This window comes from Phacochoerus africanus, chromosome 10, assembly GCF_016906955.1.
Source record: "Phacochoerus africanus isolate WHEZ1 chromosome 10, ROS_Pafr_v1, whole genome shotgun sequence".
In the NCBI taxonomy this organism is placed as follows: Eukaryota; Metazoa; Chordata; class Mammalia; order Artiodactyla; family Suidae; genus Phacochoerus; species Phacochoerus africanus.
In genome coordinates, this window is record NC_062553.1 from 10,276,630 (window position 1) to 10,420,808 (window position 144,179).

The window sequence follows — 144,179 nt, forward strand, 5'->3', positions numbered from 1 at the left end:
AACACCTACCTCATACCTTTATTGAGGCAATTAAATGAGATGATGCTTTGTGAAGAGTTTAGCATCATAGCTAGCAAAAAAGTAAGGACCAAATTAACATAAACTATTGTCATCATTAACATCATCAGCAGCATCTTCTAACCACACAAATATACATTAATAGGGAAAATCTGACTAAAGACACTAGCAAAACTAATTTAGGTAAGCAGAAAAGAAAATTATATGAAGAGTCAGGGAGGGAGTTATGAAAGCCTTACATTGGATTCTGTTCCTGATAGAAAGTAGAATTATTTGAAGGACTAGACTAAACATGAGTATTTGTATAAGGTGCTACATAGAAATAACTCCCACAGATACTTAGTAAGTGGTAGCTATTGTTATAATTATTATTAAATGTGTTAAGAGCAGAACAAAGATGGCTTGAAAGTTCAGAAGTATGAAGCTAGGATTAAACTGTGAAAGATTGTTAGGCTTAAAATCTGGCCTAGAGTCAATCTCTGGGAATAACCAGGTGCCCTCATTATGTCCTCCTATAGGGCTTGGTATTTACTTAATACATCTCATTACCTGTTCATTTCTTTTCAAAAGACCACGCTGTCAGTGGGTCTAATTCTCCTCTCTATTCCCACACCTAGCGCAGTATCTCACACACACTGGTTTTTGATAATAACTGAAAATTGATTAAATTCTCTACATAAACACTTTTAAAAGCAAGTATGAAGTGGTCGGAAGGACAGAAAATAGTGGGTTTGGCACGCCTTTCCTCATGGCCTGATGAGACACCAAATATTTCATAACCAGACTTTTTTTACGTTTCTTATTCATAAACTCGGCACTTTGAGTGGCGCTGAAATAAACAACCCAAATTTGACTCCAACTCTTGTCACAAATCTCCTAGCCTGGCAAATCCCACACAAGCCCACCTGGCAGTATTGATCTCCCACTTTATGAAAGGGTTGATCGCAAAGTGTTTCAGGAAAATTCTACGTGCTGACTGTGTAGCTTTCTACATTTTGCCATTCTTATTAGCTAGACCTTTTGTTACAGATTATTAAAATGAAACAATGCTTGTTAAAGCAAATGGAAAAAAGGTGCTCTCCATAAGGTCTTAAATTTTATTCCTTGTAGACTTGCCAAGTTGCAGGATTAGACAATGTTTCCTGTCACCAAAGGGAATGAGTGACTTTTTCTGCATAGCATCCAGGGTGGAGAAGCATCCTGTGATGACACCTCATGTTTTGAAGGTGCATTTATAGGTCTCAAAGTGCTTTCACATGTTTATATCATTTGGATCTAGCCAACTATCCAGTGAGAACAGTTCCACACTTGTAATGGAAAAACAAAGCCTCAGCCAGGTTTAGGTGACCAATTCAAGGTCATACAAGGGGTTGAGAGCACAGAGAATGGCAGAAAAGTAGTTAGATGAGCAGCATTTTGAGAATAAGAAGAGCTGAGTTCTCTTCCTGGCTCTGAGTCTAGTAAGCAGTGCAACCTAGAGCAAGTCACCTCATCATTCTGGGTCTCAGGTTCCTTATGTGGAAAACAAGAAGGTTAAATTAAAAATGACCCCAATTCTAGTACTCTGAACTATAACTCCAACCTGGATTTTCTGCACCCTTTCCATAATACAGCACAAGACAGATTATCCCCTGAAATTAAACCTCTTCTATTACAAATGAACCCAGTGGATCTTTTTCTCAATTTCCAGTTGCTAACTTTGAAAGACAACAAACTGCATAAAAATGGATTGAGTATCTGCTATTTGACAGGCACTATACCAGGCAGTAAAGATGCCAAGGTGAAGAGGTCTGGTACCTGCCCTCAAGGAACCTACTGCCTGGAGGAGGCGCATGAGCAGCTACAGAGCTAAGCTATGTCTTGGTGGATGTAATGGAGAGATGATGTACAAAGGTGCCAAGGACGCACTTAACAAAAGCAAACCCAAGTCTGTCTTCCTTAAGAAGTGATGTTGGTTTGGTTCTTGCTAGTGGATAGAAACAAGACATCATGGTGATAGGTAGTGGCAGGTGCACAGTCAAGAAGGCATGAAGTATCCAGAGAATAGCCGGTCCTTCTGGAGCTGGGACAGAGCTGGTAGGAGAAGTACACAGAGCAAGAGATAAGCCTGGAGAAGTGGATCGAGAACCAGTCATGGATGACTTCTGTTGCTGACATGAGCTCCACTTTTTAGTCTTGTTTTATTTACTTATGTTCTGTCTGGATCCACAAAGGATGTGAAGTGGTTTAAGTGTCTTGTTTTATTTACTTATGTTCTGTCTGGATCCACAAAGGATGTGAAGTGGTTTAAGTGACAATAACAACAACAAAACAACAACAATGCAGACTGGCTTAAATAATAAGAGGATATATTTGGTTCAGGTAAAGAGAAGGCTGGAGACCCATTAGGATTTAGGATTTATTAACTTAGAGACACTAGCTCCGTTCCTCTGCACTTATGTGGTCATCCCTTCTTTGGTGTATCTACTTCCTTCCGATATCTAGCAGTTTCCCATGTGTAGATAGGAAATATAAATATCTGACTTAGAGCCCCAAGAAACTTCCCCTCTTGTCTCTCCAGCCTGAGTTGGGTCACATGCCCATTTGTGACTCAACCCTTGAGTCTAGGGACCTGCCAGGTGCTGACTGTCTTAGGCCTGGATTCATGGCACTGTTCCAGTACTGGAGGGATTATCCTTAGGCTGCTCACATCCACCTCCTGAGCTGAGGATGGAGCCATCTTCCCTGAAACCATGGGTTATGATGGAAAGAAGTGGCATCAGTGGAATGAACACTGGGATAGTTTACAAAGGGTGAAGAGAATGGATATGGGACATATAAACTGCCATGTCCACTGAACCTAGGATGGATGAAAATGATAGACACTGTGATGCAAGAGTATTATAATATTATTTTATAATACATGTAATTCATATACTGCATAATACTACATAATGTTATTAAAAGTTTATAAATTAAAAAATAAAGGAGAAGAGATAATAAAGACAAAATGGGAAATCTACTAAATGGAGTTCTACAGTAAATCTCGAGATATTAAAGATGAAATGGTAATTTAGTTTTGGGATTCCTAGCAGCCAAAGCAAAGAATGGAGAATGATCAGTTAAAAGGGTCACAGTATACTTTGGAAGAGCAAAGTTATTTCTGGCCCAGAGTCCTCAGAGAAAATATTTTTCTCACAAGTCTTCATCAAAAGGATCACTAAATGGTTTTATGGAACCATCAGTAGTGTACATAACAGCAAGTTGTAAAATATCTAGCAGCAGCAACACAAATTTAATTTAGGCTACTCTCTGAGATCTTTAGTCCAAACCAAAGCAACAAACAAATGGCTTGGATTAATCCAAGGATAAAATCTAGACTGATCAAAGCCAGGATTAATCCAAGGATAAAATCTAGACTGATCAAAGCCAGGTTTCTCAAACGGGGATAAAATGAGTACCCAGGGAATACAACAGGAGATAAAAATGGTACATCTTCCTGGAGATGGGTCAGAAACCATTTTGGTCTGGCCTTTATCTTGGTGGTAAAGGATTTAAAACATTAATTACCTATTTAAACCAATGTGACCATATACAGAATAAAATCTAAGATGCAAATATGCTTTAAAAAAAGAGCATGAGGAGTTCCCGTCGTGGCGCAGTGGTTAACGAATCCGACTAGGAACCATGAGGTTGCGGGTTCGGTCCCTGCCCTTGCTCAGTGGGTTAACGATCCGGCGTTGCCGCGAGCTGTGGTGTAGGTTGCAGACGCGGCTCGGATCCCACGTTGCTGTGGCTCTGGCATAGGCCGGTGGCTACAGCTCCGATTCAACCCCTAGCCTGGGAACCTCCATATGCCGCGGGAGCGGCCCAAGAAATAGCAACAACAACAACAACTAAATAAAATAAAAAATAAAATAAATAAACAAATAAATAAATTTAAAAAAATTAAAAAAAAAAAAAGAGCATGAAGCCTCAATAAAAGGGAAGTCCCACTTGTATCGACAGCCCTGGGTTTATGTCCAACCACCCCAGAGGGGCAATATCACACTTTCTACCTTTGGGGTTTGTTCAGCAGAGGCTTGAAAACATATTGCCCTTGACTTCCCTCTCAAGTCAACTCCGAGTTGCCTCTTTGCTCCTTGTAGTTCTCTAATCACAGGATCCTTCACTTGTTATTGCAGGTGCTTGTTTATTATCTGTCTTCTCTGACAGTAAGGAATTGGCTACCTTGATGCTTCAATTCCTGGCATAGCATCTGATCAGGTGCAGGGAGCCTATGATTCAATAAGCTAACGGACTAAAGATGTCTGATTGTCATGAGTTGAATTGTGCACCCCACCCCATTCTTATGTTCAAGTCCTAACCCCTAGTACCTCAGGAATATGACCATATTTGGAGAGAGTCTTTACAGAGTTAATCAAACTAAAATTGGGTTATTAGAATGCGTTCTAGTCCAATATGCTTGGTGTCCTTCTAAAAAGGACAATTTGAACATAGAGACAAGTATAGAGAGAAGACGACATGAAGACAGAGCCAGGGAGAGAGGCCTGGAGTAGATTCTTCCCTCACCGCCCCCAGAGGAAACCAACTCTGCTGAGATCTTGATCCCAGACTCCAGGCCTCCAGAACAGGGAGGCAGTACATTCCTGTTGTTTAAGCCACTCCTTTTACATACTTTGTTACCAGAGCCCCACCCAACTAACACGGTCAGCTTCAGAGCCTTCAGATGATGGCCCCTCCATGAATAGGTTTCTTCCAACCAGCACTTGATAAAATCAAACCTTTTGTCCTCTGCAAGGACAGTGAGGATGACACTGCCACTGCTTGTGGCGATAAAGGCCAGTCCTGTGTTGGGAGAGTGAGGTGAGCAATAACAACCCACAAACAGAGTTTCCTCTGGGAGGTCCTGTTGTGGCTCAGTGGTAACAAACCTGACTAGTACCCATGAGAATGAGAGTTCGATCCCTGGTCTCTCTCAGTAGGTAAAGGATCTGGCAGTGCCACGAGCTGTGGTGTAGGTCGCAGAGGTGGCTTGTATCTGGCATTGCTGTGGCTGTGGAATAGGCCTGCAGCTACAGCTCCGATTCTATCCCTAAGCTGGGAGCTTCCATAGGTCACAGATGCAGCCCTAAAAAGCAAAAAAAAAGAGGGTTTCCTCCTCCCCAAGTTCCAGACCTTGTGTCTGACAGACTCACACCCACCACCGTGTCTACATATCAGCTCCAGTGTCAACTAACTGTGTGATCTGGGGACAGTTGATTAACCTCTCTCTGTTCCTCCCCTGAAGGAAGAAATGACATAATAGCCTAAATACAAAACCAAAGTGGATTTCCTTTGTGGCACAGTGGGCTAAGGATCTGGTGTTTTCACTGCAGCAGTGCTTGGGTTGCTGCTGTGGCATGGGTTTGATCACTGGCCAGGGAACTTCAGCATGCCATGGGATCGGTCAAAAAAAAAAAAAAAGAAAGAAATGCACATAGAAATGTGTTATAGAGTGTCCAGTACATAATAGAACTCCAAAAATTTGAGTCTCCTTCCCTGATCTCCTATAATGAAATACGTATTTCCCCATAAATGGAGTAAGTCTGCCTCCAAATGCTTAACAGTTTTAAGGTACGTTTTTCCTTTAAGATTATAATCTGGGGGTCTTCTACATTAGGCAAAAAATCAAGGACATGTTTAAGTAAAAAGAGGACAAATAAGTGCATTTTATTTGGGAAAGAATTAATTTATTGTGAACTAAACATCAAAACTAGTGTCTTAAAATTTTTCACTAAAATACACTCTAGGTTCATTTAGTTTACTTACAAACTTTGGCTAAAGTTTACACTTAGGATATTTTTAATTTTCTCACACGACCAAGTCAACCAAATCATTGCATGTATGACCTCAGCTGCCATATCTTGCAAATGTGTTTTTTCCTAGTGTCTTGCTCTATGTGATTTTCATTGTTTAACTTTTAAATTTCTTTATTGCTTCTCAGTAGCTGAGTGCCCCTTAAGCAAAACAAGAAGACCCAAAAAACAGAACATTCTCAATCATGGGTTTGAGGTCGTTGGATCCTAGTGATCTTTGGCTTTCCAAAGATGAAAGACAAATTTAAAGCAGAGTACTTTTCTAGAACTAGCAATGGAGGGATGGATTTGGTTCAAGCTCACCTGCTATGAAAGAAGAGAGAAAATTCAGTGTTATCATTTTATCCAAGCCCTAAACACTTTTGCAAGAATACCAAAACTCCATCTTAGTATTCTATTTCACTTACTATGACCCGGTGTTAACAGTTATTAAACAGGGTCAAATATGATGTAAGCACTAAAGAACTCTATACTTAGCATCCTCTGTGGAGAATTCAGGTACTTACACATACATGTGGAATTCAGGTGTAAATCAAAAAGTATTGAGTGAGGGTAAAATAAGAGAAGGCAGTTTGGGGTCACTCCAGGCAGGGACACTGAGAGCAGGAAGAAGTGCTACCTGAAACCCTTACAACAAATGAGGAAGCAGGAAATCCATAAAAATGAATCACAAGCCTGTAAAACCTCAACATTCGTTTTTTGGTTTGTTTGTTTTTGTTTTTTGTTTTTTGTAGAGGCCCAGACATTAATACAACCCAAGAAAAAGAGATAGGGCAGCTGCAGGGTTTCCTGGATGGCAGGGGTTCAGGAACCACACATTCGGAAGGGCCTCCAATTAGCCGGGTCATTTGGGAATAGTCATTCAATCTCTCAAAGCCATTCTTTATCTTCAGAATGAAAATAATGATTCTGTCAGTGCCCAGTGCACAGAGTAGTGGTGGAGACCAAAAGGCAAAGAGCTGCGCAGAGTTACTGACCTGGCTTCTCTCTCTTCTCTTGGTTTCTAGGACCCCACACTGTCCTATTTCCTTCTAATGTATTGGCTATTCCTCCTCAGCCTCCTATGCTGGTTCTACTCTTTGATCTCTAAATTTTGGAGTACACCAGAGTTCGGTCTTCATTCTTTTTTCTCTTCTCTATCTACAGGCTCTCTGCAGGTAATCACAAAGCTTTCAGTATGATTCATTTTGCTGATCCTTCTCACACTTATTTCTCCAATCCTAACCTTCCTTCTGATTTCCAGACTTATAAAGTCAACTGCAAATTTGATAATCTCTACCTGATGTCTAGCAGATATCTTAAACTTTATATGGCCAAAATAGACCTCTTGATTCCCCATTAACCAACTCAAATGACCTCTGTTTTAGTCAGTGTCATCCATGAAATTGCTCAAGTCAAAAAAATCTAGGAATTATCTGGAGTCTTCTCTTTCCCTCTTCTCTCACATCTAATCCATCAGCAAAACCTCTCAACTCTACCTCTGAAACAGACCTCAAATTTGTCCACTTTTTTTTTTTTTTGTGGCCACACCCAGGCATGAGGAAGTTCATGGGACAGGAATTAAACCCATGCCACAGCAGCAACCCAAGCCACAGGAGTGACAACACCAGATCCTTAATCCACTGAGCCTCAAGTAGGGAACTCCCTGTCCACATCTTTCTATCTCCACCACCACTGCCCTTGTCCAAGCCATCATCTTTATCTGATTGTCCCAGATCCCAACTGGTTTCCCTGTTTATCTATTGGCTAATGAAATCTTATTTTTTTACATTTGTATAAGTTTTGTATAAATTTAATGACATATAAACAATGCTTACATAAAAGACAGGTTTTTAAATTTAAAATCCACCAAACAATAAGAAACCACATGTGTGTTTAAATAATCAAAACTCAACAAAAGCTTAGAAGAACAAACAAAATCTATGATATATTTGACTTCTGAGAAAGAAAATAGGATAGAAAAAAAAAAGGACAAAATGAACTTTACTTTTATATATAGCATTTCCTTCATTTATTAAAAATTATAAGAATGTGAAATGAACACATAAATATGTTAAAAATGTCGATACTCTGTTGGACATTTGGATATTGTTTTCTGTAATTTGTTTCTATTTCTCTCAAAATAAAAATAAAATAAACTTCCCCAGAGAAGGGAAGATAAAGAGCAATAAAATAAGCAAAAAAGGAAAATATCCCCGAACCAAAGATTGCATTAAAAATTTAAATATATTCTATGCATAAACAGCTGGTGAAATATTTAATTTCATGAAAAAAAGTCTTGCTCTACTTCTAACTTTAATCGGAATGTTTCTATTTGCTTCCACACTGTGCAAAATCTTGAAAATGTAGATCATATCATGACAACCTGTGTAAAATCCTCCAGGGACTTCCCAACATGTTTAGAATCAAATTCATAGGACTTACCATGACACACAGAGTCCTACCTGACCTGGCCTCTACCCACCTCTCCAACCTCCTCTGCAGACGCCCTAATCATCTAGGAGTCAGCCATGCTGAGCTTCCATCTGTCTATCAATCACAAGTTCTGTCTCACATGAAGCCCTTGGCTTTGGCTTGGTCCCTCCTCTGCCTGGATAGCTCTTTTCCCAGAACTGAAAGGGCTGGAAACTTCTTGTCATGCACTTTTAAAATACAGCTACCTCAAAGAGACTTTTCTTGACCAGTGGATCTGAAGGACCCCACAGACACTCTGGATCACATCACCCCATTATAATTCTCTCCACAAGACTGACCACAATCAGGTCTTTTACTGTGTGCTCATGTATCCTCTTCCCAGAATATAAACTCTACGAGTGAAGAAGCTGGGTAATATCTCCAGCACCTAGGACTGTGCCTGACACATTATTTTTTCATGGCTTTTTCATTGCTGCTAATAAATTAGCACTTTAGTGGCTTAAACCAACACCCACTTATTAGCTCACAGACCTGCAGGTCAGGTGTCCAGGCACAGGGTGCTATTCTACAGCATAGTCAGGGCATTAGACCCTGAAATCAAGGTGTCAGCCAGGCTGAGCTCTTGTTTGGAGGCACTGAAGAAGAATCTGTTTCCAAGCTTGTACAAATTGCTGGCAAAATCCAGCTCCATGAGGCTGAAAGATCGAGGCTTTCACTTCCTGCCATGAGCCAATGGCTGCTCTTAGCTCCTACAGGCCACCCACAGGTCTTAACCATGTGTCCCCTCCATCTTCAAGCCAGTAATAGAATGTCAAATCCTTTTTGGAATTTGAATACCTAACTTCCTCTCCTCTTCTATAACGAGCTGGAAACCTGCTTTCAAAGGAGTCATGTCATTTCATTAGGCCTACCTGGAGTTCCCATTGTGGCTCAGAGGAAACACATCTGACTAGTATCCATGAGGACGCAGGTTCGATCCCTGGCCTTGCTCAGTGGGTTAAGGGTCCAGCATTGCTGTGGCTGTGGTGTAGGCCAGCGGCCACAGCTCCGATTAAACCCCTAGCCTGGGAACCTCCATATGCCCTGGGTGCGGCCCTAAAAAGACAAAAAACAAAACAAAACTCACTAGGGCTACCTGGATAGTCTGCATATCTCAAGGTCAACATGCCAAGTAACATGACCTATTCACAGGGGCAAAATCCATCACAATCACAGCCCTGGGGTTTATATAAAACACATATACCAGGGAGCAGGGACCCCTGAGGTCCATTTTAGAATTCTGCCTACCACAGAGGGCATTCTACAGATGTCTGTGGAATGAAAAAAATAAACAACAAATGTGCTCATCTAAAAATGATAAACAACCTCACATACGTTTGCATTAATGTATTTATGATTCATAAAGATGTCCCTGCACCATCATCAAAGGTTAAAGCAGCTACGATTTGCCATGGTTAAGGAGACGGACTATCAAAGCAAGGGACTTTTAAAGTTTTGGAGCTCAGAGATAAACTCTAGATAGCTGACAAAGGTAGTTTAAAAATGAAAATAACTAAACAAATGAAAAAAACACCTAGGCTAATTGGTAAGATTTGCTTCTCATTTGACTTAGCTACTTGCTAGCTCAGACTTTGGGCAATTTATTTTAACATGTCCAGTTCAGGTTTCTTTTTTCTGAAATGGGTGTCAGTTTCACAGGTGGCCATGAAGGCTAAACTATTAGGTGAATGTACATTAGCTGTCTAGAATGACAGTTCACAGATATTCTTCACGCAGGCAAGAGTTGCAGGATAAGAGAGAGATAATATATATAGTATATATACTACTAGATAATATATACTACATAATACAGTTGTGAGACAAGAGACAGATAATATATATAGTATATATACTACTAGATAACATACTATATATATTCAACATTGTTCCTGAAATCCCTTAGGAAGTTTCCACATTGAAGACTTTCTCTCTTAGCAGAATCAGTATAGCCAGTTTTCTCTCTAATGCTGGAAAAATATTCTTATTTTTTAGTTGGGTATCACTCAAGGTAACTCACTAAATTTTAGCAAACATTTTATTTAGAATGTAAATTGGTGCCATTATTGAAAACGGTATGGAAATTCCTTTAAAAAACTGAAAAATAGAGCTATTATATGACCCAGCAATCCTACTCCAAGGCATATACTCAGAAAAAATGAAAACTCTAACTTAAAAAGATACATGCACCCCAATGTTCATAGTGGCACTATTTCAAATAGTGAAGATATGTAAGCAACTCAAGTGCCCACCATCAGGTGACTGGTTTAAGAAGCTGTGGACTGTGTGTGTGTGTGTGTGTGTGTGTATATTTCTGATATGTATATATACATACATGACAGAATATTACTAAGTCATAAAAAAGAATTCAGTGTTGCCATTTGCCGCAACATGGTATGCTAAGTGAAGAAAGTCAGACAGAGAAAGACAAATATTACATGATATCACTTATATGTGGAATCTAAGATATAATACAAACAAATGCATATACAAAACAGAAACATACTCACAGACATAGAATGCAAATTTATGGTTACCAAAGGACAAAGGTGGGACGGATAAATTGGAAGTACAGGATTAACACATATAAACTACATAAAATAAATAAAAGAGGCAACAATGATTTACTGTATAACATGGAACAGTATTTAATATCTTATAATAACCTATAATTGAGAAAAATCCAGAAAAATATATCAATAACTGAATAACTTTGCTGTATGCCTGAAACTAACACAATATTGTAAAAACTGTAAATCAACTATACTTCAATTAAAAAAAAATACTTCTTTAGATACCACCACGTCAGCACAGCAAAGGATTCCTCTCACAGCGTGAGAGACAACATAGTGGAAGGAAATTCCAGCCCTGACGCTCCATCACTCCGTGATGGTGGACAAGGTTACATGATTCCTCTGTTCCTCGGTGTTCTCCTATGCAAAGTGGAAATCATAATTCACCAGAGGGCTGATGCCAGGGCTAAATGATTCAGTGTATGTAAAATGCTTAGAACTACGCCTGGCATGCAGTAAATGCTATAAAATATTTACCGAAAAAGGGACTGAGAAATCTGTTCCCTCAGAGCGTGTTCCCATTTAATCAGTGGCAGAAAAACACACTCATTCTCTTTAAGTCACTCTCCTTCTCCCTCCTCCCCTTTTTGATGAACTGTTGCATCAACTCAGGCTCTCAGGGAGACACGCACCAAGAATGCGTCTGATGCACAAGAGACCTATTGGGAGAAATGCCACAGGAGAAAGGAGGGAGCAGAGGTGGGCAGTGACACGGGTTGGACATCTGTGAAAGGAGAGATGGAGGGAAGGAAGAGGGGCTGGGAAGCGCCACAGACCACAGGACAGTTCTCAGAATGTCTCAGCCAGGCCAGTGGGGAGCCAACAACCAAGCACTGCTATTAGCAAACCCATGTCAGGCAGAAAAGCCAGGCTCTCCTGCCCGGGCTGTGCTCAGAGGCTGGACAGGAGGAGCCTGGGGGAGCACCGCCTTGGCACTTTCAGATAGAAAAGTCCAACTGCTACCATCCGCTGAGTGCCCCGCAGAGGTTCTCTTGAGGGACAGTGTGGATGAGGGTGGCACATGCCCACGGCTGCCACAGCCTCTGTGACTGTATTTTTGCAGGTGAAATGCACATACAATGTGATGGATGTCTGGTGAATTCATTTTCGTTAGGCCACCATCTAAAGAGCACTATTGGGAGGCGAGGCCTACCCTGGGCCTCTGGCAGGCATTACACAGCTGTTCTTTACAGATCAGCTGAGGCTGGTGGTGGCCCTCCGGTGTGATCAATCAGTGGGGAAAGTGTTGCTGGCTGAATGTGTCATGAAACAACTTCATGGAACCCTTCCTGGATTAGGCATTTGGGGAGCGTGAACTCCAGTAATGAGAAACCTCCTTTTGTGTGAAGGCAAATTCAGGAATGATATGCATATATGTATGTATATAGGCATATACCTGGGTGTGTGTGTGTGTTTGTATGTGTATGTGTTGGGGAGTATTATTGAGTCCATATTTCTTTTATTCAAAAAGAAAAAATCCAGGAGTTCCCATCGCGGCTCAGTGAAAATGAATCCAACTAGTATCCATGAAGAGGCGGGTTCAAACCCTGGCCCCGCTCAGTGGGTTAAGGATCCAGCATTGCCATAAGCTGTGGTGTAAGTTGCATATGTGGCTCGGATCTGGCATTTGCTGTGGCTGTGGTATAGGCCAGCAGCTGTAGTTCCAATTCGACCTCTAGCCTGGGAACTTCCATAGGCCACAAGTGTGGCCCTGAATTCCTTACTTTATTGAATAGAAGAATATCATTAGGAGAGTTGGCATTGCTTTCTAGTCACCAACATTATAATATCTTTTTTGAAAAGTATCAGCAATAAGGCACCTTTCTAAGATGTTTCCTCTTGAAATGCAATCACAGACCACGTTCCAGAGCTCAGCAGCCCCAGCTGGCCCTCTATGCTGACCGCATCTCTGTTCTGTACCTGGCACTGTGAGGGCACAAGGGGCACAGAACACAGACTCAGTGCCAAGGCTGGGGAGCACACAGCCTGTTAGGCGACACAGAGGAGGACAAAGAGCTCTGAGGGGTGTGTGGAGGGGCTTGGGGAAGGCAGAGGAGGGAGCCACCAATAAGGGTTATGGGAACTGCAGTGATTAGCTGAGACGTCCAGACAAGACGCTGCACACACCTGACAGCCGGGCTTTTCCTCGTCTTACTTCCAAACTTTGGCTTTAAGCTTAACCTTGGCTCTTCCAGTGCAGACGGGATCGGTGTGGTCTTTCCCACCCGCAGGTCCTGACTGATGCTATCAATCATTCACCCATCTTCAATCAAGGGCATATTAAGTACAAAGTTCATGTGGATCACAGTTCATGCTAACCAGGCCCCTTACACAGTAAGTGCAAATTTTTTGTTATATTAATTTGTAATGGTAGCCAACTCAAACCACGCTGGGGATGAATAGAAGGATAGGGGAGGGAAATTACAGTCACTACAAATAACCTTCATTCTTAGCTATATTTTGCAGAGGTTGAATACTAATTGCAATTATATATTGCAAGGTTAAAAGAGTATGAGCTTGGCGTCATACCATAGTCTCAGCATTTACCATGTATGTGACCTGGACAACTTTCTGAACCTCATTTTCCTCATAATAATCTGAAAAGTAGAGATAAAACACTTATCTTACAAGGTATGCATTAAATTATGTATTTAAGAGCATAGTGATTGGGGAAAAGTAAAATAAACTTACACATGTACAAAAAGGAAATTTAGATTTTTTAAAATAATTTGGAGGCAGCAAAAAAATACCTCTAAACAAGTCAAAAAAGTGCAGAAATCAAAGAAAAATCATAATAAATTTAAATACATAAAAATTATTAACCTATAGCATAAACATATAGGTAACATATAACATAAAAATTTTAAAAAGCATATAACAGATGAGAAAAAAATAGTTGCTATGTATGCAACTAACAAAGTTTAACAGCCATAATATTTAATGAATCCTTGCAAATTAATAAGGAAAATACAACCCCCACAGAAAATTATCAAATATTATATAGAGCAATTCACAAAAGAATTACAAATGAACAATACAGATATCAAAACAGTTTCCATCTAGCTAGTTCTTAAGAAATACAGATTTAAACAAAAAGATGATACCATTGGTTTCACCTACCATACTGACACAAAAAAAACTTAAATATTGATAACAATCCTTATAGGCAAATGTATAGGAAAATGGAAACTTTCTCATGCTGCTACATATGAGATAACTACTGAGTCAAGATTCTTACTGCGTAGGAGGCTTCACTATTATGACACTGGAAGAAATCCAGCTTGAACTGACTTAAGTAACAACAACAACAAAATATTATTATCATTGTAAAGAAATTGGGTATTTCCTGAATCTCCATGTTGCTCATGTAGTTTGACTGCAGAACCACTGGGAACCAGGCACTCACTTGACTGCACTTGAACTCACCCCTCCTGCTCTTTCCTGCATGTGGACTTCAAACCTCTCTTGGTGCTGACTTGCTTTTGCCATTTGGTAGAAAACACAGCAACCAGAATATTCTGACTTTTATATCTTACCACTTCAACCAACAGAAAATGACTGATTCAAGTTTCAAGAAACCCAGGGCCAAACATCCCAAGTATGAGATTCACTGGCCCTGAATATATCCAGCGACCACTCTTGCACCAATAAATGATGACCTGGTCCAAGCAATTGCATCAGAAGATAAGTTCGTACTAACATGGCACCTCCCACCAGAAGAATAAGAGAAGGCATGATTCCTAGAAGAAAGGAATGCTATTCCCAGAAGAAAAATATGCTAGCCAAATATGAATGGGGTCAAAGGACAGAGGCATAAAATATCTTTTTAATTAATACAATTAAAAATAAATTGGTGTCGTCAATTGGAAGTGGCATTTAACAATGTCTACCAAGATTAAACATATATAAACTTATGTCCACTAATTTGACTTCTAGTCATTTACCCCTAAAAAATTACATATATACAGAAAAAGAGACTAGTTTATTCAATAAATATTTGGCACAAACTCTGCACCTTGTATTAGTCCAAGAGCTGAAATAATAGTAGTAAAAAAGGAAAGTTTCCTGCATTTATTAAGTATTCTGTCCAATTTCAACTTCTAGACTTCACAATGGCATAATATAAATGTATTTTCTGTTAATGTTCAAGGATTTTTCATTATCTTCAAGGCTCCACTGGTGATACTATATACACTTGCAATTGGAAATGGCATCAGGTTATGTCTAATTTTTATGGAATTATACACTTTACAAAGAACTTTCACATCTATTATCTCATTTCTCTCATGTATCAGCACTGTGACTTAGGTAAAGGCAGAGGTTATTATTATTTTGATTACCACTGAACCTCCAGAGCCAAGCAATATGCGAGGTATAAAGCAGGCACCAAATTAGAGTTTGTTGAAATCAAAATTAAGAGGCATGGTTAAAGACACAGGAATACGAAGTAGCACTACAAGTCATCAAACAAAAGGCAGTTACTTCCAATTCTTGGGCTTTTCCAGATAACATTTTGATTTGCAATCTCTAGAATCATCAAATCATATGATTTTAGGTGACACCATTTTACTCTGCAGCTGCCATTCCATCAAGGTACAAGGACCTCGTTGTTGTTGTTGTTGTTGCTGGGTTTTTTTGTTTTGTTTTGTTTTGTTTTGTTTTACTTTTGAATAGAAAATTAGGTGATTTTATTAATGATTGCTTCAAAAAGCATGAACTGTTCTCATAAAACCTAGAGCTCAAAGAATGGAGAGTAGAAAGTACTGGTAACACTCAGATCTGTGTCTGACTAGAAGTCTAAGACTTGTGTTTTCATTTTAAGTATATACATGGAACTTGAACCTGAAATTAGGTGATTATTCTAATTGAAAGCTTACTGCTGGCTGAAAAAAAAAAAAAAAGGTGATGATGCATAGGCTTTTTCAGCCACGCCTGCTGGATAATTGCAGATATTCAGGCCTGTGTTGGTTGACTCTGAAGGGCAGGGATAGACATTGCAAAACAGTCATTTCAGGCAGTTCTGTGAGTAACTGAGTGTTCTAGGCTTCACAAGCTGCAAACTTAATTACAACAAATTATGAGCATTAGTTCTTTCACATGATGAAATGAGTCAATAGCAGAGAGTGTGTTCAGGCCTACCCTCTTTCTTGGAGAAGTGAAACTCAACAAATGCTACGACGTGACTTTGCAGATGCCTCGGTAAAGGCAATGGATACAGATGATGGAAAAGGAAAGTCTTTTGTTAGGCAATCACTTTGTCCTGAACGTCTGCTGACAGAACCAATCCTTAGACAGGATACAACATGATTAGTTACATCCTTCCAGATTACAAAGAATAACAAACACACATAGTCCCTCACCCTAATTTTCATAAAAGTCTCTCTGGTGGAAAGCAAACGGGGATTTAGAATATTAAAAAACCCTGGTTGCAAATTCTAGCCTTTGCTCTGAATGACCTTGAGAAAGCCTTTTAATCTCTCTAAACCTCAACTTTCTAATCCACAAAATTAGGATGATAATAATATTTACCTTCCAAGATTCACATCACACATGTATATAAGCACCCTAGTAGACTCCTGGCAGCAAATAAATGCTGAGTAAATATGTAGATGTACCCCAGTTTCTTTACTCATTTACCTATTGAAGGACATCTGGGTTGTTTCCGGGTAGAAAAATTGGGAACATAGCAAATAAAGCTTCTCTGAACGCTGAGGTACAGTCTTTTGTGTGAACATAAATTTTCATTTCCCTGAGATAAATGCCCTAAAATATAATTGCTGGATTCCATGATAGCTGCATGTTAGGTTATGGAGAACTTGCCAAACTGTCCTTAAGAATGGCTGTACCACTTTACATTCCCATCAGCCACAAATATATGAGACACTCAATCTCTCCACATTGTCACTAGCATTTGGTATTGTCACTATTTTTTATTTGATCCATTTTGATAGCCATGTAGTAATATCTCATTGTGGTTTTAATTTTCATTTCCTTAATGGCTAGTGATATTGAACAGATTTTCATGTAGTCTTTTTCCACCTATCTGTCCTCTTTGGTGAAATGTCTGTTCATGTCTTTTGCCTATTTTCTAATCAGGTTGTCTGTTCCTTCGATGTTGAGTTTTGAGAATTCTTTATATATTTTAGATACTAGACCTTTGTCAGATAAGTGATTTGCCAATATTTTATCCCAGTCTGTATCTTGTCTTTGTATCTCTTTAAAAATATTAACCCCAAAGCAAATTTCTAATTTTGATGAAGTCTAGTTTATCTATATTTTTAAAAATTTATGGATCATGATTTTTGCGTCATATCTAAGAACTTCACCCAACCCTAGGTCACAAAGATTTTCGACTAATTCTTCTCTAAAAGATTAGTGATTTTATGTTTTATATTTAAATATATGATTCATTTTGAGCTAATTTTTGTATAATGTGTGAAGTTTAGATTGAGGTTTATTTTTTTACCTGTAGATTTAAAAAAAAATTTATTAGGGTATACTTGATTTACAATGTTGTGCCAATTTCTGCTTATAGCAAAGTAACCCTGTCATACATACATATGCATACATTCTTTTTTTCATATTATCTTTTTTTCATATTATCTTCAATTACTCTAGCACCCATTTGTTGAAAAAGGTGGCATTCCTCTACTGAACTGCTTTTCATCTTTATCAATAATCAGTTGGGCAGTTTTGTATGCCTATTTCTAGACTCACCCTCTACGCTTATCCTTTGGTCTATGTGCCCATCCTCCATCAATAGCATGCCGTCTTGACTACTATAGCTACATAAGTCTTGAAATTGGTAGCATGATTTTTCACACTTCACTTTTCTGTTCGCACAATTATTTTGACTATGCTAGTTCCTATACTTTTTCATGTAAATTTTAAAATAATCTTTCCTATATCTTAAAAACATATGACTGAGATTTTGGTAGGAATTTCATTAAGCCTTATATCAGTTTGGGGAGAGCTGACATTTTTACTATGTTGAATCTGCCAACACATAAATATGGCACACTTTTCCACTTATTTAGATCTTTGATTTCTTTCACCAGTATTTTGTAGTTTTAAGCAAGTTCTATACATATTTGTGATATTTACACCTACGAATTTCATTGTTTAAGCAATGAAATTGGTAAATGGCATTATACTTTTATTCTTTGTATCTGTGTGTTTATTGCTGGTATATAAAAAGGCAATTGATTACTGTTGTTTACCTCATATCCTGCTCTCTTTCTGAAATTACTTTTGAATTCTAGGAGGGGTTTTTTTGGTAGATTCCTTAGATTTTCTATGCAAGATACTCATGTCATCTGCAGCTAGGGATAGTTTTATTTTTTCTTTTCTGATCTGTATACCTTTCATTTCCTTTTCTTGCCTTAATTGCACAAGCTAGGACTTCAGTATTAGGCTGAGTAAAATGATGAAAGCTAACATTTATGTCTTGGTCCAAATTTTTTTCAAATTTTTATTAGAATGTAGTTTATATACAGAGTTGTGTTACTTTCTGTTGTAAAGGGAAAGAAGTCACTCATTAACCATTAAATATATTGCTAACTGTAGATATTTTGGGGGATGGCTTTTAACAAGTTGAGGAAGTTCTGTTGCATTCCCATTTTTCTGAAAGTTTTTATCATGAATAGGTATTGAATCTTGTCAGATGATTTTTCTGCTTTGATTGATAAGATCATATGCTTTTTCTTCTTTACCTGTTAATATAGTGAGTTACACTGATTGATTTTTCAATATTGAACAAGTCTTTCATTCTTAGAATAAAAACAATTTGGTCATGAATAAGGAAGAGATAAAAGAATTAATGAACTGGAAGAAAAAAAAACAATACAAAGTACTCAATCTGAACAATAGAGAGAAAAAAGTAAAAAAGAAAGAGGTAGACTAAACAGACACTCAGGGATCTGTATGACTATTTAAAAAAAGGTTCTAATATTTGTGTCAACAGAATATGGAGAGAAGAAAGAAGGCAAAACTGAAAAAAATAAGAAGAACTGAGGGCTTCTCAAATTCTAACATTTCTGCCATCTCCATGTTATCATGCACTGTATTTACTCTCCCATGTTGAGATTTTCCTGGTTCTTATTACGATGGCTCACTTTCAACTGGAATGTGGACATTTTGGGTATTTTGTTAAAAACTATACATTTTATTTCAACTTTCTATTTTATCTGGCTTTCATGATATTGCTGTGGTGGGGAAGAGAGGATGTTGCCTCATTACCGTCAAGTGGAGATAGAAGTCCAAGGTCTTTACTTGGTTGCTACTGACACCTGAGATAAGCAGGGGACTCCACGGGGGGGGGGGGGGGGGGGGGGGGAATGGGAGGAATGAGTGCTCCCCAGGAGCACCTTGATTGGGAGGAGGAAGAGTGCCCCATTACTGCTCCACATGCGTCCACCTATGTCACCATAGGGTTGTATGGCCCCATGACCATGGGACATTGGCAATGGGTATATAAACCACTGGTAAAGTCTTGGCTCATCACCAGGTCTCCTCTGACATTAGGCCAGTAGGGAGGGAGAGGGGAACCTCATTATTGCATGGAGTAGGTGAAAGTCCAGATTTCACACACGCTCCCCCTGACACTGTGGATGGAGTCAGGGGCTTCATGACTACTAGCAGGAATGAAAGTTCTGGCTCCCTACCCAGCTGTCTCTGACACCACCCAGGGGGAGGAGGGGTATCTTGTTACAGCCTAGTGAGGGTGGAGTTCTAGGCTACCCTCATGGTCTTTGTTGACATGGGTGGAGGTGGGAGCCACAATTTTTTTCTGTGATGTGTAGCTAGAGTAGAGTAGTTTATTGTCTAAAACTTTCTGTGATGTGAGACTGTCTCTTTCTTGGTTCTTTGACTACAAAAAGGAAGTGTTTGTTGTGTTTTTTTTTTTTTTTCTTTGCACCTGTGGCACTTGCAGTTTATCAGCTTCTGTAACTCCAATTTCAGGAAAGATAAGGCAAAAAGAACACCCAAGGATCTCATGACCTTATTGTTCCTTTGGTTCCAAGGGCCCAAGGGCCCAAGACAGCTTATCTTTTTCTCTCTATCTTTCCAATGTTCTATGTTTGCTTTATATATAATGCCCGGGCTATTAGTAGTACTTAGTGGGAGGAGTTGGAAAAATCAAGGAAGCAGAAGTTCTGAACATTCACCTTTAATAAAATTTTATTGAAAAGACAATTTTGAGTGAATGAAATGAAAGGTTAAAGCTAGAAAAAAAGACTTCCTATAATGTTTACTAATATTAATATTGTAATTACATACAAGATTTGCAGATGGTATTTATTTGTCCTATCTGTAGCAAAGGCATGTACATGTCTAGCCAAGGATCCAAGCTAAAGGCTAGCCCTGGTAGGCAGACAGATACTTGTCTATGGGTGTGTGGTTTGATGGTGTTAAGTAAGCCAGACTTCCTCAAATAAATCCTCTCTCTGGCTGGTGCATAGCTTAAGCTTTATCCCCTAAGCTTATGTCTATAATACCTGTTGAAATATAAAGCATCCATGGAGAATATATGGTACTATTCTTGACCCCAAGAGTGCTGCATGCTGTGAGCACTCAACAGGAAAAAGGAGCAAACAGACACTTAACAGAAACAAACAGACACGAAGACAGGACGTCGCAACCTCCAAATATGTTCTTTGCAGTGCACACACATAGCCAGATATATACATTTCTGAACAAGCAACTTAATGAACAAGCAAATAAAAATGCCCGATTTAAATGGAGCTTTGGATTATAACTAATATATTTACTGACAACTGCTTGACTGCTTGAAGTGTTAAAAAGGTCCCAAGAGGTTGAGTACAACATATCTTCCCTACTAGCTGGAGGAGAGATTTGATTTCCTCTGGTCTCCTTCCTCCGTTCAGGAACTAAGTTGGATAAATATTTATTAAACACTTACTGTGTGATAGGATTCACATTATATACCCCATTCAAGAGCGAAGTTTAATAAATATGTGTTCAGCACTTACTTTGTGACAGGATTCACTTTATATACTAAGGATAAGAACTTATACATCATTTTTCTATGCTTTCTCTTATTTGAAGCTTTTCATACCAAAAAGATGTTTCGAGGAAACTGGCTTTCATTATCAGAAATAGGTATTGCATTTTAAAAACGACTTTCCCTTTTCTCCACCTACTAATTTTCAAAACAAGGTATACACATAACCTGTTATTTCCTATATTTTAAAAATGAGGGCAGTGAGGCCCAGAAATATGCCATGCCCACATTCCCATAACAAGAAGATTTAGCCTTAAATAGTGGTCTTTTCAGCAACAAACTCAGGATACTCATCACACAACACTTTGATGACACTCAGTTCCTGAGAGACATTTCTCCCAAAGACCAGTCAACTTTTGGTTAAAATTCAACCTTACAATTATATTTATTTTTCTAAATACTTCCACCAAATCAAAAGCTCCCTGAGATAGGGACTTTATTATTATAATTCATTATAAATTTGTACATTTGTCCTTACAGATATTCCATATTTGTTAAATTAACTTGAATTAACTTGAATGACTGGAAGATAATCTAGATTCTGAAATAAAAAATACCCCTTAGGCTCTTCCTGGTTATCAATCAACCTGCCTCAGCCCCTTCCTAGCTCTGTGGTCCCAGGTAAATTAATAACATATTTTTAAGCTTAAGGTTTTTTTGGTTTTTTTTTTGTAAAATGGGCATAATAATGCTTACTTTACGGGGTTGTTATAAATATAATAGATACTTAATAAATGGTAATTGGTATTATAAAATACATGAAAACCTTAGGATAGTGTTTGGCATGGAGCAGGCCTTCCCTCCCTCAACACTGTCCCTCTCCCAACTAGATAGGAAACTTGGTGAGGACAGGGACATGCCTATTTAAAACCAATAGCACAACTGGAAGAGAAGAGGTAAAATTGTCACTATATGCAGATGACATGATACTATATACAGAAAACCCTAGGAGCTCCACACAAAAACTACTTGAAATGATAAATGAATTCAGCAAAGCAGAAGGATACAAGATTAAATTCAAAAATCAGATGAATTTCTGTATACTAACATTGATATATTACAAAAAGAATATAAAAAATAGCTTCCAAAAAATTTAAATATCTAGGAATAAACCTGACCAAGGAGGTGAAAAATAATTCACTGAAAACTATAAAGTATTAATAAAGGAAATTAAAGAGGATTCAAAGAAACGTAAAGATATCCCATGCTCCTGGATTGGAAGAGTTAATATTGTTAAAATGGCCACACTACCTTACACAATCTATAGATTTAATGTGGTCCCTATCAAATTACCCATGGCATTTTTCACAGAACTAGAACAAATAATTTCAAAATTTATATGGAACCATAAAAGACCCAGAATTCTCAAAGCAATCCTCAGAGAAAGAAAAAAAAAAAAAAGCAGGAGGCATAACTCTCCCAGGCTTCAGACAATATTACAAAGCTACAGTAATCAATACAGTGTGGTAATGGTACAAAAACAGATGCATGGATCAATGGAACATAATGGATTGTCCAGAAATAAACCCAGACACCTACAGTCAATTAATCTTCAACAAAGGAGACAAGAATATAAAATGGGAAAAAGACAGTCTCTTCAGCAAGTGTTGCTGGCAAAACTGGAGAGCAGCATGTAACAGACCCTCACACCATGCACAAAAATAAACTCAAAATGTCTTAAAGACTTAAACATAAGATACAGCACCTTGAAACTCCTAGAAAAGAACATAGGCGAAACATTCTCTGACATAAATCATACAAAAGTTTTCTTAGGTCAGTCTCCTAAAGCAATAGAAATAAAAACAAAAATAAACAAATGGGACCTAATCAAATTTACAAGCTTTAGCACAGAAAATGAAACTATAAAAAGAACTAAAAGACAACCTACATACTGGGAGAAAGTAATTGCAAATGAGGCAATGGGCACAGGCTTAGTCTCCAAAATATACAAACTCATACAACTCAACTGCAAAAAAACAAACAACCCAATCAAAAAAATGGGCAGAAGACCTAGGCATTTCTCCAAAGAAGACATACAGATAGCCAGTAGGCACATGAAAAAATGTTCAATATCATTAATTATTAGGGAAATGCAAATCAAAACTATAAATGAGGTACCTTCTCACACTGGTCGGAATGGCCATCATTAATAAATCTACAAATAACAAATGCTGGAGAGGGTGTGGAGAAAAGGTAACTCTCCTACACTGTTGGTGGGAATGTAAATTGGTACAACCACTATGAAAAACAGTATGGAGCTTCCTCAGAAAACTGAAATATAGAACTACCATATGATCCAGCAATCCCACTCCTGGGCAACTATCCAGACAAAACTAAAATTCAAAAAGAAACATGTACCCTTATATTGATTGCAGCACTATTCACAACAGCCAAGACATGGAAGCAAACTAAATGTCCATCAACAGATGAATGGATTAAGAAAATGTGGTACATGTACACAATGGGATACTACTCAGCCATAAAAAAGAATGAAATAATTCCATTTGTTGCCACATGGATGGAACTATAACTTATCTTACTAAGTTAAGAAAGCAGAAAGGGAAAGATAAATACCATAGGATATCACTTATATGTGGAATCTGAAATATGCACATATGAACCTATCTACAAAACAAAATCAGACTCACAGACATAAAGAACAGATTCGTGGTTGCCAGTGGGGAGGGGGAAGGGAATGAGATGGACAGAGAGTTTGGGGTTAGTAGATGCAAGATATTACATTTAGAATTGATAAGCAATGAGGTCCTGCTGTATAGCACAGGGAACTATATCCAGTCTTTTGGAATATACCTTGATGACAGATAATATAAGAAAGGGAATGTATGTATGTATATGTATGACTGGGTCACTCTGCTGTACAGCAGAAATTGGCACAACATTGTAAGTCAACTATACTTTAGTAAAAAAAGGAAACCAATCACACAGTGCTTTGTACTAATCAGACATTGGAAAGAGACTTGCTAAATGATTAGATAAATGAACACAATACTATAAAAGGATGTTTATCAATGTTACAAAATATTTAACTTACTAAGAGCAATATTAACTTTACAGTATTTTGGCAATATAGTGTATCTATATCTCTCTACAGGTACAGACATAGATACAGATACAGATATAGATATAGATATATAGACACATCCTCTAGACAAAAATAAAATATATGATCATCAATCACTCTGAAAACTTTTCATTTTAACACACACGCTCTATTATTTATTTTACCTGTGAAGTCCCCATCAACTCCCTACTATCTGCCTTCATCCCTTCCTGGGAACTAATTGTTCATTCATGTATGCAATTAACATTTACTGAGCACTTACTGCCTACCACAAGCCAGGCTGCAAAGATTCATAAGACTATCTTACTGCCTCTAAAGGATTTATACGCTGCAAGGAAAAACCAGGCATAAACAATTTATAATTAATGGAGGCATTATGATAGAAGTACGAAAAAGTGCTAAGGTTATAAGAGTGATTCATGCTGCCTGGGGAGTTTGCTTATGAGAGCAGACATGTGGGAAAGTAATTTTTCTCTTTGTAAACTAAATTGCCTTACTAGTAATAAAAATAGTTTCCATTTGTGTAGTACTTTGCAAAGTGCTTTCACATCCATTTCTTCTTTTAATCCTCACAATGAAGACTTTATTGTTTAGGTTTTGGGGTTTTTTTTAGCATACTCATTTTAAAAATGTAACTATGAAGCCAACAGATTAATAATATTGAAATTCGTTCTAAAGCCCATAAGTAGATGATACAAACTGAAACTGAAAATAAGTCTTCATTGGAGCTTCTCAAAAAAGCTAATAGCAGAGACCTTTATTATTGTCTTATGTCAATCCAGATTTGCCATCCTGCTATAACGTCTTATTATAACAACCTTCTAGCTGGATTCCCTGATTTGTGTCTCATCTCCCTCCAAGACTTTTGCTACAGTGGCCACAAAATGATAATTTTTACATGTAAATTAAAGCATGCCATTTTCTTGCTTAAAGCTCTTTTAGCCTAAAAATCTTCTTACTTCCTATAGGATAAAGCCCAAATGCTTATGCACAGTATATAAAATTCTCCATCATCTAAACCTATCAAATGTTTCAAATTCTTTAGTGATCACACTCTCTTCCAATAATCTTACTATTTTGGTCAAAGCTACCATACTATTTCCACTTCTACACATTTATAGTGTCTTTGGCTTAAAATGCCTTTAACTCTTCATCATTTTGTCTGGTCAAATGATGGTGGACATAGAAATTGTGGCTTTTTTGTTGTTATTTATACGCAGAATTACTTAACAGTTATAGTAAAACCTTGACAACTGAAATTTAGCTCTTGCTTTTTTTCTTAATTTTTCACTGCCTAAAATACAATTTGGGAACCACTAGACTAGCATCTTCCTTTAAGATCTCACAAAGAGATCACTATGTTTTATATTACATATCAAAGATTCATGACATTTATTGATTACATTTACAACTAAAATATGTTATTTTGTCAGTATAGTCTGTGCTGAGGAACCAACTGAACATAAGTCAAAACAAGGAAGATATGAGTCATCTTGGATCTTACATTCAATGAAATAAATAGATAACAAAATCAATGAATAAATTAAATCTCACAGAGTGGTGATAAGTGCTATTAAGGAAATTAAAAAAATGGTCTGGGAAGGGAGGCACTTTGGAGAAGATGGTACATGAAGGCCTCTGCGAGGAAATGACATTTTATTTTTTTAATACAGTATAGCTGATTTACAATGTTGTGCCATTTTCTGATGTACAGCAGAGTGACTCGGCTCTACATATGTATACATTCTTTTTTCCTATTATTTTCCATCATGGTCTATCCCAGGAAATTGGATAGAGTTCCCTGAGCTATATACGGTAGGCCCTTGTTGTCTAGCCATTCTAAATGTAGTAGTTTACATCCAGTAATCCCAAACTCCTAGAGTTTGCAAAAATGACATTTTAGATGAGACTTAAAAGATGAGGAGCCAGACATGCAGTTGGGAGAAGAATCTGTTGAGTCAAGGAAGAAGTTCAGAGTGGTTGAAGAATCAGTGTGATTCAAAGACCAATGTGGTTGCAAACAGTGAGAGAAGGAGACGTGCTGGGAGTTGACAGTAGTGCAGGAAGGACCTAGCAGGCCAAGGCATGGAAACCGTTGAAAGATTTTAAGCAAGTGCGTGGTGAACCTGAATGCAGCCCTGGCTGTAGGTGCAAGGTGGAGAGTGGATTATAAGAGCAGGTGAGGAAACAAGGAGACTAGTTACAAGGCTATTGCAATGGTCTACCTGAGATATACTGATAAATGAACAATAGTGGTGGCAGTGGCAGCGTAGACAAGTGTATGGACTTGAGATACACTACGGAGATGAAACCACCAAGACTATTTTGAAGGACAGCAATAAGAATCAAGAATGAGCTCGAGGTTTCTGGCCTGAAGCAAGAGGATAGAGGATGGAACCATTTACTGAGATAAGGGAGACTGAAGGAGGAAAAAATGGAGTAGCACTCAGAGTTTCTTTATGGACATGTTATGTTTGAGATATCTATAAAACATTTGGGTGGAGCTATCAGGTAGGCAACTGGATAAATAAGTTCATGCTTCAGAAGGGAGTCTTGAGCTAGATATGTGAGTGTGGGAATATTTAATGTACTGATGCATTGAGAAGAATTAATGCATTAAATGTATTACTAATATAATGCATGGAAAGTAGAAAAGGCTTCACTTGGCATGCAGCACATGTGCTCAAAACATATCAGCTGTAGGATGTTGTCAATGGTGAGAATATTCTTCACACAGGGTAATGCAAATCCTTTCTACCAAGGATAAATCGCTTTTGCATTATTTTCTCCTCAGCAGGAGTAGAAAACATTCAATAGTCTTAATAAGGTGTTTATGGGTGTTGAGACTTATTTAGAATGTTGTATGCATTCATATGGAGAAAGAGAAAAGTCTAATAATATAACAAGTGTATGCCATACATAATGATATATTATCTAATATAAAACACATTTATGACAAAAAAGAATATAATTATACATGATTTGGTTTAAAAAGTATATTTAAGAGACTGAATGAACAGATAGTTCAATTATCTGATTTTCAGAGTCTTAGCACTAACATATAAATAAATACATTTCAGAATTTGATCAATTAATTTATGACAGAGTAGATTGACTACTTTTATGCTGTAGGATGCACAGTGGTTCTGATTAAGAAAATGTGGTTTCACCTCATACATCTTGTCTCTACTATTCAGTGGGGTGTGATCTTGGGCAAATGATATAACCTTTTGGTTCCTCAATTTCCTCATCTGCAAAATATAAATAATTATAACACCTATCTCATCAGGCTGCCAAGTGAAATGACAATAATGTGTAAAATAGTGTGTAAAAGACATAGCATAGTGCCTAAAGCACCTATCAATCAATAAATCACCCATCCATATCAGCAGTTCTCAGCCCTGGATGCATATTAGAATCACCTGGGGAATTTTTAAAATACTACGTCCAGGCTTCACCCAAACCAATTAAATCAGAATCTCTGGAGGTAGGACTCGGGCCAAAAATAATTTTTTAAAAAGCTCCCTAGGTGATTCTAATATGTAGCAAGGGTTGAGAACTACCACCAATCTAAAATAAGTATTGTATAAAAATAGGAAAATATAACTTTTGTATTGAATTCTGTTTGTATAATAGGGTGTGATGTCAGTTAAATGAGTGGCCAAAGGAATTTCAAAACCTATTTAGTAATTTAATTTGAAAAAAAAAAAAAACTAAAAGAATAGATAAATGGTAATTAAAAACAAAGACATGATCTAGCATCGCTGGAATAAGATGCCTGCACTTAATTCCCAGCTCCCCTACTTACTAGATTTGTAACTTCAGGCAAGTTACTCCACTATCTTTTCCTCATTTGTAAAACAGGGGTAATGACAGTACCTGACACTCACTGTTTTGTTAGGTCATTGGAAGAATTAGTATTTGCAAAATGCTTAGAACAGTGTCTGGCAGACAGTAAATACTAGGTATGTGTTAAAAATACATATATATATTTGGAATGAAATAAAACTAGTCTTTAACATTAAATCTTGGTAATATCCTTTTGCATTAAATTTGAACTGAAAGCAGGTACTTGTACAAAAGTTCTGGAGTGATTGTTAAAATTATTTATGGAGTTCCCATCATGGCTCAGTGGTAAGGAACCTGACTAGTATCCATGAGGATGCAGGTTCCATTCCTGGCCTCACTCTGTGGGTAAAGGACCCGGCATTGCCGTTGGCTGTGGTGTAGATCGCAGATGCGGCTCGGATCTGGTATTGCTGTAGCTGTGGCATAGGCCAGCAGCTGCAGCTCCAATTCAGCCCCTAGCCTGGAAACTTCCATATGCCATGGGTGTGGCTCTAAAAAGACAAAAAAAAATTTATTTACATCTTATGTCAAAGATCAAACTGATCCTTAGTTCATACTAGCTATCTCTCATCACAGAAGATGATGTGTGAATCTTGCCAGGATGATATGAAGCCTCGTGGAACATGTTGATAAAAGTATCCATTATCCTTGAAGCTCAAATCTTACTGGTGAACCTCAGGGAATTTTTTTAAGCAACATCACCATATATAGGTGTTGTGTTGGGTTTAGGTCCTGGAGATGGATTTTCAGTGATTTTCCTCTCTTTTGCACATGTGGTTTGGCCTTTGCCTGCTTCTCCAACCTGTTCTAATGGCCTCCCCTCATGTCTTTCCCCATCTGGCAACCTTCCCACCACTTCCTCCAAGACCTACAGTTGTCCTCCTCCAATCCTTTGCTACTCTTGCTGATGATGCCTCTTCCTGGAATGCTCTTTTTATTTTCCTCTGACCATCTTACCCCCAACCTATACATCTTTTAAGACAGTTCAAGTACTAACCTCTTCTGTGAAGCCTTTCTTAATGCCCCAGGTGGAAGTAAGCATCTCTTCTTTTGTACCTACTTATACCACAAACAGATGGCCATTTTTAAAGCCATACTTGAGTCTTTTTAAAAGGGAACCCTTGTCTTATTTAGTTACACATGCCTTTTTTTAATCATCAACATCTGGCACAGAGTCTGGCTAGTTTACCTAATCTCATTGACATAGGGAAGGGAAGGAAGGGAAGAAGGGAACAAAGAAGGAATGGTACCCATTCGTATGGTTTTTGTTTGACTGAGAAGAGTGGCACCGTCAGTGGGCATGAATGAAACAAAGGGAATCTATGGTTGTCGGTTTCAGTAAGATCAACAGGAAAACCATCCTCGCCCAAAGCCATCAGCTTCCTGTAGACAAGAAACCAACATGCCTCTGCTGCATAGAGAGACACTGCTTCAGATTGCAATGAGACTCTAAGGTCCAAGACAAGTGGAAGAAGAATCCCTCAAAAGAGAGTTCATTTGCAAACACTGTAAATTCTCTAGCTCTCCATTTTCCCAAATTAACTTCCATCTTTGGAAGATTTTCTAAGTTCCTGCCACTTCTCAGAAGTCTTTTCCAGTTTCGTGGAGACAAAGTCATGAGACTCACACCATTTTTAGCACAGTGGATTAAGATCAAGACTTTTGGGATTCTGATTCTACATTAGCTGTGTGATTTCAGGCAAGTAGCTTAACACTTCTGAGCCTCAATTCACTTACCTATAATGTGAGGACAATAATAGTATTTATCCTGGAACTGTAAAGTGGATTAAATGTTTCAACTAACACCAATACATGTTAATAGTTAATATCATGTGTTAGTTAATAGTACAGACAAGAATGACTAAATTCCTTCCTTAAACAGGAAGAATGAAGTTGCTCCTGTTATAATTACCATACCATCGCTTATTTGAGAAGTTAAGGGACTAAATATATTGGTCACACTGAGGATATACTTTCACTTTCTGTATAAATAAACATGTCTACCCTTAATGTACAAAATAGGAGATTTCTCATCTATGAATCCTCTGTAGCAGTGGCTGCTTCAGAGTCTATATTAGCAATGCTGAAACATGGCAAGATAACTAATCTTGTATAATGGCAGAGAAATGACAGGCCAACCTTACCTAAGACTCATAAAATTCAAACAAGACAGAATATATTGGGGCCACTGGCACATTAAAAAAAAAAAAACTGAAATGAGCTGAATAAAAATATAAAGCTTATTAGTAATCTCATTTTCAGTTCCCTTGAAATCTTTTGGGAGTCTCTCCTACAGAAGGAGACCAGCCATCAAAGGAGAGCTATGTATGGTGGGGGATTAGGTTAGACAAATGTCTATAGAAATTCAGCATCCACCGTTCTCTTTTCCATTCTCCTATTAAGATGGCATCTCTGGGAGTTCCCAGCAGGGCGCAGCGGAAATGAATCCAAATAGGAACCATGATGTTATGGGTTCAATTCCTGGCCTTGCTCAGTGGGTTAAGGATCTGGCATTGCTGTGAGCTGTGGTGTAGGTCACAGATGCGACTCGGTGGCTATGGCATAGACCAGTAGCTGTAGCTCCAATTTGACCCCTAGCCTGGGAACCTCCATATGCCACCTGTGCAGCCCTTAAAAAAAAAAAAAAAAAAAAAAGTGGCAACTCTTATCCTCCTTAGTAAATGATCTACAGAGGCCCTAGAGAGGTTGGGTCTGTTAGACTGCAGAGGGGCCCCTGACATGATGCCTAAGGACAGATTCTAGCTTATGTCCCCAAGAAGGGGGAATAGATGAGTCAATAGGTTATCTCCATTTACATCAAAAATCAATAAACTGTTTTTACACTTGAATTGTGCCTACATATTGAGCAGTTCTGATTATTAATAAAAGAGACTATTCACATCCATGCTTATATTAGCATTCACAAGTAAGTCTGACTCACAGACATCTTAGAGTCTTACCAGAACTAAGTTCCAAAGCGCCTCAAGGAAATATGTCCAGCTAGTCAAGAGGTCTTTCTGCTTTTCCCTCTCTCCAGCCGCTTGCTGAGGTATTCTGTCTTCTTGAACCACAGGACAGACAGTTCACAGGGAGAAACACTGAAATGGAACACAAGGTTGTAATTCAGAAGTTGATCCTTTTGCCACTTACTGGCGGTGTTTCCTCATGAATTCACGTGACTTTAACTTTCTTTTATTCAGTAACAAGATTGTTTCCCCCGCCCTCCATCTCACAGTTACCTCGAGGGTCTTAGAACTGACAATGAAAGAAACTCTAAATTGTCTAAGGTACCAAGCGGATGTCACTCTGACTCTGCTCTTTCCAGATCACAGGCTTTATGTGCCAGTGGCCTCTGTTTTAGACTGCCTGAGTTCACATCTAGGCTCCTACTCACTAAAATTGTGACCTTGAACAAGGTCGTGCTTCTGCTTTCTCATCTGTAAAATAAGAAGCGGAAGGGCACCTACATGGCCCTTGAAACAATGACCAGAACTTAGAAAATACTTCAGGATTTCCCTGGTGGATCTGCAGGCTATGACCCACTGTTGTCACTGCTGCGGCTCTGGTTGTTGCTGTGATGTGGGTTTGATCCCTGGTCCTGGAACTTCCACCTGCCATGGGCGTGGCCAAAAAGAACACCTTCCATAAAGTTAGGATATGATTCAGAAAGGACTCAGGTGGCTACCCATTGACTGTGTATGAGCTTTGAGGATGCTGAAGAATGGACAAGATCTAGTTCTCACCTTTGGGGGTCTTCACAGACAGAGGAAGGGTGGGCACTGAGATAAACAAGTGTTATGATGGCGATAACATCCATTCCTAATCCCCTGCTCTGTCCTTTTCCCCTTCCACTACTTCCCTGCTCTTCCTAGACCAGTTTCCCTGATGACTGAATCTACTTTCGAGACTTCAGCTATCAACTGTGCACCAACAAAAGAACTAAGACTCACAGCCCAGCACTCTATCCTCACTGCAGGATATCCCCAGTGATATCCTGATTGCTTTCCCCTGCTCCAGAACCCATATCTCTTTCAACCAATCCCTCAACCTAATCAATGACTTAACTATGACAGCTCTATCGGAGAAACATTATGTCCCACTTTCAACCCTATCACATCTACCACATTCATCTTGACGATGGCAGGAGCTTCCTAGGTATCTCTGGGCCTCTGGTCTCAACCTTCCTACCCACCACTTATTCCGCATTCAGCCACTTGAGTTCTTCTAAGGCTCATATCTGTTCACAATACCGGCTCTGGCAAACCTTCAGTGGTTTCCCATTAGTGATTCAATAGCATCTTCTTAGGCCAACTTCTTAGGATGCTTAACTCAAATCTCAGCCTCCTTTCTACTTTTATTTGTGCTTCTCAGACCTCAGCAAAAAAGAAATCAATGTTCCTTTCCAGAATCCAACATTTCTACTCCTCTCCATTTGTGCCTGTTGATCTTGTTATCTCAAGTGTCCTATCTGCTACCTCTCCATTCTTAACTTTCTTTTCCATCCTTCAATGTCCAGCCCAAATGCTGCTGACTACATAGTGCTTCCCCTGATTAACAAGAATGCCTCTGGAATTTGTTTTTTGTGAAGGGGGTTCTTGGAAAACTCCTACACTGTTGGTAGGAATGTAAATTGGTACAACCACTATGGAAGAGAGTATGGGGGTTTCTCATAAAACTAAAAATAGAATTACCATATGATCCAGAAATCCCACTTCTGGTATATCCAGACAAAACTATAATTCAAAAAGATAGATGCACTCTTATATTCATAGCAGTACTATTCACAATTGCCAAGAAATGGAAATAACCTAAATGTCCCTCAACAGATGAATGGATTAAGAAGATGTGGTACATATACACAATGCAATACTAATCAGTCATGATAAAGAATGAAATGAGGAGATCCTATCATGGCACAGTGGAAACAAATATGACTAGGAACCACAAGGTCATGGGTTCAATCCCTATACTCGCTCAGTGGGTTAAGGATCTGGAGTTGCCACGAGCTCTGGTGTAGGTCATAGACATGGCTTGGATCTGGCATTGCTGTGGCTGTGGCGTGGGCTGGCATCTGTAGCTCTGATTCAACCCCTATCCTGGGAAACTCCATATGCTGTGGATGCAGCCCTAAAAAGGAAAAAAAAAAAAAGAAAAAGAAAGAAATAAAGAAATGTTGCCAGTTGCAGTAACATGGATGGAATGGATGGACCTAGAGATAATCATATTAAGTGAAGTAAGTAAAAAAAAAAGACAGATACTATATGACATCACTTATACGTGGAATCTAAAATATCACACAGATGAACCTATCTACAAAACAGAAACAGACCCACAGACATAGAGAACAGACTTATGGTTGCCAAAGGGGGAGGGGGAGGGAGTAGAATGGACTGTAAGTTTGGGGTTAGTAGATGCAAACTTTTACATTTAGAATGGATAAACAATAAGGTATAACACAGGAAACTATATTCAATCTCCTGGGATAGACCATGATGGAAAATAATATGAAAAAATAATATATGTGTATATATACATATATATTTATATGACTGGGTTACTTTGCTGTATAGCAGAAATTAGCACAACATTATAAATCAACTATAATTTAAAAAAACCAAGAATCCCTCTCAATTTCTTGTTCTCAACCTAGATTTACCCATACTGTGTAGGTTGAACCATATGATTACCATATTTTTAGTAGGTTAAAATGGTCAAAAAATAGTAATTTCAAGTGATTCAACCGATACCTTAAGATGTCCCTCTTACACCATTTATCCTGCTTCAGTAGACTTCTTTAGTGTACTCCTCATGCACTCTGTCTTCAGCTTTGCATGCCCAGTGCTTAACAGTGACAGACAAGACGTAGATGGTCAAAAAATGCTTGTAGAATTCAAGATAATTATTCGGTGTGGATCCCAACATTTTGTTGAGTTCCCTTAAATCTAGGTCTCAATCTTTCATTCTTCTGGGGTCTGACAAGGGTAAAGCTAGACACCAAGGCTGTCTTCTCAAGTCAGGAGAGCAGGTATACTTTCCTCATTTCCATCAGGACCCCGCTCTCCCTACCTACCGACGAGTAAGTACCTAACCTAGAGAGGGTAAGTTCCACCTCCAGGGTCATCTTTACTTTAAGCAGAGAGTATGTAATTTGCAATGTTAACCATTCAGGACATTCATTCATTCAATCACGGGGATGTGAGTGGCACTGGGAACAGAGCAGTAAGTAAGGCAAACAGAGATGGTGAATTTAGAGTGCCTTTGTTCTTTGATCTGGTCTTCAAACATTTTTCCTTGAGAAGCAACTGAGATATTTTGAAAACATAAACAATATCTTGTATATGTGAACAGTTTTAAATGTCTTCTACAGTTTAAGCTACCCAAAAAATTTTTCATAAGTTGAAATTGTCACAAAGGAGGTAATTTTCAGTACATATTTAATACTGTCACTTTAAATATAGTTGCTGTATCACTTTAAATGTATCCAATGAAATTTGAATATCATAACAATTTAATACTCATGACCAGCTATTTTAAAATATAAGAAAAAATATTGATAAAATTTGAAAATTTTAGGCCTTTCTCTCTTTGAATTCACATTTCCATTATACTTTCTCCCTGGATTTTATACAGATCTATGAAATCAAAACCATGGAGCTGCATGGAAAATTGGTCAATTTATGGAAATGTGCATAGCAAACAATAAGCTAAATTATACTTTCTTTCAGAAAAATTCTGCCTTTATTATTTCAACTCAAACAGATATGCTAATCATCATTGCCGGAAATATTATAAAAACATTAAGAAATAAGGGACAAAATTAATCTTGTAAGATAGAGTATGAAAAAGAATCAAGATTAAAATAATATAGATCTAATATGAATAATTAATCCCTTTTCATAAATTATAAAAACAAGATAAATCAATATGCTAGTACTCAGTAACTAATTTGTAATAAAGCAGTGAATGTACAGTTTATGAAATAATGATATCATTCCCCTAATAAGGATGTGTGTTTCTGTTCAGTCAAAAGGCAGAGAATGGTCATGTGAAGCAAACGTGATCCAACTACACAACATCTACAAGAGACAAAACAGATTCAAAGACACAAGTAAGTTGAAAGTAAAAGGATAGAAAAAGATATACCATACAAACAGTATCCAAAGGAGAGCTGGAGTAGCTACACTGGTGTTTAGTAAGAGACAAAATGGACTTAGAGATAAAATTTGTAAGTAGAGACAAAAAATGACATAATAAAAGGGTCAGACCATCAAGAAGACAAAATAATGATAAGCATAATGCATCTAGCAAGAGCGCCCCCTAAAATGTGAAGTAAAATACATAAATTAAAGGGTGAAATAGAGAATTCTACAATATTCGAAAACATCAATTACTCCATTTTCAACAATGAGTAGAACAATCAGACAGGCAGTCAACAGGAAAGAGAAAACATAAACACTATAAACCAACTAAATATAACAGACATCTATAGAATACTCTAGTCAAAACTAGAAAAATATGCACATAAAACGTTTCTCAGGATATGCTAGGAATATATGTTAGGAGGCCATTAAACATCCAATAAATTTACATGCATCTAAATTATACAGAATACATTCTTTGACCATAATGTAATGGAATAGAATGAAAAGTCATTTAACAGAAGGAAATTTGATAAATATTCACAGATACGTGAACATTAAATAAAAATTTCTTAACAGATGAGTCAAAGAAGAAATTACAATGCAAATTACAAAATAATTTGAGATAAAGGAAAACAAAAGCACAACATACCAAAACTCATGTGATGTAGCTAAAACAACAGAGGGGAACTCATAGCTATTATGCTTATATTTATAAGAAGAATAAAGATCTCAAATCAATAACCTGAACTTCTACCTCAAGAAACTAGAAAAAGAAGAATAAACTAAAACAAAAGCAAGCAGAAGGAAGAAAACAATAAAGATTAGATCACAAATAAGTAAAATACAGAATAGAAATAATCGTGAACACCAATGAAATCAAAAGTTAGTGCTTTGAAAAATATCAACAAAATGAACCTTTAGCTAGGCTGACCAAATAACGTGAAAGGACTCAAATGACTGAAATTAGGAATAAAAGGGGGCCTCAGTATCAACCTCATAAAAATAAAAAGTATTGTAAGGGAATACTATGAATAATCATATTCCACTAAATTTGATAACCTAGATGAAACAGACAAATCTCCAGCAAAACACAAACAACTGGAATAGAATAAGAAAAAGTAAAATATCTAAATAGACATACAAGTAAAGAGATTTAATTAGCAATTTTAAAACTTCCCACAAAGGAAAGTCTAGTCCTAGATGGCTTCAGTAGCGAATTCTATCACACATTTAAAGATTAATTAATACCAATCCTTGGAGTTCCCAATAAGAAGTAGTGGTAATGAATCAGACTAGGAACCATGAGGTTGTGGGTTCGATCCCTGGCCTCACTCAGTGGGTTAAGGATCCGGCGTTGCTGTAGCTCTGGTGTAGGCCGGCAGCTGTAGCTCTGATTAGACCCCTAGCCTGGGAACCTCCATGTGCCACAGGTGCAGTCCTAAAAAGACGAAAGAAAAAAATAATAATACTTCACACACACTTACAAAAAAATTAGAGTAAGGAACACTTCCCAACTCATTCTATGAGACCAGTATTACTGTGATACCCAAACCAGACAAACATGACAGGAATACTACAGATCAATATTCCATACAAATATAGATGCAAATATCCTCAACGAAATATTAGCAATCCAAATCCAAATACATATAGAGACATATATATTTGCATATGTATACACATATATACATATATACAAAGGTATACATATATTCACATGTATGTACATTTATATGACACACACATATGTATATACATATATATTACACACACACACATATATATACATAAATATATCACATGCCATGACCAAGAGGAATTTTTCCCAGAAATGCAAGATTGTTTTAACATCTGAAAATCAATCAATGGAATACATTATATTAACAAACCACAGAAACCACAATGATCTCAATAGATGTAGCAAATGCAGTAATAACTTTTATATCGATTATATGATGAAATGATAATATTTGCATATATTGAGTTAAAGAAAATATATTACTCAAGTTAACTTCACTGGCTTCTTTTTCCTTTGTTAAATGTAGCTTCTAGGTTTCACATTTCATATGCAGCTTGCAATTGTGTCTCACATTATATTTCTGGGGGCCTGGGATGGTCTGGATGGATCCTAGTTTCAAGACCAGTGGTCTCAAGGCATTAGGTGTTTTTCATGCTAGCTCCCTATGTCATTTAGTAAAGGAGAAAACACACTGAGAATGGTTAACCTGCCCAGGTTAACACGCTCCGCCCTGTAGGTGTCAGAAGTGGTACTGGAATTCAGCTCTGCCCTACTTACATCACCGGTTTTTCTTAGGGATTAAATAGTCACTGAAGACGTTTAATATTTAACTTTTAGAATTTCTTTCTTCCTTTCAAATGGAGGAAGAATTTAACCTCCTTTCCCTTTCCGTTTTTCATTTGGATTTTTCCTCACATTACTGTTAATGGGATTTTACTACCATATCATCATCCTTTTGCATAATATATATGTATGTGCAGGAGTTTGGTAATTTTTTGGTTTGGGTTTGGGTTTTGGTTTTGTTGTCCACCCCCCGGAACTACCACTGTGTTCTAGCTGGCCTTCTGGTCTACTCCTTACCTTAAGCTACAAGGCAGATGTTAGCTAACATTTGTTTGTTTGTTTAAACATCTATTGTGTGTCAAATGTCACAGAAGACTCTCCACTTAAAATATTGCTAATCATCTTCACAACAACCCACTTCACAGATGATGGTGATGCTTTTTTCACTTCAAAGATGAGAAAATGGAGGTTCCCAAAGCTTAACTGCTGAGGTTACACAGTAACAGAAGGAGTTAGGACTAAAAGCCAGGTCTCTGACTCCACAGCCCACATGCATCCATCATACCCCTTCTCCCCGTCCCTTAATGTAAGTCAAATATGGATCAACCTAAAACATTAGCATTTTCACACACATGATTTAACAACCTTATGAAAATATTCTAAAGGTATTTTTTCATAAAAGTTCTCCTATAATTTTTTCCATTGAAAATTGACATGTTTTCCTTTGTACTGTTATGGATTTTGTTCTGCAAACTTACTACTATATCCTATGCTTTATAAATGAAATCTGGATGCAAGGCAACATGAAGTCTTAGATTCCTAAACAGAGCACCATCCGCAAAGTAGACAGTCACTAAAAGTGAATTGATAGCAATGAGGTTGATGTACAAATCTGGACAAATATCAAATATTTCCCTTTCCTCAAAATGCTTTCTACCCATTGTTTTTACACTTAATCAGTCCTTGTACAGAGGCTGGTATTAGTGCCTCCTATTAAGTAAATTTCCCATTTTTCTTTTTTATTGAACATTCACAGTCTTTACAATAAGCACTTACAAATTTTAATCTTCTAAGATGCTAAAATATACATATATATGTATACATACTTTTTTTAAAAAATTTAGGACTGCACCCATCATTTATGGAAATTCCAAGGCTAGGGGTCAAATCAGATGGAGCAGCAGCTACCAGCCTACCCCACAGCCACAGCAACGTCATATCTGACCCACGTCTGCGATATACACCGCAGCTCACGGCAACACCGAATACTTAATCCACTGAGCGGGGCCACGGATTGAACCAGCAATGTCATGGATACAGTCAGGTTTGTTACTGCTGAGCCACAATGGGAGCTAGAGTATATATACATTTTTTTTTTTAAGGCTGCACCTACAGTATCTGGAAGTTCCCGGGCAAGGGACTGAATCCAGGTTGTAGCTGCAATCTATGCCACAGCTGTAGAAATACCAGATCCTTTAACCCACTGCACCAGGCCAGGAACTGAACCTGTGCCTCTGTAGCAACCCAAGCCACAAGTCAGATTCCTAACGCACTGCGCCATAGCAGGAACTCCATAAGATGCCAAAAATATAAACACCAAATTATATCTGCATAAATAGCTAGTATTTAGTTGAAATGCATCTTTTTCTTCATAGAATAATTCATCAATTAGAAGGAGTTAGCTCCCCAGAATGTGAAAGAAAAGAATTAAATGTAGTATTTCCATTATATACTGCCAGGCATCATTCTTCTAAAGGAAGAAAAATGAGTGAGAACTTTGAAGAACTATTTCTGAATTTCAATGGGATATGAATTTCGAAAATAAGATGTTTTCACTCGGAGGTCCCTACTGCCAGTTGTTATTCATTTAGTTAGATATCACTGAGAAGTCTTCAAAGGTTATTCCTTCCATCATTTATCCTTTGGTGGAATAGCCACCAATGATTTGAGGGCCTGTCACTGTGGCTGTTTTGCCCAACTATGTTGCATGTTTCAGGTGATAGTCTGATATCCAATGAGTAGAGTGGGAGACTGAGAAATGAGAAATGGACACATTAACCCGAAGCTATGCAAACTACCTGAGGCAAATTTTGTTCCTGGGCACTGGTTTTCCAACTGCAAAAGAGGAATACCATTTGCTTTTGCTTTACCTACTCACAAAATATATTGTGACAAGTAAGGAGGATAACAAATGAAAATCCCATTGGAAGCCAGGATTAGAATGTGTTTCAGTGTGTGATTTCTTCTGCCTGCCTTCTGCATTTGCCTTACCTCAATATCCCACACGCATCCCAGGGCTCCACCCATGACCAGCCTAGCGGGGCTATGTCATAGCATGTTGGACTCCAATTTAGTAGGTCAGTTTCAGCACAGAATCTCACTGTTCATGAATCTGTCAAAATAATTAGGGCTGGGAAGTATCATAACTGGTATCAACAGCAAACATTTATTAACAGCCTCTCTGACTATGCACAGAATAATGCATATGTCTTCTGTTTCAATCATGGTTGTATCACCAGTGCCTAGAACAGTGGCTGGCACATTGTAGTCACTTGATAAATAGTGAACCAAGAGAACTAAGGAAATAAAAACAGATAAGGCATAGCCATTGCCTCCAAGATTTATAATCTAGTCAAGTCGACTCGGCCTAAGGAGAAAAGGCAAGAAGCAATGGAAGAGTTCAGTCAGTCTACCCAAGGGCCCAAGAGCATCATGGCAGGAATTACTGCAGAGGCTGAAGGCTTATTTCCTACCTGGGAGAACTGTAGTCAAATGACAAATCTCCCAGGCTTCACAAAGGGTAACACAACCTGGAAGACCTTTTATTGAGTTTAAGTGTTGTACTTTATCAGCAGGGGAAGATTCTAGATGTTTTCCTTTTGTCAATGAGTTCATCGTTGGATGGCATAGTAAGTAGAATGAATACTGTAATAAGAGGAATGGAGGTTTCAGTGCAGTATTGTCAAAGAAAATGTTGGGAAGGGGTGTGAGGTTTTTTATTGTTATTTGTTATGGTCTATTCATTTTATTTATTTATTTTTTCTCCAGCAAATATAACTCAATAATACTAAAGTTCTCTAAAAAAAATGGCACATCTCCTTTTTAAAATTTTATTTATATTTTATTAGGGTACAGTTGATTTACAATGTTATATTAGCTTTAGGTTTATAGCAAAATAAATCTGTTATACATATACATATATCTATTCATTTTTCCTGTATAGATTATTACAGAACATGGAGTAGACCTCCTTGTGCTGTATAGTAGGTCCCTGTACAGCAGGGACCTATAACCTATATCAAACAATGTGGACTATATATACACCCTAGATATAGTAGTGTGCATGTGCCAACCCCATCCTCACAATTTATCTCCCTCCCCTCCAGTTTCCCCTTTGGTAACCCAAAGATTGACCTTGAAATTTTCAAATGTTTCTGTCCTACCAAAAAGTTCTTTTGTATCATTTTTATGAGCGTCCACATATAAGTGATATCCTATGATATTTATCTTTCACTGCCTGGCTTACTTCACTTAATATTATAATCTCTAGTTGCATCCATGTTGCTGCAACTGGCACTATTTCATCCTTTTAAATGGCCAAGTAATATTCCATTGTATATATGTACCATATCTTCTTTATCCAGTCCTCGGTCAATAGATATTTAGGTTGTTTGCATGTCTTGGCTAGCGTAAATAGTGTTACAATGAACAGTGGGGTGCATGTATCTTTTCAAATTATGCTTTTCTTCGGCTATATGCCCAGGAGTGGGCATATGGTAGAGCTATTTAATTTTTCAAGAAACCTCTATATAGTGGTTGTACAAATTTACATTCCCACCAACAGTGTAGGAGGGTTCCCTTTTCTCACACCCTTTCCAGCATTTATTGTTTGTAGACTTTTTGATGATGGCCAATCTGACTGGTGTGAGGTGATATTTCACTGCAGTTTCTATTTGAATTGCTCTAATAATCAGTCATGTTGAGCATCTTTTCATGTGATTTTTGGCCATATATCTGTCTTCTTTGGAGAAATGTCTCTTTAGATCTTCTGTCCCTTTTTTAATTAGGCTGCTTGTTTTTTTATATAAAGCTACATGAGATGTTTGTATTTTTTGGAGATAGAGAATCTGAATAGACTAATCACAAGTACTGAAAATGAAAATGTGATTTAAAAACTTCCAACAAACAAAAGCCCAGGACCAGATGGATTCGTAGGTATATTCTATCAGTCATTTAGAGAAGAGTTAACATCAATTTTACTGAAACCCTTTCAAAAAATTTCAGAGGAAGGAACACTCCCAAGCACATTCTATGAGGCTACCATCATCACCCACATACCAAAATCAGACAAAGATACCACAAAAAAAGATTATAGGCCAATATCACTGATGAACATAGATTCAAAAATCCTCAACAAAATATTAGCAAACTGAATCCAATAATATATCAGAAGGATCACACACCAAGATCAAGTGGGATTTATCCCAGGGATGCAAGGATCCCTCAATATCCACAAATCAATCAGTGTGATACACATCTCCTTTTAAGTGTCCTTTGGAAATATTTTCCTCCTTCTCTCCCTCCCTGCTTGCTTTCCTTTCTTCTTTCTTTCCTTTCCTTTATCTTTCCTTCCTATAGCCCTAATTGGGCAACTACTAATCAACAAAAATGTTCTGGGAACAGTGTTCCAGGTATCATGCCGGCAAGAAAGGTGCAGAGATATGTAAAGGAAATCCATGACCTATACAAACTCACAATCTAAAAGGGCAGATGACCAAGGCAACATAATTATGTCTGTGTGACACGTTATAACAATAAAAACTTTTTTTTTGTCTTTTCTAGGGCCACACCGGCGGCATATAGTTTCCCAGGTGAGGGGTCCAATCTGAGCTGTAGCCACCGGCCTACACCACAGCCACAGCAATGCAGGATCCGAGCCACATTTTCGACCATACCACAGCTCACAGCAACGTTGGATCCTTAACCCACTTGAGCTGGCCAGGGATCAAACCTGCAACCTCATGGTTCCTAGTTGGATTTGTTAACCACTGAGCCACGACAGGAACTCCAATAAAAACATTTATTACAACAACATTACAGACATAGAGAGGGCTCAACTCACTGTCTAGGAGGAGTCAAGAAAGGTGATGGCATCTGAACTGGGTCTTGAAAGGAAAGGAAGCATTTGTTGATGAAAAGAGACATTCCAAGAAGTAGAAACAGCATGTGCAAAGGCCCAGAGTTATGGACTGACATGGCTGGAGTTCCTGTTGTGGCTCAGTGGGTTCGATCCCTGGCCTTACTCAGTGGGTTAAGGATCCGGCGTTGCTGTGAGCTGCGGTGTATGTTGCAGATGTGGCTAAGTTCCTGTGTTGCTGTGGCTATGGCTCCGATTTGACCCCTAGCCCAGGAACTTCCATATGCCGAGGGTGTGGCCCTAAAAAGAAAAAAAAAAAATGACGTGGCTTATTCAGAAAATCTAGTAGTCTGAGTGATTGGTGATAAAGCCAAAGTGGCATGTTGCAAATAAATTCTGAAGGGTTCTGTCTACTAGCAAGCTAGGACTTGATGCTGTGGAAGCTAGGGAGTGGATATTGACAAGGACAGGGTAACAGGATCATAATTGGGTTTCTGAGACTACTGAAGAGAAAAGATTCAGAAGAGGAACTGGCAGGAAAGCCAGCTAAGAGGCTGTGCACTAGGACAGGACAGAGGAAAGATTCAGAGATAAGACATGGGTAGGGGAGAGGGAGCTTTGAGCAGCATTTCTGCGGTAGAATTGACAGAGTATAGTAACCAATCGTTTTTGGAGGGTGAAAGAGAAGGAAAAAGAGGATAACTCAAGTTTCCAGCTTGTGGGGTGATGCCATTGGCCAGACAGGGAGCAAAAGGGGAGGGTGGCTTGGGGGAAGATGGTAAGTTCGGGTAGAGACACCTGAATTCCTGGGTCCGAGATAGAGGACATTTAAAAACATGAGAGTGAGAATTCCCATCATAGCTCAGCAGTGAATGCACCCAACTGGCATCCATGAGGATTTGGGTTCGATTTCTGGCCTCTCTCAGTAGGTTAATGACCCGGCATTGCCTTGAGCTGTGGTGTAGGTTGCAGACGCAGCTCAGATGCCGTGCTGCTGTGGCTCTGGCGTAGGCTGGCAGCTACAGCTCTGATTGGACCCCTAGCCTGGGAACCTCCATATGCCATGGGTGCGGCCCTAAAAGGACAAAAATAAATAAATACATACATACATACATAGGAGTGTATAAAGTCACCTCCAAAGAGTACACAGAAGTAGAGAAGCTAAGGAACTCCACCACAAAAGGGTACAAAAGAGAGAAGGGGGTGGAGGAGAGGATGAAGGAAGGTTTAGACAAGTAGAAGGGAAACCAGAAGTAGTTGAAGATGGTGTTACCCTGGGATGCTATGTCAAGAAAGCACCCAGAAGTGGGACAGGGTCAGTAGGGACCTTAACTGCTATTTCCCCCAACCCAAAGCCAGAACTAATGAGCTCCCACCTAATGACTAGACCTTTACCATCCTGTGGGGTCAGTCACATTTACAGGATGGGCGGTGGTAAGAAACGAGCATCCTGGAGGCTCAGCATCAATTGACCTCATTGTCATGCGCCCTAAACCGGTTCTCTTTCTATGAGCTGAAGCCTTGACTCCCTGTCTTTGCTCACATCCCTGTAACGAACATCTGTGCTTCCTTCTCTTTCCCCAGTACCCCAGTCCCTGCAGCCAGAGTCCTTCTCTAGGATCTTAAGACAGAAGTCTTGCCTTTTGGGGTCCAGATTTATCCATTCCCTGGTGTCAAGATACCGAGCTGCCCAGTCTGTCCTCACTCACAGATGCCTGGAACTATCTTCCCTTGTGTATAATTCCTAGGAGTATCTAGGTGATGTTTGGGAAGCTTTGGCCAACAAACAAGCAATGGACGAACAGACTCTCATATTACTACAGCATATTTGTAGCGATTACTTCCTAAAATTGCTGTTCATTCATTCCATGATGCCTTCATTCAGTGTATGCATTTGACATCTCTTAGATGCCTACTGTGTGCCCGGACTATTCCAGGATACTCGAGGATGCAGAGGTAAACAAAACAATGCACCTTCCCTGGCAGGGCTTGCAAACTAATGGGGAGGATAGATAAACAATTTAAGTACATAGTGGGCCAAATGGAGAAAACTAAAACCACTACAAGACAGAGGGAGGCTGGAACAGAGGGAGAAGGCTGCTGTTTTACAATGGTGGTAGGGAAGATATCACTGAGAAAATGACCTTGAGCAGAGACCTAAAAGAAGAGAGGGAAAGTAATAAAGTAAGTGCTGCTGATATTGCCGGGACAAGCATTCCAGGCAGTGGGAATTGCAAGAGCAAAGGCCCTGTGGCTGACTTGGCCTGGTGTGTTAAAGAAATGATCATTCCATTGTGGGGTAGAAGGAGGGATTGGCGTGAGCAGGAGGCAATCAAGAAGAACCTTTCAGTTGTTGAAAATGTTTTGACTTTTATTCTAATAAGCATTTAGTCAGAGAAGTTGATGTGTTCTGCCTGAAAGGAACCTTCTGGTTGCTTCATGAAGAATAGATTGTGGACAAGATCAGAAGCCAGGAAACTAGTTAGGAGTTGAGAGCAACAATTCAGGGCAGAGAGAATGGTCATCTGGACCAGGTTGCTTCTGGTGAGAGTGGTGAGAGGTAGTTGGATTCTGGATAGAACTTAAAGGTAGGACAAGCAGCATATAATGATGGCTTGGATATGCTGCAAGAAGAATAGAAGTCAAGAATGATGGAGTTCCTGCCGTGGCGCAGCGGAAATGAATCCGACTAGGAACCGTGAGATTGAGGGTTTAATCCCTGACCTTGCTCAGTGGATGAAGGATCCGGCATTGTCTTGAGCTGTGGTGTAGGTTGCAGATTCGGCTCAGATCCCACGTTGCTGTGGCTGTGGCATAGGCCAGCAGCTACAGCTCCAATTAGACCCCTAGCCTGGGAACCTGCATATGCCATGGGTTCAGCCCTAAAAAGACAAAAGACAAAAAAAAAAAAAGAATGACCCCATGATTTTTGGCCTAACCAACTAGAACAATGGAGTACCATTTACCCAGATGGGAACTAAAGAGGTGGGGGAATTGAATTGGGGGCATGGCAGTTAAATTTGGGATGTCCATGAAGCCATGTCCTGAGCAAGCACGCGGGAGGAGGACCTGGAGCACCAGTGGAGGGACTGGCCTCAGATGGAAGCATGGGGGTGTGGCCGTCCACATGCCAGGAGGGAAGGCAGGGTGTCCAGGGGCAGATTCAGAGTGACTGGAAAAGGGAGTTGAGTCATGAGGACCTGGGGAAGTTCTCCTGTAACTGCTCGTATTTTCTCACTAAAATAGGAAGCCAGGTCAGCAGTTGATTGAGGACAGGGGAGGTGTGAGGAGGCTCTAAGGTGGAGAGCTATGAAATAGTCTTCTAGGACAGTGCTTTTCAGTTTCAGCTCATGACCTAATTGTGAGTTGTAAAATCGAGTGATTTGAGATCAATTAGGTGATTTTAAAAAGGAAAATTGTGAGTCAATTGCATGTAGGAATTGCTTAATACAGGCTTTGTTTTTATTTCTTTGTGTATGTGTGTGTCCTGGTTTGTAGCAAAATATTTTTGAAAACACTGGGCCAGGGCAGTGGGAGGAAATGAACAAGGCATTGTCAAATTACAGTCAGGGACCAAGTTAGGTGTCATAGAATTAACATATTTTCACGTAAATACAGTCAGAATATAGATTCCTAAGATCCTGGCCTTGGACCTGCTAGAGAACCACAACCCCTCCATCCCTCCTTCCCTCCCACCTCTACCTTCAGGATCGGAGAGCTTCATGTGGGAATATTTGCAATGATGGGATGCTCATCAGCTTAAAAGCTCTAGATTTCAGAATATAACTTTCCTCTTTATGAAAAGCAGGGCCCTCATAACACCCTGAGATGGTAAAGTAGTGAGTAGAGTGTCTGGCACTGGGACTTTGGAATCTAGTGTACTTAATATGAAGTTTGACCTTATTACCTAATACCAAACTTGAGGGCCTTTTTCTGTTTTGGGAAAGTCAAAATGCTCTAACACAAAACCAGCCTCAGCACACCACGAAATCTTATTTTTGTTCAAACTTTAGCCCAGAATGGACCCATTTGACTTTTACATGTATGCTCTCTCTTGCCTTATATTGCACTAACTGATCTTTTAAAAGATGATTGAGCTAATTTTCATGCCTATATTTGCAAGATTTGTCACTGGATCCTCAGATGAGTCCAATCAAATATAACTTTACTTAGAAAAAAAAGTTCCTTTTTAAGACTTTCTAGGCCTCTGTGGCTGAATATTTTCCCTACAAAATAGGTTAATGAATAACAGTTAAGAAATATGTCAATAGGTGCTGTGAAAATGGCCATTTGTGTTTTTAATTCCAATAAGCTCTAGTTATTTTCTAGACGTGGTAATTTAGAATAATAAAAACTACTTCTCCAGTTCTATATTTTGCTTGATTGTTAAAAATGGTGTTGAGATTACCAACTCAAATCAATTTTCTATGTACCCACTGATTTCTAAACCATTTATGAGCTGTTTTTAAAAAGCACTTTTTCCTTATTATAAAGACAATATCAAACTTAGTTCATTAGAAAGGATATCAGACATAAACATTATACATGGAAGGTATTTTCCCTTTGTAAATTGTTCTCTTTCTACTGTATTTATTGTGATTTATATAAATTTGAAGCACTGAAGCAACAAAAGCAAGAATGAAATGTAACTAATAGAGAATGAGGACTCATAAAAATGTACTCTGCCTAAATAAGAGTAATTTATAACACTAATCTTAGTTCAAGAGGTGCTAATTTAGAACACTATTTAATCTTAGTTCAGAGGTAAATCGAAATCAAGTAGACTCTAAACCCACTTTCTGTTCTTTGGGGATTATTAATCTAGTACTCTTTCTGTAGTTTCACTTCTCTAAATGCCAAGAAAAAGTTAAAACTGCAAAACAGGACATGAAATTCCTCTTACTAGTATAGATCACTCTGCTATTCATTCACCTATTTTTTTTTTCCCTGTATGTAAAATGTTTCTTTAGAAAATACACAGGTTTAGTCCCTTTTCCAAGGCTTCTAACAGAAGCTCTACCATGGAAAGCTCTGGCTCCCCTTCCATTTTGCAAGCCTCAACAAGTCTGCTGCTGAGTCAGAATCTCCTTTTTTTCCCCTGGTGTGAGAAATCTTTCTCCCTTGAAAATTCATAAAGCTTCGGAAATGTTTAAATTAGAGTCTCCCCAGGGGGAAGGGGCGGGGATGCCAGAATGAATGTGGCAAGGAGGGAGTGCCCCACACCGCAGTCCCCAGGGTGGCACATGAAACGCTTTCTGAAATTGGAGGACTTGGAGCGGGCCCAGGGTTACCATGGGAGCTCGCCTCGGAACCCATCACATGCATATCTGTGTGTAAATAACCACACGGAGCCACGCTAGGTTCCAGGGACTTTGCCCCTCAGTACCGAAGTGAAAACGATTTGGTGAACGCCAGGGCTTCAGTTTACCCTAAAGAAAACACTTTCACGGGGCTGCAGGATGACAGCACGCTGCACGAGAGGCTGAAAACAGAAACCAGCGCGGAAAGGCGCTTTCCCCACTGCAAGGAGGGCTCGGAGTCCCGGCCACAGTGGGGCCAGAGGCGTGGGCGACCCGCTGGGCAATGTGCCAGGCGGGCAGAGCCCCGCACCAGCGAGTCGGCCAGAGGCCTCCCCCACCAAGCCCCGGGATCGGAGAGACAGGGTCCCCGCTCCCTCGCGCTGCGGACCACAACACTGAGAGCCGCTGCGAGTCCGGTCTCAGTTTCCCCTGTGGGCCAGCGCTGCCTAGGGAGGACCTGGTCCCTGCAGCCGGGCTCCTGTGACCGAAGACCCGGCGGAGGTGACAGGAAGGAGGCGGGACCCCGAGGTAGACCACAGAGAGGGGAGGTGGCGCGAGCGATCTAGAGCTGGCTCCACCAGGACCCCGCGCGGGTCGGGGCAGTTGCCCAGGAACGGTCCGCGCCTCCTGCGCGTGCTCGCCCTCGTGCGCGCGAGCGCTCAGCTCTCTTCGGCCGCCCGCTGTCCCAACCGGCCTCTCCATTCCCCCGGCGCGGGAGAAGCCGGAGGCTACGCGCTGCTCGCGCCCGCGATCCCCCCCTCTCCCGAGAGCGCGAGCGCGCCCCGGGCCGAGCCTGCTTGTTAACGAGGGGCGGGACGGGGGCGGGGCAGCGGGGGGCGCGGCGGCCTCGGGCCCGCGCGTGCCGGGACGCACCGCGGGGGGCGGCGCGATTGTGAGGTGGCGCTGACGCACGTTCCGGGGTTTTTAAGCCGCCAGGGCGGCGGCAGCCGGGGCGGCGCCCGAGCCGGTCTCGGGAGGTGGCGGTGGTCGCCGCGAGGGCTGGTGGGGCCGAAGTCGGTGCCCCCGGCTCAGTCACGGTGTCCCTCTCTCACTGACTCTCCCTCCTTCCACCACGGCGGCCGCGCCGCCCCAGATCCGGCGGCTTCTTAGGCGGGGCAGCGGACGGGGCGCGCATCCTCCCGCTGCCACCGGCCTGATAAATGAGGGACTTCGGGTTTGGGGTGCTGCAGACCGCCCCTCTCCGAAGCAGCAGCCCCGGGTCCCTGTTCAGCAGCGGGGCGTACGGTCCCTTCGCCGCGGGGCCCGCCGCGGCCGCCGCCCCGCTGCCCTCCGCCACGCCCTTCGGCCCGCTCTCGCCGCCGCCGTTGCCTGTCACCGGTTTCTCGGAGGCCGCCTCCCCCTTCTCTATCCCCCTCGGCTGCGGCGGCGCGGACAGCTCGGCCGCCGCCGCTTCCTCTTCCTCCCCGTTCCTGGCGCATCAGCAGACCATGCAGGATGAGCTGCTGCTGGGGCTGACACAGCAGCCGGCGCGGCCGCTCTCGGGGGCGGCGGCCACGGAGAAACTCCCCAACCACCACCCCGGCGGCGGCACGAACGCGGGTGTGACCCACCTCCTCCCCTCCCAGGACTTCAAACCGAGTCTGCACCACCCCTCCTCCTCCTCCGCCTCCTCCTGCTGCTGCTGCCGCACCTCCTCCCCGCAGGACTTCAGTAAGCGGCAGCAGCAGCAGCTGAGCAGCCAGAAGAGGAAAGAGTTCAGCCCTCCCCACCTTCCCCACCCTCCGGACTCGAAGCCGCCGCCGCTCCACTGCCCCGGCCGGTTCAGCCCACCGCCGCCGCCGCCGCCGCCCGGCCCGCTCCTCCAGCCGGCGCAGCTAGCCCAGCGCCAACAGCAACAGCAGCAGCAACAGCAGCAGTTCAGCCTCCCGCACTCGCAGCACCTCCCGCCGCAGGACTTCGCCCCGCGGCAGCGCCCGGCCGACCTGCCCCCGCTCCCGCAGCTCCAGCCTTCGTCGCCCGCAGCCCCGCGGCGCCGCCACGGAGGCGCGGGCAGCCCTCGCAAGACCCCGGCCGCGGGCGAGGGCAGCGCCGCCGAGTCCCCCAATGCTGGCTTGGCCCCCTCGACGCCGCCGGTGAACCCCGCGCCGGGCTCCATGGAGTCCCCCAACCACCCCTTGCTCAACAGTCCCAGTAACCTTCTGCCCGGCGGGGCGCTCGGCGCGGGCGCCTTCAGCAGCCTACAGAGCCCGGACCTTCCGCACCCGGGCGGCGGCAGCGGCGGCGGCGGGGGCGGGGGGCCCCCCGGAGGCGGAGGGGGAGGCGGCTCCGCGTCGCCGCCGCCGCTGCCCGGCTTCGGCACCCCCTGGTCGGTGCAGACCGCGTCGCCGCCGCCCCAGCCCCAGCCCCAGCCGCCACCGCCGCCGCCCCAGCCGCAGCCGCCGCCGCCGCCGCCCCAGCAGCCGCCGCAGCCGCAGCCGCCGCAGCCGGGCTCTTCGGCCGCCACCCCGGGTGGCGGCGGCGGCGGCGGCGGCTCGCTCAGCGCCATGCCGCCGCCCAGCCCCGATTCGGAGAACGGCTTCTACCCTGGGCTGCCGTCGTCCATGAACCCGGCCTTCTTCCCCAGCTTCTCGCCCGTGTCTCCGCACGGCTGCGCTGGGCTCAGCGTGCCGGCGGGCGGCGGCGGCGGCGGTGGCGGCTTCGGGGGCCCCTTCTCGGCGGCCGCCGGGCCCCCGCCGCCGCCGCCCGCCATGAATTTACCTCAGCAGCAGCCCCCGCCGCCCGCGGCGCCGCAGCCGCCGCAGAGCCGGAGATCGCCCGTCAGCCCGCAGCTCCAGCAGCAGCACCAGGCGGCCGCCGCCTTCCTGCAGCAGAGGAACTCCTACAACCACCACCAGGTACGGCGGGCGGCGGCCCGGCTGCGCCGCGGGCACCGTGGAGACCGCGGGCGGGGCGGCCCCAAGGAGCCGCGGCGAGGACCCCTCGCCCGATCGAGCGTGGACCCGGAGGGCGGAAAAGGGTGACGGAGCTGGGACACTGGCCCCGGCGGGGCGGGAGGGCTGTGGCCACCATGGGCCGTGGGGCCGGGAGGCGGGTCCGGCTGGAAGTGGCCCCGAGCCGGGCGCCCCCTCGAACGCCCCGGCTCGGCGGTGGGGGCTGGGGCCAGGGCGCAATGGCGCCGGGGCCGAGGGCGGCCGGCCGGGCGCGATGTCCCTCCCGTCCTTCTTGGCGGGCGACCCCGGAGCCCCGCCGGCGCTCCCTGGCCTGGGAGGGGGCCGCCGTCCGGCTTCCCCGAGCTCGGGAGACGCGGCGAGGACCGGCCGGGGCCCGGGGCCTCGGGACCCGCGGGTCGGGCGGCGGCCTCCGAGGGGGAGCGGCCGTGGGAAGCGAACTGGGGGAGGAGAATGATTACCGGAGAAGGTCCTGGTGGGGAGCCCGTGACCCTTTGCCGTCGTCCAATGAGGGAACGGGCGGAAAGGCTTTTTTTCTTTCGAGTTTGTTTCCTTCTTAATTGACCGGCGAGAGCTGTCGCGGTGAGGCGGTGGCCGGGCCGCACAACCTGCCGGGGACCCGGCGTCGGCGACGAGCCGCGGGGCCGCGCTCCTCCCGCTGACCTACCTCCGACGTGGGTCGGTCCTCCGAGCTGTCAGAGCACTTGCGGGGAGAAACGGGTAGTGGTGGCTGCCTTGGTTAAGACCGAGATTCTCCAGGTGGTTTTACTGGCTGTACTTCTCAATGTTTGGGGAGTATTTTGTAGCTTTTAAAACTAACGGAGTCTGCGATCGGTGGGTTACCTTGAAGAGAAGACTTTTGCATATTTTTGTTGGCCGTAACCTTCCCTTGAATGATAGGGCGTGTGTATTTTAAGTGGGTAATGAAATTATGAAATCACAGAGGGCAGGTTTTTTTATTCATCCGGGGCCTTTCTGATTCAAAGTCTGTCTTGTTATCCTCTCAATACAGCGTTTGAGTGGCCGCTGGGTTGGTTAGTTGACATCGTAAGAGTATTTTGTTGTTGTTTCTGATCGTCAACATTTATGATAGGGATCATTCTAAGGCCGATTTCGTGATTAAAGATTGTGCGACAAGCAAAATTGGACCTTACCTAGTGCTTACTTACTCATATAACTTTTTCTATTGACCAGTTAAAGTTTTTAAGGGTTAACGTCTTTAAAAAGGTGAATACTAGCCAAATTAACCAAAGTAACAGGAGGTTATTTAAATTAACTAGAATAAGAGCAGTTTTTGTTGAATCATTGGTTTCTCCCTGAGAGAGGAGTGTGTGGCCTAAAAGGATTGAAAGTAGATAATTTTGAAATAGTATTCCACTCTTCCATGATTTATGTAATTCTGAGCAGCTCTCTTTTGTGTGTCAGGGTCCTCATTTTTTTTAAATGAAAAATTTCTGCAGAAAATTATCTATAGGTATTTTTGTATTCTTAAGGCCATGGTATATCATTAGAAGACCATATACCAGGGTCTATATTTAACTATAATCTGTTTTTTGTCCAAAGATGGGTCTTGCAGTAGAGGTAAGAGGTCACACAACTGTCATATGGAATTTTAGATCACTGGAAGAGAACTTTGAACACTGCATCAGTGAGGAAAGTAAGGCCTTTAGGAATTGAGTGATTTGTCCATGGTCCCCAAGCTGTGCTTTTGAACTATGTGGAGGTGGAAATAGTAGTATGTATTCATGATTATATTAGCATTAATTTTATAAAAACTAATAGATGTTGTAGACCAGGATTTAAAATTATAAAGAAGCAGGTTTAATTTTAAGAGTGTTTGACTTGGAGTAACTTATTGACTTCGGCTAAATATTTCCACAAAATTATTAAATTATAAGCTTATTGAAAGTATAATTGCTAGCAGTTAACACTTTTCAAAATCTGCACTTGTAGCCTCTTGGTGAATTTTTCTTTTTTGATGACTTAACTTTCCTTGCGATTGGTTCCAGTTTGGAATATAATTTCCTTTTCCATGAATGAAGTTAATGGAGACTTATTAAGATCTGTACTATAATGATCAAAGTATATAGTTGTTTATCTATGGTTGGTATCCACCTATGGGTAATATCAGATAATTACCTGTCTGTCCATGGATAATTGAGATAAAAATTACAAAAAGTTAGAAGAAACTACCTGGAAACTGGAATATAATATCTTGAACGTTGATGAATAGTGCAAAAAAAGAGACATATTTCCATATTTTCCCTATCCCAAAAGGCATTCTTAATCCATGCAATAGAAGCACTCCAATGTTAATCATCATCCACTTTTGCAGTGGTACAACTTGTTGAGAATCCTAAAGCCTAAATATTTCACTCATATGAATGGGATATTTTAATTAATAAAGATCATATTCCTAGATGTGTGTCCAGCAGATTATGGTTGCTTTAAGATCGTAATGTAGGTTGTATCTTCTAAGAATCTTTAAAGTTAATATCATTTAAAAGTATTTAGTTTTTTCTTCACATTTGTCATGTATGTGTTCTCTCTGAAGAGAAAAAAAATAATTTCATGGTTCAATTTTAGTAATGGTCATGAAATGTCTTCTTGTTTCATTATAATTTATAGTGGACATTATAATTTATAGTAGACAAGAGCATGAAAAGTCACCTAGCATTAAACGAATATTTTCATAAGCAAGATCTCAAGCCTATTACTTTTTATAAAATAGGTATATTATGTTGCCTTAATATATTTCATTTTTAAAAATCATAAATTTAAGACCATAAATTCTTAGCTCCGGCCAAAATTTGAATTTGAGTTTTAAACTCTTTCAATGCGTATTATTTAAATAGATGTATTTTCCCCAGCCTCTTCTGAAACAATCACCTTGGAGCAACCATCAGAGCAGTGGCTGGGGCACTGGAAGTATGTCCTGGGGAGCAATGCATGGCAGAGATCATCGTAGAACTGGAAACATGGGAATTCCAGGAACTATGAATCAGATATCTCCACTGAAGAAACCGTTTTCTGGTAATGTCATAGCACCACCGAAATTCACTCGCTCTACTCCATCACTGACTCCAAAATCTTGGATTGAAGATAATGTGTTCAGAACAGACAACAATAGTAATACACTCTTACCCTTACAGGTAAGAATGGTATGTAAATGGCCTTATTTCTAATGTTAATCTTTCAAAATAGGAAACTGGGTGGTGGTGGTAGTAATAGTGTAGCAAAGCTAATGGATTAAAAGAGAGAAAGCTCTAACTTTTAAGCATATAATTTATCAAAGGTTAAAATACCTATACAGAGAAAATCGAGAATAGAAAAAAATCTCTAGAGAACACATAATAGAAAATAAGCTTCGTAAAATGTAGAAAAATCTTGGTATAGTTCTTAAATACATATTGGAGCTTTTAATTGGCAGCACCTTAAGGATGCCTTAATTCATTAATCTTTAATAGGCCACCAGAATAAGTTTCTCCTCCAGTATTGCTAAACTAAGGTGTTTTGTAATTGTGCATAGATTTGACTGTATCAGCTCTATGTACATTCAAATATAGTTAACATAGGTATGATTATGGCAGAATAATATTAGGACTTTCTACATCAAATTAAAATTTGTTCCCTGGTTCCATGACTATTTTTTTCTAAAAGTGGCCTAATGCTTTGGATGATTAGACATTTTTTTCAGGGCTTATAATATTTTGTTGATGTTAAAGGTTGATGAAGTCCCCTTATGACTATCTAAAATGAGATTTTTTTTCCCCTTAAAACCATTAGAGGATGGAACAAAGATATAAGATAGAACTTTGATTGTTTTTTTTTTTTTCATTCTTCCTTTTTTTGTGTGGGTGGGTGTGGGGACGAGAACTGCTTATTCTGATGAAAACTTCTATGCTATTGAAGGTGAGATCTAGTTTGCAGTTGCCAGCTTGGGGCTCAGATTCACTCCAAGATAGTTGGTGCACTGCAGCCGGAACATCCAGAATAGACCAGGTAGGCTGCACAGTGTATATTTTTCAGGATTTTGGCTAGGAGTTTAGTATTTGTATTATGAGTAGGATTTAGTATTTACTTTCCAATTATACCTATTTAAGCATATGTCAGAGAGCATTAAAGCAATTTATTTTTAAAGGGTCACTTGACTTTGTTTAATATAAAATGCCTCAATTTTAAATTTAAAAGCAATTCATAATCATTTTGTGTTTCCTAAACATAATAAATTTGTTTTTGGAAAAAAGGAATCATACCCAAGAGCACCTGACTTTAAACATCAGTCACACTGAACATGTTTTATCTCTTTTCGGAATCATTTGCAGTTAGGTGTAAATCATATGCTTATTTAACATACAATTTTACATTTCATGAATGTTTTACAGAATTTTTTGGAAAACTTTTTTCATGAAATCTGCTGTATTTGTCTTGAGATACATTTCTAAGAAAGCCCTTAGCTCAGTTTTTCATCTTTATTAAAAAAAAAACTTTATAGTATTCCTCTATTCTAAATTTTGTTAACTGCAATTAAATACTGTTTTCTTCCAAATGATCAGTTTCCTGTTGAAAAACTCTTGAGTCGAAAATCTGAAAGTCGGTCTTAATTGCATTACCTTCAAGTCCTTTGTGGCTACAAAATGCTATCTCTCTTCCTGCAGATGAAATTTGAATGTACTCTGGGTACCAGGTGATGAGAATTATTACAGGACAAATAGAACACTCAGTCCTCACATATGAGGATTCTTTCCTACAGAGCCCAAGTTTGAATGAGCATAGACTTGACATTGTGGGAGTCCACTGAATGGAGCTATGTTATCCTTAGTTACTTTGTCAACATGAAATGATTTTACAAGTAAGGACTGTATAAATAGAGTAATATTACCTTTGCAAATAGCACTGTAATCTGGAGGGTTGGCAGTAACTTCAATAGTCAACCATTAGTACTTGTTTTAATTAAGTCCTACCTATTTACCAAAGTAGGCCTGCCAGGAACTCCACTTAAAAATAAGTACTCATCTCATGTAATTTGTAATGTATTGTCTTGCTAATGTTGTAACACTATCCATCTATTTCTACTCTTCTTCATTCTGGCTCAGTTAGGCCATATTAGTGATATTTTTATGGTAGCACTTTTATCATGTTCAAATTAAATACCTAAATGCCTAGTAGATGGTATGTTGGAAGAGGAAAAGTACGGTAATAATTATCTTGAAGGTGGCAAGGGACATGTCTTTAGACAGGAAAGGACATAATTATTTGAAGAGGCTTTGCAGGAAAAAGCAAGAGGAGGTATGTGATGAATCTCATGTATTCATATGAGAAGGATATGGACCTATGGAGAAAAAAAGACAGATTAGCTGCCACAAGGACCCATGGGGATTGGGGGGGGGGCAGTTGTTGAGAAATTAGCTTGTTAAGATGGCTTCAGTTGGTTGAATAATGCCATAGAGTAGGCAGAAGTGATGATGAAAGAGACATTTTCACACTGGGCTCTGCACAGGTGCCCCTGGAGCTTCCACAGGGTGAAGGCCAGCAGCCCTCCCACTTAGACTTCATTCAAAGCTCTTACCTATCTATAACCTAGGATTTTAGATAAATTCATTTTAGGAAAAAGGATTTTGATGCTTAAGATTTTTTTTTAATTTTTTTATTTTTTTGGTAAACTGCTGAGATATTGACATTCCCTTTGCACTCTTGAACCAGAGATGTGATGATGAAGAGAATGGTGAAGGAAAAAGTGCAAAGGAAGTCTGAAATCTGAATTTTCTTATTCTTCCTCTCACAATCTTTACAACTCTGGATGACACAGTTTATGAACTTTCATCTCTTTGGGTCATAGTTTCCTTATCTATAAAAGGAAGACCTTGAACTAGATCATGCAAGGCCTTTTCAGCCAGCTCTTATACTTTCTTTCATCAGTTCTTTTGCTCCCTCCTTCTTGCCCCCTCCTCCTTTATTTTTAGAATACAAGAGTCTTGGTCTCTTAGGGGGGGAAGCAAATGGGGATTGGCCCCAGGCAGTGGAGGTGTGCTGTATGACCTCCAGCCTGTTCTTAAAAGCAATGCTATTGTCTTCTTTGAGGACCCTAAGGATACTTATTATAAAAATGCATACCATGTTTCTGTCTTCCCATAAAAGGTTGAGGTATTTGAAGTTGAGGTTCTTAGAAATATGGCAGCAGCTACAAAGTGAAATTGGCATCTTAATAAGAGTTGGATAGTTCCTCACTGTTGTCAGAAGTTAAAATTATAGAAAATACTTAGACACTTAAATATCTGTGGAGATTATTTTCATTTCTGATCTTTTTTCATCGTATACCACACTCTAATACTAATACATTTCAATTAACAAATACATTCAAAAACATTTAACTCTTGGTTTCTTTTATTCTCAAGTTGATTGAGGCCTAAAATATACTAAATTCTAAAACGTAAGTCTTAATTCTAGTACCTGACCTTACCTATACTGAGAGCTGGACATGTAATTGTATTTAATAAGTGGGAAAGAAATCATTTTGTAGATTAGTTTTATTTCAGTTGTTGTATAAAATTTTTCAAGTTGACATTTCCATATATGAAAGGCCTTTATTTTTGTGGAAAAGCTTCAAACTTAAAATTTTAAAAACAAATATAAATTTCTGTGTACATTTCTGACTTTAAAGTGAATATTAGATTTTTATTTCTTTAAGGCTTAAGAATTACTTTTCTTTAAAATGCTATTAACTAGTTACCCTTGTAAGAAGTCATACTCTAAAGTATGAATTCTAAATTACCTTAATATACTATAAATTTATTAATACTTGAACAATTTAAATCAAGAGTAAATATATTAGTAGCAGAAGTTATTACTTACAAGTTTACATATGGCATATCAGTTTTCTATAAACAAAGCAACATCATGCCTTTAAAATTGTGATCTAGGCTGTGAAGCCCTGGCCTGCTCCCTAGCAGGAGGATTATGCATGTGTTCAGTCAGACTTTTCTTGTTAGAGAGGTTGTTCCTGAAATTCCTTAGCATGTTACATAAATTAACTTGAATTAATTGAAGACAGTTTCTACTAATCTTTAATATCCAGGCTATTATAACATGATAAATGATAATGTGGGTACCTCTCAGAAAAAAACATTATTAGAAGATATTCACTTTGTGCAAAAAACAATGTATAGTAGCAGACCAAGTCCAGTTTTTCATTTAATAAAGCATTCCTTAAATTATGGCTCTTAAACTACATAAGTTTTTTAAGGACATTGGTAGTCATCAAATTGTCACACCTACTGCAAATGGGACAGAGTGGGATCTCTTACACATGCTTGCGTAATGGATGCTGTTTATATTTCCTGTCCAGTGTTCAGTTTTTTAATCGTGCTCCATACATTCTTACACCAGTTATTTTCTTTTTACATTTCCATTTTCTGTTAGCATTGTAGATACTAGAATAGCTTTGGCTATTTGGGGCTTTTAACCTTTTTTTTTTTTAATTTTTTCAAAATCACTGTTACAATATTTTGTTGAGGATCAGAATAAAGGATGGTCAAGAATGTATATTCATTGTTTCTGTGGTAGTGCTTTAATTACCCTTGAGATAGATGGGGGGAAATGCTGTTCTTTGCCTCCGAGAAGAAGAAAGTCCAGCTGGTTGAATAAGGGATATCTGTGTGGAACTAGAGAATGCTGTGGGTGAGAATGAGCTCAAGAGCCACACCCAGAGCAGCACATCATCTGCTGCTCCTTCGGTGTAGCGCACCAGCAGAGTGTAATCAGGAATGTGTAATCAGGAGGTCCCGTTGTGGTGCAGCAGAAACGAATCCGACTAGGAACCATGAGTTGAGGGTTCAATCCCTGGCCGTGCTCTGTGGGTTAAGGATCTGGCGTTGCCGTGAGCTGTGGTGTAGGTCACAGACGCAGCTTGGATCCCACGTTGCTGTGGCTATGGCGTAGGCTGGCAGCTGTAGCTCCAATTGGACCCCTAGCCCGGGAACCTCCATATGCCATGGGTGTGGCCCTAAAAAGCAAAATTAAAAAAAAAAAAAAGAAATGTGTAATCAGTATTTACTTAAAATTGAGAGCAATATTAATACAACTTTGCATTTTTATTTTAAAGTAAAAATTGGAAAACTAAACACAAAATACAATAAAGGTGATCTTTCTACTTAGGCAGAAGAATATATGCCCAAGCATCTGGTATAACTTCAAATATGAGGATACAAGTTTTTTCAATCATTAACCTCCTTTTTCTTAGGGAAGAGACAGTGTCAAAAGGAAGAGATTCTACTTAACTACCGCTTTTGAAATAGGACAGGGTTTTGAATACATCAAAGCAAAAGTAGAATATCCCATAAAAAAGCTCTTTTGATTAAGTTCATGTTCCGTTTGTTGTATTTTATATCATTGTTGACCACATTAGTTATCTTTCAGCGTTTATAACCTTTCTCGTATCATCCTTTTTAAAATTGGGATGACTCCGTTCTATGTTTTTTAGTCTTTCTAGGGCTTCATTGTTGCTTCTGGATTTGTGGCAAATATCTGGGTTTAAGAAAATAATAGTATTAGAATATAAGAAATGAGGAGTTATCTTGTGGTGCATTGGATTAAGGACCCTGAGGTGTCACTGTAGCAGCTTGGGTTATTGCTGCGGCATGGTTTCCATCCAGACTGGGAATTTCCACGTGCCGCAGGTGTGGCCAAAAAGAAAAATTATTTGAGTTTTTCCACCAATGTTTTCTGTTTTTTGCCTCTTCATTGTTGTGGGATAGTGTAATCTCAGTTTCTGAAAGGCCATTTAGTTGATTCCTTGCCATACAGCTTTAATATTTAGACTTGGGTAAGCTTTTCCTGATAGAGATTCTTACTTTTGTTAGATGTAATGGCTGTTTTCAAAGAGCCATGTAGTAATAACTGTAAAGTATATTGCTTGATTTTCCATATTTGTTTATGCTGATCAGTATTGCTGTGTTTATGGTTACTTTAAAATGGTTTCAGGTTTTCCATTTAGTTTTGAACCAGTGGCAGTTTGTGAAACATTTTTTTGTAATATCCCTATTGTGGAAGAATGTGTGAGTGTTTATCTTACAATCAAATTTAGTTCTGTTGAGTTTTTGAAGAAGTCATATTTTAATCCCCAGACTTGTTTTAATGGAATTATCTTTATTTTTTGAACATGATCCTTTAGGTTTCATTATGCAGAGAGTGATTTTTGAGATGTCATGAGCTTTTTGCCTGCTGGAGGCTATTTTGTGCTTGGTGATTTAAAAATCATGTGGGATGCAGCTGATGCTTAATAAAGTATAACTAACTTAATAGTCTTTAAATAGCTTTGCTGTTTTCTTTACTAAAGGAGGAGTTTGTTTCATGATGCGAGACTTGATATGCAAAGGAACATAAGGAACCTTGTAAGTGGGCATCTCACTATTTCAGTTGGATATAGGCATAAAGCTGAAGTATTAAGCCATGCAGCTTTTTTTGAATAAGTGTTGTCAGAGTTGATGTATAGTAGTGATGATACTTATTGAATAGCTTGGTTGTGTGTTTTCCCCTCACACCTTAAATACTGTCCATGGCCCATTGACAGTATGTATGGGATTGTACATTAATTTTACTGTGCTCTAACTACTCCTTGGAATGGAGGTAGAGGCTGGACAAAAATAAATAAAATAAAAAAGTTCTGTGGAAAATATTATCTGGGTGGTGTTAATAGTCATAGTCACTATTAATTAAGTTCTCGGGTTGACTAAAGATGGGGCGTGGTCTGCTTCTGTTCAGAAGAACATCAGCCTGAGAAGATAGGCTTGAACTGTAATATGTTCTGTTTCTCTTAAACTCTTACAAAGAGTAAGAGAAATAGAACATAAAGTATCTGTAATTACTGTATCTTAGAACCTATATGATACAGCACACCTTTCAAGATTTTTTTTGCGTAATTACATGAACAGTTTTTGTCATGACAGATTACACTTTTTAATTCTATTTTAAATGTATTTTGAAACTTTGAATATAGTAGCACTTAACATTTCATTGTGTGTTTGGAAATTCAAGTTGATAGTGAGGTCAGTGTAATATCTGATGCTTGTCTCAGTTTAGTTACTTAACATTTGAATACCTTTCCATAGAGGATTCTGAGAAGGCTTTCTAGTCCTTTATAATTACCATTTAAAAGTGCAGTCTGCCCTCACCAAGCTAAACTTGAACTTGCAGGTTTATGGTAAAGTAGTATTCATTCAGCAAACTTTTGCGAGCTAGATATATTCCATAGTTAGAAGGTCCCTACCCCTAATTAACTTAGAGGTTTGGTGGCAGAGGCAAAAAGACCAGCAAATTAGTTATGAACAAGTACAGTAGAAGCACAAAAGATGGAAATATTTGAGTATGTTACTAAAATTGCTCTTCTCTGTTCCAGTTTTATTTATAACATACTACTTTGAGTGTTTTGCTTTTCCATTATTTTTAAAGTGGGTTTTAGGCATTATATATTTCGACATGATTATTTTCTCAAAGATGGAACAAAGCCTAAAAATGCTTTAGTAACTTAAGGTTAAGAAGCTCAGTGCTTCTTAAAAGTGTGGTCTTTAGACCAGCATTCTCAGTATCACCTGAAAATTTACTGGAAATAACAAATTCTGAGGGTCCACTGAATTAAGACTGTTATGGATCCCAGCAACCTGTGTGTTTAATGAGCCTTCCAGATGATTCTGAAGCACATTCAGGTTTGAGAACCACTGTTACAGCTCAGTGATGCTCTGTGCCTCCCTCTCCAGTCAAGGTCATTGTGCTAGTGAACACCTATTACTGATGGGTGTTATACCTCAGAAGTCTTTAAGTAGAAATAAGTAAGGGGTACCAGTATAGCTAATTAATGGTAAAGCTCAAGTAACAGCCTCCAGGTCCAGCAAACTTTCCATCATTCAGTGTTACTTTTCACATTGTCAAATTCCTTGACAGCTTTAGAAAGCTCACAACTCTAAAACATCCAGTTTTAATTTAAAAAAATCAACATATTCTCAGGAAAGCTTCTTATGTTTTTCCTCAGCTCTCTAAAAGACTGGTTCTGAATCTCTGGATTGTGGACTTCTTTGGAAAACTGATGAAAGCCACAAACCTTTTCAGAAAAAGGTTATGTGTACACACACATACCGAACATTGTGTATATCTCACAGATGACATGGTCCTTGTTGAAGCTCAGGGACCCAGGCTAAGAAGTGCCTCATTCTCATTTCTGTGGGGACATTTTTCTACTTCTATGATTTTTCTCTTTCCTTTTTTTATGTTAATCATTTTTGGAGAGTTCGAAATAGCCTCCCCTGCCTTTCCCTCACTTAAATACGCTTGCACAAACAAACAAACAGGCAGGGACCTCAATGGGCAGGGTTAGCACTGACATATTTGGGGAACTGGCTGCCTGACAATTAGGGGGGCACAGGCCAGGGCTTGCTCTGGTGGTTCCCTTATATATTTGTTCAAGTGTATTGAGTGTAGGTTGAGCAGAATGCAGTATAAATTCATGAGTGTTAATGAATGAGATTCTTTCTAGTAAGCAAGTTGAGAGATTTAACACTCAGCAAACAAAACTTCCAATGACGCAAAAGACTTTGTTGTGAGACATGATGACGTAGAAGGACTTCCCGTGATGAGAATGCTTTCACCCTTTTCTCTCCCACCTTCCTTTTCTTGCAGAGGTGAATGGAGGGAGGGAAGATTGAGAAATGCAGAGACCAGTGTGTAAGGATTTCAGAGAGCAAGATTTAAATATTCTAGATATTAGTCCTTGTCCTGATATTAGTATTTCATGCTTTTGATTTTTTTTTACTGTTTAAGATGTTTATGATTCATTACTGTGAAATTCTGACTATTATGTCAAATAACATACAGTGTTTGATAGATGTTTAAAGTATGGTGCATTATGGAATTAAGCCCTTTCATCTCAAATATTTATTTTTCAAGTGTCAATGTCTGAATTCCTTAGATATATGTGAAAAGTTAAATAATAATTAAAAATGTTTTCTGTGTGTGTGTAACATTTCAGAAGTCTTTACAAGTTGAGAACAATACCAGTAGAAATTATTTTACTGTATTGTGTTAGTACTGCCAATGAAGTAAGATTCCTCTTGATAAGTGATTTTGGAGATAAATGTATACAATGTAATGTCTTCCAGTACAAGAGATATTATAGCTCATGAGATCCTTAGTTATTGGTATTATCTCAGGATAAAAACTGACCAGTAAAATTTTACTAGTCAGATGTCCTATTTTATGTGAAAGGATTTAGGGTAGTATATTAATGATGGACTTTTGAAAACATTGCATAGAATATATTCTTCTCTTTTCTTCTCTTCTAGGATCGAAGTAGAATGTATGACAGTTTGAATATGCACTCTCTGGAAAATTCCCTTATTGATATTATGAGAGCAGAGCATGATCCTCTTAAGGGTAGGTGACTCTTTTTTTGTTTTAATTTCTTATATTATCCACAGTTTTGCTTGTTTACCTTATCATTTTTTACATGAAAATAAGCACTAAAAACCCATAAAATTCTGTCATAAGTTCGATAATAAGAACCTTTGTTTTTGTGACAGGCCATACTTTTTTCTTGTAGCTCCTTTAGCTCTATATTAATTTGTACAGAGAGAAATGCAAACCTATGTCTCTTGACTTGTTATTTAAGAAAAAGTTACTGTTTGGAGATATTCATCAGTTCACTAAAGGATGAAGAATGGATCTAAAGGCATTATAATCACTATTCTAGAACTCTTTCAAATATAGACATATTTTTTAAAAATAACTTTCTTAGGACTCTTACATTCACAGTTTGCAGTGATTCCAGCCTAAAATTATCCTAGGTTAATTTCCTTTCTTTTTTTCTTTTTGTAATATCATAGGATTTTGAAGGGGCTTTGAGGTAGGGGAGCTATTCATAAAAGTTGGGGCTAATTAGGAAAAAGAATCAGCCCCCAATAATCTTATACTGTCAGCCTTATCACAGTTACATTTAACCATATATGACAAAATTGTTAACATACTTGTTTTCAATTGTCTGCACATTACATGTTAGTAGTTATTTTCTATATCTTCATATACTATATCCTTGCCTTTTATATAAATAGTGAAAATCTAGCAAACTGTGTGCACTAGAGTGATGAGAGGTATTACTTTTCTGTTGCTGCATAATAAACAGTTCCAAAACTTAGAAGCTTTAAACAACGATAAACATTTATTACCTCTCACAGTTTCTGTGGGTCAGGAATTCAGGAGCAGCTTAACTGGTTGGTTCTGGCTCAAGATCACTCATTGAATCAGAACTGTGGGTTACTTTGTAATCTTTCTTTTTTTGATTCTATAAAGCCAAGTAAGCATTCCCTTCCAAGAGTTAGCCTGAAAACTCTAGAACTTCAGAGTTGGCAGCAAGGTGGTAGCTCCAGCTGAGTTGGCAGTACTGATCAGATTCTAAACATATTTGTTCTGACTCTGGATTTTGCTTGTGAAGTAGTTCTTATCTTTCTAATTCCTTTATTTTTAAGGAGTTTGAGGAGCTCAAGGGATCCTTAGTTGATGATGTTTGATAGTGCTAATTCTCACAAACTAATCTAGTTTGATTTTTTTTTTTTTGAGTTGGTGTTGCCTGTAAAGAAAATTCAGCCTAGATGGGTGTTTTGTTTTTTTGGAATGTCTGTATTTGAGGTCTCCCCCCACCACACACACATTGTTATCCCAGCAGTTCCAGTAGCATTTATTTTGTACCCACTATTTAAGAAGCAGGCAAGCAGCTTATGATTATGAAGAATTTCCCTCTGTGCCTTCCCTAGAAAGAAAACTCTTAGAAATTTTAATACAAGATAGTCAGTGTTAACTGTTACTAGTGGATAATTAAGTTTTCCATTGTTGTTTCTCCCAGTCTTCCTTGAAAAAAACCTTTTGAGCGTGTTAAGAAAAAACATTTAATATCTCATTGTTATATCAGTTATTCTTCTCTAGCCTGTTTTATAATGAAAGTGGAGGGAAACCTAGAAAGAAGATTTTTGGGAAAAAAAAAAGGAAGCAGCATAAGGCTAAGAGGAATTTAATAATTAAAAAACTCAAGTGAATTCAAAATTTTTTTGTTGGAAAACTTTCTTTGGCTGTGGGAAAGGGGAAAGGGTGCTCACTATCCACCTTGAGGAAATGTGGTGACGGAAACTCACTTTCTAATTGGAGTATTTTGTGCCTGTTTTATTATGGCAGGGAATAAAGAAAAAAACTAAAAACACTTGAGGAAGTTTTTCCATGTGAAATAAAGAAATGGGGCTGGTACTTCTGCCAGATTGCCATGATATACCTTTTTAAAAAATCTCAATACCCCGGCGCTGCCAACTTACTTTTTCTTCCTTTCATTCCTAGTTCACATCTCCCTGCCTTCTGAGATATCATATTATGTATCTTCCTGCCCACCCTCTGATCATGACATATTTTCTTTGTGCTATGCCTCCATGAAATCTGCTAGAACAAGGTTGTGACAAATGGAAGAACCAATCCCTGAATTTGTTTCCTTTCCTTTCCATTCCTGATCTTTAGGGCATCACTTCAGCTGCTGTCCCATCTCTCCCATCCCGTCTTTTCATCCCTTTCAGAAAATCCAGTCCTCTGTTTAGGGAATTTTTTTCTGTTTTCCTAAAAAATAGAATGAATCTTATTTTATCCTTCTAAAATGTTTTCAGAAAACCAGCCATTTCCTTTGTCTTCTTTATGGGATCTAATGAATGAAGAGAAGGGAGTTGTAGGCTAAACTTGAAAAAAATGAAAAAGGATTTTTTTGTATCCCTTTGTTTTAATGGTGAAGGTTTCTAAAAAAAATTGTGTGAACTAGAGTGATAAAAGATTACGTTAGTTATCTATTGCTGCATAGCAGATTACCCCCAACTTGAATAGCTCGAAACAGCCATAAACATTTATGCAGTTTCTGTGGGTTGGAGTTCAGAAGCACTTTAGTGGATTGGTTCTGATGCGGATCCCAGGAGGTAGCAGTCAGGATATCCGCTGAGGCTGCAGTCATCCGAGGGTCCTTCTCTGAGATGGCTTCCTTGTGTGGCTGGCAAGTTAGTGCAGGCTGTTGTCAGGAGAACGGAGCTGATCAGGTAGACCTCTCCGCAGGACTGCTGGAGTGTCCTCAGAGTGTGGTGCTGGGGCACTTGCTCCCCACAGAGCAGATGATGAAGCCCGAGGCAGATGTCCAGTGTCTTCTGTGATTTAGCCTCAGAAGAATTCTCACACCGTCATTTCCAGGACATCCTACTAGCTACAGAGGTCAGCTCCGCTCGGTTGGGGAGGAGTCTGCTATTCAGGAGCTGGGACTGCAGAGGAGCAAGGCTCAGTGGAGGCCGTCCTGGAGGCTGCCTTCCACGGAGATGGAAGCAGAAAGTAAACATGAATTTGGTTCTGCTTTTCTGAAGGAAAAGAGGAACTACTCCAGGTAGGCGTTAATGCTGGTAAACAGAAAAGCAATCAAGCAGATGTCTGGAATTGAAAGGTTTGTGGCCCGTTACCGGAGTGACTGATAACTGATTGTTATTCTAACAGAAGGACCCTCCTATTGGAGGCCTATCATTAGGGTTGTTCCAATCAGTACAAGCCTAATGATTTTTACAGGTCAGTAGGGAACCTCCATTGCTTAATGTTGAGGTTTTTATTGTCTAGCGTAACAGGTGGAAGTGTCTTGTCAAGGCTCTAAAGATATGAAACTATGGGAACCAAAGGTGGAACTCAGAATGTATTTTTTTTTTTTTTTTTGGTCACACCCACAGCACGTGGAATGTGAAAGTTCCCTGGCCAGGGATCGGACCTGCGCAGCAGCAGCTGCAACCTGAGTCACAGCTGTGGCAACACACCAGATCCTTAACGTGCTGTGCCACAAGGGAACTTCTGAATGCCTTTTATTCTATAAAAGTGCCTTCTTTTGTCCCAGGCAGTGTCCAAGACCCTGCTATGCATTATGTGAAACAGACATGGTCTCTGTGCTTGTGGAATGTACAGCCATAGAGGGAAAGAGAGGCCTTATAGCTCTATGTATAATATACATCGATACATGTCATACACTAATATGATATATGCTTATAATGCATACCAGTTATTTGTTATTTATACATATAACCACAAGTGTTAGACATACTGTGGAGGGAGATTGTAAAGTGTCCAGGGAGGGAAGGAGTGGAGGAACCAGAGGTAGAGTAAAGAAAGCCGAGACCTTGTATAGGGGAAAGTATCACCTAGACGAAGGGACCTGGTGTATTTAAGAGCTTGACATAGATAAGGAACTGAAAGCAGACTAGCCCTGGAGCAGAGCTTGTTTAGGGCTGCCTGATGCTGATTGGCCCTCTTGCGGGGAGGGGGTGTTGTGGGAAGGGGGGGCGCATGTGCTGTCTTTTGCTCTGGATTGTGAACACTAACATATTACTGTGTGCTTTCCTTAGTATGGGGGACACTGACTCATGTGCATCGTTTCTTCTGCACTGGCTTCTCACCATTAACATCCCATTTTCCTGATGACTGTCTCAGTTGTTGACAAATATTTTCCTTTTCTAAGGAAGGACAAATATGGAGTCTTAGTGGTTAAAGTAAATCACGCTTTACCAAGTTCGATTTTGTGATTTTGCAGTTTTGTATTTGCCTCCCTACATTAAATAATCAGTGATCTTTTTATGTATGTGTAGGTCAGTTCATTCACATTTAAACAAAAGAACAAGACAGTGATTATTTTTAAGCTCTCTTCCCTTTCTGCCCTCAGCAATTTACAAAAAAAAAGGTCTTACTGTGTAAGCATTTTTACCAAAAATTGCTTACCCCCTCCTCCAAAGCATAAAGGCAACAAACAAAATAAGCCCATAAGAGATTATTTGAGAACAGTAGGAAGAAATCCAGCTTATGTAACAATTCTTGGGAAGATGTGTTTCATCAAGTCACCATGCCTTCACTGATGCTCCCTAAAAATTAAGGGGGATTCAGGAAAAAGGATTTAGAGCATGGTTTTATAATACCAATAATTTTTTAGAAGTGGATACCTTTAAAATGTTTTGTTTACTATGTGTTTTTATATGTCTAGCATCATATTTATTACTTGACTGCTTCTATTTTTAAGATTCCTAAAATAATAATTTAAAAAAAAACTCTGCTTATTTTAAGGAAAATAACCCCTGAGAAAATAAGGAATGACTTCTGTAAGGTGCTCTGTGGTCCTCGTAATCCAATTAAATTCTTGCTTCTTTTCTTGAAGACATTTTCATTTCCCTCTGATTCTCTTCACATGCCTTACTGTAAAATTGAAGTATAAAGTCACAAAGTAACATATAGGTTTCTAAAGGTCTGGTGTGAGAACTACATTTTGGAACTTGAACTTCTAAGCTGGACAGAGGTTCTCAAACCCAGAGAAGATGTTTAACATGAAGGTTGCAGGGCTTGCTCCTAGAGATTGTGCATTGCAGGCTTTGTAAAGAGCACACCTAGAGAAACGCTCCTATAGGAGAACAAGATCAAAGAGATCTGTCAAGAATTGTAAAAATTTGAATAGCATCTGTTAAAATACAGCAGAATGAAAACTAAAACTGATACCATTCGCATCTGCGAAGTCAAAGTTGTTCCGTGGCTCCTCTCACCCCTCGCTGATTCCCTCTGACAGAGAGAGGTATGCTCTTCTCTGAACCAGTTTTGCTGTTCTTTAGCCACTTGTGTTTCCTGGAGTCAAAACTTGCACAAGTGCCAGAAAAAATTATTGATGGAAGTCATTTTATTAGAAAATCTTCAAAAAAAGATAATTGAGAATGGATTGCTCTGTATGCTTTGTTTGTTTTTGCTTTTTAGGGCTGCACTTGCAGCATGTGGGAGTTCCCAGGCTAGGGTTGGAATCAGAGCTGCAGCTGCCAGCCTGTGCCACAGCCACAGCAACACAGGATCCAGCCATGTCTGTGACCTGCACCATAGCTCACAGTAAGGCCAGATCCTTAACCCACTGAGCAAGGCCAAGGATCAAACTGGCATCCTTATGGTTACCGGTCCCGTTCGTTACTACAGAGCCACAGCAGGAACTCCTGCTTTCAGTTTTTAAATAAAATGTTTCCTTTTATTTTAAAAAGGAGTAAGTAGAATTTACATATTATTTCCCTTTTACTTCATTGATTCTTTCTCCTGTAGGTCACTGGCCTTTGATAAAGAAAAATCATTAACTTTGGAATAACTTATATTTATTATATAGAAGCCATATGATTTTATTAAATGTATTCTGACTTTAAGAGATAATCACTTTGTGATATACCTGATACATTTATCCCTCAACTACTCGGAATTTATTTCATCTTAAGGAAAGGACAGTTTACAAGAGTTTTTAAGTTCTGTCATTAGAAGTATCTGCAGATTGAAGAGGAAATTTCAAAAACATAATTATACACGTTCTTATTTTAGAAAACTTATTGGAAATATTGCTATCATGGATAACGATTTTAAAGTTTTATTTCTTTTTAGGTATTTGTCTTAATTAGCAAAAATATTACTAAATTTAAAACGTAGTTGAATTGTTGTTTCTTCCAAGCATCTTTGAATATGCATCTAAATGATTTGAGTTACAACAGACTGAGATTTCTTTTTTTTCGCCTTATTTTTTTTAATTTTATTGAAGTCTAGTTGATTTATAATGTGTTAGTTTCTGCTGTACAGCAGAGTGATTCAGTTATACATATATACATATCCACCGCCATGTCAGTTATCACAGATATGTGATAGTGTGCATGTGCCGATCCCAAACTCCAAGGGTATCCCTCCCTCCACCTTTCCCCTTTGATAACCCTAAGTTTGTTTTTGAAGTCTGTGAGTCTGTTTCTGTTTTATAAATAAGTTTATTTGTGTCATTTTTTCAGATTCCACATATAAATGATATCATATGATGTTTGTCTTTCTCTGTCTGACTTCGCTTAGTATGAGAATCTCTAGTTCCATCCAGAGTGCTGCAAATGGCATTATTTCATGCTTTTTTGTGGCTAGGTATTGTTCCACTGTGTATATGTACCACTTTTCTTTATCCGTTTCTCTGTTAATACACATTTAGGTTGCTTCCATGTCTTAGCTATTGTAAGTAGTGCTACAGTGAACATTGGAGTGCATGTATCTTTTTAAATTATGGTTTTCTCCAGATATATGCCTAGGAGTTGTACTGCTGATAGTTCTGCATTTAGTTCTGTAAGGAAACCTTCATACTGTTCTCCATAGTGGTTGTGCCAGTTTACATTCCCACCAGCAGTGTGGGAGGGCCCTGTTTTCTCCACACCCTTTCTACCATTTATTGTTTGTGTGATTTCTTTTTAAAAAACTAATACCCATCATGCAGAAATGACCATGAAATTCCTTAAAATCACATTTATTTATTCTGAGCACACTTTTGTTTATTAGTGGCCTGTTATTCACCACAAAGCATCTCCTAGAACTTTAAATATGGGCTTATAACTCTGACACTGAAAATAAAAAAACAGCAAAAAGTATTTTTTGTATAGAATTTGCAGTGATAAAAACAAGTACATAGGATAATAAGGCTTATGAATTTTAGCTGCTTTATGGTATTTGAAGAGTATCTGAGAACCTCTAATGAAGGTTTTCCTTCAGAGTATAGGACTTTGTTCTTTTGAAATGTTTATTATTACAAAAAGTAGTATTCATTCACCAAAAGAAGTTTGGAAAAATGTTTTAAAATTATCAACAGTTCCACAAGCTAAAATAACCATGTTTGATATTTTTGGTGTATAATTTTTCTAACCTTTTCTTTTTAAATATATCAGCTTACGATATTTGAGATATTTAAAAGTTTACCTCCTTCCAACCTGGTTAACTTTTTAAAACTTAATTTAAAAAAATACGTATATATATATATGTATATATAGGTTAGAAAGTTAAATAATGCCATGAGGCAGAAGTCTTCTCCCCCATTCTTCTCTGTCTACTTCTGATTCCTCTTCCTTAGATGTAGCCACTTTCAACTTTATTTTCACCAGTTCTTCATGTAACTATTTATAAGTAATAGGCTTATGCTTTGTATTTCCTACCTTTTAGGTAGTATTTGTTGACTGTCTACTTTGGCTTACCCATACCCCCAATGTTTTCCCCGCTCTGTCCTCTCAAAACTATTTTAGGACAATTTTTGTTTAAATCAGAGGGTATATTAATTACTATGATAATGCAAATATTATTAATAGATGAATTTCATATGTTATGTACTATGGCATTTTCTTTTTCGTATAGCTTTCTTCTTCTTGAAATTGGTCATTGTCTCTTTTGGTTTGTTTGTGGAATTTTCTAAGTACTTATCACTGATTCATCCCAAAATATATTTATAGACTTCTGAAGCTTCTCAGTACATGTAAAAACATCAGATAATCATCTAGATTAATTTTTTTTTTCCTGGTGTTGTACCCCTGTAGCCTGCCATAACTTCCATATTGGGACTTCCTAATCCCAGGAATTCCTTCTTCCTTTGGAAATCATGTCCTGATCTCCATGTGCTTGTTTGTTTGTTTGTTTTGTTGTTGTTCTTTTTAATGGCTGCATCTGCGGCATATGGAAATTCCCAAGCCAGGGATTGAATCCGAGCTGCAGCTTCAACCTTTGCTGCAAGTGCAGCAATGCAAGTTTCTTTAACCCACTGTGCCGGCCTGAGGTAGAACTCTCACCTCTGCAGAGATTCAAGCTGCTGCAGTTGGATTCTTAACCCACTGTGCCACAGCAGGAACTCCTCCATATACGTTTGTTTTATTGGGCCTGTCTTACAGTACCTTCCTTCAGAGGGGATATAAATTTTGAGACCCATATGTATGAAACATGTTTACTCTGTATTAGATGATTGAATGGTATGGAATTTTATGTTAGTAATTTAGAATATTGAAGGTAATGCTGTTCTAAAACCTATACATTTGTATGATTAATTGCCTTTTTTATTTTTAAATTTTGCTTTTTGTACTGGAAGCCTTTTAGAATATTTTCAAGCTTATAGTTCTCAAATTTCATGATAATGAACTATGGGTCTTCTAGTGTATGGTGGTGGGGAGGCTTTACCAACCTGTCTTCTTCCCCTTTCCTTCCTTCCTTCCTTCCTTCCACTGAATTGATTTATTTCCTGAGCTTCATATTCATTGGCACCCTCCTAATTCAGAGATTAATTTCCTGCAGTTCTTGGAACGTTTTGGTATTTTTTTGATCATTTCTTCCCTTCTATTTTTTTATATTACCTCTTTTTTTTTAATTCTTTTCCTGAAATATTAAACCTCCTATACTAATTTGCTTTTCTAATTTCCATTGCTTTATCTGTTTTGTTTTTGGAAAGCTTCCTCATCTCTTATTTTCAACCCTTCTAATGATTTCTTTTTTGTTTCAAATTTTTTCTCTAAATAACTTTTAAAGACCTTCTTTTTAAAATTCTCAGAACTTTCCTATTGTGTGTCTTTGATTCTATTTCTTTGGGTGCTTATCTTTAAACACTCTATTATAGTGTTTGAAGATTATTCTTCCAGTTCCTTGTATTGTCTGTGCTTCTTCAAGTTCCTCTTTTCTATTTGTTTGATTTTATTCTTTTTTTCCCTCATGCTGGAGACTTTCATCAAATATCTTATGATCCTTTGCTGACCCTTCATTTTTAAACATACAGAGATGGAGATTGGAAACTCTGTGTATGTAGTTGGGGTTTATAATCTAGTAAGCATTACTGTAAACCAGTCTGGTGGAACTGTCACAATATGTGTATTCAGGTCTTTTCTTTTGGTCTGGGAAATTGCCCTGGATGTATGTCTTCCATTCTTCTGCCTGGGAGCTGTAGGCCTGGCTCATAGCCTTCTTAAAAAAGCCACAAAGGGGCTGCGTGTCTCTCTGGTTCATGAAAAACCAGCAGGCAATCATCAGTCTTCCTGTTTTGAGTTCTACCCCATATCTACTCTCAGTGATAGCCAGAGCTGCTTATTTATGGAGCTTTCTAGGCTTCTGCCATGGTAAGTGGCTTGTTTCTAGATAATCTTCTCCATGAGCACATCAGTTTTGCTTTCAGTGCCTCCAGTGATTTCTGGTCCCCAAAGTCAGCTGCCACTCAACCATTCATGTTCACAGCTTCCAAACATGTTGATAGGATTCTTCTGTCATCCTGTCCAGTCTCTTTGTCCTAATGAGGGTTGTGCCTCTTTAAAATTTGTATGCTCAGATGGCCAACAAACACATGAAAAAATGCTCAACATCGCTGGTTATAAGAGAAATGCAAATCAAAACTACCATGAGATATCACCTCACACCAGTCAGAATGGCCATCATTAATAAATCCACAAATAACAAGTGCTGGAGGGCGTGTGGAGAAAAGGGAACCCTCCTACACTGTTGGTGGGAATGTAAACTGGTACAGCCACTATGGAGAACAGTTTGGAGATACCTTAGAAATCTATACATAGAACTTCCATATGACCCTGCAATCCCACTCTTGGGCATCTATCCGGACAAAACTCTACTTAAAAGAGACACGTGTACCCGCATGTTCATTGCAGCACTATTCACAATAGCCAGGACATGGAAACAACCCAAATGTCCATCGACAGAGGATTGGATTCGGAAGATGTGGTATATATACACAATGGAATACTACTCAGCCATAGAAAAGAATGACATAATGCCATTTGTAGCAACATGGATGGAGCTAGAGAATCTCATACTGAGTGAAATGAGCCAGAAAGACAAAGACAAATACCATATGATATCACTTATAACTGGAATCTAATATCCAGCACAAATGAACATCTCCTCAGAAAAGAAAATCATGGACTTGGAGAAGAGACTTGTGGCTGCCTGATGGGAGGGGGAGGGAGTGGGAGGGATTGGGAGCTTGGGCTTATCAGACACAACTTAGAATAGATTTACAAGGAGATCCTGCTGAATAGCATTGAGAACTTTGTCTAGATACTCATGTTGCAACAGAAGAAAGGGTGGGGGAAAAATGTAATTGTAATGTATACATGTAAGGATAACCTGACCCCCTTGCTGTACAGTGGGAAAAAAAAAAAAATTTGTATGCTGTTATTTTAGGGGTTTTGGAAAGCAGCAGAGGTGAGCACATGTATTCTGTCCTCCATGCTAATTGGAAGTCTCTATAATCCCTTATCTCCTTGGCGAAGCCTCCCTAACACTCCTAGTCAATGGTAGGTTAATTTGGTAAAGATTGTTAAAGAACCATATTTGTTTTTCAGGGGAGCACCTTTATGATTTATTTTATATTCAGTCAGTTTTTTTTTTTTTTCAGTGTATGTATCACTTCACATGATAGTGTGTCATGGGAGCAATGACCACCTCCCATTTTTGCTTTATCTGGAATCAGTGTCTATTTTAGTGCCAAGCAAATAGAAGGGTCTCAGCAAATTATTGGGTGAATGATTAAACACATTTCTACAGTAATTTATTTTTATCAATATTCATTTAGAACTTTTAAAAATTATTTATGTGCACGTAAAATAGTTTGTATAACCATTGCCCAACATTTGGACATTTAGGTATTTCAGTTTTTAAATAAAAATCAGTGACTTTTTCTAGTTTGTTTCCGTAGAATAGATGTAATACATTTGTTTTGGGGGCTCTAGACATATATTGCCTACTATTTTTAAATTTCATGCCAGTTATACTGCCAGTGGTATGTTCAAGTGCCCATTTGCTGTTCTTAATATTATTTTCATTAATAAAAACTCTTTTACAATTTAAAGTTTTGTGATCAGTAGTGCAACTTGATTTTAACATTGATTGCATATATCAATTAGTACTAGGTTTATTGCAATAACCTACTGATAATACCTTATCTTATCAGATGATTAATGATGTAAGTTTAGCCTTTTGTTGTTTTTGTCTTTCACATGATTATACTTTACTTGAAATAAACTTTTTGATATTCTGTGTTCCTTGATGTTTCTTAAAATATTTTGTAGTATTAATTGGATAAAAGTTTTTTAAAGTTATAAATAATTATTAGGTGAAAAAGTTGTGAAGGGATTCTGATTTAAGAGTGAGTAGTTAACTAGATTAATTTTCCTGGAAATTTAATTAGATTGATGTCTTTTATTAGATGGAGGGAAGGAATGATTCTGTTGCTTTCTTGAGATCTGGATCTAAGGGTCTTTTCTACATTTGTATGATCTTATTCTTAGGCTTTTATGAGGCATGCATTGAGATTTGGGAGTGAGGTCAGGAATGACTGTCCTGCCCATTGGATCTGAGCAGAGATTGGAGTTATTCAAGGTTGGTAATGACCACATTCTGAGTGGATTTTACCAGGCTTCCTATGAACCATTTTTTTTCTCTAACTGGATTTCAAAGTAAAGGTGAAATGTAGATAATGAAAAAAATACAAGACAATCTACCAAACCAGTGGGAGCAATGCTTTATTTAAAGCACAAGAAAAGGAAGTATTAGATCTTTTCATTTAAGGGTGTGTGTGTGTGTGTGTGTGTGTGTGTGTTTAACATATGAATACAATATATAACATACCATACATATCATTTATTGAGCACTTGGTTTATGTCAAGCACTGCCTAAGGACTCTACATGTATGTATTAACTTATTTAGTTCTCACAGCTAAAGGTAGGTATTTACCTTTATTTTACAGTTGGATGTCGGTGGTGGCTTAATAATAGTAATTGTCCAAGTTTCAGTGCTAGTAGGTGGTGAAATTTAATAGCTCTTGAGTTTCTGCTTTTAACCACTTCACTGTACTGCCTCTCTTATTAATTGGTTTTATTATTCTAACTCCAACTCTTTATAATTCTAATAAGTGATTTATTTTTTTTTCTATGAAAAGGAGTTGACAGAGTGTGTGGCATTGTTCTTTAGCATTTTTCTCATCGCTAATGAGGAATAGGTTGGCATCATTAACCATGACTGTTGGGGCTTTAGAGATTCATTTTTTGGATGCATTTATGAATTTGGGGTTAATAGATGCAAACTGTTGCCTTTGTATTGGATAAGCAGTGAAATCCTGCTGCATAGCACTGGGAACTATAGCTAGTCACTTATGATGGAGCATGATAATGTGAGAAAAAGAATGTATATATGTATGTGTGACTGGGTCACCTTGCTCTACAATAAAAAATTGACAGAACACTATAAACCAGCCATAATGGAAAAAATAAAAATCATTTAAAATAAAAAAGGAAACAGTTGGGGAGAAGGGGAAAAATTAATCTTAGCAAAGAGCGGAAAGTAACACTTATCTTCTTCCCTCCTCTCTTCATATTTAAAGGGTTTAGAAGTGAACTGATAACAGCTTGTTCTGTGATTTTTTTTTTTCCCACTGACTGAGAGCATGTCCTTTCTATGCCCCACATACAAACATATACTAAGGTGTGTGCTTCAGATGAGCTCATTGTTCACATGAGTAGATGAGATATTTCAATCATCCATTTAACAAATATTTGAGAGTCTGTTATATACTGAGCTGTGTTTTAGATGCTAGAGTTATAGTAGGGAATAAAAAAAGACAAAGTCCTGTTTTAGTGACAGATAAAGATAGAAATCAGTACTCTGAAGGGGAAAAAAATCAGTACTCTGAAAGGGAATAGAGAAAGAAAGAAGCTGTTCCTTTGGACAGGATGGTCTCTGTGATGGCATCTCTTAGAGACCTAAATGAAGTGAGGTGCAGGCTTTGATCACATCTAGGCAAATGCATTTCAAACAGAAGAAAGAGGGAATAGACTGATCCTGAAATGGGAGTACGCCTGGCATGTGTGAGTAATAGCCAAGGCTAGTGTTGTTGGAATGGTAGAGGACAAGGAGCTACAAAACAAAGTGTGGGAGAGTTTTAAGCAGTAGAGCAACATGAGCTGACTTGGGCTTTAAAAGGATCAAACAAGTTACTGAACGGAGGCTAGACTCGTAGGTTATTCTATCAGCAGAGAGATAGGGAGCACTTGGACTCAGGAGACAGCAGAGCTGGTAAAGAGCAATCAGGTTGGGCTCTGTGAATCACCGAACAATTAACAGATTGAAACACAGATCAAATAGAGTGGAGAGGAAAGATAACCCAAGGTTTCAGTATGAGCAAACTAATGGGAGAAAGTGCTATCTACTGATCCGGGGAAATACAGGGTTGGGGTAGAGAGGTTGCCGTTAGAGACAGAAACATGCAGGTCATCTGCTTAGAGGTGATGTGTGAATATTGGCAGTAGGTAATATCACCTAGGGAGGCAGTGTGGAAAGAGAAGTCCAAGGACTGAACACTGGGGCTTTAACATTTGAAGGTTGAGAAGAGGAAGAGAATACAGCAAAGGAAACTTAAGGAGTGGCAGCTGATAGAGGAGAACCAAGATAGTATGGAATTTGGGAAAGGAAATAAAATGATACTTCACCAAATGGAGATCTCCTTGTTACCTGGAGATTTTTACCTTGAGAATACACAAACATTAAGAGATGCTGGGGAAGTGATTGCTTCATTTTATCACTTCTAATTTGTATTTCTGTAATTTTAAAAGTATGTTTAAACCCAAGGAAAAATGAGAAATATTACTTTTATCACTATTTTATAAGTTCTTATTAGTAGTAGTAGGTAATTAGTTTGGAGGAAGTACTCACATTTTGAAATATATATCAATGATGCATATTTTTTTCAATGTATATATGTGTGATATATATGTGAATGGTCTTTAATATTGGCTTAGCTTGTTGCAGGTCTTTACTGCTTTGTTGAGATTCTAGTAACTGGTCATCTGTCTTTACAGTTGATAAGCAGTATACAGTTTTCATATTTCTCTGTTTTTTGGTGCTCTAATAGAAACATCTAAAATGACTAACATGAATTATTTTTATATATATACTATGTATATTATTTAAACCAGAATAGACTAAGACAATTTTTAAGATACTTTACTCTAGTTATTCACTGACACCTAAGACTATGTAGTTTTCAAAATTATTTATTTTAAATTTTATAGTATTGTAATGTAAAAGAAAAAGTACCAAGAGATAGTATATACTCATTACTTTATACTCATTGCTTATAGATATGTTAAAACCATCATTAAATTATTATACTTTATCATATTTTCACAATAACCATAGCCCAGTTACCTAAAGTCAGTTTGCTTAAACTCATTACTAGAGGACTTTATTTATAAGGTTAGCTTCTTCTGGTTTAACAGAAAACTCATAAGCAACGTGAACAAAATAGAAGTTTTTTTCTTTTACATAAATGTAACACTCCTAGAAGTGATATTGTGAGTTACGTAGACCTAGAGTCTTCCTGTCTTGTTCTGCTATCCTTCATACCCAGCTTATGCCCTGTGATCCAAGATGGCTGTTTCACTTGAGCCATTGCATCTGTATTTCAGCAAGCGGGGAAAAAATGAAAGGGAAAATCTTCCCTTTTAAGGATAATTCCCAGAAACATCATATACCAATTTTGTTTCACATCCCATTGGCCAGATCTTAAGACAAACATGTGCACTTAACTATAAGGAAGGCTGGGGAATTTACTTTTTTCTCTGGGTGGTCCTGTGTCTGCCCATTTCTGTGTCCAAGTATTGACAGGAACAGGTGTTAGTCTACAGTCTGTGCCACAGGCCTCTTAGACAACAGGGAGAAATTGGTTTTATAGCAGTGTGGCTTTTTTCTTTTTCTTTTCTATATTAAAATATAAATTGTCTCATATATACTAATTCTGTGACTTTTTTTTTAATGGATGAATTTCCCTTAAAACCAACCATGCATACTCTTCTCCAGATTATGTCGTTAGCTACAAAGGCATTATAGCATAGTGTAGAACTAATATGCCTGGATCGAATCCTGCCAATGCCACCTGCAAGTGGTATAACCTTGGGTAAGCTATTCAACCTTTTGTGGCAAAAAGATAATAGTACCTTATCACAGGATTGTTATGAGGGCAAATAATTGGTTGTAAAGAACGTAGAAAAGTTCCTGGCACATCATAAGCCCTCTGATGTTAGTTGTTGCTATCAGTTGAGAGGTTCTTAATGAAAGTAGTTTTAATACTGTCTTGTGTAAGATATAACTGTAGAAGTTAAATTGTAAAAATGTCTTAGTATTTCCCTGTGGTAGAGGAAAAGTAATTGGGGAGTTCCCATCGTGGCGCAGTGGTTAACGAATCCGACTAGGAACCATGAGGTGGCGGGTTCGGTCCCTGCCCTTGCTCAGTGGGTTAATGATCCGGCGTTGCCCTGAGCTGTGGTGTAGGTTGCAGACGCGGCTCGGATCCCGAGTTGCTGTGGCTCTGGTGTAGGCTGGTGGCTACAGCTCCGATTCGACCCCTAGCCTGGGAACCTCCATATGCCGCGGGAGCGGCCCGAGAAATAGCAACAACAACAACAACAAAAGACAAAAGGACAAAAGACAAAAAAAAAAGTAATTGGATAATTTTTACAAGACCAGTGCTCTAACCCCTGAGCTATAGGGCCTCACTGGATGATTTTTAACTCTCTCTAAATTTGCATATTTCATTTTGGAGTATTTTAATAGTTATATTGAGAGATAGTCCTCTGGAGATTTATATTTCAAAACATTTACAAATATATACATATATCTATTTGCAAATAGATGTCTCTCTTTTGAACTTTCCACATGAGGTGTGCCTTTTAAGTCCATTCAGAGCCAAGAAGTCAAAAGACTGTTAGTAATGAAAATATCTTGTTACCTGTGCTTGGAATAAATAACATGGACAGTGAACCTATTAGAGGGTAATTTTGTGGCAATTGAAAGTTGAGTGTCGTTGGAAGAGGAACTAGGCTTAAGGCTTTACTTAGCTTACTTTTCTTGGCGGTCTTGCTTGAATCCCTGGGCTTGGTTAGCTCCTTTGTGGTTTTTTTATATAACATATTGTACAGTGACTCTTCATACTTGGCAGAGTTTATTGAAATTGCGTATTTATGTCTATCCCTCCTACCACGTCATAAGCAGAGGCTGTATCTCACTCTTATTTGTATCCTCAGCATCCTGCACTATCAGTAGTATATAAGACTTACTGAACTTGTTGAAGTGAACAGAGCAATGCAGGTTGCCACTTTTGTAGGGATTTTGATTTTCAGTCTCAAGTAAGAAATGACAGTGATTTCTTTCATGACCTTAAATTGTTCTCTAAGTTTGGTCATCTGCAACAAGATGTTTAGAAATAGGCATATTTCCAAAATAAACCATGATTCTTCAAAGTAATGTTCCATGCTGTTGAAGTCTTGTTTAAGAAAGCTCTGTCTACTTCCTAACACTTTCTGTCTTGTACCTTTTTTACTGTTCTCCTGTTTCTCACTCCATACCAAAGTATCACAAGAATAAACTTATTTGTGTTTTTAGAGTATGAAAACTTTATCTAAGAGGTCATTTAGTTAATGTCATGCTGCATGAAACTCAGGAGTAGATAATGAGATGGAAAATTGTCCTTTGAAGAACAGAAATGTCTGATTTGTTTAACCATGTTGAGTCTGAAAACAAAATGTGCTGTAGTTAAATTAGAAATCAGGGGAAGTGCATGTACATGTACTTATATCTATTTTAATGTCAAGTTGGATTATTTTGCTCTGGTAGATGATCATATTCTTTAACTTCATAATCAAAAGCCAATAGAAAATCTCTGTTTTGTATGAGATATTTGTGTATAATAAAGGACCTTTACAGTATTAAAGTACTTGCTGTAGGTAGTAAAGGTGATGAAGTTAATCTGACTCCTTACTAACCTTGTCAGATCCATGCCGATGTTTATTGGTCACCCTCTGGTGTCAATGCATTACACCCTGTCATGGTGTCTTTTTAAAAGGCTGTGCTAAAAGTTGCTAAGATGCAATCTCAGGGATACTTAATTTTTAGACGTTTTCTAAGTGCATTTTAATGTACCTTTCTGGTAGTTTATTGGGGACTCAAGCAGTAAAGGAAAATCTTGTATTTTAATGACCACTACATGTCACTGTTGGCATTTAATGAAGTAAGTGTTAAGATGTAAAACTGATGGGTAAGTCACAGTTTTTCACACACCTTTTTTCTCTTCCACAGCAGCATTCAGTACCGTTGTCCATTATGCGTTTTAGTAAAGGCAAAACTCTTTAATGAAGAATAACTCAAAAGAAAGCTTTAATATTTTCATTTTTGGTATTTTTATGTCATTTATGAACTTTGAACAAGTTAAATTTCCAATGTCATTTGTAATAAAACTTTTAAGAGGTTTTTATTAAAACTTCTTTATTTAAGTACAGTTTATACAGTCATTGAATACAGTGCCCAAGTTGTGGGTTTTTGCTGCTTATTTTTTATTTTAATATTTTGGTTGTTTTTTATTGAAGAACATAAGTTTCGTTCCTTCACCTTGTATTTTTGGGAAAAGAAATCTGTAGAGAGAATTACAGACTGCTTTGAAAATATTTTTTAAAACTTCACATCCTATAATAAGTTTGAAAGACTAGGATACCTATATTGCTTTCATATTTAAAAAAACAAGTAGGCTTTATTCTATAAGCATTGCTCCCAGATCACACTGTGCTCTTAGAATCTAAGAACTGAAGTAAACTGCTTTTTGTTTTCAATTTTTGAAGCTAATTTAAGAACTAAATTTAACTGTTGTTTTTGTTTTCAGCTTTCAAAGATTTAGTTAATACACTTTGAGCTAAACATTAATTTTTTATTCTATAAGAACTCTACTGTGTTCAGTAATTTTCTCCTTGCTACTCTGCTTCCCTTTTTTTACTTTTCAAATAGCTCCATAATTTTCAAACTTCCCTTTCCTGTCTTTTTGAAGGTCGATTGAGCTATCCACACCCAGGAACTGACAATCTGTTGATGTTAAATGGTAAGTTTTAAAAAATTATTTTATATTTCTAATTGATTTCTCTAAACCTTCACCATACACACAAGTTAATCATTTTATAAGTATAAAAATAAAGCCACAACTTTTCCTTATACAGAAAGCAGAATTAGGCGTTTGAGTGTATTCTCACTGGCAAAACAGTCATTGACGTGTATTTGTGACGGTATGATTTAATTCGGTGATCATGACTTTGCAGACAGTCCTGAGTTTGAGTATCTGCTTTCCGGTTGATCGTATTACCTTGATCAAGTAACTTATGTGAGCTTTAGTTTCTCATCTGTGAAATGGGAATAACAGCCTCAAGGTTCATTATGAGAATTAAGTGAGATGATGTTTGCAAAGTGCATAGAGCTTGTTACTTAGTATAGCACTTGTGTTTATGTTCACCTGAGGAATATGCTAATGATTCTATAAATACGGTAGTCACACTAACCTTACTCTAGCTAGAAAAGTTACATAGTGAATTTTACTCTGGTGAAAAATGAATTTTCATTAGTTTTCTTTCTTTTGGACAAACATTGTATTCAGAGTCACAATACCTAGCACATCCATGGCTGTGGAAAATGCAGAGGATTAAACCATCCCTCACAAAAGTACAAAGAAGAATAAAGAAGAAATGGTAGAGAAAGTATAGGACTTACTTCAAAATGCGTAACTGTGTCACTAGAATGTCTTAGTACCTCTTTGTCAACTAAAGCTTTATTGAAAAAAGATGGCAATGAAGTTAAGGAGCAAAGGCTGAAAAAACAGCTGGTGCAAAGCTAGACCATGTGAACTCTAGTGTTACCCAAAAAGTGATATTAAGTAAAGATGAAAAGAAGGGAATAAAGTCTAGGCTACTTTATAGGAGATTGTCAAAGTAGATAGGATTTTGGAATTAGAAAAATATTGAAGAGACAAAGCATTAAGTGCGGTGATTGACTGGTTCATTCACCATTTGACTCTTCTATGTGAGTTGATGAGTTGCCCATGGCACACCAGCCTAGTGTAAGCCTTGGATCATCTGTTCATGAGGATCCTCAAGGTAGGGTAGCCAGGGAACTAACAGTGGGCCCAGACCGTGCACTCCAGGCTGAGACCATTTCAAACTAGACCTTACAGTGGACCAGGAGTCCATATTTACCAATTCAGGAATCACAGTGTTTAGGTAGGACTGACTGGAAAGGCACTAGAAATTGCATTCCAAGACTTAATTCAACGTTTTTTCTATCATAGAATTAAAAAGCAATGTCATTTAAGTAACTGATCTCTGAACTCTAAATCTTTGACTAAAAATTATGGTGTTGATATTGAGTTTACCAAACAAAAGAGATCATAAGCGTCATTGTTCCCATGGCTGGATTTATAAAATAATGATAGCTTTAGGTTTTTTGTACACACACACACACACTCACACACCTCCTGAATTTCCTTAAATTCTAATCTTATGGACCATTCATGTGATAAGCAAAGATTATTCACATTTCTATTTTAACTTATAAAAAAGCAATTCAATGGAAAATTTTGAATTTGCATGTTTCACATATTCTGTTAAGTTCCATCTGAAGAAAGTACTGTATGAGATAATTAGTTGGATAATTCACAGATGCTCTTAGACTGCTGACTACATAGTAAACTCAGATGAATCAGAGGTATATTGTAATCACAATAGAATGCTTCGGTCCTGTGTGAGCAAAGAGCTTAGTAGCCATAGTGTTTTTATAGCTTATACTTTTGGCTAAACTGAGCATTATTAAATTGATTTCATCAGCTGCCTTAAAGCCCTTATAAATAATCTAGATGTTAGGTTGAAAGGATTTCATCATATAGTAGACATAAGTATGTTTTATTGCAGTGAAGAGTTGCATCTTGTGGACAAATGTGTTTTTTTTCTTTTTGTTATTAGCATGTGAGCATTCTTCACTATCTACCACTTTAGGGCTGTAGTACATACTCAGTACTATAAGGCATCCTGGAAATTCTGAACTTCTGGCAAATGACTAGGGGAGAAAAATGATAATGAAACTAGGACATGGAAATATGTTTACACAAGTAGAAACAGTTTGATCCCAAAAGAGAAGAAATATTTTGCTCATTTGGGATCATTGGTTAAGAGGAAAAGCAGTAGCAGAAAATTGGGTGTATTTGCAGGGTGAGGAGGTATTTGAGTATTAAAGATTTAGATTATTTTGTAGACGTCAGGTTATTGGAGGGAGAAGTGAGAATTGAGTGATGTCAATACCAAACCCTCTGCCTATCCTAAATTACTGTCGGATGTTAGTGACTGACTAAAGGAATCTTGGTGTCTCAGTACGTGGACCTTTAAAATTTCACTTTTCAGTATGTCACAGATTTATTTAGTTAGGCAGTTGACTCAGTTTTATCACTTACTGGCTTTGAAAATCAAGATTGATGATAAATTATACATCAGGTTTTGTGTGTGTGGTGGTTTAATAGTAGTTGCTGGGGGTTGGTTGGTACCACAGTCTCTGGAACCAGGTTATCTGAGTTTATACCCAAGTTTGCTGTTTCTAGCTATGTGATCTTGGGAAGCTTACCTAACTTCCCTTTGACTGAGAGTCCTGATGTGTTTAAGAGAGACAGTGTGCTGCCTGCCTCAGGGGTGTTTGTGAGAAGTGAGTGAATTCATTCACCTAAAGGAGAACAGTTCCTAAAAGTAAAAGCCAGTAATGGCAGTGGGTGATGAACAGTGACACAAGTGATGTTGACAGAGTAAAAACTGTGTTCTCTGGACAGAGGACATAATCTGTGTGGAGAATATAAAATTGAGAGAAGACATAACTGGTATTTTCAACTATTGGAAGGATGTTACAGTGAAGAAGGAAGGTTTGTTTTATATTATTTCAGAAAGTCAAACTAGAACCATTTGGAGGAAGCAATACAGGGACAAAGTTGGAGTCAAGAAAAGTAAAATGACTTCTCAAGCAGTGTTTCGTAAAGTGTGGTATGCTTGCCCCTTGTGGTACCCAAGATGGTTTTTGATGATGCACAAGTATCATCAAAATAAATTAAAATAAATGACCATTATAGTTTAAGAACATGCCTTGGAAAATACAGAAATCCGTGATGTTACAGTGGTGCCAGGCTTGATTTGAGTCCATACAAAAATAACATATGAATATTAGTATAGTTGTTGTAAAGATAAGGCAAACACTGTAAAGGTTTTGTGATTCTACCTTCCTGGTTAATTAGCCTTATGGCTAAACATGTAAGTGTTCCTTTCAGTAACGGGTAAACAGGGAGTGGAATAAAGGTCAGGAAGTTGGTCAAACTAGGTAAAGCTACAAAGTATAGCTGGCAAACCATTTAACTCTGAGCCTGTTTACTACGATACAGAAAAAAATATAATCTCATACCTGTATGCCTCCTGAAGTTGTTGGATTTTTTTTTTAATTTTAACAATTGAAAATACTTCAGAAATAAAACTGCAAATAGGCTCATACTTCTGAACAGACTTTTTCCCAATTCAGTTAGAAATGCATTGAAATGACTAGTGAACACTGCCACTATTGAATAGTCCAGATATTGTGTAAGGGTCCAAATTTAACATCCAGAAGTGCTTGAGGGAAGTCACAAAAAGTAGGAATGGTTTTGCTCTCTGATGTTGAAATAACAGCTTTAATTTCAAAGTGTATACATTTCCAAGTGTATTATCAATAGTAAAAAATAAAATACAAAATAAAAATTTAAGAAACACCCTGTTTCCCTTAGTGGTGAGGAGCAATACAAAATGATGTTTGAGTATTTCTTTCTATTACTGTGGAGATTACTATACTCTCTTTACGTGTCTCCCAAGGAAAATCACTTCCATTTTTATTTCAAAAGGGGAACAGATAGAGCAGTTACATAGGGGAAGTATTAGCAAGCTGGTTTGAAATTCACATTTGTTGTGATTAGCCACGTACAGCCATGTGTGTAATCAAGAGCTTGCTCTACTTTGGGGGGGGGGGAGTTATATGTATCTTTTAATTAGGAAAATTTACTCAGTAATGAAATCATGTTCGTATATTAGGTCATGAAAATAGGAAACTTGAATATGCAATCGGTTATTTTTTTATGCTGACGGAAGTGAAGTGGATAACAGCAGATTCATTTTAGATCTTGAAAAGGATTATGATTTGGGGGTGTATTTCTTTCCTTGGTTTTGGCTTTTTTAGAGCGAAAAATAAGAATGGCTTTAGTCTCACACCAAGAGAACTTTAACTTTTAAATATTTCTAGATGATCTGGTATATTTAGCTGTCCTTTCCTCCAGCTGCAGGAATTCAGGCAGCACAACTATAGAGTCAATACATAAGGGCACAAGGATCCTAAGGAGAACGTTAGAATCATTGTATTTCTTTTTAAGTGGCTATGGGTTAGAACCTAAATAAGGTCATTGGCAACCCAGGACCAAACTGTAAAGTCACTCACATAGGAAAGGTCTTAAGACTTTTCTCACACCCTTCTTATTTTCTTCATTTAAAACAAAGAAATACGTGTATGTGTGTGTGTGTATAATATATATTTTAACACACATACATATATATGTATATATTTATACATATATGTTAACTAGTCAGTTCCTCAATTTTTTATAATGCTTTATAAATTTATGTACCTGAAAGTTAATGTTCTAAATACAGTGTTTTAATACAACAAATTGTTTGCTTTTTTCCTAAATTATATTCTGAATGAGTTGGTGGGGGCATATTGTTTAAAGAAGTCTATTTAATTAGAACATATTAAATACTGGACATTTAATGATTTTTTTTCTCACTGAGGATTTCTGATAATTCTCATTCAGAATTATAATGGAATGTATCCCTGAAATTCAGATAGGAATATTGGTAGAAAAGTGAGTATACACACCACTATTTGGCGTAGTGGTAGCAGATTTGTTATTTCTCTGACAGGGAATAGGAGATGTTTCACATGGTTTAGCTTCATCTGCAGTCAGTTCTATTTTTGGTAATGTACAGACTTGGAATCTGAGAGTTATCCAAAAAAATAAGTGGAATAGCTCTTTACAGGATTCTAAAATTCCTCAGGTATGAGATAGTTGGAGGAATTTTCTAAATTACATCTTCAAGCCTAGGAATGAGATGAAGCCTAAGATGCTGTGAACATTTGTACATATTTTCACTATTTTAGTGTTGAGTAACCTCAGCTAAGAATGTAACAGCTAAGACATAAACTGGTTAAGATGCTAGCTTCCTCAATAGGTCATGAATTATATTGCATATTGTTACTTGATCATAATTCATAAATTGACTGTAAATTTGATGAAAACAATTTCATTTGCTCTGTAAATCTTTGACCCTCTATAGCCATGAATGAAATTCCCCAAAGCAAATTTATACTGGATTAAATGCCATTAGATCAGGCCTAAGGATAAGCAGAAAGACCAACTCCTGAGACTTACTACGAAGTGTTTTGGGGCCTCCAGACCATTTCCATGCTTAATACAACTATTAGGACTTCAGGGGGAGTTCCCATTGTGGCTCAGAGGGTTAAAAACCCAATTAGTATCCGTGAGGATGCGGGTTCCATCCCTGGTCTTGCTCAGTGGGTTAAGGATCCAGGGTTGCCTCCAGCTGTGGTGTAGGTCGCAGACACAGCTTGGATTCCAAATTGCTGTGGCTGTGTCATAGGCCAGCAGCTGCAGCTCTGATTTGACAGTAGCCCGGGAACTTTTATATGCCACATACATGTGCAGCCCTAAAAAGAAAAAAGAAAGAAAGAAAAAGACTTCAGAGAATTTTCTATAGCCTATTCTTGATAGTTCCTTTTGAAATTCTTACTGCCTGATTTTTCTATCTCTTTGAGACCTTGTTTTTCTTTCCTATTTTTTTTTTTTTTTTTTTACACCCACAACACATGGAGGTTCTACGCCACAGCCACAGCAACTCGGGTTCTATGCTGGGTTCTTAACCCACTGAGCCACAATGGAACTCCACATCATCTTTTATATAAAATAACTTCATTTGCTTCCATGCCATTCTACTGTCTTTAGTTTTATCATCTACTGCAGACTTTATCTGTCCATGAGCTCTAGTTACCTCAAAGCGTGGTAGATTTATTCGACCTGTATACTAGCTTATGTATAGTTTACCTCTGTATGTGTTTGTGTGTGTATATATATAGTTTGTGTGTATAGATAGCTTACGTACCTAGATAGTAGTCTTGGGAGAGTGTATAGGTGGCAGCAGCATTTAGAATTTTGTTATCTAGGTCATTGAAGACTTCTACAGGCCTTAAGAAGAGCAGGGTCTTGGGAATTCCTGTTATGGCACGGCAGAAACGAATGTAGATTTCTTTGAGGATGTAAGTTCTACCCCTGGCCTCACTCAGTGGGTTAAGGATCCAGCATTGCTGCAAGCTGTGGCATGGGTTTCAGATGATGCTCGGATCTGGCATTGCTGTGGCGTAGGCCTGTAGCTTGCAGCTCTCATTCCACCCCTAGCCCAGGAACTTCCATGTGCTGTAGGTGAAGCAATAAAGGGGGAAAAAAGAGAGAGAGAGACTTGATGTAAGATTTATTGACTTATTTCTTGATGTATAAATGATTACAAGTACACAAGTTTTTCCTCCTTATTATAGGGGAACTAATGTTATATCCTTACCTTCTATTACATAAAGGGTTTAGTGTAAACATTTCTTTAAATATTTTGTAAAAGCTCTATAATAGAATGTATTTAATGATGTGAAATGTTTTCTTTTCATCTGTCAGTTTTATACCTTTGGAGAGACTACATTTCTGACAACTTTTGATATGTATTTTGATTTGAGATTTTTCAATATCAAATTTTTCCCAGGCCTAGAAAATGCATGAACATGAATAAGATCTTAATTTTGGCAGTTGTTTTCAGTTTACTGCTTGATCTCATATGTTTATTCCAGAATAGAAATACTCATTGTATACTCAAATTCGAGGGGAGGAATTTTTTAAAATCAAGATGTGATAAAAATTAACTGATAGTTTCTTATGAAAAATTAAATAAAATAGAGCATTTTTTTTCCATCAGGAATTAGGTAAACTGCTAGTAACATAGGTTGAAATACTTCCTGCTTTATATTTTTATAGTATTTAACGTATGTGCTGTTCTTTGATGATGCTAATAACAATTCATATCTCAGTCCCTCTTACTCCAGAGGTGGAGATATAAACTGTTATAACATGAACCAGAAAGATTGATAGCATTATTGGCTATCATATATCATTAATCATTACTTCAACTAAGCAAGTTTGAACATGGGTTGGTTTTTTTGACATTCTGTCTATCTAATAAAGTTCTAAAGGCTTCAGAGGATCAGTTTAATATTATTATATCACTCTTCTGTATCTTCCACTTATTTTTTACATACAGGGCTTGGTATAAAGTGAATCAGTTCTGAATAGCTACTTGTTGGACAGTATATGCTATATCATGCTTTATAATAAGTAGAAAAATAAGGATTTAGTTCAAGTTGTTTCCATTCATTGGGAAAGTTATTTGAGATGCTATTTAACCATGAAGTGTTACATTTTTCTGATCCTAATTAGATAAAACAAATATTTATTCACGAATTTTAACATTAATGAGAGTAACGTATTTCCTGTTAATTTTGCAGTTTTTATACAGTTCAGATGATACATATGTGATAAAAAGTGCTTTGTAGAGAACTCTTGGCTTCTAGGCAGTTGGCATATTCCTTTTTTCACCATGAGGTTTTTCTTTCAGAAACTATAATAAAAGAATTAGTGTGTCTCTTACTCATTGTTTAATCCCCAATCTTTAGCCCAGTGCTTAACAAAAAGTCAGTGTTCAGTAAATATAAATGGAATGAATGAACTAAAAATGAATAAACAAATCAAAAAATAGAAAAAAAGTGCTTTGTAAATATTAAAGACACCATGCAGATATTATATGATGACTTTGTGGTAGCTCTTAAAACAAAGTAACACTGATTTCCAGATGCCCACATAGATTTTCATATCAAAAATATTTGTATATGTGGGCTTATTTTTAGTTCTGACATTTTACAATCTGTCCTTTGTTTACATGCAGCAAGGAGTTATGGGCGAAGACGAGGTAATTCATTTATGTTTGCTATGGTATAACTGTCTAATTGGGTTTTACTGATCAATGTTATAATTAATTACCCCAGATTTATTGTGAAATGTCTGGAAACTCACAGAAAAATTGTATTTTGATTTGAGCACGTACTTGTCAAAGTTTGGAATCCTAAACATCTTAACCTTTAAAGTATATTTTCATACTAATATGGTTATTTAATAAATTTTTCCATTGTAAACTGTCCAGATTTTAACTATTTTTAAGTTGATTGTATATCTTTTAAAATAAGCCTACTATTTATAGTTTGCTTAAGAAATATGTTTTAATAAATACTAGTGAAGGTGACATGCAATGTGATTTTTGTGCTCTCTCAATCTGCAACTGGTTGTCTTATCTATGGTATATAATTTACAATGCTGGTTTATTAGTTTTATGTTAGACCCAGTTGAAAATAACAAATATCACATTATTGTCAACACTGATAAATAGAAATCATCTTGCTAATATTTCTCTGTGTCTTCTAGGAATATAATCCTCTCTCTCCTCTGTGCCCCATGTCTTACACACACACACACACACACACACACACACATACACATTCTTTCTCCCTCCCACAAAAGTCTTCCTCTCAGGGTTCTAGTTAACTTAAGGAAAAGGCCAGGACTATATGATGCTGTACTATTCATCTTCCTAAGAAAGCAGCTGACATTTTCTGTGGCTTAAACTTTGCTTTTCTTTTATGTGCAAAAATCGAGAGGGAGGTAGGTGCAATGATGGAATAAGAAGCAGCAAGAGAAACTTAACTAGAATATCCTTTAAGTGACCAATAATCATACACACTATTTATATAGTTGTTGTAAGTGCCAGACTGAATAAAAGGACTTTCCTTGACCCCTGAAGTCTGCCTTGAGCCATGGAAGATAGTAATAATAGTGCCTTTTGATAAATTTTATATATGTGTGCCAGTGCTTCAATTTCTTTTTGTCTAGTCATGAGTGGGTTACTTTGAAAACCACTAGCAAAACCATTTGTCTCTATTGATGACAGAAGCTAGTATTTTATATTTGTAAGAAGTATTTCATTTTTATTTCACATTGTCAGAATATAACTTCATTTTGTAAATCTGGTTTCATCAAGTGCTTTACTGAATCTCTTGGTTCTTTAGTTTTCTAACTAAAAAAATAGAGGATATAGAAATGCAAGTCTGAGAAAACAGAAACTGAATAACTTTCTAAAGATTGTTACTAGCAACTGAGAGAAGAGGGGGAAAGTTGAGGATTTTAGTACTTATCTTATTTCACTATGCTATTTTAATGTGGGGCTTCAGTTCTCTTGGAAAAAAAATAACCAATCTGTGATTTTAAGGTATTTTTGAAACTGTAGAGCAATTTAGGAGTCTTCTCTTTTTACAGGTTTTTCATTTTTTTTTAACCTTAGTGTAATTTATGTTTAATCTCAATGTAAATATCATAATCTAGGAAGTTCTTAGGAACAAGGTATAAGAAATTCATGTTGCTTATCTTCTTTTATCTCAGTTCATTAATTATCAAATGCGACTTTGAAAAGTGCAAAAATGTCTGCTTTTAGATAGAAACTTGCTACTACTCTTATATATCTCTATCTTCTGGGAGCCACTAAGATTTCCTCTACTTCATAGCTGCCTTCCACCATTAGAAGAAGGGAAACTCTTAAATGGTTTTAAGGCTTCTGGTAGAAGCCTTCTTTAGGACAGAAAGACAGTTGTCACTCTTATCTGGCTTATTATGGGGGGTGGAGGAATAACACCTGAATTTTCCTTTGAAATTATATGGCATTAGTAATTTTTTTAGTTGTCCTCTGTGAATAGTAGGAATCTTCTCTTAAAATTTTGCGTTTGATAGTCAGATTAAAAGTATAGCATTAGAAATAGCTATTGAAAAATTTTTATTTGAATTTGAAAGTATTTTAACACAGTAAGTAATAAAACATAGGGAAAAAAAATACCAAAGGAGTGACTCAGAAAGGACTAGAAGTAGCCTGGCTCTCTTCCTCTTTCCGACTAATTTTTTCCTCTTCCTATGTTAAATGTTGTATCAGTATCACATCGATAACCTTTTAGCCACCAAGGACATCTTTCATGGGTTTCTTATTTTAGATTTGTTCCATCAAAGGAAGTCCCTTTATTCATTTATTTAGTCATTTTTTCTTTCAAAAAAAACCCTCATACACATCAGACCTTTTGATGATGGGGTATATCACACTAAGTTGATATAATTTTTGCCAAAATATAGGACGTTGCTTTTTACTAGTGCAGTAGTGGGTGGACAGTATTATTTTCACAGGGCATTTTGACTTTAAGCCAATTTAGGAAGAACTACTTTTTCTTCTTTTCTCTTCTTTGGCTCACCTTTCATCTCAGTCCCAGAGCAGCTGTTTTCATTTTAAAGATTTCCCACTTGACTGCAGTAAAACCAAATTACTACCAGAATGAATTTATATATTTTAATATCTTTATGAATGTCAATATAAGAATTTTAAATCAAACTGACTTCAGATATTAACATATGAAATAATCTTAAGAATAATCAAATTTTAATTATATTGAAAGTAATTAAGAAAAAGCAAAGATTTGTTTCTTCAGTTTTCATGTGGATCCTGCCCCTACTCCTGTGTATCTCTGTACCCTGGGAGCCATAAAGAGTTCTTCTACTTCATGGTGGCCTGGGGGCTAGACTTAGAAAGGAGAAAGACTCTCTCACTTGGCTCTTTTTTTTTGGTTCAGTGTCTTTTCCGTTCTGAGAATGAATATACTGGTCTTTGGAGTAGGTTGGGAAGTTGTGAAGAAGGATGTGAAGTTAACTAAAACTTTATTTCTCAAACTAAAGTGTTTCTGTTAGTGCCATTTGTCCCTTTAATAAAATATTAAAGGGCTTCTCTACTCCCAAAGGAGTAAAAACACGTAGAATATTTTAAATAGTAGAAATAAGGAACCTGTTTTATTTAGTGGTCCTAAACACCACAAAGACATCTTTTCTAGCAGGCAAGCCTAAAGCTTTATTTAGTAGATTGCAGTAGATTATATACAGAAGAAGAAAATTGGAGAAATAATTTTAAAAGCAGTGAAATTAATGAAGGTTTAACTAGGTAGGTTGGAACTGTTCTGTACAGTTAACCATTTGTATTCATTTGCTATAATGAATAAGCAATTATTAATAATATATCATACCATGTGTTGCTTAAAAGTTGACCTAGGATTTTCTATTAGATTTAACTTGAACTCATTTGACTCTTTAACAGTCTTATATAGTACTCAGAGTAAGTACATACGCCTTAATATCACCAGTACCAAGTCTTTTTATGATGACATCAAGACTGAAATTTCTCATCTTTGATAAATACATTCTCTACATTTTTATTGATTATAATTTGCATACAGTATTAGTTTCAGATGTACAACATCATAACTCAGTATTTTTATACATTACAAAGTGATTATCCTGATAAGTCGAATAACCATTTGTCATGATACAAAGTTATTACAATATTATTGACTATATTCCCTATGCTGTACTTTACATCTCTCTGACTTGTTTTACAACTGAAAGTTTGTACCTCTTAATCTCTTTTACCTATTTCATTTATTCCCCCACCTCCTTCCACTCTGGCAACCTCCAGTTTATTCTCTGTGTCTGTGAGTCTGTTTCTATTTATTCATTTTTGTTGTTTTTATTTGTTTTTTTTGGGGGGGGGGCTGCACCCATGGCATTTGGAAGTCCCAGGCCAGGGATCAAACCCACACTGCAGTTGGTTGCAGCCTGTGACATAGCAGTGGCAACACTGGATCCTTAACCCATTGTGCCAAAAGGAAACTTCCTTTTATGTTGTTTTTAGGTTCCACATATAAGTGAAATCATACAGTAATACAGTATCTCTGTCTTTGTCGGACTTATTTCATGTAGTACCTTCTAGGTCATCCATGTAATATGACAAATGGCAAGATTTCATTCTTTTTTGTGACTAATATTCCCCTGCACACACACACACACACACACGTGTTCTTTTTCCTTTCATCTTGTCTATTGTAAATAATCCTGCACTGAACACGGGAGTACGTCTTTTCAAATTGGTATTTTCCTTTTCTTCAGGTAATACTCAGAATTGCTGGATTGTAGGCAGCTCTATTTATAATTTTTTGAGGAAATCTTTATACTGTTCTCCACAGTACCTGCATCAGTTTATGTTCCCCATTAACATTGCATGAGGGTTCCCTTTTCTCCACATCCACTCCAACACTTCTTGGTAACAGCCATTCTGACAGGTGTGAATTGGGATCTCAGGTGGTTTTGAGTTCTATTTCCCTGATGATTAGTGATACTGAGTATCTTTTTGTGTATCTGTCAGCCGTCTGTATGTCTTATTTGGAAAAATTTTTATTCAAGTCCTCTGCTTATTTTTTAGTTGTTTTTTGTTGATACCAAGTTGATAAGTTTCATGTATATTTTAGATATCAAGCTCATATTGAATATGAGATTCCTCGGATCACTGTGAAAGCATGAGTTTGATCCCTGGCTCATTGCAGTGCATTAAAGGATTCATCCTGCAGCTCAAATTCAGCCCTTGGGCCGGGAACCTCCATATGCCATAGGTGTGGTCATTAAAAAAAATGTACGGCTGTGGTGTAGGTCGCAGACATGGCTTGGATCTGGCGTTGATAATGGCTGTGGCATAGGCCAGCAGCTGTAGCTATGATTGGACCTCTAGCCTGGGAACCTCCATATGCTCCTGTTAGTTCCTTGGAGAAATAGGCCTGATAGGAATTCTATCTGATTGAACTTGAGAGAGGTCAGTGCTGGACTTACTTCTGTTGTTTTGATAGTTTTTTTAATCCTTGCATATTAAATAAAAACCATACCATCACACTGGTGAGTTAGTTAACCCAGTAGAGTAGCTGCTGGCATCTTGAAAGATGGGAGAGATATTCACATCCATTCTAGTAAGTAATAGCTTGTTTTGTGTTGCTTTCATTTTTAAAACAATCGGTAAATAAAAGTACAGGATATAAATTGACATCAAGGAGTCATGCTTGGCTTTAAGCTATGAATTGATTAATTTTGCACAAATGTTTTCTTTTCCTCTCCTGCCTAGCCGCATTGATTCTGGGTTTCCACAATAAGGCTAAAATCTGAAAAGCCAATTATAATCATCAATTTGGGGGCATATCATAGCCATCAGAGTTAGAATTAGTAATTGGCCATGACTTACCTAATTGCATACATTTTTGCTGCATATATACCTACACAATAGGGAGACCAGATAGTGGGGAATAACTATCAGTCTGTCATATGAAAATATTCCTAAATTCATCTTTAGCTCCATCCTCAGTTTAGGATGGTCATAGCATAGTTTTTATTATTGATTATGTAGAGCAGCAGTTTTTATAAGGCTCTAGAAAAGTCCCATGTATTCTATAATCATTTTATTAAAATATTTTGGAATAATTTAAATTGTGATTAACGATCACAAATGAGGCTCATATTTGTGGTGGTTGCATTTTTCTCACTACAAAACCTTTGCCAATTTTCCAGTTTGGGAGAAGGTGTATTTTTAGTCCTATTATAGGAGCAGACATTCTCTAGTGTTGCCTTCACCTTAGAAGGATCTTGGTGATCTGTTAAAGAGCCCTGGCGACATGGAAGCCGTCTTACATTCCTTCACTGGCAATGACTGACCACCGTCCTGTATCCCTTTAGGCTCTTTCATCTCTTATTACTTCTTCTATCTCTAATCTTTATTGTAAGTACCATTTTACTTTTAAAACTTTTATTGTACATTTTAGAGGGCTAACAATATAGGCTAATTTACTTACATTTGGGTTTGTATGTACGGCTTCTGAGCACATGGTTAATATCTCATTTTTTTCTAAATTTTATCTTAATAAAGCCTTTGGAATGTTTCTGTGCTTTTGCTCAAGCAAATATAGTCTAAAGCTTTTTACCTCTTTTTTCTCCTCTACTCTTTTCTGTCTAAAACTATCCCATTAGTTATAAATCCTTTAAAGAACTCTAAAGGGATTACTCTAATCTCGGTTAACTGTTTTCATATTACATTATGTTATTTCTCATATTTTCTATTTTTGCCTTTTCCTGTTACAAAGTTTTACTTTGCCTTTCATTTGTATATATGTATATTTATATGCATGCATGTATGTACATACGTATATCCTATACTATGTATATGTCCTGTGATATGTATATTATACTGTAATATGTATATATGCATACATGTATATGTATATCATTACATACAGACAAGGGTGCATGTGCCCACATTTTTAGTTAAAATCACTGGAGTAGCATTTTTGTGTGACATCTCATCATTATTGCCATGTAGCAGACTCAACAATTTCAAACTGGATTTATTTCATAATAATATATAGATAATATAAATGAAGCGTTTGGTGTCAAGATCAAGTGATAATTTCTAAAATAAAAAAAAAAAACCCACCACTTCAAATGGTGCAATCCCAATTACTATTTAAAATTGATTTGACTATGGGGCTTGCTAATCTATCCCTAGTGTTTGTCTGTTGCTGGTTTTAACATCATGGAAATCTCAGCTTTAAGATTATTTATATGGAAAAATAAAAACACTAATTCTTGTGGCAGGTGCCTTAGAAACAACCATTCCAGCTCTTCTTTTAAAAGAAAACATTTTTAAAATTTCATAAGTACTTGCCATTAGATATTTATAAATTTCAATCTCAAGTTAAAGAGAAATTATAAAATGACCATTTCTTTGTATAGAAATTATATACAAGAGAAATTATTATCTGTAGTTATTCCTTTTTATTGGTAACTAAAATCATTTTATGAATATACCACAATTTGTCTACTTCCCTATCAATGGACATTTTGAGTTATTTTGTCTTTGGGGCCTATTATGAATAAAACTGTCACGAACATTTTTTTTCCCTTTCTAATTGTGTGTGTGTGTGTGTGTGTGTGTGTACACAAAAGCACTGATTTCTTTTGTACATATAACTAAGAGTGAAATTGCTGGTTCATAGAGTAAGTCTATGTTTAACTTTATTAGAAGCTAGCAAGTAGTTCACCAAACTTTATATTCCAGCAGAGTATAAGATAAAGTCTATGTTTAACTTTATTAGAAGCTAGCAAGTAGTTCACCAAACTTTATATTCCAGCAGAGTATAAGACTGATTTGGGGTTGTTAGCATTTTAATCATAGCCATGCTGATAGATGTATAAATGGCATCTCATTATGGTTTTAATCTGAATCTTCCTAATGACTAAGGATGATATTGAAGTACCTTTTCATATGATTATAACTTATTCCATTATATTCTTTTGTAAGATGCCAGTGTAAGTCTTTTGTCCATTTTTAATTGGGTTGTTTGTCTTCATTTATGGGAGTTCTACATTTGTCCAATTTTGTAGTCATTGCTTATCTTTACATTATATTACCACTCTATCTTGATAAGCAGAAAAATATTTAATTCTAATAGAAGTCCAGTTGTTGTCTTTCACATTAGTGCATTTTGGTCCTAAGGAATTATTGCCTATCCCCAAATGTCATGAAGAAATACTTAGAAACTTTGCTTTTTTTTTTAACTTTAACATTTAAATTTATGATCTTTCTTAAATTTATTTTGTGTATGGTATAAAAATAGGGATCAAGTTTCTTTCTCCTCCCCCAACTGGATTCCATTGTTCTACCACCGTTTACTGAAATCTTCCTTTCCATATTGAACTGCACTAGTACTTTTCAGAAAGAGCAAGTGATGTGTATGTGTGGTTCTATTTCTATACTCTGTTCTGTTCTATTTATCTATGTGTCTATAGTAACATCAGTGTTATAGTCTTAATTGTAGCTAAACTAGATATCTCAGAATTGGGCAGTGTAATGTACATTTACTGACCTTATTTTTAGTGTGACTTTTTTTTAATGTTTTGAGTCCTTTGATTGATCATAAATTATAGAAGTTGCTTATGGATTTCTAGAAGATAGAGCATGCTGAGATTTTTGAATGAAATCATATTAAATCTATAAATAAGATAATCTGGAGAGAATTTGCATCTCACTTGTTGATGTCTTCTCCCTATGCATTTATTTTGGTCTTTTAAAATTCTCAGCAGATTTTTGCCATTTTCAATATAGAAGTCTTTACATATATTTTATTAAATTTATTCCTAGGCATTTTTCGAATTTTGATGGCATCAGAATGACAATACTTTTGTCTTTTTCCCAATGGCTTATTACTGTCATTTAGAAATACACTGGTTTTTATAAGTTGACTTTGCATTTATTTGTTCCCTAGCTAAATGCATTTATTTCTATTTCCTTGATTCTTTTGAATTTTCCATATACAATTATGTTCTTAGCAAATAAAGGCAGTTTTACTTTTTTCCTTGCAAATATTTGAGACATGAATTTATTTTTCTCATCTTACTGCATTCTGGTCCTACCTCCAGTGTAATGTTGCATATGGAATAGTAGAATATTAAGAGTGAACATCCTTCCAAACCTCAGAGAGAAAACGTTTGATAGTTTAATCATTAAAACTATAAACTCTGGGTTTTTTATTTTTTTATTTTTTTAATCAGATTGAGGAAATTCCCATTTTTTTTCCAGTTTGCTGAGAGGTTTTTTTTTTTCTATCATGAATAGCAGTTAATTTTATCAGATGTGTTTCCTACATCTGTGGAAATGTTTGTATAGTATTTCTGTTTCCTTTTTAGGTATTGAATTCTAGTAATGATTTTCAGATGTCAATCAATCTTACATTCCTGGGGTGAACCCCACTTACTCATGATGTGTTTTCCATTTTTATATATTTCTGGATTCAATCTGTCAATATTTTCTTTAGGATTTTTGCCTCTATTCCATGAAGGATATTCATGTATGGTTTTCTGTTTTTATAATACTCTTGTCAGGTTTTAATATCAGGGTTACAAAACAAGTTAAGAAATTTATTCTACGTTGATTGATGTCCCCTTTTTGGTGTTTAGTATTGGTAATTTTAGTTTTCTTTTTTTATTCGTGAACTTGATAAACTTTGCGTGGAGGGATACTGATTTTATTTTTAAGTTTTTAAAGAGGCAACTTTTGCCATTATTGATTTTTTTGTGTGTTAATTTGTTTTCTGAGTCACTAATTTCAGTGTTTTATTTCCTTGACCGTACTCTCTTTGTATTTGTTATTCTTTTTCAGCTTATGTGGTAGAACTAGGATTATGTATTTTAAGCATAGCTTTTTTTCTAATATGCATTTAAAAAGTATAAATTTTTTTCTAAGTATGGAAATTTTCCTCTAAGTATATAGCTTTTACTACATCCCACATTATATCTTGTGATTTCATTGTCATTCAGTTTCATTTTTTTCAGGTGTAAAAACCTGAAAGTGTATCCTAGTTTCATACCAAAGAGGGAGAAAGTTAATTTAATTTTGGTTGAATATTGTTGTTTAGTCCACATCATTTTATGATCAAATTCTACTTTTCTCAACACAAATAATTTTACCTTCATTGCCAGTCATTTTCATGTATCATTCTTCGAAAATATGTCTAAATAACTACATGGAAGACATAATTATTTAGTGGTTCTCCTTTTATAGTCATTAATTTGGGTTGTAGGGAAGGATAATTAGAAAAATAAACAGAGTTTTGTTGATAATATATATTCAGTTAACTCTTTTTTTTTTTTTGTCTTTTTGTCCTTTTAGGGCCACACCCATGGCACACGGAGGTTCCCAGGCTAGGGGTCTAATCAGAGCTGTAGCCACCAGCCTACGCCAGAGCCACAGCAACGCCAGAATTGAGCCACATCTGCGACCTACACCACAGCTCATGGCAACACCAGATCCTAAACCCGCTGAACAAGGCCAGGGATCGAACCATCAACCTCATGGTTCCTAGTCGGATTCATTTCCGCTGCGTCACAACGGGAACTCCAGTTAACCCCTCTTTTAATGAATATTTGACTCTATAGCTTTTAGATCTTCTAGAAAGTGGTCATGATTTTCCAGCAATGAAGATTCTTGTTAGTATAGCCAGTTATGTGATATGTTCCTAGTATTTCCATTACATCTTTTGTGCAGCTGAACTTTGGTTAATAGATTTCAGACATACAGATTATAGATTTTTGATAGTTATTAACTATAGCACTTATAGTTAGAATATTTTTATAGTTAGTAATGTAGAATAATTGTTAAAATATAGAATGAGTATACTACAATATTAAAAAAATTTAAATCATTTTTGGGTCACCTCTGTTTGTGGCATTGCTTACATAGTGATTTTATTCATCATTGCATTTGGCATTTTTTTTTTGGTCTTTTTTAGGGCTGCACCTATGGCATATGGAAGGTCCCAGACTACGGGTTCAATCAGAGCTACAGCTGCCGGCCTACACCACAGCCACAGCAATGGCAGATCCTTAACCCACTGAGCAAGGCTAAGGATTGAACCTGTGCCCTCATGGATGGTGCTTCAGATTGGTTTCTTCTGAAATGGGAATTCCTCAAATAATCATTTATCTCTTTGCCTAAGAAGCTCTTTTTTTTTCTCTTTTTTTCTTTTTTTCTTTTTTCTTTTATGGTCGCACCTGTGGCATACGGAATTCCCGGGCTAGGGATGGAATCAGTTATTCACAATTAATATTACTTTTGATGGAACTTGATGGTGTTCATTTTTAGTAAAATAGTTGTATTTTGAAGAGCTTTCTTTCTCCATTGATCACAAAGAATATTGACATTTGTTTTTCATTGGTCCTTACTCTTGATAGCAATAGTTTGGGAAAAGCTAAATAAAGACAGAGTTACTCAGTGAACATGGGTGTCTTTCAGAACATCTTACTTAAGTTTGAATCTGCAGAATAATTTGTTTCCTATACCAAATATGATCTTTCCCTGTTTTTGGTCTTATAAACTTCAAACTCTTATTTCTAACATCTATCTTTTATTCTCCTTGATTCAAATATGTTTCAGCCAACCTTGACTACTCTTTATTTCTTAAATAAATTCATTTTTCCTACTTTCTCTTACATTTCTCCTTCCACTTGAAAAATCTGTTTAAAATCCATGTTCTTACAAATACTTCTACTTAGAAATATCCTATCTTCTCTAACACCCTCAGTAAGTACCACTCCCTTTCCCTTTTTACCACAGATGCTATTCAGTTTCACTTGGGGATTTAAAAAAATGACCCATTTATTACCCACATTATTCCCTTCCTCCAACATACTTCCTCTGCAGCATTTTCTTGCTTTCTTGTGAATATCTACCGTAGTTATAAGTATAGAACTGATCTTTTCTAAATGTATACTTCTTGCGAGCAGGGAACTATATTTTACTAGGTCATTTTATTTATTTTTTTAATCCCCACAGATTCTAGCATCAGGATTACTACAGAGGATTATACAGGATATGCCTATACAAGGGCACACCCCTGAAGGGTGGGCTCAGATGGGAACTGAACTCTTAGAGGGGATGCCTCTTTCTGTTTTGCACATGTGCAGAAGCCTTTTCTACCCTCTCATATAATTGACACACATGCAGTAAATTAATTCAAGGTCTTATATGCCAGTATCACTTGTGATCTTGCCCTTACTTACTGTAGTCTGCAAATGGCTTTTTATTGTCTTATCTACTGTCTGTGCCATTTCTTTCTGCCACCAATCTAATCACCCTCATACATCAGATTCTTGCTGCTTTCTATAAAAAATTGAAATGATCTAGTGTTTGTGATAGAATTGTCGTCATATGACTATGCTTATTTCTAAACCATTTTTCAGACACCTTCTCTCTTGAATCCAGATAATTAAACCTTTTAACTCTCTGAATTTTGCTTAATTGATTATGCCTATGTCACCTTCATTTTTAAGCCTTCAAATTTGTTGCTGTTTTTATGCCCAACTTCAATTTATCATTTTCTTGGATCCGACATTCAAGTTATATTTGTTCTTATATTTTAGGTCGTTCTTCCCTTTTTCCAATAGATGATGGCTTGCTGGATGACGGCCACAATGATCAAGTTGGTGTTTTAAATTCACCCACATGTTACTCAGCTCATCAGAATGGAGAGCGAATAGAACGTTTCTCTCGAAAAGTTTTTGTTGGTGGTCTTCCTCCAGATATTGATGAAGGTAAAATGAGGATTAGGGCTCTAAAAAATCCAAATCTAAAATGTATTGTGAATGGGGGTATATAGTTTTTTTACCTCTAGAAATTCTCAGTTAAAATGGATGTCCATCTCTGTTTAAATATTTTCTCATCTGTTGAAATATAGATAATTGAACAAATAACTTTTTTTTAAGTTTCTTTATATCTTTCGTTACTGTGAGCATTTTTATAAGGTTTTCACTTATTTCATATCCCACTTATTTTTTAAATAGAGAACATATTCAAATACATTAAAGCTTTTGTTTTATATATTTGTATAAAACTTAAAACATTTTCCATGACTGTAACACACATGTGTATGCGCACACACACATGCACATGGTATACACACATGATGAATTAAAGGTTATGGACCATGAAGCTTCACCTGCAATGCATGACAGTCAAAAATTCAGTCTCTTTAAGGGGAAATGTGCTCTTAGAAACAGGTAGGAAAGAGAGTATAAAACCCAAGTGGGTAATGGAAACAGAACATAAACAGGAAATTCAGGTTTTACAAAAACTAATAAACATATGTTAAGAATTATCATGTATAATAATAACAAAAGAAAAATAATTCAACATAAAGATCAAAATGCTGAAGTAAACTATATCTGTGAGGTTGTGGGAAGTTTGCCACTCATTCACGACTTACTACTAGAGAATACATTGCAACATTTGGGGAAATTTTTCAGTTAGATTCAAATATTCACAGACTTACTCTATGTAAAAGTTAGTATAATAAGGTTTCCATGTGATGAAATAATGTAGAACATGTGATTGGATTTGACCTGTGTAACTGGCATGTTATCAGACCCTAGTATATTTAGGAGTATTAGAGATTTACATGTCTTGTTTCAGCAGACCTTTTTTCCTATAAGATTTTACTTTATCAAGCAGTAATGGATCTCTATTTAACTTGGTATAATGTTGGCATGTTTTTCTAGCCAGTGATAAATATGATTTGGTATACTGTAAATCCATTAGTATCCATATAATATATAAAATTTTAGAAGTCATACTGAATTGATTATTTTAACCAATGTGCCACTTAAAAAATATTTTGACCAGGAGTTTCCATTGTGACACAGCAGAAATGAATCCAGTTAGGAACCATGAGGTTGCAGGTTCAATCCCTGGCCTTGCTCAGTGGATTAAGGGTCCAGTGTTGTCATAAGCTGTGGAGTAGGTTGCAGATGCGGCTTGGATCCCACACTGCTATGGCTATAGTGCAGGCAGGCAGCTCTAGCTCCAATTAAGCCCCTATCCTGGGAACCTCCTTATGCCATGGGTGCAGCCCTAAAAAGAAAATATATATAAATTGATATATAAAACTTAATATATATAAGGAAATATATATACATAAAACTTAACAGCTATTATATATATATAAAACAGTATATATACATTTATAAAGTTTTATGTGTAAATATATATACATAAAACTTAACAGCTATTAAGTTTTATGTATATATATACTTATACATAAAAATTAACAGCTAATATAGACTAAAATAGCTGTTAGGTTTTATGTATAATTTTTTGAGGATATTAGATATGTTTCTATTGTTTATGTTCTACTTAGGCTCTTTGGTGCTTTAGAATATTGTCTTTAAAAAGCATATGAAATACCGGATTTTTAGAATGAATCATTAAAACTAATTCCTAATGTGCATTATTTTTGTACTTTATTAAGATGAAATAACTGCTAGCTTCAGAAGATTTGGGCCTTTGGTGGTAGATTGGCCTCATAAAGCAGAAAGCAAGTCCTATTTTCCACCAAAAGGTAAGAGATTTTTTTTTCTAATACTTGTTGGGGAATAAGTTATATGAGAGCAAAAGAGATAATATCAATTACTTTGTGTTCTCTTTTCTCTTAGAATTGACTATGAGGACATTTTTCTGTAAAAACTAATAGAGGAATTTGTAGAGGCTGGTAACATGTATCAAGTGAAGCAGAATGGCTCTAAGAACCATTCCACTTTCACTGGAAAGCTAGTCAGGAATCGTAAGACTTATTAATGCATTCTCTATAATTATCGTATAATGATTTCAAAGGCTCATGTATCAATAAACGTATGTGTATTTTCTCTGTCCAAATATTCTAAGTAACTTGGGTACAAACATAAAGATGTCTCTCCGCTCAGTAAAATTAAGAAATGTGTTAAGTGAGAATAAAATGTAAACCTAAGAATATTTTAAATGCTGCAAGATGTACCTAAATGTTCCACATAATAGCAGATAACAAAAGAGCAGCATATACTCTTGGTGAATTTAGATAGAGAAAATGAATGCTAAGGAAAAACCCTGATTACAGAAAGAGATAAAAAGTGAAGAGGATGCCTAGTTGTATTGGTTACGTATTGCTAGAATACTGCTGGGACCCATTGCCAGAGTGCAAGAATCACAAATTGAGCTGTCATTCACTTGAGCAAAGCAGTGCCGCCACTGTCAGTGGAAGAGGAAAGATCCCTGCCCACGGTGAGCAAGGAGGCACGGGGAGAGAATTAAACAGGAATCCAGTCAGTCAGATTGCTAATGGAAGATTCTTTGAAGTGAATAAAAGAAAGGAGAGGTTGAAAGACTAGTCTTAACTATACTTTGAGTATCAAATAACTTTAATTATAGGTTAAAATTAATTATATTTTCTAAAATACAGTTTTAGAAACAAACAAAAAAACCACACTATTACTCTATGGCTGAGTGGATTTTCAAGACTGGGAAAAAACTCCAGTAGATCTGGGAGAAGGAACATGTTAGAGTTACTTGCAAATAAAAAATAGCTAAGGGTTTCTGGTGATAAATTATATGGGCCATCTCTACTTTTTGTCATTAAAATTATAAAACTTCCATTACTGATTCTTGTAGATTTTTAAAGAAAGGGAATAATGTAGCGTTTGTTTTTTTTTAATACCTTAAGATCTTTATTTACAGAATTCTTTGAGCAGGGATTATGAATCCCAGGCCTATTTGAGAATCTAGGTAAAGCTACAGACATCTCTCCATATACTCTAAATTTTCACATGATTTTGGAATTTACTAGATTTGGAAATCCTGAATCTTTAATTTAGAGAGAAAATTACCTCCATATTGATGTATATGTTCATTTCGTAGCTTAATTTGAATCTGTTGTTGAGAATGGCATGGTCCTGTCCTTTTATCATGTTCATTTTACTGAGTGTTCAATGAAATTCCAGTTGGATTCTAATGTTCCTGCCTCAGTTACCATCTTCCCCTGTTCTGACTATTTCAGGCATAAGACTAGTCTGTCCACACCTCTGGCTCTCTCCAGTTTTTCTCCCACAGAATAACTAGAGTAATAGCTCTGAAAACTCATCTGATGGGGCTACTCCTTGCTCCCTGTTTAAAACCCCTCGCTTAGTATAAAGGCAAAAATCACTTGCCCTCCAGCCCTCCCCATCCCTTTCTTCTCCCAGGTTTTCTTGCTACTTTCTAGCTCAGCAAACTGGCCTTGCTCTCTCCTGCCTGAGGACTTTTATGTTTGGTGTTCTCTTTGCCCGAAGCCTTCCCCTGTCTCTTCATCTCTACATCCCCTGTTTATCTCAGTTTAAATATCAATTGCTGGTGAGAGGCCTTCAGAACTGACCTGATGAGGTCAGACCCTCCTATGGTGGGCCCTCCTAGCACGGTCCCCTTCATAGCCCTCCTCATAGCTGCAGTATTACAGTTCTAACAATTTTACAGTATGTGATTGCTTTATTAATGTCAGACTGTGTCTTATATTTATAGTCTCAGTAATTCATGGATTGAGAGTTGCCCAATAAATAATATAAACAACTATAAATACTATAAGATGGTATATCCTTCAACCTGAAATAAGTAAGAGAAATCTTCCCTGAGAAGTTTTGACCTAAATCTGAAAGATACCATGTGATTCATAGAGATGAAAAATTTGTTCAGAAGGTTTCCTGGCAGGAATTGAGGTATCACTTCTGAAAGCAGTTAGAGTTAGGTTTTGTCAAGACAGATACATGTTTTTCTGCATGGGTCTCTTGGTCACATACAGGGTGAACAATAAACCTAGAAAAATAGGCACTAATTTAATGAAACACTGTAGTTGCTGTCTCTGTTTCTCTTGCTGCCATTATTGTTGTTACTGTGGTTTCTGTGGTAGTTGTTTCTTTTCTCAAACTGAAAACAAACAAAAAAAACAAACCAAAAAAAAAGCACCAGAACATCAGAGTATTTTGGTGTATATATATAGTTAATTGTAGTCAAAGACCAATGTTCCTAAATCTTAAGCTTTTAATCATTTTTGTCATTGTCATTATTCATCATTTTCCATGGTTTAGAAAGCAGTGGTGCAGAATTATTCAGTTGATGATTCTATCTTGTAATTAAGGCAGTGACTTGAGCACTTGGATACTGAGCCACACTTAATACATACCTGTCCTTTGCAGCGAATAAAGTTCAACCTATGTGAATATTAGTTTGCTCTAATAAATTCTAAAGAGCTATTAAATGGTATTTTGGGTAAGGGTATTTTAATATTTAATGGCTTGCCTTGTCTAGATCATAATTTACCTGCCATGTTGCTTAATTTTTATGATATAAACATTTCTTCCCTAATAATCACAAAAATAAGCAATATTAAAATATTAATATCAAAAATTAACACCATCAGAGTTCCCATTGTGGCTCAGCAGAAACCAATCCAACTAGTATCCATGAGGATGTGGGCTCAACCCCTGGCCTTGCTCAGTGGGTCGAGGATCCAGTGTTGCCATGAGCAGTGGTGTAGGTCACAGACACAGCTTGGATCCTGTGTTGCTATGGCTGTTGTGCAGGCCTACAGCTGTAGCTGCGATTCAACCCTTAGTCTGGAAGCTTCCATATGCTGCAGGTACGGCCCTAAAAAGCAAAAAAAAAAAAAAAAAAATTTAATACCTTAAAACTTAACATTAAAAAATCGAATTTAGGGAGTTCCCTGGTGGTCTAGCAGTTAAGGATCTGGCATTATCATTGCTGTGGCACAGGTTCAAACCCTGGCCCAGGAATTTCTGAATGCCATGGATGCAACTGAAATAAAATATTTCAGTACTATTTTAGTAAGTTACTCTTATAGCCCCTCAATTATTACAAAACAATTATAACTTGAAAAACTTTAGCTTACATCAAAATTAAAGCCTTCACATAAAGAAAAGCAGTCTTTTTTTTTCCAAGCCTATTTACATTTTTTTCTAGCAATTAAAAAGGCCTAAGATGTGTTTTTAATCTTGTATAATCATACCTTTGGGAGGTTCTGTTCATGTAGATTGGTTTGATGCCTTGTTTATATAATCAGGTATTATAATTTTATTAAAATGAAGAACTTTTTCTGCGTCATATCAGACCTTTGAGGCATTAAAAGCCACTGTTGGCAATAAGCTGTGTTTTCTGAATTTCTAATAAAACATGACCCCACACTTCTCATTGTTTAATGGAACAGACGTGCTTGGTCTGCTTGATGACTTCTTCATATTGGGACTAGATTACAGGGCTCTCTGTTTGCACAGAAATCTTGACAACGAAAAGTGGTATTTTTAGGTCACTTACAGTTACCCACTACTGGGAATAATCCCATAATAGTAAACTTGCAAATGTTGATGCCTCCTTTTTATAACAAAGTCTATTCTGCCTGCTTCGGCATACATAGTATTTGGTTAAAGATTGACGGTTGGTTGTTACAAGAAAAGCAAGAAGGGCATATTTCCAAAAGTTACAGGAATCTAAGCAAGAACTTGGATCCAAACTGCAAACATTTTCTTTCTCCAGACTGTTTGAAAAAGAAAAAAAAAAAAAAAAGACATGTTCCGTAGCTCTTTCACCCTGAGGCTTGATTTAAAAGTTCTGACCCATCTCAGAGAAAGTTCCTGTTGTAGCTCAGTGGTTAATGAATCCGACTAGGAACCATGAGGTTGTGGGTTCGACCCCTGGCCTCACTCAGTGGGTTAAGGATCTAGTATTGCCATGAGCTGTGGTGTAGGTCACAAACACGGCTCAGATCCCACGTTGCTGTGTCTGTGGTATAGGCCGATGGCTATAGCTCCTATTCAACCCCTAGCCTGGGAATCTCCATATGCCGCAGGTGTGGCCCTAGAAAAGACAAAAAAAAAAAAGGAGAAGAAGAAGAAACTTGTTTTATTCCAAATTCCCTAAAGAAGCTTTCTTACTGTCCTTTGGAAGTTGTCAGGGTGATTACAGAATTTTCCCTCTATCTACAGATATATATATATATATTCCTGGGCCTTTCCACATGTGCTCTTCCCATGGGTCCAGAGTTTACTCTTCAACTTGTCTTGCCCTGAGGGCATTTAAAGGAAGCTTCAGCCCTGCTATGCTCAACTGGTTACTCCTGCCAAATTCTTTAAGACGGTGTCATGGGAGACCGTGGGGCTGATCTGTAGGGTTGGCTAATCAACAAATTACTTGTTTATGTGACTGACTTTGGGCCAGTAATTTAACCACTTGATACCTCATGGTATTTTGGTTTGTTTGGTTTTTTCTATAAATTGGGAATAATGTTTCAAAGACTTATTGTGAGAATCAAACGAAATAATTCATGCAAAGCTCCTAGCGCCTTATCAAACAGTAAGTAGCTAATTTGCCAAGTATCTGTTTTTGTGGGTATTTCATAGGCCGTTGTGTTCTCCTACAGAAAGCATAACACTTCTAGTCCTATTTTATAGTTTTGTGTTTTTTTTTCCTTTTCCAAAGGCATGTATTTTCCAAACAGTACTGTAATTTGGGCTGAAATCACTTACCTTGACATATTGCCTCATTTTTAATGGTTATTACAGGCTATGCCTTCCTTCTCTTTCAAGAAGAAAGCTCAGTTCAGGCACTAATTGATGCTTGTATTGAAGAAGATGGAAAACTCTATCTGTGTGTTTCCAGCCCTACCATCAAGGACAAACCTGTAAGCAAATACGACTCAGACTTTAAGCTACAAGTGGAAGTTTTCCAAAAACTGTTAGTGAAAAAATAAATAAATAAAGTGCTATGTTAAAAGTTCAATTATACTTTAAAAAAAAAGAATGGGATAAAATTTGGACAGGAAAATTCATCTGCAACAGAGCAATTTTTTCCTAAAACCTGCAGCAATTTGTGCTTCTATGCAATTGGAGTAAAATATAAAATATTGGCTAAAAAATATCAAGAAAGTGAAAAGACAACTCACAGAATAATAAAAGTATTTTCAAATAACTTATCTGGAAAGGAACTTGTATATAGAATATGTAAAGAATGTATATGACTAAATATAAAAAAACAGTACAATTAAAATATGAAAAAAATTCAAATAGTTTATAGTAGCTAGATGAAAAATATTAACAATTTGTTCCCAAATCCATCTATCCAAAATTTTGAGCAAAAAAGCACCACTGTTAATTGGCATGAAACTCATCAGCTATTAAAGGAGTAAGATCTAATATAGTAATGTCATTTTTTTTTCATAGGTTCAGATCCGTCCTTGGAATCTAAGTGATAGTGATTTTGTGATGGATGGTTCTCAGCCTTTGGATCCTCGAAAAACAATTTTTGTTGGAGGTGTTCCTAGGCCATTAAGGGCTGGTAAGTATAATGTTAACAGATTTTGTTTTTTAAAAAACGTTATTTAAAGATGAATTGATTCAGTAAATATTTGGTACCTATTGTATATATGGCACAACTGGGTGGGCAAAGGGCAGATTCTCTTGCTCCAATAGTGGCTTGCTAGAGAATTCTGGGACAGATTCTAAGAACTGTTCTTGAGAGCATCAGGCACCTGGAGAGTTGGTACTCATCTATCAATATTTATAGCTAACTCCAGATGGACTCTACAAGAAGAATCCACTCAAATACTTATGACCTTTTAAGTATAACTCTCTAAGATACGAGAATTTGGAATCTGTTTATGTAGGATGACTCTGATATATGAAGAAAAAATAGGGGACTTCTCAAATGGTGCTTTAGATAAGTAAATGGTGAACTTATGTTCATCAATAACCAAGAACCAGAGATCTACCAGAAATGTCATATGAGAACATAATTATAGATGTAAATGCCCACTATACAAGGAAGGTTTATGATACGCTGTGCCCTTGTGAAGTGTGGGAACCTTCCATCACATCCTCTTCCAGTGTAGGAGATGATGGTAAAGAACTACTCACACATGTAAAGACTTAGAGACATGATTACTACAAAGAAGGACCGCAGGGAACCGAAGAGCGTATAGCAAGGAAATGTGATGTCGTCGGATATTTTAACGATACTTGGATTAGAGCTGACACATACAGACTGAAGAGAAGGAGCAGGGTTGGGTGGGAGGAGGACTGTGAGGAGAATGTTTCAGACGAAAGGAGCAGCATATTTGAAGCTCTTCAGGGGAGGAGAGCAGAGTGTGTTGGAGGGACTGAGGGGAGTCCAGAGGTGCTGCCCAGGGTGTGACAAGTGGGCAGACACTGGAAGATGTTGAAAGAGTAAATAAGAGTCAGATCATGCAAGTCAAATAGCTAGTTTGGTGTTTATTCTCAGAACAGGGAAACCAATGAAGAGGTTTTATTAGGTTGGTTTTTTTGTTTGTTTGTTTGTTTGTTTTCTGGTCATGACTTATACCAGCTTGGTTGCCATCTCAGTTCCCAGACCAGGGATTGAATTTGAGGTGCAACAGTGAAAGTGCCCAAATACTAACCATTAGAACATCAGGAAACTCCCCCTTTAAGAAAAATTTTTTAGTGAGAGTTTTTAAGTAAAGGAGAGACATGATCATATTTGCATGGGGGAGAGGGGGCATTATTTGTTTGTTTTCTTTTTACAGTCATACCCGAGGTATATGGAAGTTCCCAGGCTAGGAGTCGAATCAGAGCTGCAGCTGCCAGCCTACCCCACAACCACAGCAACACCAGACCCTAGCTGCATCTGTTACCTACTCTGCACTTTGTGGCAGTGCAGATCCTTAACCCACTGAACCAGGTCAGGGATCAGATCCATATCCTCACAGACACTGTGTTCTTCACCTGCTGAGCCACAACAGGAACTTGCATTTTTTAAAAACCAGTTTAGCTGATGACTCGTGGAAGGAGGGGTTGAGTTGAGAGTAGATTTAGGTAGGCCAATTTAAGAACGAGTCTGTTATTGCGGTCCCAGAGACACATCATGGTGGCCTAGGTGAGTGATAGAAGTGGTGGAAGAGCCAAGTGAACAGATGACACAGATACTTATGAGGTAAATGCAAAGGCTAAATCTCAGCCTTTAGTCTTGAGCTACCTGGTAGACAGTGGTACTGTTATTGAGAAGATAAAGAATGCTAGAGAAAGAGCAGGTTGGAAAGAAGATTGTGGTATTGGTCTTGAAAGCCAGCTTGTGCCACCATCCAGAGCTCTGAAATAGAAATTTCAGTTTAGTCATTGGTATCTGCTAAATTTTTAAGAGAAATCACTCGTTATGAAAATAAAACTGAGTCAGGTAGGAGGGAGAGGGCGGGGATCAGAAACAAAGACATAAGGTATTCCCATGATCTAGATGAAAAATAATACCTTAGAAAAGGATATTAGTGATGGAGGCAAATGGATTGGATTCTAGTTATGTCTTGAAAATCATGTTCACGGGATTGCATGTGCAATGAGTTAAAAAGGAAATAGAGGTGATGAAGCCGAGGGTCTTGAGTTAGCAACTTCACCTTTTCCATTGCTCAGCGAGCCAGCAAAAACTCACTGGAACAGGTTTAATCAGATGGCAGAAGATCAGGAGTGCCATTTTGAACACATTGAGTGATGCAGTGTCTGCTGAGTATCACTGTGGCTTGTCCAATAGACAGTTGAGTTGTCCAGTTCTTCTGTAGTGAAAACAGATGGGCTCTAGTGTACAAGAGGAGAGGAAGGATTGGATTTAGAAAAGAGCATTATCCTCTTGACTTTTGCCTGTCTTTGAAAAAAAAAGGCACTTAAAAATTGTTGATTTTATTGTGTTCTCCCTCATTTGATGTGAACTTCTTTTCCTTTTCAAGTGGAGCTTGCTATGATCATGGACCGGCTGTATGGTGGTGTTTGTTATGCAGGAATTGATACAGATCCTGAGCTGAAATATCCAAAAGGTGCTGGTCGAGTTGCTTTCTCCAATCAGCAGAGCTATATTGCTGCCATTAGTGCTCGGTTCGTTCAGCTTCAGCACGGTGATATTGATAAACGTGTAAGTTGAATATTGGAAAGCCACTAAGTCCTATATAATAAGGTGCTGATCCAAAGCCTACTACCCTACAGAGTAAATATAATCCAAACAATGAGTGTTCATTTTTTAATACTCCTTTAGCTATTAGAGGTGAAGTTTTATATCAGAATATCTCTAAATGTAAAATTCCTGACCAGACTTTAAACATTAGGTGTAATATACAAAATGTCATTTTAAAGGCATTTTGAAAAATTGTATCAGCTGACAAGGTCTCACTGTCCTTCTGACCATGGAGACAAGCTTGTTATAAGAACTTGTGCTTTAGAGCCAGATACCTGGGATCCCATTTCCACCATCTACTCCATAACCCTGGACAAGTTAACCCTCTTTACACCTTTTTTCCTCACTTATAAAATGGAAAACAGTAATAGTATCTCTGTCGCAGTTATTTTGAGGATTAAGTGAATTCACATATGTAGCACAGAGCTTGAGACTGTTAAGTGTTATTTGTTTTTCACTTATTGTAAAATATAAAATAAAAACACATTGTGTATATTTTCCTAAATATATGCAATAACAAATATGTGAGTAGGCAAAATATACAAATAAACTAAACACATAAGGTGATCGTCCTAAACTTTATTTACTCTTTAGTAGCATTGCTTAGGTCGTCACAATAAAAGCTTTTAGGAAGTCTTATGAATGGTAACTGAAAGCTGCCCTGCTGAATAATTTCTAATGCCAGTTATAATCCAAAATAGGAGAAAGGAGTGACCAAAACTCAGCTATTTTCTTTACACATCCCTTTCATACTAAAATCTATGAATAGTTCCTGAATAATCATGTTTACATTTATAGTACAGAGGAAATATATACTAAAAATGTGAGGTAAATTGACTTTTTTATATCCAATATAATCTAACTTGAATGGGTTTTTATTTTCCCAATGTAGCAATTTCTTGAAGCTTCTTCTCTGAGGGTGTTTTTATATTAGAAGACTATTTGGGGAGTAAGGGAGCTGGTCAACTCATACCAGTTGGCTGGACCATGGACTCTGGAAGTAGTCACCAATTTAATTATCAAATGATACCATTTAGAAAAGAAGTACAACATAAATTCAGTTCACATATGCAAAGTGACATTTTTGTTTGCATTGTTAATTAAAATGTTGTCCCCAAAAAAAGAAAAAAAAAATGTAAGTATCCAAGGAAAAGGACTCAGCTTTTATTCAGACATACTCTGAAAATTTTTTAAACTGATTTGAACCTTAGCACTCTCCTCATCCAGTGGTTTTCAGCCTCCACTGCACATTAAATTCACCTGGGAACTTAGACAAACCTTGACATCTGTGTCCCACCCCCAGAGAGTCTGCTGTAATTGGTCTGGGACAGAGTCCAGCAGCAGTGGTTTAGAAAGCTCCCAGGGCAACTCTGATGTCCAGCCATGCTTTAGACCACTGATCTAGCCTAACACCCAACTTATGCAGAGAGGAGACAGGGTCACAGATGAAGTTATTTATACATTATGTAACTGTAGTTGTTCAATATGCAGAAGCAGAGGGGAAAAGATTGTTGCAGCGTCATATCTCATACCTCTTTGTTTCCAAAATGGTAGTGGAGGACCAATTATTTGGGGCAGAGTTTTGGTTCTTAAAAGAGAAACCTCATTGCAAAGCAAGCGAGTTGAGAAACACTCACCTCCTTAAAAAGACATTAAACTACTTGAGAGAAAAGCTTATTTTTTAAGAAATGTGCTCCTAAGGTAAGTTTTGAACTTTATTTGAAGGAATTTGAGTCTTAACTATTTTACAAGTTCTTAATTTTGCTTATACAAAAAAACATTAAAACATTAATTTTTATAACTTTCACCTCTAATGTGAATATAGTTATTAAACCATTAAAACATTAAATTTAAATTTATGACTGGTAATCCTTATTTGAAGGGAATTAAAATTGCATATTCAACTGGCTTATGAACACTTTTATGATAGCTTTTATGATAGCTGTGAAGAATAATCACCACAAGTGTGTAAATTATTTTAGTTTTGTGTGTTATTGCATGAGGGGTATAATTCACTATGACCTCTGATAGTTATTGAAGTGTGAACTGTGTTACACTTCAAGCTGGCTGCTTATTATTCTGTTAGTTATGAAATGACAGAGGATCACAGATAGCGCCTCTGAAGTGAAAGGGAAAGACGTCATAGTGGAAAATAAGAATAGTCGAGAAGCAGCGAAACTCCCTTTCACACATTCAAGAATTGTTAGAGATTTTTATTAATCACAAATAGCTTTTGATTGTGTTTAAAATCATAAATTTGAAATCCGGTTTTTCAGCTCTGAAGTTTTGATTTCGAGTTAAGTAAATTAGCTTCATAAAATATATAGAATTTAAAAATACAAATAATTGAAATCATTGCTTTTGTAAAAGTTATTCAATAGTTTTACATTAAGTCACTCCTGAGCACATGACATTTTATGAGATGTTATGGAAATGAAGTACAAAGCAGAAATATTGTCTTCAGTTTGCTTAAAACTGTATGATAACGGAAAGAAAAAACCCTGAAAGAGAAACCCAGAAAACATATGTAAATTGACATTTACCCAAATATTTGTGCTGGATGTGCTGCAGGCAGGGAGTACTGAGTGTTAGCAAATGGACAAGGTCCTTGTGCTCGTGGAGTTTATCCTCTAGTGAAATGAAATCCAGTAATTGTCACTCTGCCTTGATCTACTCTTTGGTTATAGTGATGCTTTTCCTTAATTCTGGTTATAATGATGAAAGTAATGAATCAAAAATAGCAGCCTGCTAATCAAGATAGAATCCATAAAGGAAAAAAATTGAGAGATAAAGATTGAGCATACAAATTTTAGCGTTTGTGTCAAAGATCATTTTAAGAATCCAAAGTCGATGGAAAAAAAGTTTAAAAATCTTTAAGTGGCCAAGAGAACTTATGGTTTTAAAAGAGAGAGCACCAGCAGGAAGATATACAAAAGATATAGACAATTCAGAAAAAACAAAATGTGTAATACACATAAAATATGTGTATCCTAACCCTAACTGTGAAAAACAAACAACATAATTTCATTACTTTCCTATCCTGCTATATATTTCTTATTTATTATATATGTTATAATATATATTGTAATAAATATTATTTATATTATATATTATTTATAGTACATTCAAAATAGAAAATGTTGGGTCATTTATTTTAAACACAATTTTCTCTCCTCTCCTTAGGAAAGGCAGAGATCTTAGGCTTCCTGGCACTATTCATTCTGACAAAAGCAGTAACCTTTCCTTCATAAAGTTATTACAAGCAAGAAAGCAAGGCTCTTGCAGCTAATAGTAGCTAATGCTAGTTCACAGAGTATTTGCCATGCGCCAAGCACTATCTTAAAGCTTTACTTGCATAATCAAATCCTCACTACTCTATGAAGCAGGTTCTATTGCTTTTCTCATTTCACTGATACAGAAACTGAGGTTAAGAGGTTTAGCATTCAGAGCTGCCTTGAGTCTGAGATCTTCTACTGAGTCAGGCTTTCACAGTGGGACTTTGGCTTCATATCTTATAAATTCACAGAAGTCTAGACATGCCCTTAATAAGATTATCCACAGTTCTGGTTTGTCAATACCAGTTATTTACAAGCAGGACATGGTGCTCACCTGCAGTAGAGAAGTGTTGCTGTGATCAGTGGCTGTTAGGGTTCTGCCACCTTGCAGGTGGTGCTGGAATGAGAGAACACAGATGCAATACCATTTGTCTTCCATGCCCTCCTCTTTTTCACTCACAGTCACCCCCCACACACACAAATATTAACACACAGGTATTTTAAAGATGTTATTTCAAGACAAGTGAAGGTGGAATGTTTTGCGAATCAATTTGGTATTTATAGTTTTTAAAATATTTTATGTCTTTGGAAAACAGAGTTATTTAAATACCATGCACTTTATATAGTTCTCAGAAGAAAACATGTCAAAATACAATAAAATTAACAAGCTGTGCTGTGTGCTTATTTAATCACATGGTCAATTATGGACATGAGACATATAAAAAGATTAGTGCGAGAACAAAATGATTTAATTGTTTTAACCCTACTAAGTAGTGAAGCTATTACCTTGGGAAACTGCCTACTTTCTGGGCATGGAGCACTCCTTCTTTTCTCTAGAACGCTGTATGAACATTTTAAATTATTGCTAAAATGATTTCTGAAGCCAATTTAATAGAATGTGTCTTCTCTCTCTTTCTAGGTGGAGGTAAAGCCATATGTGCTAGATGACCAGATGTGTGATGAGTGCCAGGGCGCACGCTGTGGTGGAAAATTTGCTCCCTTTTTTTGTGCCAATGTCACTTGCCTGCAGTATTACTGTGAGTTTTGTTGGGCAAATATCCACTCTCGTGCAGGACGTGAGTTCCATAAGCCATTGGTAAAGGAAGGTGCTGATCGCCCACGTCAGATCCACTTCCGCTGGAACTAAGAATAGCAAACCGGCCTCTGTTTAACAAGGAGAGAAAGGGTGCATGTGGCTTACTGTGTCTGAAGATACTGACATGCAGAAGAAATAAGTGCATTCTTCTGCTTTCACCCCAGCTATCAATACATGCATCTTTATCAGCAGCCAAAACACTACAAGCCTCTTGTTTTTCACCAAAACCCTACATCTCAGGCTTACTAATTTTTGTGATATTTTCATGTTAAAATAAAATGTTTTTTTGTATTTCCTCCAAGTTATTTTTATATGTAAAGTTAAAATTAGATACGAGAATGTGTTGCGTAGGGGCAAACAGTCTGCTGCTATGTAGTGGGTGAAGCGTGCACTTATTTCTAAACGTGGGTTTTTAACTTCAAGATCTGCCCCAGTAATTTACCAAAGGTAGCAAAATAATAGTGAAGATGGAATATGTCTGCTACAAATGCTTATTTTTATTGTTGCTATTTTCAGTGTATACATAAACTAAAAATTAGGGTTGATTTTTTTGCTCTCCATTTTGACTTGCAAGAAATAATACCTCAAGATAATCTGATTTATTAGCTATTTTTAAACATTTTTAATCACAAGCTGTATTAGCTTTGCTGCTATATAGGTGTTATGTGTAAATGCCACCTATTAATACGGGATTGAAAACGTTAGAGACACACTGCATTGCGGATAAAATGCAGGCAGCACAATATGGCCTAAACTGCCATAGTTTTAGAATGTGAAGAAAAAAAAAATGCATGTTTACTTACCTGTATACACCATATGCATGCACTAGAATTATTAACTAACAAGAGGTGAGGTATTGCAAATGTTCAAAAAAGCTCTCTTGAATCTAGGTAGCATGAACAAATTATAAAATTTGTTTAAAAAAAGCAAACTTGCATGCATTATTGTGACTTCAAGTTTTAAAAATGTCCTACATGTGTACAATATGCAAATTAGCTTTAGATTAGAGAGTGCAGCCATTTTGTGATCTGGTCGGTAGTGGAATTCGATTTTATGCAGACTGGATGTAATATTTGTAATCCCTGTGCAATTTTGTGATGTGCGGTTCTAATTCATGTACAGTGATATAGTATAGATAAAAGATTGAATACAAGAAAAACACTAGAATTTTAAAGAAAGTTGATTTTAGCCCCTTTGATAGTTCATGGTTAAGACATCCTTTATAAACCAAAGATGGCCAGCACACTGCTAACCAGTCACCAAATGTAAGACCCACAGAAAGCCCATATTTAAACAAGTGAACTTTTATCAAAGAATGCAAAACTTCAGTAAACTTAAATAAAGTCAAAATGGAGATGGGGAAATATACAGATGGCTAGTTGCATAAAATTCAATTTTACCTTAAAGATAATGGTGAAATCTGGCTTAAACTTGCTTAAGTGTTTGACTTATGTATATTAGGGTCTTCTGTCTAAACTGGGGTCACTGTTGCATGGAACATTGTTGTTCTTAATGGTTAAGAATTGCTTTTTTTTAAATTTTGATGAAGGAATTTTGGTAATGACTTTGCTTGCAGTTTTTTTTTTTTTTTTTTTGAGAAAGTGGCATGGAAACATGCAATAGTTAATGAGTTTCTCTTGGTACTGAACACTATTAGAATATCATTAGTGATATTTTTTCTCTTTAGAGCATTTTTAATGCAACTATCCCCTATATTTTAACATAAGAGTTACTCTGCAATCTAAGCAAAGCACCCACAATGGTAGATGTTTTTTAAAAATGCTGAACTAAGATTCTTGACTCTAAAGAGAGAAAATTACAAGGGTGTTGCCTTCCTGCAGCCCCTTGGGACAATCCTTCACGTAAGCAAAGTGTTGATCTTAATATTGGTTGTCTATGGTGTGCTTTTTTGTACTGTAAAAATATGTGGTTCATGTCTAACTCTGCTGTTTTATTGTGGTTGTGGTTCAAGTTTTTAATGTTTAAAGTTGATGCTGTTTTCAGAAGAGCTTTTTACTAATTTATTTGTCGATGTTCCCTATTTGTTACTTAACCATGATCCTCCAGATTTTTGGAGTATTCTTTTCTAACCTTAACCCTGCCAACCTTGATCCATTTGACATTTGTTATGCACTATTTTTATATCTCTGTGAGAGATTTTTCCAACAGTCAGCTATTTTATGGCACACTTTTTTTGACTGATGACATCTCCTTTGCTATACCTCAATTTTTGGAATTTAGAAAAGAAATCAGTAGTTTTGCAATGTTAATTATTTAGGTATTTAATTTCGCAGATTTTTTAACTTTATTTTCATAATTTCCGCTTAATGTTTAAAATTGAAGAGCCTTTTCATGTATTAAATAATGAACACTAAAATAAATTATATGATGAAAATAATTGGAGATGTTGAAAATCACTTTCCCTTCTTAAACAGAAATGAATATTGGAAATGAAGGGAAATGTAACAGAACACCCTTTTCGCTGGGTAAACATGACAGAAATGTATGGTTTGTTTTACCTTCATTTCTGTTACAATTAAAGTTTGTTAGTCTAATCTTTTGTTCCTCCCCCACCTCACCCCTACCTCTTTTTTTTTTTTTTGCCTTTTATGTACTACATTCTTATTTCCTAACTGTTAAACACTGTATTGGAGTTTGTTTTTTTTTTTTTAATTTACAGATCATATTTATTTTACTATTTTTGTAGAAAATTATTAATTTTGATTGTATTTTTGTATTTTCAAAGCTTCTTCACTTGTGTTCCCTAAATGTTCATATTGCTGCCCAAAAGTATGACTGTGGAAGAAAAAAAAAAAACTTTAAAAATCCACACTTTTTGTTAAGAAGGAAACATTTAGCATTTATATATTTGTGTATGGAAAACACTTGATATTTTATCCCTGTTGCATCTGGCTGCACAGAGCCTCTCCTCAAAGATGCTACAAAACTTGAATATAACACATTTTGGAAGGCTGACTAACCTCGATTCTGTGTTGTGATGTGCAATACTGTTTCTAATGTTTGTATAAAAAAAAATAACAGTGTAAACCTTTTTAATGCAAATTTATTTTTTTCATTGCATATTTTGCAGATTTTATCCACAGTGTCATTTTTTACTGTCAGAAAAGATACCCCTTTTGTCATTGCAACTATTTTTTAAATCCAGAAATCTTTGTACTGATGTAAATGATTGTAGTTATTTTGGATAGTGTTTTGCTAACAAAAGGAAAGACTTTTTTCATGCATATTTCTATTTTGTTTTTTTGGGTTTTATTTTATTTTAATAGTAGTAAAATACTTGGAATAATTTTTCATATTCTTGTCATTAATATTATTTTGTATTTTTATGTGGAAATATATAATTTTATGACACTAATTGCTAAAGTTTATTTTATGTTGAATTATTTTTGGAGCTGAAATCTTTGTAATATTAAAGCAACTAGTTTCTAATTCCCAGTTTCTGTATAGAATCGCACAAGTGGTTTATGGAGTGTTTGGATTGTAATTATAAATGGTTCTTTGATATGCAAATTAATATTTTCAGTTGATTTTATTTTATATTCCTAATGGGGTGTTAAAGCAGTTTTTTATTTTTTTCTAAATAAAAAGAGAACCCATGCTTTTATGAACACTAGGTAAACGCCTTCAGCTTAAATTTTTTTGTTAAAATATTTTAGTTTATTTTATTGTTATCTTCCAGGTGTCTAAATCTCCAGTCTGTCTGTTGTACTGGTAAATTAACTCTGTAATGGAATAGTTTGCTGCCAACTATTTATATTAAGTAATTTTTAAATATTTGTAATATTGTTGACTGACTAATAAACTATTAAGTTATTGGCATAGTTGTGGAATCTTATTCTTTAGTTCGAATCTATCAAAATATCCATCAACACCAGAACAGTCTTTTTGAGAGAACTGAGTGTCCGTTTCTATATGATGCAGCCCAGGCCACTCTGTGTTTTAGTGTGAGGGAACTTGAAAACCACCCGTTCAGTATTTCTCAGTATTGCAGCCCCCATGATCCTTTGCATCAGTTCTCCTCCACACCCTTAATCCCCACACACATGCCGACATAGAAATGTTAGATAGTGGTACCATATCTAAACTGATGCTGCATTTTTTTTTTGTCTTTTTGCCATTTCTTGGGCCTCTCCCGCAGCATATGGAGGTTCCCAGGCTAGGGGTCGAATCGGAGCTGTAGCTGCCAGCCTTCGCCAGAGCCACAGCAACGCGGGATCCAAGCCACGTCTGCAACCTACACCACAGCTCACAGCAACGCCAGATCCTTTAACCCACTGAGCATGGCCAGGGATCGAACCCGCAACCTCATGGTTCCTAGTTGGATTCGTCAACCACTGCACCACGACGGGAACTCCTGATGCTGCATTTTAAAAAGGAAAACCTGTTGGCCATTTTGCCAAATGCACAATCTCCATGATGCTTTCTTGGATACCCCCTGTTTGGAAACCACTTGTCTTATAATTTTTCTGCTAGTTTTGTGCACAATCTATGAGCTCTTAGGTGGCTACGCTCTAGAGAGAGAAAGAAGGAACTGTTCAGAATAAGTAGCCCAGGATCTAGGTTTCTCATCCTGGTTATGGCTAGAACAGGTATATTTTTAACTTGAACAAAGTTGGAGTTCTACTTAAAAATTGGTGTTCAGGAGTTCCCTTCGTGGCGCGGTGGTTAACGAATCCGACTAGGAACCATGAGGTTGCGGGTTCGGTCCCTGCCCTTGCTCGGTGGGTTAACGATCCAGCGTTGCCGTGAGCTGTGGTCGCAGACGCAGCTCGGATCCCACGTTGCTGTGGCTCTGGCGTAGGCCCGTGGCTACAGCTCTGATTCGACCCTTAGCCTGGGAATCTCCATATGCCGCGGGAGCGGCCCAAGAAATAGCAAAAAAAAAAAGACAAAAAGACAAAAAAAAATTGGTGTTCAGGAGTTACCAGTGTAGCTCATTGGGTTAAGAACCCAACTAGTATCCAAGAGGATCTATGTTTGAGCCCTGGCCTCTTAGTGGGTTAAAGATCCAGTGTAGGTCACAGATGGCACTCAGATCTGGGGTTGCTGTGGCTGTGGTGTAGGCCGGCAGCTGCAACTCCAATTTGACCCCAGCCTGAGAATTTCCATATGCCACAGGTGTAGCATCTACCCTCCCCCCCCCCAAAAAAAAAAGATTGGTATTCAAGGATGGGACTGGGAAAAGAAAGGTTCCATCACTTTTGTATTTGAGAATGTTTTAAAAATCACTGATTGTAACCATTTTTTTTGTTTTACCCTTGAGGACGTATGTATCCCAGAGAAGGTAAAATTTACTATTTCCTCATATTCTACATGACATCACAGAGACTCCTTAAATGGCTTAATCTTGATATTGTCAGCCCCTCACATTCCGCCACCATCACCCATGCCCTCCAAGTGGATCATGCATCTTCACACATCTGTGTCTTGGCAGCTGCTGCCACTTTTCTATTTGGAATCTTATTTTCTCTTTGCCCAACAAGTTCCCTTCCATAACAAAAACAAAGTGCCGCCTCTGCATTCTGGCCTTTTAAGACTTAGCAGAAATTTCACATCCTCCTGACTCTCCTCTGCTGCTGACATAAAGATCATTTATCTTCCTGCTCTCCCCTATTATTATTTAAGAGAAATCTAAACTTTGAATACTTACTAAACATTAGACACTAGCCGTGGAGGATTCTTAGTTGCCAGGCCATTTCATAGTCTTGTAGATGAAAACTCGGGTTAACTCAAACACAATTAATATTTATAAAATATATCATAAAAATGTGTATCAAGTGCTGTGGGAAAGACTGCTGAAATGACTTCATTTCTTTGAAGTGATTTTACTAGATTTAAGAATGTCACATAGGAGTTGGCATTTGACTTGAAATCCTGCATGAGCAAAGAATTTAAAAGAACCCAAAATGTAGCACTCACACAACGTTTCTGAGAGAAGTCCTTGAAGATCGATTCCACCAAAAAACAAGGAATAAGGAAATATCCAGGAAACAGGAAGGCGTGTAATACACATAATGAGAGATCTACATCTGGCCTTTTCTGCCTATATTGCCGTCAGTTCCCAGTATGCAATAGCTGTGCAGAACATGATGTTTGGGGGTTACTAAGGCAAAGCTTTCCAACCACTTATGCGTTAGAGCTAAAGTCCACTCCAGGCAGCTGTAATCAAGTCTGCAGTATTCTCAGGATAGTATTAACATAAAGTCATATTGCAGCTCAACTTGTAAGTATTTAGCATTTTGTAGTGGATATAGGAATGGATGGATAGATAGATAGACATATAGATATGGTGATATGAAGATAAATAAGATGTTTATGGTCAATTCTAGGAACAGACTAATAATTCCAATAACATAAAGCAAGGATGAGATTTACACAATAGGCCACAAGAGCACTGAGCAAGGTAAATAGCCCAATCTGATCATTTAAAGAGTGTCTCCTGGAAGAGATGAAAGCTGAGATTAGGCTTAAAGATATGGGTGACTGAACCATGAGGGAAGAGGTGAGATGGCTATTTCAGGGGGAGGAAAGAGCTTGAGCAAAGAATTTAAAACAGCCTACTCCGTGCATGGTTAGGGTACAAATGGCAAAGCTGGGCAGAACAGAAAAGGAGGTTGGAGCTCAAAGCATGCCAGATTATGGACGTTTTCAAGACTCAGCTTCATCATCAACTCCTCCAGGAAGCCTCCTTTCATCTCCATCCCCCACCCCCTCAAGCAGGGATGCAGCATTTTCTCCTTTCCTTGTCCTCACTACTTTGCATTCTCTTAGTACCTGCACCATGGCCTTCTCTGGGTCATTACTGCAAGATTCACATGGGAAGCAATCCTGGCTGTGTCCTCAGCATCCAGGGCAGTGCCCAGATCCAGCAGAATCATGAAATGTGTTCACCACAATAATAACTGCAGTTTGTTGGAAAAGCAAATATTTAATAAATGTAAGCCCATTATTGTGTTCTAGAAAATTAGAATGGTTGAACAAGGAGCTAGGTATTAGGGAGAGAGTCATGAGTTCTAGCTCTACAATTACCCTCTTATTTTGGTTATTTCTTTTCACCTGCTAGTATAACTGAAGAAGAAATGCATTGTGTTAGCACCTGGGCATCATACACAAAATAGCAGGAATATAATACTAATGTCAAGATATAGTGATATAGTAAGACAGGGGAGCAGTGTCTGTGAAAATCTCTACCATTGTTCAAAAGATTATAATCCTTTACAACTATGGATACAGCTTCAACAATCATTGAAACTTAAAGTGAGGCTTCTATTAATATATAAAACATAAGTTTGTATGATTTTAAACTTTTAGGTAAATTTTAATCGGAAGCAATCAAGCACCCGAGCTTTTAGAAATAGACCTTTGAACATCTTCTAATGCTCTAAGGTACATGTGAAAAACACATCCTACTGAACAACGAAGCTGAATCTTCCATCCACCTGCTCATTTAGTTACCTCTAAACTGAATACTTACCAGGTGAAAAATGCCATCACTTGTTAGATTTTGTTAGCAATACAAATGCAGTAGTCTTCCAGAGGCAGAACCAATAGGATAGGTATAGCTACGTAAGAGGAGGTTTATTATGGGAATTGGTGCACTTGATTATGGAGGCTGAAATGTGACAGAATTCACTGTTGGCAAGGTGGAATCTGAAGACTTAAGAACGAGGCGCTCGAAAGTCAGAGGACAGGAGAACATGGACCTCTGAAAGTGATGGAGGCATGATTTCCCCAGTGAGACTTTTCACAACCTGAAATAAATACAGCATGGTATGTAAATGATGGGGTTAGGATTGCATCATGGTTAAAGCACAGCAGGATGGTTCATCGTGAACATCATGATTAAAGCACTGCTGTGTCATGTGCAGTCCAATTGTCTTGTTTGGGTGCCTCCTAACTTCCCAAGACCATGTAAAGCTCTTTCCCCTTTAGACCCTTCACTTCAGTTCTTTCCTCTTCCTGCAATGCTTTGCTGCCAAGTCTCCTCTCAGGCTGCAACCTCAGCTTCCATAAGGCCTCCTATGCCCACACATTCTGAAGTGGGTGACACCTTTTCACTTCCATCTCAGTATCTTTTATCTATTTTCTTCTTAACACATTGTAATTCACAATCATTGTATTGATCAGATTGCCTCTGGGCAGAACTCTTGTCTATCTTGATCACTCTCACAGCCCCAACATTTAGAAGAGTGCCTGGCACATAGAAGTTTTGAGAGACAATTGCTAAGTAAATAAATATAGGTAATAAAGATGTGTCACAAATGCAGGTGGTAATAGCAAAGGAAAATATTTTATTTTTACTCAAAGTTGCATGGAATCAAATGTCAAGTTTGTTCAGTCGTGTTTATGTTTCACAGCTAGATATGCATATCTTAGCTACAAAAATAATGTTATTATTAAAATTCCTGGGAGTTCCTGTCGTGGCGCAGTGGTTAACGAATCTGACTAGGAACCATGAGGTTGCGGGTTCGATCTCTGCCCTTGCTCAGTGGGTTAACGATCCAGCGTTGCCATGAGCTGTGGTGTAGGTCGCAGATGCGGCTCGGATCCCGCATTGCTGTGGCTCTGATGTAGGCCGGTGGCTACAGCTCTGATTCAACCCCTAGCCTGGGAACCTCCATATGCGGCGAGAGCGGCCCAAGAAATAGCAACAACAACAAATAAATAAATAAATAAATAAAATTCCTACAAAAACGTTATTACTGTACATCTAAAACCCTTTAATATATTGTTGTCCCCCATAGAGAAGCAATTATTTCTATCATGTAATTTTTGATGACATAAGATTCATTAAGAATGTCACATTATTACAGAACAGAAATCAATCCACAGGAAGTTCCTTCAAGACATTCCTCATGTCTTCTACAATGCATTAAAAAGTTCTCTGGATTTTAGCTGTCACCTGAAAATAGGGATCAGGGTGTTCAAGGAGACACACTTCTTATCTCATGCATTTTAGGCCATCGATGGCCAAATAGGGGCTCATCTCACCCTAATTCAGCAAATGTCACTTTGCACGATAGCTCTTGTGGTGAAAGGCTGTGGGTATGTTGGCATTTTCCAACTCAAATCAGCCAGCTCTCTAGGTTAATGTACCCTACAGGGAACTGCTCTGGACAAGACTGAGCCTCTTTCTAATTTGTTTGGGCATGTGTAAGTGGGAGGGGAGAGGGGCACGCCTGGAGTGATTTGAAGCATCAAAGTTATCCCCTGTGTTTTACAGTTCTTCCCTCCACATTTTCTCCAATAGGCCTCATTTCAAGCCCTCCTGGACACCATGATTGATTCTCAGGGGATACTGAAATAAATGCCAAAGAGTCGACGTTTTCCACCAAGCTCTCAGAGTCAATGGGGGGAAGGCAGACTTCATATAACATGGGAATGCAGCAGAAGTGAATTCTCCTCTGTAATCATTTACAGATTTTTTTTATATTCCTATATCACATATAAGAATATCACTCCTGGAAACAAGAAATATACTAACAGCTACCTTCAGTTGAGTGCCACTATACTAGACATTCTACCTAAGAAGAGGACAAAGGGTATTACTGAATGTTAATTACGCATAAGGATTTATATACACTGTATCATACATCCCCATAATAACCCAATGACATAAGTTCTATTATGATTGCCATTTTGCCTATGATAATACTGAGGCACAGAGACATTAAGCTTCCTACTCATGGTCACCCAGATAATAAATGACGGGCATGGGGTTTTAAGTGCGGATTTGTCTGATTCCAGGGACCATGCTTCTGAGAACTGCACTTTATTAATACTCCCCACAGAGTGGGAAAACTGAGCCTCCAAAATACAAAATACAAATCCAAACCACATCTGTGACCTATGTTGCAGCTGGTAGCAATGCTAGATCCTTAACTCACTGAGTGAGGCCAGGAATCGAACCCAAATCCTCACAGACACTATGTCGGATTCTTAACCCACTGAGCCACAATGGGAACTCCCAGTCTAGGATTTTTAGCTTTAGTAAGAGCAACATTTATTGGAGGTCATATATGTGTCAGAAACCATGCTAACTTTCCAGGATCCAAGTTAACCCTCACACCAAATTTTGGGGGCAGAAAATTCTTTCTCCTGATTTACAGATGAGGAAGCTGATGTTTAAGAATTATAAGCACCTGTTCAAAGCCACATCGTTTATGCTGACTTCACGTCATCACGTTAGCCCTCAAGTCCCTTGTCACAAATGGGAGTGGGAGGGTGGAAATTGGGAGTGGAAATGTCCAGAAGTTCCAAAGTATATAACATTGGGACAAAGCACAAAGAAGAGTGCCAGGTACATAGCAAGTACTCACTTCATATTTGGTGGATGTCTTGCATTACACAAAGGAAACTCAAAACACAAAGGTTTCTCTTCAAAGAGACTGCAGAAGAGAAGGGAATGCCATTCAGATGCCTGGATTTGAAATGCGAAATCAGGTCCTGATGAATAGAAATAGAAAGGCAGTAAGTTGCTCATGGATCTCTTCTGGCCTTAGCTCTTCCCATCCTAGTCCTTGCCACAGTTCCCTCCCAGTCATGTTTCTCTCCTCAGCCTTATTCTGTCCAAGGTCCTCATGCCCACCACACCAGCAACCTCTTCCACCTTCCTTTCAAATGTGCCCCTTCCAGACTTGCCTACAAGCCTGATAATGACGATGGACATAAGCCTGCATTGACTGAAATGCCTATTTACTCTGTGACAGGCAATAAGGTGAGCATTTTTATTCTGAAAAAATAAATCCCATTGGCAGATAAGACAAAAAAAAAATAGAAAGGTTGAATAACTTGTGCAAGATCACAGCTAGAAAATGCTAGGGTTGCTTTTGCTAAGGTACTGACAAAAAAAGGATTCTTTTTATTGAAGTGTCGTTGCCTTACAATATATATTAGGTTCAGGTTTACTGTGTAGTGATTTAATACTTTTATGGATTATACTCCATTTAAGTTTATTACAAAATAATTGCTATATTTCCATGTGAAGTACTTTACATCCTCATTGCTTATTTTTTTCATACACAGTAGTTTGTATCTCTTCATCTCCTACCCCTTCCTTGCCTCTTTTCCTTCAGTCTCCTCAATGGTAACCACTAGTTTGTTCTCTATATCTGTGACTTTCTGTCTTGTTATATTCAGTCATTAGTTTATTTTTTAAGTTATATGTATAAGTGATAACATAAGATATTTGTCTTTGGTTTATTTTACTAAGCAGACTACCCTTCAATCTGAACACGTTGCAAATAGCAGAATTTAACTCTTTTTTTATGGCTGAGTAATATTTCATTTTACACACACACACACACACACACACACACCACATCTTCTTTATCTATTCATCTGTTGATGCACACCTTGGTTATAGGCTGATTTGATATCTTGGCAATTGTAAATAATGCTGTCATGAGCATTGAGATGCATGTATCTTTTTGGATTAGGATTTTTGTTTGTTTTATTTTTCATATATATTCCCAGGAGTGGAATTGCTGAATCATATAATAATTCTATTTTTACTTTTTGAGGAGCCTCCATACCATTTACTGTAGTGGCTGCACTAATTTACATCCCGCCAACATTTTTTTCCATATCCTCACCGACATTTGTTATTTGTGTTCTTTTTGATGACAGCCATCTGACAGATGTGAGGTGATATCTCTGTGGTTTTGATTTTCACTTCTCTGATGACTAGTGATGTTGAGCATTTTTTCATGTGTTTGTTGACCATCTGTATGTCTTCTTTGGAAGACTGTCGATCCAGTCATCTGCCCATTTTTAAATCCAGTTTTTGTTCTATTCATATTGAGGTGTATGTGTTCTTTATATGCTTTGTATATTCAGCCCTTATCTTTAAAAGACTGTATATAATTGGTGTCAATTCTTCTTTAGACATTTGGAAGAGATCTACAGGAGAAATTTCTTGACATGGAGATTTTGGGGGGGAAGTTTTTAAGTTTCAAATTCAATTCTTTAGTACTTATAAGGATATTCAAGTTATTTATTTTATATTAGGTGAGTTCCAGTTTGTTTTTTGAGGAAGCAGTACATTTTGTGTAAATTGTCATATTTATGTTCACAGAATTGTTCATGGTATCCACTTATTATCCTTTTGATATCTACAGGGCATGTAATATATCTCCTGTTTTATTCCACATTGGTATTTTGTTCCTTATTACTTTTTTTTTTTTTGGTCACACCCACAGCATGTGGAAATTCCTGGGTCAGGGATTGAACCTGCCCACAATAGCAGCAACCTGAGCATCTTCAGTGACAATACAGGATCCTTAACCCACTGCACCACCAAGGATTTGCATGTACATTATTTCTTTATTTGTCAGCCTTGATATAAACTGTTGATTGTTATTGTTATTTTCAAAGAATGAGCTCTTTGCATCACTGACTTTTTTCTATTGTTTTTCTTGTTTTCAATTAAATTGATTTCTGTTCTAATCTTCATTATTTCCTTCTGTTTGTTTTGAGTTGATTTTGCTTTTCTTTTCCTAGGCTCATGAGGTGAGAGCTTAGATTATTGATTTCAGACTTTTCCTCTTTTCTAATGTAGGCTTTTGGTGCTATAAATTTCCCTCCCATCACTGCTTTAGCTGTGTCCTGGGAATTTTGATATGATGTATATTCATTTTCATTTGGTTTAATGTATTTTTTAAGATTTCTCTTGAGCCTTTCTTTTTGTTCTTTGGAAAATTTGACTGATTCGTTCCCAAGTGTTGGGAAATTATCCTGTTATTTTTTGGCTATTGATTTCTAGTTTGATTTAGTAGTGGTTCAAAAACATATTCTGCATTAATTTTGGTTCTTTTCAACCTGGTGAGGTTTGTTTTGTGGCATATATCTTGGTATATGTTTGGCTGAAACTAGTCAGCTCTATTTTAAGAATGTTAAAACAAGCATCAACACCTGAGACTCCCTTGCCTGGTTCTTGGCTCTCGGCTTGCAGAAAATAATGCCTCCTTCTGGGCCCCCATGGTTCAGAGCTCCAGTTCTATCTGCACTGCTTCCATGACTCAAGAGCCACTCTTTTTCTTCCACCTTTTTATATCCTCTGAGTCAGCCTATAGCCTCACTGAGCTGCCTACCAGAGAAGACGAAGGAGACATGACTAATACATATAATGTGATATCCTGGATAGGTTATGGAACAGGAAAAAAAAAACAGGATATTAGAGGGAAAACTGAGGAAGTGTGAGTAAGAATGAACTTCACTTATAATAAGGTATTAATGTCGGTTCATTAATGGTAACAAGTGTATCATAGTCATAGGGTGTTAAAAGTAAGGGAGACTGGATGTAGGGTATAATGGGAACTGTCTTTGCAATCATTCTATAAACATGGAGCTCTTCTTTTTAAAATAAAAAAAAGTTAATTTAAAAAAGATATCTCCTTCTTGAAATTCTTCTTTTCTTGGTTCATACATGCCTGTTTTTATTTCATAATTTATTGTTTTTTCTTTGTGGATATGATGCCTTCCTTTATAGTTTTGAGGATTTAATTTATATCATTTAAATCCCTTTTTAGAAGATAGAAATAGCTGCAATTCCTCAACAACAAATCCTCCTGTTCATTGAATTTGTAGGCAATCTTTTTTTTTTCTTAAATTTTTATTATAGTTGATTTACAATGTTCTTTGAATTTCTGCTGTACAGCAAAGTGACCTAGTTATGCATATATATTCTTTTTCCCATATTATCTTCCATCATGTTCCATCACAAGTGATTGGATATAGTTCCCTGTGCTATACAGCAGGACTTCTTCGCTTATCTACTCCAAATGCAATAGTTTGCATCTAGTAACTCCAAACTCACAGTCCATGCACTCCCCCACCACTACCACCAGTAATCACAAGTCTGTTGTCTATGTCCATGAGTTTGTTTCTGTTCTGTAGATAAGTTCATTTGTGCCATATTTTAGATTCCACATATAAGTGATATCGTATGGTATATGTCTTTCTCTTTCTGACTTGCTTCACTTAGTATGAGAATCTCTAGTCCCATCCATATTGCTGCAAATGGCATTATTTTGTTCTCTTTTATGGCTGAGTAGAATTCCATTGTGTATATGCCCCACATCTTAATCTATTCATTTGTCGATGGATCTTTAGTTTGCTTCCATGTCTTGGCTACTGTGAATAGTGCTGTGATGAACATAGGGGTGGCATGTATTTTTTTCTTTTTTTTTTTTAGGGCTGCACCCTTGCTATATGGAGGTCGAATCAGAGCTATAGCTGCCAGCCTACACCACAGCCACAGCAACACGGGATCTGAGCAGCATCTGTGACCTACACCACAGCTCACAACAACGCCAGATCCTTAACCCACTGAGTGAGGCCAGGGATCAAACCCACATCCTCATGGATCATAGTTGGGTTCTTTAACTGCTGAACCATGAAGGGAACTCCATGTATCTTTTGAATGAACGTTTTGTCCAGATATATTGTAGACAATCTTTCTTGATAACTGTTTTGAACACATTTTCTAATTTCTGTTTTCAGATTCATCTTGAGTATAAATTTCTTATGTTTTTTTTTTCCTCCCACTTATGATACTTTCGAGTTCTGGTGGCTTTGCAGCTGCTGCTGCTGGAGTATTAGATTCCCCAGTCCAGAGCCAGGTTTTATGTTGGCACCTCAGATCTCTCACTGTATGACACTTTCAGAGATGGAGATATTGGCTCAGATCCCACTCTTGGAGCCAGACAACAGGAACTATAATCTTAGAAAGAGCGAAACAAAGAAACAAGGAGAGAGCCAGGGGAATAAATATGCAGTACATGAGACCTCTGGCACAGCACACTCACACGCTCTTGCTCTCACATCAAATCCCGCCAGAGCTTTGGTGAACAATCCCATGCAGGTTTTGACCTGTTTCAGGCTGATAGCACCTCCACTCATGTACACTCTGCTCTGCCCTTATATTTTTGCCCCAGGTCTTCTCTGATGCCTGAGACAGTCTGCTCAGCACACATCCATGAGAAACACAGAGATGTGGGGGCAAGTAACAGCCCAAGGGTTAACCTTCAGATAATGAGGACTGCAGACAATGGTTAATTGCCTCTCCTGTGCAGCCTTCTGGTGGAAAATGCTGAGGCATATCCCCTTTTCTTCTCTGAATCACTGAGCTAGAGGATTAAAAATAAGTATCCAGTGTGTTAGACAACTCTGACGTCCTTGTATTGACTTTGCCTCCCCCCTTATTTTATTCTCCCTAGTCCTTCATTCCTTCCCTATTATCACTTCCAAAATAAACTACGTGCACATACACACTATTATGCTTTGGGGGGATTCTGGGATAAGACATACCCTGACCTCATTCAAATAATAAGAAGTCAGAGAGCAATCCTTAATAACTTCTTTAGTCACAGAGCAGGGCTGGGAAGGGATAAAAGTGGATATGGAGGGGCAAAGAGAAAATAAAGAGAATACTCCCCAAAAGTTTATTACCCCCTATCTTAGGGCCAAAAAATAATGTTTTGTCAACGTGACATTCTCTTCCCATACAAGTACTCTAATTCAATATCGTATAAAGATTACTCTAAGAAAGTGACATGTCCATCTAGTTAGTATGCAAAGAGCCGTCAATCAAAACGAGATTGTTGCACTAGACAGCTTATGGAGTAGGAATAAGACAGAGCAGGGTCACCACTTGGCAGTCATATCGTCAAGCACCAATGAAACAGAACGGAGGTCCACGAGATGGTCTTCAAAGACCCCCCACAGCTGCCAATTCTAAGTCAGGCCGTAAATTTCTACTCCTAAAATGGAAATACCTTCCCTCCACAGGGTGATGTGTGCAGTGTTTATGGAAATGCGCTCGAGGTTTTTTTTTTGGAAGAAATGCGTTTCCAAACAGACACCACAAACAAAGAGTTTCCTTCAATCAATAGGAAGGTCCACCATGAAATGGTAGAGGGAGAAATGTTCCAGAACAGAGCTGGGATGTGTGTCAAGGGGTGGGGCGGGGAGAGGTTTGTCATCTGCATTCTCCAAAAATGTGTGCTAAAGTGAACAGAGATGCAACATGGAGAAACCCCAAATGGAATTTGACCCTTGGTTCAGCTCTCCAGTGGCAGGACCTAAACAGAGCCTTTGTTCAACATTTGGCACATTGTCCCCAAGGCAGCAAAGGTCCATTTTGGGGAGACATATGACACCCTCACGGAAAGTGGACTTGGATGGAGCAGAAGGTCCAGCCCAGGCAGGAGAAACAGAGTGATGGTGTGTTCTTTCAGCGGGTGAGGCTGCTCCCTGCACACCAGGATGCTTCTAACAAACAAAAGTCCTTTAAGAAAAGAAAGAGCTGCTCTCCTGGCTGGTCTTGGTTATGAGCAGATTCTTTCATGTGCAAGGTAGTTATGTGAAATTGACTCCTATTAAATGTCAGATGACGGCTTTGTTTTGATTTTTGTGTAGGGGCATAATTTTATAAGTCAGGTAAGCAGCAAGAACAGTACATTTACTTAGAGCCAGAAGGCCTGGGAATGAACCTCAGCTCTAATAATAACATCAGCTCTGCTCATAGTCTCATTTAATCCTCAGAGCAACTCCACAAGGTCGGTGTTAATATTAATCGCAAGCCACACAAGTAAACTGAGGCACAGAGAGGTGGGGTAATGTTCCTAGAGTTACAGAGCTCAGTAAGTACCAGACTGGAGATTCTGACTCGAGTCTGCCATACCTTTAATCATTACATTTTACTAGCTGCAGGATCTCAATAAATTCACTTACTCCTTCTGAGGGCCAGTTTCCAAATTCCTTAAACATATCTAATGATGCTTAAAGGTTTCTTAGGAAGGAGCAAAGGAATTTATTTAGGAAGCATTTCTGGAGACGCGATTGTGTTTACTCAGGACTTTGGATATCAAAGAAAAATTGCCCATAACAATATCTGGTACATGGATATATTTAGTTGAAAGTGAATATGTCATTCTTTGCCTATTGCGACACCCAAAGCCCCACTCCTCTTAGAGCAATCCTTCCACTCCACAAAGGCCCAATCCCTTTTAAGGAATCCCCCATTGAGGGAAGACGTTGAGAGGCAGGACCCACTTCCCACTATGGAAATCAGTTGGGGCAGACCCTTTCTCTCTCTCTCTGTCTCTCTCTCTCTCTCTCTGCAGCACTTCCCCCTCCACTCCAACCAGCCAGGGGCAGTTCACAACCAGTTGTGCTAACCATTTCTACCCTTGCAAGGTAACCACACTTTATGATCACTGCAGCCAGTCCATGGCTCTTCTGGCAGTTCTGCCCCCGGGGCCTCCAGAGTTCCCACCACATCTGTCCTTTCCCCAGCTTCCCCAGCATGAGAGAACCATGCCATCCTTCCCCGAAACGCCTCTCCCTTAAAGTGCTGGAACAGCCTCCGAACTCTTTGCCCTGTTTCTACTCTTATCGTCCTACAGTCAACTTTGCAGAAAGTGTTCATATTAAGTCAGAGCAAACATTTAAGATAATTATGGGTAGATATGTATTTATTGCCACTTTAAATATTGCTTTCCAACTAATTTTGTATTTCTTCTTTGTTCCCTTCTTTTTCTTTTTCTTCTTATTTTATGCTTGTATTTTCTCCTTTGGGTTTTTTGTGAATCTTCTATCATTTTTTTTGATTTGTGGTTACTCTGTTTTTCAAGCATGTCAACCCATTACTCTACCTACTTGCCTTAGACTGACAGTCACATAGGCTCAAACCCATTCTAAAACAAATCTAAAACACGACGCAAGCCAACTTATTTACAAAACAGAAACAGACTCACAGACATAGAAAACAAATTTATGGTTACCAACGGGAAAATGAGAGAAGGGATAAATTAAGAGTCGGGGATTGGCAGACACCAACTACTATATATAAAATAGAGAAACAACAAGGTCCTACTGTACAGCACAGGGAATTATATTCAATATCCTGTAATAAACCATAATGGAAAAGAATCACTTTGCTGTACACTAGAAACTAACATAACACTGTAAATCAAGTATACGTCAATGCAATGATTAAATAAAAATAAATCAGATTAAGTCACTTTCCAGCTAACTACCAATTCCCTGGCCTCCAGGGTGCTTGAAGTAAATTCCAAACCACTCCCTCTGCCCTTCAAGCGAGACCCCACCCGCTCTCCCTCCTGGGGACTCCAGGACCTTATTTCCCCAGGGCCCTTCCCCCCTCTGCTCCAGCCACCTTGGTGAGTGTGTCCTCCTCAGAACCACAAAGAAATGTCTCATCTGCCTGGGACCATGTGTCACCGGGCTCCCTCCCCAGCTTCATTCAGGTCTGTGCTCAAATATTACCTCCTCAAAGAGGCTTTCTTAATGAAAATAGCACCATCACTTATCCACTTGTTGTCCTTTATTTTTCTTCATAATATATTTTATTGACTAAGGTTCTATTTTTTTTTTACATGTCTGTTTTCCAGTTTAATTTGTGTCAATCCCTAGACTGTAAGCCCTATAATGGTATGGACTTTGTTTTGCTATTTCTCTAGGACCTAGAATTGTGCCTGGAACGTACTAATCATATATATATATATGATGTGTATATGTTTTTACATACATAAATATACATGCACACATATAGATACATATGTGTATATAGATAGATATATAAAGATATATTAAGATATGCACAGGAGTTCCCATTGTGGCACAGCAGAAATGAATCCGACTAGGAACCATGAGGTTGCCAGTTCGATCCCTGGCCTCAATCGGTAGGTTAAAGATCTGGCATTGCCCTGAGCTGTGGTGTTGGTCACACACGTGGCTCAGATCTGGTGTTGCTATGGCTGTGGTGTAGACCAGCAGCTAAAGCTCCAATTCGACCCCTAGCCTGGGAACCTCCACATGCTGCAGGTGCAGCCCTAGAAAAATAAAAAAGAAAAAGAAAACTACCTCGGAGTTCCTGCTGTGTAGGTCATATCTGAGCCTCAGATTCAATTCCTGGCACAGGAATGGCAGTGCAGCAGGAAAAAAAGAGAAAAAGAAATCCATCTTGTTGGCTGGGCGGGGAGATGCAATTGCCTGATGACATTCAAAGAAAAAAAAAAAAGATATGCACTGATATATGTGTATCTATTGAATGATTAAGTAAAATGACAGTTACTTGATCATATAATGCTACTATGACCACAAATTTAACTCCTGTGATGGTTGATTTTATGCATTAACTTGACTGGGCCATGAGGCACCCAGATAGTTGCTTAAACATTATTCTGGGTGTGTTTGTGAGGTGTTTCTGGATGAGGTTACCATTTGAATTAGCAGACTGAGTAAAGCAGATTGCCCTCCCCAGGGTGGGTGGGCCTCACCCAATCACTCTAAGGTCCAGGTAGGATAAGGCCTAGGCAAAGGAGAATCCACTCTCTGTCTATTTTCAAGCTGGTACATTGAGCTTCTACTGCATTTGAACTGGAACTTACACATGACCCCCTTTGGTTCTCAGGCCTTCAGATGTGGACTGAAACCACATCACTAGTTCTCCGGGGCCACTAGTTTACACACAGTAGGTCGTGGGACTTCTCGTCCTCCAGAATCACAGGAGGCAATCCTTTCCAACAGATTTCTCTTTCTCTCTCCATTATGTCTGCCTCCTATAAATTCTGTTTTTCTGGAGAACCCTGGCTAACACAATGCCTTTTACATTTTCGAAGGCAATTACTCTGATTTTTTTTAAATTATTCATTTAAAAAGTAGCATTTTTGAGTTCCCTCTGTGGCTCAGTGGTTAACGAATCTGACTAGGAACCGTGAGGTTGTGGGTTCGATCCCTGGCCTTGCTCAGTGGGTTAAGGATTCAGCGTTGCTGTGAGCTGTGGTGCAGGTTGCAGACATGCCTCGGATCCCTAGTTGCTGTGGCTCTGGCATAGGCTGGCGGCTACAGCTCCGATTAGACCCCTAGCCTGGGAACTTCCATATGCCATGGGAGCGGCCCTAGAAAAGGCAAAAAGAAAAAAAAATAAAATAAGTAAATAAATAAATAAATAAATAAGAATAATAATAAATAAAAAGTAGCATTTTATAGAAATTTAGAAAGCTTGAAGGAAAAAAACCTTGGTAATCCTACTATTCAAATCCAACTATTATTCATATTCTGTTGTGCTTCTTCCTGCATTTCTCTACCCATACAATTATTGTTTTTCAAGAGGTAATTATACTGTGTAAATTTTATAACATCATTTTTTCATATTAAATTATAGACACTTCTCATTGCTAATTTAGTCTTCATATCCATCATTTTTAATATCTGCATAAGAGGAGAGTAGATGTGCCGTAATTGGCTTAAATTCCCCCTTCTCGTTGCAAATTTAATTCGTTTCCATTTTTTATTATTATAATAATAAACATCTGCCTACATAGAGCATTTTCCATATTTAGAATTATTTCCTTAGGATATATTGTCCAAAGTGGAATAATTGCATCAAAGCGTACTGATTTACTTAAGGCTCTTGCTACAAACTTCCAAACAGTTTTTTTTAGAAAGGTCCTTTCAATTTCTATTCTTCCAAACAGAACCCAAGTATATCCATCATACACACACTGACCAGCCCTACGGATCTGGAATTATTTTCAACTCTATAATTAAACAAAACAGTATATATTATTTCAATTTTCCTTTCTTCTATTGCTAGTGAATAACAAGGTCTCTTCCTAGGTCTCCGTTATTATTATCTGGCCATATACACTTGCATGTGGACACAGTCAATGTTCTAACATTTCGTAGGGCTGGTCACATCAATACTTATTTTTCTCATCAACTTTTTGTTGTCTGTTTTGTTTATGTTTCTAGGTGAATTGGGGGTATGATTTTGTTAAATTCCTTTTTAAAAAATTCCCTCTGAGGAGTTCCCGTCGTGGCGCAGTGGTTAACGAATCCGACTAGGAACCATGAGGTTGCGGGTTCGGTCCCTGCTCTTGCTCAGTGGGTTAAGGATCCGGCGTTGCCGTGAGCTGTGGTGTAGGTTGCAGACGCGGCTCGGATCCTGCGTTGCTGTGGCTCTGGCATAGGCCGGTGGCTGCAGCTCCAATTCAACCCCTAGCCTGGGAACCTCCATATGCCACGGGAGCGGCCCAAGAAATAGCAACAACAACAACAACAACAAAAAAGAAAAAAAAAATTCCCTCTGGGATTGTGACAGGACTTATTTTAAATATGAAGTGTCCCCACTGACACCCAGTAAGCGCTCTCCCAGGATGGCCACATGTATTAGTAGTATTTCACCTGCAGACGTCTCAGGAAGCTTCCAGGTCTCCCTTTCTGGCATCCCCACTGCATCCTGAGGTTTTCTGCTACAAGTGGCAGGACACTTATCAATGAAATGGCCTAAAGCATGGGCAGTGATTCATCTCCTCCCCAAGAGGAAATCCTGAGACAGGGCTTTTATCCAAAAAGCTTTGCGTTTTTCCATTTGGTCCATCCTCAGTGAGTCAGCTGTGCAGCTGTGATCAAGGCATCAGGTCATCCCACCACAGTACAGCACCACACAGGGCCGTCTCTCCTCTGGCCACCTCATTGGCCAGTTTGGCCCCACATGACCATGCATTCTTCAATCCACTTACAGCGTGGGGGTTCCCATTTCCTCTTCTGGTTTGACAGTTTGCTAAAATGACTCACAGAAGTCAGGAAGTTGCAATATGCATAACTAGTTTTATTAGCAAGGATACAATTCAGGAACAGCCAGATGAAGAGATAAATAGAGCAGAGTCTGGGAGAGTCCTGAATGCGGAACTCCTGAGCCTTCTCCCCATGGAAAGAGGACGCCTCACTCTTCCAGCACATTGATGACTTCTGCATCTAGGAAGCTCCAACAGGCTTCCATGTCTAGCTTTATACTGAGGTCTTATTATGTAGGCATGATTGACGAATCATGGCCACGTGATTGAACTCAGTCTCCAGCTCCCTTCCCTTCTCCACAGGTCAAGTGGCTCAGAGTATCAGCCCTCCAATCAGGTGGTTGGTCTTTGCAGTGACCAGTCCCCATCCTAAAACTATCTAGAGGCCAAGCATGAGTCACCTCGTTATCTTATATCCAGGTGTGGCCTAAAGGATTCGTGAAAAACACACGATTTTATCACTCAGGAAATGTCTAGGATTTTAGAAGCTCTGTGCTAGGGACCCTAGACAAAGACCAGAGAAATTCCTTATTATACAGCATCAGCTCATATCTGCCAACATCCCAAGAATGTTCTTTCTTTACCACAAATGGGGCTGCTACCTAAGGCTAAAGGCTTAGTTTCTGACTTCTATTCTTCTGTGATATGACAACCAATGGCACCAGAGAGATTTTGGTTCAAATCATATATGAGTATTTTAGGAAAGATGTGTAAATATACTCTCTTCTTTTGGCCAAATATTATTGTTTAATACTTTATAATTAACTACCATTCTAACTTTAATTTACATTTTCCTTATGTTTCAAACTAGTAATTGCTGGCTTGGAGAAATGCCACTGATTTTTATATGTTTATCTTCTCTCTGGACTCTTTACTCATAAACTTGTTAATCATAATAGCATTTTTGTTGATTTATTTGAATTTTTAAGTATTAAATTGTACCATCATCATATAATGGTATCTTTTTTAATACCAATAGCCCTTATTTCTGGTTAAAGTTTTATCAGGCTGCCCAGGACATGAAGAATACAGTTAAATAATAATTGGGATGCTTGGTTTTAGCCTTGATTTCAGTGCAAAATCTGCAGCACTAAGCATAATGTTGGTTGTTTGGAAACATACTTTGCCATGCAATGATATAGCCTTCAAGTTCTTGCATATTCAGCATTTTTATTATTAGTGGATGTTAAATTGTCTTTATGGGTATTTAACATCACTAATTGCTTTGCATATTATTTATTTTTAGGAAACTAGTAACAGAGTCTGTTTTGTATTTTTGGTATAAAAGTATGCCTTGGAGTTATTTTTCTAGAATGTGACATCATCTGTAACAGCTAATTCTGTCACTTTTATAAGATCTCGGTTGAAGAATCCCTCCAGATATTTTTACAGATATCTTTATGGCACAACATCTCCCTTACTATCAGACTTAAGGTTCTGATGTTTGCAGGAACCAAAGCCAGATAAACTGCGTGGTCTGCTCTAGCACTTTATTAACAATGTATGCAATGTAAGGCAGTGTGACCTAACCTGTGTTTTAGGAAAAAAGTGTCCTACAATATGAGGGTCAGGAATCCGTGGCCCATGAGCCAAAACCCACTCATTCACCACCTGTTTTAGTAAATACGATTTTGATTGGAGCACAGTTATCTTTCTTTTCTTTCTTTCTTTTTTTTTTGCTTCATCATCTTTTTATTCTACTTAGGGCTGACTTGTACCAAAGAACAAATATAATATTTATGAAAATCATCAAGTCATACAAATATAGCAAATACCACTGAATCCCACTGGTAAATTGAACTGCATCTGAGTGCTCCTTCCAAATCCCCTACTGGCTCTTAAATATTCCCCTGAAATTTGTATTTATAACTTTGTTGTCCTTTGGGGGGGTGATTTTTTCCATATGTGGGTGCATGCATGCTCAAAAAGTGCATTATATATTTTTTTCTCATTTTTGAGCTTTATAAAAATGAAATCCCTATTTTCCCACTTAACATCGTATTTCTACTATTTACCCAGATGAATATTTTGCTGTTTTTCATTTATTTTCTCTCATGTATAGTTTTCCACTGTATGAATATATCGCAATTTATTTCTCCATTCTGCCATCCATGGATGTTTGATTTGTTCCTACTAGTTTTCTCATTATTACAAACAAGGCTGCTGTGAGCATTCTTAAATGAATCCACAGATGCACCTGCAAGCAGATTCTAGAAGTAGAACTGCTGGGTTATAGAGTACTTAATTGTTCTGCTTGTTCACTTGTTTTCTCAAGTGTCTCTGCCTGTGGATCACATGTATACCCATTTACATATGTATCATCAAAGACTTTTGTGTTATGTGGAAGAATTAGGTAATTGCACCAGAGGTGGTATGGCCATCAATGCCTAAAGTATTCACTAACTGAGCCTTACAGAAAAATTTGCCTGTGATAGATACCAATCAGCATTCTGAGAAAAAAATAAGAGGAAGGGCTTAGACCATCAAATAAGCTCAAGAAATGATATATCTGTTCCTGAGAATTTAAATTTTATTATAATAAGTAAAAAAAAAAAATCTGGAGTCCTGCATAAGGATAAACATACGCATATATGTGTAAGCTGACTCGTGCACATCAATTTGATTTTACGCCATCATTTTTATAAACTTTTTTAAAGCTACAAATCCATTTTTCCTTGAAGAAATATCTCTCTCTCTCAGCACACTAGTGTTTATGTATGCTTGATGGAAGACGTTATTACTTTTCTCATTCCTGCCACACATTCTGCAACAATTTTGTTTATTTTTTCTCATCTCTCCCATTCCTTGATCTTCTGATTTGTTTGATGGCATTTTGAAAATCACTTTTAAGATGTTCCTTTCTGATCCACCTGCCCCCAACAACTCTTTGTCGTGACCATGGCTGCTGCTCCAGTCAGTTTTGTGTCATGATAATGATTCATACTCTTCCTGCTCTATACACGAGGGAGCTGGAGGGGGAGGGGGGAGGGCTTGGGTGCAGAGGACATTTCTTGGGAGTCAAGGAGCAGTGGCCTACCCACCCTTTGAACGTTGGCAATTTCCTTGACGTCTATTAGTGGATGTGTCCTCTTTCATCAACTACCTCCTTTCCTGGATTAGGAGGATAATGTGAGTTAACGCTTGAGGGAGTCTGCCTGTTTCTCGCAGCACAGCAAATGCCTACCAAGAGGACAGAATGGCTGACACCACCAAGGGATGGCTTTAAATTGAGGCAATCCACAGGAGGCAATGCACTGCGTTGGCAGAGAATGTGGATGTTAGGATTAGCGAGATGTGGGTTCAAGATCCTGGTCCCTCTTTTCCCACCCCATGACACAAAAAAGTTTACCAGCCTCTCTTATCCCCTGGAAAATGAGGAGAGTCATGGGACTGTACAGGGTTCTAGTGACAGTTTATGGAGATTATCATGAAAAATCCTAGATACCCAGTAAATTAGAATTACTCTGTGCATAATTATTTTTAAATGATTTTTATTTTTTCCATTATAGTTGGTTTACAGTGTTCTGTCACTTTTCTACTCTACAGAAAAGTGACCTGGTCACACATACACACACATATATATATACATTCTTCTTCTCATATTACCCTCCATCATGCTCCATCACAAATGATTAGATATAGTTCCCAGGGCTATACAGCAGGTGCTCTATGCATTATTAGCAGGTACTCTATGCATTATTAGCATGATGGTCGGAGAGCCCTCATGCTTTAGGAAAGAGAACAGTGAATAAGGCCTCAAAGGACGCCACTTCTAGGCCTTACTGGGTGTCCGCAGTCTGGTTATCTAATTCCTCTGGGCTTCCAGTTCTACATCTTCATTTATTTATTTATTTTTGAAATATAGTTGATGTACAATACTATATAAGTTACAGGTGAACTTATAATAATTCACAATTTTTACTTTCTCTTTTTTTTTTTTTTTGGCTGCACCCACGGCATGCAGAATTTCTTGGGCCAGGGATCGAACCCTCCCTACAGCAGCGACCAGAGCCACTGCAGTGACGAGGCCATATCCTTAACCTGCTGAGCCACAAGAGAACTCCTTTACAATTTTTAAAGGTTATAATCTATTTGTAGTTATCATAAGAGATTAGCTATACGCCTCGTGTTGTACAATACACCCTTATAGCTTATTTTATGCCTAATAGTGTGTCCCTCTTAATCCCCTACCCCTCTATTGCCATTTCTACATCTTTAAACTGTAGGTTGGGGCTAGACAAGACTTTTGTACATTTTAGAGCATCTTCTAAGATGCCACAAGACATGTTCACATACCTTACTTCACTTTGTGATCATAACAGTTTGTCTAAGTTGCCTATGAAATAAGGCTTTATGGTGACAAGGTACCTTGGTCAGAACTGCTTTTCTTTCTTTGGCTCTGGCCCCTTCCGTGATGCCATTTCTATAGCCAAATCATCTCCATTGTCCGCAGAGGAGGTCCTTGTTCAGTGCTATTTTTATTAACAAATGTTCCAACTTAATGGGCTTCTGGACTAATGAATTTAACTTGACAGGAAAAAGAATCTGTGCTCACTGTGTTTCTAAGTGATCCCTCACACCTGCAGGTCTCCTTGGCTTGCCTTCACTGTCCCACATGCCAGTGTCCCTGGGGTTTTTCAAATCCCTGCAGATCAATGGGGCAGGATTTAGCCTAGGAGCCTCTCTTGGGTTCAGCATTGAGTTATTCCTATGCCAATCTTTATGCCCAGCCTCCAGCAGAGCTGCCAGATTCTCTGTGGACTGAGCTTCTTTGGTCCTTAAGTGATTTGTATAAACAGACACCTTTGTGGCATGGGAGTCTGGCCAAGCAAAACCAAGGAAAGAGCAGACTCACCAATGGTGGAGGTGAACCAATGATGGCAGTTCTAGGTGAAATTTGCCTCTGAGGTGGGGCGGGCTTACCTTTCATCACCCCTGCCTGCTCTCACCAGCGAGCATCAAAACATCAGAGCCAATCTGAGACATTCTTTGGTTCACCTGGCCCAAACAGAACACCCCCTCTTAGAGTAGTAATGTGACACTAATATGCAGCAAGGAAAAGATTCTATCCAATAAGATTCACATGAAATATTGGATCATCTTAAAAATAATTGAGAATAATATTCTGATGTTTAATCCCTGCTGGTTCAATATTCAAAAAGCTTTGTGGACATAGCTTCAGGTCAGATTGCTTTTGCTATGTGAATTTTAGCTACCTACCCCCGCCCCCGCTTTGGGTCAGAAAAAAAATTCAAGGACTTATTGAGGAGTGTCGAAATTTACTACGTTTTAGAGTTTTCTTTCTTCTGTTATCGTTGTTATTGCGTAGCCCTCTAGGGTAGCAATTCCACTTCTGGGAATTTATCCTAGAGAAATCACCATATAGTTATTAATAATGATAATTAACAATTCTTGTGCCTGTATTCGCCAGGGATTTTGCTAAGTGAATTATCTGTATCATTTATTCCATCCTCACAGCAATGCATTAAATTATAGATTGGCGTTGTGTCCATTTTACGGATGAAGAAGTGAAGTCTGGAAAGCTTAAGTACTTGCCGAAGTCACATGGCAAGATAAGTGAAGTCTGGACTTTGGTTTATTTAACCCCTAATTGCTATGATACGTTCTTTTGTGTGTAACAGAATCCTGTATATTCAAATAAAAATATAAATAGAAAGGAAAAAAGCCTGGAAAGGTATGCACTACACAGTAGTGTTTGGCCTTAAGTGATGAAGTGGATTTTACTTTCTTCTGACTTTCCAAATTGTCTTGCATGTGAATGTATTATATTGCCTGAACACACACACACACACACACACTTTCTCTCTTGCTCTCTCTCTCTCTCTGTCTTTGTCTCTCTAATTGTTTCTCCCCACTTCTTTTCCATTTCAGCAAATGGCTACATCACCTATTCAAAGCAAATCAGATGGCCAAGAGCCGCCCTTGACCCTCTCCTTCCTCCTCTTTCCTGACCACGTTCACTGTCTTCACCAAACGGCAGCAAGAGAGACCTTTTGAAAAGGTACCACAGGAAAAAAGTCTTCCCCGCTTAACAGCCTTGTGCGGCAAGTGAAATAAAATTTGAATAAAGCCCCTACTCCCACCAAGCTTTCTGTGGGCAACTGATCCCCACTTTCCTCCTCAGATTCTTCTCCCATCCCTGTCTCTGTCAGAGGTCCTCAGACAGGCTAGAACTTTCTCTCACTGGCTATTGCGTATGCTCTTTCTGGAACCTGGGTCCTCGTGCCCTGCTTCTCGAGAGGATGACTCACCTATCTCCTGCTTATTCTTTATCTTTCTGCTAAGAGGGCTCCTCCAAGAAAGGGCTTCCTGGCCATCCTACCAAAAGTGGGCCCCTCAT

At 38.0% G+C, this 144,179-nt stretch overlaps 1 protein-coding gene across 12 annotated transcripts; it reads left to right on the plus strand.

Moving 5' to 3' along the window:
* The first annotated feature begins 48,875 nt into the window (after positions 1 to 48,875).
* On the plus strand, positions 48,876 to 120,034 carry CPEB2 (cytoplasmic polyadenylation element binding protein 2). 12 transcript variants are annotated; one of them, XM_047799372.1, is made up of 12 exons: positions 48,876 to 50,570; positions 53,495 to 53,776; positions 54,537 to 54,626; positions 62,954 to 63,044; positions 81,356 to 81,406; positions 89,454 to 89,477; positions 101,429 to 101,599; positions 103,312 to 103,401; positions 108,416 to 108,534; positions 109,073 to 109,187; positions 111,601 to 111,782; positions 116,016 to 120,034. In XM_047799372.1, exons 1-12 carry the CDS (start codon positions 48,876 to 48,878, stop codon positions 116,241 to 116,243), a joined length of 3,138 nt encoding a protein of 1,045 aa, XP_047655328.1. In that variant the 3' UTR covers positions 116,244 to 120,034. The 12 variants fall into 12 exon arrangements, 11 of the variants coding, with proteins under 11 accessions (XP_047655328.1, XP_047655330.1, XP_047655332.1 ...); XM_047799374.1 differs by having other exon boundaries at positions 101,453 to 101,599; XM_047799381.1 differs by lacking the exon at positions 48,876 to 50,570 and adding an exon at positions 51,308 to 51,383.
* The last annotated feature ends 24,145 nt before the right edge of the window (positions 120,035 to 144,179 follow it).

What these genes read in the sequence shown, in the direction of transcription:
- CPEB2 (XM_047799372.1), top strand. Translation starts at nt 48,876, where the DNA reads ATGAGGGACTTCGGGTTTGGGGTGCTGCAGACCGCCCCTCTCCGAAGC. An exon ending in AGAGCATGATCCTCTTAAGG is followed by an intron (nt 63,045 to 81,355) that starts GTAGGTGACTCT and finishes GTCTTTTTGAAG; the next exon opens with GTCGATTGAGCTATCCACAC. An exon ending in GAGTTATGGGCGAAGACGAG is followed by an intron (nt 89,478 to 101,428) that starts GTAATTCATTTA and finishes CTTATATTTTAG; the next exon opens with GTCGTTCTTCCCTTTTTCCA.